General features: G+C 44.1%; 1 protein-coding gene across 3 annotated transcripts; it reads left to right on the forward strand.

The window, feature by feature from the left end:
• Positions 1-34,966: 34,966 nt before the first annotated feature.
• DHRS3 (dehydrogenase/reductase 3) lies at positions 34,967-114,636 on the forward strand. 3 transcript variants are annotated; one of them, XM_056795756.1, is made up of 6 exons: positions 34,967-35,107; positions 100,847-100,990; positions 103,622-103,741; positions 103,893-104,131; positions 108,074-108,199; positions 114,231-114,636. In XM_056795756.1, exons 2-6 carry the CDS (start codon positions 100,907-100,909, stop codon positions 114,313-114,315), a joined length of 654 nt encoding a protein of 217 aa, XP_056651734.1. In that variant the 5' UTR covers positions 34,967-35,107; positions 100,847-100,906; the 3' UTR covers positions 114,316-114,636. The 3 variants fall into 3 exon arrangements, with proteins under 3 accessions (XP_056651734.1, XP_056651733.1, XP_056651735.1); XM_056795755.1 differs by lacking the exon at positions 34,967-35,107 and adding an exon at positions 65,948-69,165; XM_056795757.1 differs by lacking the exon at positions 34,967-35,107 and adding an exon at positions 65,985-66,286.
• Positions 114,637-144,179: the final 29,543 nt, after the last annotated feature.

Below are 144,179 nucleotides of genomic sequence, written 5' to 3' on the forward strand. Positions count from 1 at the left end.
CAAATTGATCTAACAATTTTACTTTCTCATGGGTCAGGGACTATCTGAAGTATTTGTGATATAAAAGCCAAACCCCTCAATAAGACTTTTTTTTAATGAAATAAATGCTAAATTGGCTGTCTCACTGATTGACTGGGATTTTAACTGGGACTGTGAAGGAAGTCAGGAAAGCCAGGAGACAGAGATGAAAAGGGAGAGCATTCAAGCCATAAGGGACAGTCAGAGAAAATGATGGGAATCTGGAGATGAGGTATCTAGTGCAATGTACAACATTATGCTATATCACTGGATAACAGGATACATTGAAAAGAAGAATGTTTAAGACTAGAAAATTAGGCGGGGAACATGTTGTGAAGATCTTTAAATACCAAATCAGATTTTATAATTTTATTCTGGAAGTGATAGGGAGCTCCTGGAGTTTACAGAATAGGAAAGTGACATGATCAGATCATTACTCTGGTCAATAGGAGGTGGACTGGAGTGAGGAGAGATTTGAAGTTGGCAGAGCCACCAGTGATCTATTGTAATGGTCCATGTGTGGGGTGATGAAAGCTTACACAGGGACAATGACAGTGGTGATATCAGAGTAGGGAGAAGATGATGCAACAGGATTTGGCAACAAAATGAATATAGGTGAAACAAAGTGAATGAGGAGTCAAGGATGACAAAGGCTTGGTGATGGGCCAAGTCCAATGCCCTTCATTCTACAAATGAGGAAACCAAGATCAAGAAAATCAAAGCAATTTGTCCAAATCACATATTTCATAGATTTCTGGGGCAGGTTTCAAACTCCAATCTTATTGCCTCTGACTTGATTATTCTGTCCACTGTGCTATTTAATTGACTTTCCACTTTATCATATTGCCTCTCAAGAAAAAACAATCTGGCATTTCCATAGTAACTTTAAGATATGCAAAGTGTTTTACAAACATGATTTCATTTGATCATTCATATATGCGCCAAGCATTGTCATTTTGATGTCTATTTCAGTCTAATAATTCAATAGTGTAATAAATAGGCAAACATCTCTCCTAATATAGACTGAGTATACAATTGTTCTAATCATGCATATTATACATATGAGATTATCAAATTATATGTGCCTCAATCAGAGATATGTTATATGTACCTACATATTCTATATGTATATATCATATGTGTGTGTGTATGATTATCAGGAGTGTAGATGCTGTGGTAGTTAATAAAACACAAATTCACTTAAAAGAAAGACCAGGAGGCAGAGCCAAGATGGCAGATTAGAGGGAGAGAAGTTCTAACCTTTCCCAAATTCCCCTCCAAACAATGTTAAAATAATGCCTTAAAACAAGTTCTAGAGTGTTAGAACCAACAAAGGGAGCGAGTTCGGCAACCTTCTGGCTCTGGAAGGTTGGCAGAAAATGTTTGTTTCACTGGGATGAGAGGGAAGTACAGTATGACCCACAACTCCCCTGGCATGCCCACAATGAAGCCATGGTGAGGCCCCCACCCTTCAAGATTTTGGGTGCAGGCGCAAGCCCAAAGTGAAACCCCAAGCCCCAGCACAAAGCAGCCTATAGCACACCCAAACAGTACAAACCAACAGGTCTTGGGGAAGACTGAATCAGCGACAGGAGGCAGTTTCCAGAGCCCTCAGGTGGTACAGAGATCCAAAAACTGGTCAGAAGAAGATTATAGGAAACTCTTTTCTAGCCCTCAGTGCAGAATTCTGTAACATTGCCCAAACAAGGTTCTGGGTTGTAGTCCCAAGGAACTAGCAGGACTATCAGGAGCAAAGACTTGGGTAACAGTTACAGGGTAGAAAGGAATATTTGTGGTCTTTCACAGGCTAGAGCATAGGCCAAGAGAGCACTGAATATACCTCTCCTTTGATCATACTACCCTGGAAGAGCTGAAACTTTGCAGACACCCAGAACTAGCAGCTCACACAGAAAAAAAAAAAATCCAACCTGTAGTTCAGAAGAGTTCCCCTTTGCCCTGGGAACAGAGATCAACTTTAATATAAAAATAGAAAACAAGGAAAAGGCTGGGAAGATGAGCAAACATCAAAAAGAAACAAAGAAAGTTATTATGGTGATAGGGGGAAACCATCAGCAAACATTATCTGCAGTGGGGATAAGCTAGAAGTCTTTCCAGTATATTCAGAGAGGAAGCAAAGATGTCCATCATCACCACTACTATTCAATATTAGGATAGAAAATGCTAGCTATAGCAAAAAAAAAAAAACAGTAGTAATCATGATGTCAGACAAAGCTAAAGCAAAAATATATCTAAACAAAAGAGACAAGGAAGGAAATTATATCTTGCTAAAAGATACCATAGACAAGTAATGTCAAAACTAAACACACATGCAACAAATGGCATACTATTCCAATTTTAAAAGAAGTTAAATGATTTACAGAAGTAGATAGACAGTAAAATTATACTATGGAGGAATCTTAAGTTTGTCTTCTGAGAACTAGATAAATCTAATCAAAAAATAAATAAGAAAAAAGTTAAAGAAATGAATAGAATATTAGAAAAGTTAGATAAAATAGATATATCTGGAGAAAATTGAATTGTAATAGATAAGAATATACCTTCATCTCAGCAGTATATGACACCTACACAAAAATTGACCACCTACACAAAAATATCACAAGCAAATGCAGAAAAGCAGAAATACTAAGTGCTTCCTTTACAGATCATAATGCAGTAAAATTACATTCAATAAAGGATCTAATTCTAAAGAATAAGTGGGTCAAAGAACAAATTGTAGAAACAATAACTTCATTAAAGAGAATAAGAGCAATGAGAAGATATTGTAATGTTCTAGAACATGAAGCAATCAGCACAATGTCACTTGCAAACTAAATGTTCTCTCTTATGGGGCTTAAAAAAATAACAAAACCCTTATCTTCCACCTTAGAATCAATAAGGACATGATATAATCAGCACAATGTCACTTGGGAACTAAACATTCTTTCTTGAAGCTTAATTAAAAAACAAAACCCTTACCTTCCACCTTCCACATGGTTCCACCTTGGAACCATGTATTGGTTCCAAGGCAGAAGTGTGGTAAAGGATAGACGATGAGAGTTAAGTGACTTGCCCAGGGTCACACAGCTAGGAAGTGTCTGTGTCAGGGAAGTTCACTCCATCCCGCTCCCGGAGGGCTGACCTGTCCATCAGGATTCTTTGCAGGCTGGGATTGTGCCAGAGTTTTGCGCCCCCTATGGGCTATATGTCAATAAAAGGTAGAGAATACATCTTTTCTGGGCTTTTAAAGGAACACAAGGAGAGAGCAGGCAGGTAAGGAGGGGGAGGAAGAAATTAATGAAGGATAGGCTCATGTGGTCAGGTTACTTAGAGGAATGATGAGATTTTAAACTATGCTGATCTACCTTTTCTATTAATAAACTTTATAAAATACATATCTGGGTAGAAATATTAATTCAATTCTTACATGTCTAAGGCCAGATTTGAACCTAGGACCTCCCATCTCTAGGCCTGGTTCTCAATCCACTGAGCCACCCAGCTGCTCTCCTTATGGATCTTATCTTTACGATATTATGCAAGATATACTCCCCACAAAATGACAAACACATTTGATAAGCATAGATCTGCACTTTATGATGTTCTTGATGTTAAATTTTAGTTGGTCAATGAACTCTGAAGTTTGTGAAAGATTATAGGATTGGGGAACATTTGAAGGTGGAGCCAACACGGTGAAAAGAGAAAGCATCATTTGAGCCCTCCCAACTTTCCCATCCAAAATTTTTTAAATAAAATAACACATCAAATTGAATTTTGGAGTGGAGGAACCAACAAAAGGTTGGAGTAAGACATTCTTCCAGCCCAAAATAAATTAGGAGTACAGAAAGAGAGATCTGTGAGATGGAAGGTCAAGGCAAGACAACTTTGAAGATCAGCAAGAAAGGTTTGCAGAACTGTTTAAAAATTTTTTAAAAAATGAAAGAAGGAAGGGATGTGCACCCAAAAGGAGGTCTTGGACCCCAGCTTTTGGGACAAAAATGCACTATTTGATAAAAACTTCTGGGAAAATTGGAAGACAGTGTGGGAGAGATTAGGTTTGGATCAACGCCTCACACCCTACACCAAGATAAACTCAGAATAGGTGATTGACTTGAATATAAAGAAGGAAACTATAAATTAGGTGAACACAGAATAGTATACATGTCATATCTTTGGGAAGGGAAAGATTTTAAAACCAAGCAAGACTTAGAAAGAGTCACAAAATGCAAAATAAATAAGTTTGACTACATCAAATTAAAAAGTTTGTATACAAACAAAACCAATGTAACTAGAATCAAAAGGGAAGCAACAAATTGGGAAACAATCTTCATAACAAAAACCTCTGACAAAGGTCTAATTACTCAAATTTATAAAGAGCTAAGCCAATTGTACAAAAAATCAAGCCATTCTCCAATTGACAAATGGACAAGGGACATGAAAAGGCAGTTTTCAGTTAAAGAAATCAAAACTGTTAATAAGCACATGAAAAAGTGTTCTAAATCTCTGATAATCAGAGCTATGCAAATCAAAACAACTCTGAGGTATCACCTCACACCTAGCAGATTGGCTAACATGACAGCAAAAGAAAGTAATGAATGCTGGAGGGGATGTGGCAAAGTTGGGACATTAATTCATTGCTGGTGGAGTTGTGAACTGATCCAACCATTCTGGAGGGCAATTTGGAACTATGCCCAAAGAGCACTAAAAGACTGGCTGCCCTTTGATCCAGCCATAGCACTGCTGGGTTTGTACCCCAAAGAGATAATAAGGAAAAAAGACTTGTACAAGAATATTCATAGCTGCACTCTTTGTGGTGGCAAAAAAATTGGAAAATGAGGGGATGCCCTTCAATTGGGGAATGGCTGAACAAATTGTGTTATATGTTGGTGATGGAATACTATTGTGCTCAAAGGAATAATAAACTGGAGGGATTCCATGGAGACTGGAACAACCTCCAGGAAGTAATGCAGAGTGAAAGGAGCAGAACCAGGAGAACATTGTACACTGTGGTACAAGAGAACATAAGGGACTTCTCCATTAGTGACAATGCAATATCCCTGAACAATCTGCAGGGATCTATGAGAAAAAAACACTACCCACAAGCAGAGGACAAACTGCGAGAGTAAAAACACTGAGGAAAGGCAACTGCTTGACTACAGGGGTTGAGGGGATATGATTGAGGAGAGACTCTAAATGAACACCCTAATGCAAATACCAACAACATGGAAATGGGTTTGGATCCAGGACACATGTGATACCCAGAAGAATCATGTGTCGGCTATGGGGGTGAGGGGGAGGAAAAGAAAATGATCTTTGTTTCCAATGAATAATGTTTGAAAATGACCAAATAAAATAATGTTTAAAAGTAAAAAAAAAATTTTAAAGGAGGTCTGGGATTTTGGTATGGAGAGAGGGAAAGAAAGGAGAACCCCCTACTGCACAAAGTGGGGTACTGGGGAGACAGCAGATGTAACGGATTGGCTCAGAGAGAGGAGAGGGGATATTGAAGATTTTTCCCCTTCTGCCTTCCCTCCTTAGCCAACACTGCTCTCCTCAATTTGCTCTGATCCCTCTTGTCCCCCCTCCACTACTCGAGATCAAAAAGGTCTCCCATAGATCCATTCACTCACACTCAGCTTGGGGAAAAGATAACTTTAATGTTAACTCAACCAGATAATACAAAAGGAATAATGGGCAGGGAAGAATGGGAAAAGGAAAGTGGGAAAAGGGCATCCCTGGCTCTATCTAAATCCTTTTCCCTACCTCCTTGAGTTTGGGGGGAACTCAGGCCTTGGCATCCTGAGCCCCCTGAGAGAAAGTCAGGTTGACTCACCCCTGGGTAACAGGAGTTGAGGTAAAGTCTGTTCAGGCTTCTCTTCAGAAAGGCCCTTCAATTGGGAAGTGTTGGGGGGAAAGATTTCCAGTTACCAGCAGGAAAAATGGGTAATCCTCAGGAGAAAGTCTTTATCTACCTTCTCTCTTTGACATTTCAAGATGGAGAGACCCTTACTGCTCTCCTCACCAGAGTCTTCTCTCCTCAGGAATTCACTCCTGGGGCTCCTCCCCCATCGAGGTGATCAATTGCACATACTCTTCAGTCTGGCACTTTTTCTCTAGTGCCAGCCTCTATCAGAAGAACCCAGTATAATACAGGCTGCACCCTGGAAACCAGCAGCTTGACACATGCAGCAACAGTAGTGGTTTCCATTGCTTTCAGCAAACAGATGGTAAGGGGTTTGGAAAACTGATCAGAAGGATATTAATAATAAAATAATATGTAAATATCTCATTGGAAAAACAACTGACTTAGAAAATATATCAAGGAGAGATCATGTAAGAATTGTAGGACTACCACAAAGCCAGGATCAAAACAAAAAGAGCAAGAGAGAGAGAGAAAGAGAAAGAAAGGAAGGAAGAAATTTCCCTTATATCAAAGGACCAGAGGATAAAATAGAAATTGAAAGACTCTACCAATTGCTTCCTGAAAAAAATCTTCAAATGAAAATTCCCAGGAATATTATTGAATAAAATTTCAGAATTCCAAGGTCAAAGAGAAAATATTGCAGGTAAATCAAAACAACTCTGAGGTGTCACCTCACGCCTAGCAGATTGGCTAACATAACAGCAAAGGAAAGTAATAAGTCCTGGAGAGGATGTGACAAAGTTGGGACATTAATCCACTGCTGGTGAAATTATGAATTGATCCAGTCATTCTGGAGGGCAATTTGGAACTATGCCCAAAGGGCACTAAAAGACTGTCTGCTCTTTGATCCAGCCATAGCACTGCTGGATTTATACCCCAAAGAGATAATAAGGAAAAAGACATGTACAAGAATATTCATAGCTGCGCTCTTTGTGGTGGCAAAAAATTGGAAAATGAGAGGATGCCCTTCAATTGGGGAATGACTGAACAAATTGTGGCATATGTTGGTGATGGAATACTATTATGCTCAAAGGAATAATGAACTGGAGGGATTCCATGTGAACTGAAACGACCTCCAGGAATTGATGCAGAGTGAGAGGAGCAGAGACAGGAGAACATTATACTCAGAGACTAATACCCTGAGGTACAATCAAATGTAAAGGACTTCTCTACTAGCAGCAATGCAATGACCCAGGACAATTATGAGAGACTTATAAGAAAGATGCTATCCACATACAGAGGAAAAACTATGGGAGCAGAAACACCAAAAAAAACAACAACTGCTTGATTACATGGGTCAATAGAGATATGATTGGGAATTCTGATTTTAAATGATCATCCTAGCCCGAACATCAACAACATGGACATAGGCTCTGAACAAGGACACATGTAAAACCCAGTGTAATTGTGCATCAACTACAGGAAGGGGTGGGGGAGAGGAGGGAGGAAAAGAAACATAATTCTTGTAACCAAGGAATAATGTTCTAAATTGCAGCTACTCCTCTAAAACATGGTGGTGCTCCTGCTGCTACTGGGTCCAGTTGAGCAGAATAATAAGCAATTGGATGCTGAGAAGGTCCCTTCGTGGTCACCATAAACTGTAATATTTAAAAGAGTTGTTTGCCATAAACTGTGGCAGTTAAAAGAGTTGGAGTCATAAACTGTAATGAGTAAAATAATGGAAGATATAAATTGTGATAGATATAAGAGTTGGTGAGTAAATTGTGACCACAGAAAATATGTTTCACTACAGTGTCTTGGTTTTAAATCAAAATATAAGGTGGTCACCAGGGAAATATTCCCAATTATTCAAATACCCAAGTCAACTGGATTTTATAGAGAATTTAATTAATAATACAATGAGGAATTAAAGAAAAGAGAGAAAGAGAGAAAAAGGAAATAAGTATGAAGGGCCTTAAGCCAACATGGCCTAGACCTGAGTCTTAAGAGAGAGAGATCAGTCAGTCAGTCTTTTATCACTCACCACAAGGTCTGTCTAAGCAAGGATTCTAGTGACAGTCTCCTCAGAGAGAGTTCCAGCCAGAATCCTCCTCAAAGAGCCTTCCAGTCAGAGACTGTTTCAAAGGGCCTGTCTCAAGAGCCTCCAGAGGGACAGAGTCCCCTCAGAGGAGCTCCAGCAAGATCTCCTTAGAGATTGTCCTCCAAGAGCTTCCCTTCTCCAGAGCCTCTCTCAAGAGATTCTTCAAAAGGATCCTCATAAGAGATTCTGCTTTTTCTTATATAGGGGGTTTTCTCCTATGTCACCTCCCCTAAGTTCTTCCATCTACCAATCACAGTAGACGTTTTCCAAAGGACAGCCCATTCTGAATTCACTGCTGGGTCGACTAATCCCTTTAGTAAGTTTAAATCAGAAAAAACACTGCTGGGTCGACTAATCCCTTTAGTAAGTTTGAACCAGAAAAAAACTTATGAATAAGTTTTCACCTCTTTGCTCCTGGCAAGTTTACAAGTTGCCTGACCTTTAATAGGTACTTAGCACCCCTTTGTATTACTTCTAAAAATAAGCATGGCTTAAAGAACTTTTTGCTTCACTATAAGTATGGGCCCAAGTACCCTCATTGTTTAGCAAGGAGTTTTTCCCCCTAAAGCAGAACCAAGTACGGGTGGAGCAGAGGTCCTTCCATTTCTGATCCAAGTAGAGTTCTCACATCCAAATGTGGAATGTTCCCAATAGGGAATTGTTCCAATTGAGAATTCCCCAATGGGGAAATTTTAACATTCACAAGTCTGAGAATTTCAAGATTTACACTATATACTTCCAAGAGAAAGTATTGGCATTCAACAAAATAGAAGATTTCCAAATATGTGCAAAGAAAAGACCAGAACTCAGTGGAAAGTTTGACATCCAAACACAAAGAGCAAGAGAAACATGAAAAGGTAAATATGAAAGAAAGGGAAAAGGAGGAAAATGTTTTTTTCTTTTATTCAAACTCTCTTCTATAAGGGCTACAATTAGATCAAAGTATATATGTTAATATATGGGGGAAATGTTATGTGTAACTCAAAAATTGTATCCATTAATAAAATAAACAGAAGAATCACTCATAGGGAGAGATTGGGGGCATTAAGATGATTTGGAGGGGAAAAAAATTTTAAAAGGGAGGGGGGAATAGATGATGGTACCAAGATATACTTGAAGAAATAGAAATAAATTAAATAGAATAATCTTTGTCACACAAAGATACACATGGGAAGGGGAGGGGAAGAATTCTCTTATAAGAAGGAGAGGAAAAGAGTGCTAATTGGTAATTAAAACTTACTCTCCGTGAAATCAACTCTGAGAGGGAAGAGCATTTATATCCATTGGGATCTTGAATTCTATCTTATCCAACAGGGTAAGGGAGAAGGGAAAACCAAGGGGGTGGGGGGTTTATGGGGGAGGGAGTACAAAAAGGGAAAGAAGGAAAGAGGGGAGGGAAATTAACAGACCCCCACAAAAAAAAGGGAACAAAAAGGGAGGGGCCAGAAAGAGAAGCATAGCAAGGGAGGGGACTAGGGGGACAGATTTAAAGTAAACCACTGGTTTAAAAGGGTATAGCAAAAGAAGAAAAGTCAGAATTAGGGGAGGATATAAAAATTCTGGGGGATTCACAAATGGCAATCATAACTTTAAATGTGAATGGGATGGACTCACCCATAAAACGTAGACGAATAGCAGAATGGATTAGAATCCAAAACCCTACCATATGTTGTCTTCAAGAAACACACATGAGGTGAGTAGATACTCACAAGGTCAGAATTAAAGGGTGGAGTAAGACCTATTGGGCCTCAACTGAAAGAAAGAAGGCAGGAATTGCAATCATGATATCTGAAAAGGCCAAAGCAAAAATAGACCTAATTAAAAGGGATAGGGAAGGTAAATACAACCTGATAAAAGGGAGTATAGACAATGAGGAAATATCACTAATCAACATGTATGCACCAAATGGTATAGAACCCAAATTTCTAATGGATAAACTAGGAGAATTGAAGAAGGAAATAGATAATAAAACTATACTAGTGCGAGATCTGAACCAACCACTATCAAATTTAGATAAATCAAATCAAAAAATAAATAAAAAAGAGGTAAGAGATGTGAATGAAATCTTAGAAAACATAGAGTTAATAGATATATAGAAAAAAAGAAATAGGGACAAAAAGAAATACACTTGCTTTTCAGCAGCACATGACACATTCACCATACACTAGGTCATAAAAACATGGCATACAAATGTAGAAAAGCAGAAATAATAAATGCAACCTTTTCAGATCATAAGGCAATAAAAATAATAATCAGTAAGGGTACATGGAGAGCAAAATTAAAAATCAATTGGAAATTAAATAATATGATTCTCCAAAACCTACTAGTCAGAGAACAAATCATAGAAACAATAATTTCATTGAAGAAAAGTACAATGGTGAGACATCCTTTCAAACCTCATGGGATGCAGCCAAAATAGTACTCAGAGGAAAATTCATATCCCTGAGTGCATAGATTAACAAATTAGGGAGGGCAGAGATCAATGAATTTGACATGCAACTCAAAAAACATGAAAGTGAACAAATTAAAACCCCCAGAAGAAAACCAAATTAGAGATCCTAAAAATTAAGGGAGAAATTAATAAAATCGAAAGTGATAGAACTATTGAACTAATAAAAAGACTAAAAGCGGTACTTTGAAAAAAACAAACAAAATAGGCAAAGTACTGGTCAATCTAATTTTAAAAAGGAAAGAAGAAAAACAAATTAACAGTATCATAGATGAAAAGGGGGACCTTACCTCCAATGAAGAGAAAATTGAGGCAATCATTAAAAACTTCTTTACCCAATTATATGGCAATAAATATGCCAATTTAGGCGATATGGACGAATATTTACAAAAATACAAATTGCCTAGACTAACAGAAGAAGAAATAGAATTCTTAAATAATCCCGTATCAGAAAAAGAAATCCAACAGGCCATCAAAGAAAAGAAAAGAACTCCCCAGGGCCTGATGGATTCACAAGTGAATTCTAGCAAACATTCAAAGAACAGCTAATCCCAATACTATACAAACTATTTGACATAATAAGCAAAGAGGGAGCTCTACCAAATTCCTTTTATGACACAAATATGGTACTGATTCCAAAGCCAGGCAGGTCAAAAACAGAGAAAGAAAACTATAGGCCAATCTCCCTAATGAATATAGATGCAAAAATCTTAAATAGAATACTAGCAAAAAGACTTCAGCAAGTCATCACAAGGGTTATTCACTTTGAACAGGTAGGATTTATACCAGGAATGCAAGAATGGTTCAATATCAGGAAAACCATCCATATAATTGACCACATCAACAAGTAAACCAACAAAAATCACATGATTATCTCAATAAATGCAGAAAAAAACCTTTGATAAAATACAACACCCATTCCTATTAAAAACACTAGAAATCATAGGAATAGAAGGGTCTTTCCTAAAAATAATAAACAGTATATATCTAAAACCATCAGCAAACATCATCTGCAATGGGGATAAACTAGAAGCCTTCCCAATAAGATCAGGAGTGAAACAAGGATGTCCGTTATCACCTCTATTACTTAACATTGTACTAGAAACACTAGCAGTAGCAATTAGAGAAGAAAAAGAAATTGAAGGTATTAAAATTGGCAATGAGGAGACCAAGCTGTCACTCTTTGCGAATGCCATGATGGTGTACTTAAAGAATCCTAGAGAATCAACTAAAAAGCTATTGGAAATAATCAACAATTTTAGCAAAGTAGCAGGATACAAAATAAGCCCACATAAGTCATCAGCATTTCTATATATCTCCAACACATCTCAGCAGCAAGAATTAGAAAGAGAAATTCCATTCAAAATCACCTTAGACAATATAAAATACCTAGGAATCTATCTGCCAAGACAAACATGGGAACTATATGAACACAACTACAAAACACTCTCCACACAACTAAAACTAGACTTGAGCAATTGGAAAAACATTAACTGCTCATGGGTAGGACAAGCTAATATAATAAAAATGACCATCCTACCCGAACTTATCTATTTAGTGCCATACCCATTGAATTTCCAAAGAACTTTTTTACTGAATTAGAAAAAACATAACAAAGTTCATTTGGAAGATCAAAGGATCAAGGATATTCAGGGAAATAATGAAAAAAAAATACAAAGGAAGGTGGCCTTGCACTACCAGATCTCAAACTATACTATAAAGCACTGGTCATCAAAACAATTTGTTGCTGGCTAAGAGACAGAAAAGAGGATCAGTGGAATAGACTTGGATAAGGGGCCTGAGCAAGACAGTATATGACAAACCCAAAGACCCCAAATCCATTATTTGATAAAAACTGCTGGGAAATTTGGAAGACAGTGTGGGAGATATTAGGTTAGGATCAACACCTCACACCCTACACCAAGATAAACTCAGAATGGGTGAATGACTTGAACATAAAGAAGGAAACTATAAGTAAATTAAGTGAACACAAAATAGTATACATGTCAGACCTTTGGGAAGGGAAAGATTTTAAAACCAAGCAAGACTTAGAAAGAGTCACAAAATGTAAAATAAATAATTTTGACTACATCAAATTAAAAAGTTTGTGTACAAACAAAACCAATGTAACTAGAATCAAAAGGGAAGCAACAAATTGGGAAACAATTTTCATAACAAAAACCTCTGACAAAGGTCTAATTACTCAAATTTACAAAGAAATAAATCAATTGTACAAAAAAATCAAGCTATTCTCCAATTGATAAATGCCATTCTCCAATTGAAAAATGGACAAGGGACATGAAGAGGCAGTTTTCAGTTAAAGAAATCAAAAACTATTAATAAGTACATGAAAAAGTAAACTAAATTTCTTATAATCAGAGCTATGCAAATCAAAACAACTCTGAGGTATCACCTCACACCTAGCAGATTGGCTAACATGACAGCAAAAGAAAGTAATATATATATATATATATATATATATATATATATATATATATATATATATATATATATATTGCAGGCAGTCAAAAAGAAACATTTCAATTATTGTAGAGCCAAAGTCAAGATAACACAAGAATTAGCAGGGTCACACAGCCTGTAATATATTCCAGAGGGCAAAGGAGCTAGGACTTCAACCAAGAATCACCCAGCAAAACTGAGCATAATGATTCAGGGGAGAAAATGAGTATTCAGTGAAATAGAGGATTTTCAAACATTTCTGATAAAAAAAAAAAGTCGAATGGAAAATGTGGCCCTCAAATTCAAGATTCAAGAGAAGCATTAAAAGGTAAACAGGAAAGAGAAATCAAAAGACATTCAATAAGGTTAAGCTGCTTACATAACTATGTGGGAAGATGATTCTTATCAGTCCTAAAAAATTTATCATTATTAGGAAAGTTAGAAGGAGTATACATAGATAGAGGACAAGGGCATGAGTTAAATATATTGGGATGATATCTAAAGAAAAATAAAATTAAGGGGTGATAAAGAGGAGTGCATTGGGATAAAGAGGAAGGGAGAGATAGAATGAGGTAAATTGTCTCACATAAAAGAAGCATGAAAGAGTTTTTATAATAGAATGGAAGATGTGAAAAATGGGGAGGGAAACACTTGAACCTTACTCCCTTCGGAATTGTCTTAAACAGGGAAGAATATACACAATCAATTGGGCATAGATCTATTCTACCCTATGGGAAGAAAAGAAGATAAGAGAAGGGGGAGGACTGATAGAAAGGGGAGCAAACTGGAGGATATGTTGGTCAGAAGCTAAACACTTTTGAGAATGAAGGGAATGAAAGGAGAGAGAAAAGGATAAATGGGGGAAATAGGATGAAGAATTATACACAGTAATCAAAATGGTGAAAAAAAATTTTTTTACAATTCTTTCTAAGAAAGATCTCATTTCTCAAATGCATAGAGAAATAAGTTGAATGTATAAGGATACAAATCATTCCCCAATTGATAAATTGTCAAAGGATATGAATAAGCAGTTCTGAGACAAGGTAATTAAGGTTCCTATAATTAGGGGGGGGGGAATACTCTAAAGCACCTTTTTTTTTAAAAAAAAAAAACTCACCTTCTTAGAATGGGAGTTAAGTGACATGCCCAGGGTCATCCAGCTAGGAAGTATCTGAGCCCAATTTTGAACCTAGGATATCCCATCTCTAGGCCTGGCTTTCAATCTACTGTGCCACTGAGATACCTCAAATCATTAACTAAAGAAATATAAGTTAAAACAATTCTGTGATCCCACCACACACCTATCATATTGGCTATTATGGGAGAAAAGGAAAATGGCAAAACCTGAAGGGGATGTGGAAAAACTGAGACACTAATACACGGTTGGGGAGAGTTATGAACTGATTCACACATTCTGGAGAGCAATTTGAACCTATGCATAAAGGACTACAAAAGAATACATACCCTTTGACCCAGAAATATCATGACTAGGTTTGTATCCCAAAGAGATGAAAAAAGGGAGGAATGTACATGTACAAAAATATTTAAAGCAGCTCTTTTTTGTGGGGGCAAAAAATTGGAAAGTAAGGGGATACATATCAATTGGGGAATGGCGGAGCAAGTTATATGATTGTAATGAAATACTATTGTGCTATAAGAAATAACAAGCTCTTGGAGGCAGCTGGGTAGCTCAGTGGATTGAGAGCCAGGCCTAGAGATGGGAGGTCCTGGGTTCAAATCTGGACTCAGCCACTTCCTACCTGTGTGACCCTGGACAAGTCACTTGACCCCCATTGCCTAGCCCTTACCACTCTTCTGCCTTGGAGCCAATACACAGTATTGATTCCAAGGAAGAAGGTGGGGGTTTAAAGGGGGAAAAAAAGAAATAACAAGGTCAGAAAAACCTGAAAGGCATGCTCTGAAGCAGAGTGAAGTATAAAGAACCAGGAAAACACTGGACACAATGACAGCAATATTGTGCAATGAACAACAGTGAATAACAGCTATTTTCAGCAATATGATGATCTAAAACAATCTCAAAAGACTCATGATAAAAAATTACCATATGCTCCCAGAGAAAGGACTGATGGAGTCTGAAGCCAGACCAATGCAAAGTTTTTTCACTCTCTTAATATTTGTGTGTGTGTGTGTGTGTGTATGTGTGTGTGTATGTGTGTGTGTGACTTTCCTTCCTATGGGAAAATGTTTTGCAAACAGTACATGTAAAATCTGTATCAGATTTTATACCATCTCAGGTTTGGAGGGTGGTTTGGAAAGGAAGAAAAGAATTCACAACTCAAATTTCTTTTTTAAATGTTAGGAACTGCTTTTACATATATTATAAGAAAAAATAAATTTTATTTTTTTAAAAAAGGTAAGAGCAGCAATCACAATTTCAGACAAAGCAAAAGCCAAAATAGACCTAATTGAAAGGCATAAATGGGAAACTACATGCTACTAAAAGAAACCATAGAAAATAGGGTAATATCAATACTAAACATATAGGTACCAAATGGCATAGCATCCAGTTTCTTAAAGGAAGGTTAAATGAATTAAAGAAGGAACTAGATTGTAACTTACACTACTGAGAAATCTCAACCATCTTATGAAAGGGCTAAATAAATATAACCATAAAACGGAAAAATAAATAAATGTAACCATAAAAAATGGGAAACAAATCAAAGAGATTAATAGAATCTTAGAAAATTACAGCCCTCTGGAGAAAAATGAATGGAAATAGAAAGGAGTATATCTTTTTCTCAGTTTTACATGGCATCTTCACAAAAATTTGACCCTGCATTAGGGCATAAAATCCTCACAACCAAATGCAGAAAAGCAGAAATATTAAATGTATCCTTTCTAGACCATAATGCAATTAAAATATATTTAGTAAAGGACCATAGAAGTCTAGAATAAAGTTATTTGGAAATTAAATAATCTAGTCCTAAAAAATGAATGGTTCAAAGATGAAATTATAGAAAAAATCAGTTATTTCATTAAAGAATCATAAAAATGGGACAACATTCAAAAATGTGTGAGATGTAGTCAAAATAGAGAAATTTTATATCCCTAAATGTTTATATCAATAAAAGAAGAACAGATCAATTAATTGGGCATGCAACTAAAAAAAAACACTAGAAAAAAAATTTAATCCCCAATTAAATACCAAAATGGAAATCCTGAAAATCAAAGCTGAGGTTAATAGAATTGAAATAAGAAAACAGTTGAAACAAAATTGGGAGGAGGATTTGGGGGGGTGGGGATCAATCAGATAGATAAAGTATCTGTTAATTTTATTTAAAAAAAAAAAAAGAAAGAAAATCAGAGACAGCTGGGTAGCTCAGTGGATTGAGAGCCAGGCCTAGAGACGGGAGGTCCTGGGTTCAAATTTGAACTCAAACACTTCCCAGTTGTGTGACCCTGGGCAAGTCACTTGACCCCCATTGCCTGGCCCTTACTACTCTTCTGCCTTGGAACCAACACACAGTATTGATTCCAAGACAGAAGGTAAGGGTTTTTTAAAAAGAAAAAGAAAAGAGAAGAAAAAAAATTTTTTTAAGAAAATCAAATCAAATTACTAATATCAAAAAAGAAAAGAATAAATGTACCACCAAAGAAGATGAAATTGAAGCAATTATTAGTTATTTTGCCCAATTATATGCCAGGAAAACTAATCTATGTGAAATGGATAAATGTTGCAGTTTCCATTACTAAATGAGATATATTACTTATACTATTGATATCTACCAGAATTTATTTTTTCTTATTCAGATCCTCAGTGAATGATCTCTCAACAGATATACTGTAGATTGCATAGTTTTTAAGGGTTAAAAAGGTTTAACCTTTTTAAGCAGCTTTCTAGGCCACAGGTTCTTAAACTGAAGTCCATGACCTTGGGTTGTTTTTTTTTTTAAACCCTTACTTTCCATCTTAGAATCAGTACTATGTGTTCATTCTAAGACATAAGAGCGGTAAGGGCTAGGCAATGGGCGTGACATGACTTGCCCAGGATCACACAGCTAGGAAGTATCTGAGGCCAGAATTGAACCCAGGACCTCCCCTTTCTAGGCCTGGTTCTCAATCCACTGAGCCACCCAGCTGCCTCTGTTTTGTTTTTTAACATTTTGACAATTCATTATTTCAATATGTATATTTGGTTTCATTTGTAAACCTACTGGTCTTATTTAATGACCTCAAAAACATTTTTTTTTCTGAAAAGGGTTCTCTAGGCTTCACCAGACTGACTGCTCAAAGGATTTATTAAGCACAAAAGGATTAAGAGCCCTAATCAAAATGTATAATTGAAAATGTTACCCTAAAGAAAGAACTACATTTCCCAGGAGCCCACTGATTTCCTGTCATTACATACTTTCTGTAGATAGGGGATATTAGGCGGGGATGTGGAAGGTCCCACCTCTTTATTTCTGTCCTGAGCTTGGTGGTGGTAAGGCGTGTGAACTGGCTGATCAGCCATTGGGCATGTGGTCTTTATTTTGTATCTTCTTTATTCCTTGATTTCTAATGATATTTAATAAACCTCCTAAACTATAATATTTCTATTATTAGAGATTATAATTTAATTTTTACAAGACCCAACATGATATTATTCATCGGAGGATAAGTTGCTTCTTCCTTAAAGGGTTCCCTCTCTTCTCCTTTGGTAAGAAACTTGGTGAAGTCAGAATTTTTAGCCTAAATGGCATCACAGACAACCACTCAGTCAGAAAAGTATCTGCCAGAGACTGCTAGGACATTTCTACTGTGTTTCTACATGAATACTGCTGGTCTTTGGAGAGGATGATAACACCACCCATCCACCATTAACTGGACATTGGCCTAAAATTGGGATGAAGCTCTCCGAAGTAGGGCTGCCAATTGGCCAGATTAGCTGACATTTTCTCACAAAAGCTGGTTGCTTCTAATTGGTGCATCATCTTTCTGGAATCTTTTAGCTTTGCTTTGATCACCCCTTTCTACCTAGTCTATCCAACCACATTCTCACCTTCAGTTCCTACTTGTGACCTTTTGGTACTGTTGCTCTGTTCAGATTGAGAACATATTTCCAAGGGACAGGTAACCCAGCCAGTCAGCTATCAATTAATTAAGTACCTAATATATACGGGGAAGTGTTCTAAACCTTAGAAAGGCAAGAATAGTGTCTGCTCTCAAAGAGCAGACTATGGTCTCATGGGGGAGACGGCATGCATACAACTATGTTAAAAATATATAAATACAAGATCAGTTGATATCGGCACCAAAATTTAGGAGGCCTGGAAATAACCTCCTGCAAACAGACAGCTGAAACTTGAAGGCAGTCAGGAAAGTTAGGAGGAAGAGATGAAGGGGGAAGAATCCAAAGTATAGACCTTTGGAGTCCTGAAATGGAACAGCAAAGAGGTCAATGTCTGTGGCTTACAGGAGGGGAAAGTAAGAACACTGGAAAAGTAGAAAGGGGTCAAGTTATAAAAGACTTTAAAAACCAAACATGGAATTTTATATTTGATCCTGGAAGGAAGAGGGAGATGTGAGTTGGCTGAGTTAGAAGGGTGATGGGGTCAGATCTATGCTTTAGGAAGTGATGAGGACTTGGGCCACCATGGCAGCAATGTGAGCAGAAAAAGGGAGGTCCATACAAAAGAGAATGATCAAATATAGGTAATGAAGGAGAGTGAGAAGTCCAAGACAGCATCTAGGTTGTGGGTCTGGGTGACTAGGAAGATGTCAGTGTGTCCTTAACGGTAATAGGAAAGTTAGAAAGTAGTCAAGGTTTGGGAAGAAAGATAATGAGCTTGCTTGTGGTCGTGGTGAGTTTAAGATATCTATGGGACATCCAGTTTGAGGTGTCCAATAAATAGACAGTCAAAGATGAGAGACTGGACTTCAGAAGAGAGGTTAGGCCTGGACAAGTAGATCTGAGAGTCATCTGCATAAAGATGATCATCGAATCCATGAGAACTGATAAGTTCAGCAAATGAAATAGTATAGAGAAAAGAGAGAAAAGATCCCAAGGCAGAACCAAGGGCATATCCACACTTTGCAGCTAGGGCTGGGATAAAGATCCCATAAGAGAGACAGAAAAGAATCAATCAGAAGGGAGGGAGATACAGACATGAAAGGATTGTCCTCTTTGCCTCCCTCTATAACTGTACACCTCTTTCTCTTGCCCCATCCACCCCTGCACTTTTCCATTCCCCTTCTGGTAGCTTGCAGTAGCCCTGTCTCATCAGCTGGCACCTCCTTAGCACATCCAGGAGTTCTTTCAACCCACAGTAGTTCCCTCTTCATTGTGTACAGGACACCCACGCAGCTGGCAGCCATGGCCTCACCTGCCCTCCTTCACCCTTGTCCCAGTCTGCTTGGACACTTTCCCTCTTTTGGATCTCTCCTGCTTTTCTTCCTAACAACCCTGCCCCCCACCTTCCTCTTAGAAGAGCTGTCCACATCTGGTAGACTCTGGGTCTCCATGGGTCTGTGTACCTGGGAATCTGGGCATCTCCTCCTCTCAGACAGCCAGTAAGCACTTATTAAGTGCCTGCTGTATTCCAGGCAATGTACTAAGTTCTGACAATACAACGAGAGGCAAAAAGAACAGTCCCTGTTCTCAAGGAGCTCCCAGTCTAATGGGGGAGACAAGCAAATATGAATAGACAAGCTATGGACAGGATAAGTAGGGGGAAGGCCTAGCATGAAGAAGGAGTGCACAGTGGTTAGAGTGCCAGGTCTGGCACTTGGTTCAAATCTGGCCTCAGATACTTCCTAAATGTGTGACTCTGGGCAAGTCACTTAGCCCTGATTTTCTTGCCACTCTTCTACATTAAAATTGATACCAAGGCAAAAGGTAAGGGCTTAGGAAGTCACTTAGCCCTGATTTTCTTGCCACTCTTCTGTATTAAAATTTATACTAAGGCAAAAAGTTAGGACTTAGGAAGAAAGGGGGGGGGGGGGGAGAGATGAAATATCTTAAGAGGCAGCCGGGTGGTTCAGTGGATTGAGAGTCAAACCTGAAGATGGGAAGTGCTGGGTTCTCAGACATTTCCCAGCTGTATGACCCTAGACAAGTCACTTTAACCCCCATTGCCTAGCCCTGACCACTCTTCTGCCTTAGGGCCAATTAGCATTGATTCTAAGATGGAAGGTAAGGGCTTTTTTTTTTTTTAAGAAGAAGAAGAAATGGGAAAGGTTTCCTGCAGAAGGGGTTGGAGCTCAAAGAAAACCAGGGAAACCAAGAAACAGAAATGAGGAAGGATCTGCTCCATACACTGGGACAATCAGAGAAAATGTCCAGAGCCAAGAGATGTAAACAAACAGATTTTTTTAAAACAGCCCAGCACCAGGTGGGGGGCAAGCGAAGGCCCGGGGGTACCCGTGAGGTCAGACACTCCTGTTCATTCCATCCCGGCCAGCATCTACTGATGGTCCTGGTGGACCTCTGCACAGCCACTCAGCGGTGTGGAAGGTGTGCTGAGTCTCACTTTCACCTTACCACGAAGCCAAAGCCAAATCATCTCCCGGCAGCCCCCTTCTCTCCTCCTCCACACCTGCTGCCCAGGGAGAACTTCCCCTTCTCGGCCCAACACCTCCATGTCCATCCTTTCACCTCTGGCCCCATTGCTTCTCCCCTCTAGGGCCCTACCGCAGATGTCATACTATTGTTCGAAGTAAAGATTTATTTAAGCAATAACTGCATGACGAGTTCAAGCTTCGTCAATGCCTTCTGTTTCCCTTTTCCTCCTCTCTGCACGCCCTGCCAGGCAGAGCCCAGATAAAGAAAGGGTGCTCATAGTCTCCGCGGGTCAGTCCATCCTCTCTATCTCTAGTCCTGATCTCTCCCCTTCTTTCCAGCCCACTCCTTGGGGCGTCTGGGGCTGGATGTCCCTGAGATGCCCGGGGCTGTCCACGGGCCTGAGATAGAAAGGGAAAGAGAGCCAGAAAGAGAAAGAAAAAGAGAGCAAGGAAGGAAGGAAGGAAGGAAGGAAGGAAGGAAGGAAGGAAGGAAGGAAGGAAGGAAGGAAGGAAGGAAGGAAGGAAGGAAGGAAGGAAGGAAAGTTGGTTCAAGTGCCATACCACACCAAGGAGTCCTACCTACCTCAGCCAACAGACATATAGAAAGGCTCAGTGTGGAAAGCTGTTGTCCACAAGATGGTGCTAGACGCAAGCCACCGGCCTAATCTTACCAAGCCAAGAAGGCCTGCCAGGTCCTGAACAAGTCACTGAGCTTCTGATAACAGGGCATCAAAGGAAAATTAATCCAGTTCTGAATTCCATCATAGCAGTCGATATTGAATATAGCTCCAAAATATAAGATTTAGAGAACTCTCCTTGGCTCCACTCCCATCCCAATCCTGGGAGACTTCCTGGCTCAGTGTCAGCCTTTTATGCTTAAATTACATAGGCAAGAAACATTCTGTGGCAAAATGATGAATAACAACATCCTACATTCTCTCCTCTTTTCCTCTAGTCTTTGGTATGAGAACCTTCTCTTTGCCAAGCCAGCCCTTCAGTATATGTCTTCAATCTTATCCTCTCCCATTTTTTTTCCCACCAAATTGCTCCTTCACTCATTGTTTCTCTGCTTCCAATCTTCAATCCCTTCCTCTCCACTGATTCCTTCCTTACTGCCTTTAGGTATACTCAAAGTTTCTACAGTCCTACCAAAATTTTTTTTCTTTTTTTGTTGTTAGTTTTATTTATTTTTATTGTCATGTAAACATGTAAAATACACTTTCATATTGGTCATTGTTGTAAGAGCAACTCGTACATAACCAAAAATACACTGATGGGAAAGACGACTTCAACAGTTCTTTCTCTGGAGGGGGATAGCATTCCCCATCATATCTTTCAGGATTGTCCCAGATCATTGCATTGCTGAGGGAGTAGCCAAGTTTTCACAGATAATCATTGTCCAATATTGCTGACACTTTGTACACTATTCCCCCAGTTCTCCTTATTTTGCTCTGCATCAGTTCCTGCAGATCCTTCCCGCTTTTTCATCCTACTTGTCATTTCTTATAGTCCAATAGTATTCCATTACCAACACGTGCCACAATTTGTTCAGCCATTCCCCAACTGATGAACATATCCTGAATTTCCAATTCTTTGCCACTGCAAAAAGAGCAGCTATAAATATTTTTTTTAGTTTTTAAAACATTATTTTTTTTTAATTTTTATTTAGTCATTTCCAAACATTATTTATTGGAAACAAAGATAATTTTCTTTTTCCCTCCCCCCCCTCCCACCACCTCTCCCATAGCCCACGCGCAATTCCACTGGGTATCACATGTGTTCTTGATTCAAACCCATTTTCATGTTGTTGGTATTTGCATTAGAGTGTTCATTTAGAGTCTCTCCTCAGTCATTTCCCCTCAGCCCCTGTAGTCAAGCAGTTGCTTTTCATCGGTGTTTTTACTTCCACAGTTTATCTTCTGCTTGTGGATAGTGTTTTTTAGATCCCTGCAGATTGTTCAGGGACATTGCATTGCCACTAATGGAGAAGTCCATTACCTTCAATTGTGCCACAGTGTATCAGTCTCTGTGTATAATGTTCTCCTGGTTCTGCTCCTTTCACTCTGCATCACTTCCTGGAGGTTGTTCTAGTCTCCATGGAATTGCTCCACTTTATTATTCCTTTTAGCATAATAGTATTCCATCACCAACATATACCACAATTTGTTCAGCCATTCCCCAATTGATGGGCATCCCCTCATTTTCCAATTTTTGGCCACCACAAAGAGCGCAGCTATGAATATTCTTGTACAAGTCTTTTTCCTTATTATCTCTTTGGGGTATAAATCCAGCAGTGCTATGGCTGGATCAAAGGGCAGACAGTCTTTTATCACCCTTTGGGCATAGTTCCAAATTGCCCTCCAGAATGGTTGGATCAATTCACAACTCCACCAGCAATGAATTAATGCCCAACTTTGCCACATCCCCTCCAGTATTCATTACTTTCTTTTGCTGTCATGTTAGCCAATCTGCTAGGTGTGAGGTGATACCTCAGAGTTGTTTTAATTTGCATCTCTCTGATTATAAGAGATGTAGAACACTTTTTCATGTACTTATTAATAGTTTTGATTTCTTTAACTGAAAATTGCCTATTCATGTCCCTTGCCCATTTTTCAATTGGAGAATGGCTTGATTTTTTGTACAACGGGTTTCAGCTATAAATATTTTTGTACAAGGAGGTACTCTCCCCTTTTTTATTTTCTCTTTGGGATACAGACCCACTAGTGGTATTACCAGATCAGAGGTATGCACAGTTTTATAGCCCTTTGGGTATAGTTCCAAATTGTCCTCCACAATTGTTAGATCAGTTCCCAACTCCACCAACGATACATTAGTATCCCAATTTTGCCACATCCCCTCCAATATTTACCATTTTCCTTTATTGCTATATTGGCCAATCTGATAGGTGTGAGGTGGTACATCAAATGTTCATTTAATTTGCATTTCTCTAATCAAGAGTGATTTAGAACATTTTTTTCATATGATTATTGATGACTGATTTCATCTGAAAATTACTTGTTCATATCCTTTAACCATATGTCAATTGGAGAATGACTTGTACTCTTATAAATTTGATTTAGTTCTTTGTTAATTTGAGAAATTAGATCTTTATCAGAGACATTTGTTATAAAAATTTTTTGTTTGTTGTTTCCCTTCTAATCTGACTTAGATTAGTTTCATTTGTACAAAAGCTTGTTAATTTAATATATCAAAAATCATTTTATATCTTGTAATACTCTCTCTCTCTCTCTCTTGTTTGGTCATAAATTTTTCCCTTCTCCAAAGATCCATCAGGTAAACTCTTCTGTATACTTTTAATTTAGTTATGAAATTACTCTATATCTAAATCATATCCCTATTTTGACCTTATCTTGGTACAGGGTGTTGAGATTAGTCTATATCTAGCTTCTCCCATACTGTTTTCCAATTTTCCCAGCAATTTCTATCAAATAGTGAGTTCTTATCCCAAAAGTTGGGATCTTTGGGTTTATCAAACACTAGGTTGCTAAAGTTATTTACCCCTGTATATTGTGTATCTAATCTACTCCACTGATCTACCATTCTATTCTTTAGCCAGTACCAGACATTTCTGATGATTGCTGCTTTATAGTACAATTTAAGATCTGGTACTGCTAAATCTTCCTTCACATTTTTTTCATTAGTTCCCTTGATATTCTTGATCTTTTTTTCTTCCAGATGAATTTTGTTATTATTTTTTCTAGTTCTATAAAATAATTATCTGGTAGTTTGATAAGGCACTGAATAAATAAATTAATTTAGGTAGAATTGTCATCTTTCTTATATTAGCTTGGCCTACCTATGAGCAATTAATATTTTCCATTTGTTTAGATTGGCTTTATTTGTGTGAAAAGTATTTTGTAATTGTGTTTATATAATTCCTGTGTTTGCCTTGGCAAGTAGATTCCTAAGTATTTTATATTGTCTAGAGTGATTTTAAATGAAATTTCTCTTTCTAGCTCTTGCTGTTGAACTTTGTTGATAATATATAGAAATGCTGCTGATTTATATGGATGTATTTTGAATCCTGCACTTTTACAAAAGTTATTATTTCCATAGTTTCTTAGTTGATCCTCTAAGAGAATCTTAGTATCTAAGTATACCATTATATTATCTATAAAGAGTGATAGTTTAGTTTCCACATTGGCTATTTTAATTCCTTCAATTTCTTTTTCTTTCCTTAGGATCTTATTTAAAATTTTTGCATCTATATTCATTAATGAAATTGGCCTGTAATTTTCTTTCTGTTTTTTCTTCCTGACTTAGCTAATAGTACCATACTTGTTTTCATTGAAAGAATTTGATAGGATTCCTTCTCTGCATATTTTCCCAAATAATTATGGAGTATTGGGATTAATTGTTCTTTAAATGTTTTGCAGAATTCATTTGTGAATCCATCTGGCCATGGGGATTTTTTCTTAGGGAATTCATTGATGACTTATTCAATTTCTTTTTCTGACATGAGAAGAATATCTGGGCAGTTTTCTTAGATAAATTCTTGTATTATGGAGTCCAGGCTTTTTTTTTTTTAACATGACTTTCAGGTAGTCCAATAATTCTTAAATTGTCTCTCCTGAATTTATTTTCTAGGTCAATTGTTTTTTCAATGAGATATTTCACATTTTCTTCTGTTTTTAAGGTCTTTTTAATTTTTTATTGTTTATTGATGTCTCATGAAGTCATTAACTTCTCATTGCCCAATTCTAAGTTTTAAGAAATTATTTTCTTCCATCAGCTTTTGATCCTCCTTTTTCCTTTGATTCATTTCTTCTTACATTGTTTTCATTTCTCTTCCCCATTTTTCCTTTGCCTTTCTTAATTTATTTTAAAAATCATTTTGTACTCTTCCAAAATCTAAGTCCAATTCATAGTTTTCTTTGGGATTTTTTTGCTTTCATTTCCCCCTTCTGTGTCTATACCTTGCTCTTTGTCTCCATAAAACTTCTCTAGGGTTAGGTGTTGTTGTTTTTTTGGTTTGCTCATTTTCCCAGGCTTTTTCTTGACTTTCACTTTTATTTTAAAGGTAGGCTCTGTTCTTCAAGAGTATAGGGCACCCTCTTAAACGTCAGTTCTTCCTTGATGCTACCCTTAGCCTTATTTCTAGGTTTCTGCCAAAAATTGCAATTTTCTCTACCCCATTATCCTTCCAAGGTAATCTTTTCTTCTCCTTTTATCAGCCAAATTTCTAGAAAAGGTTAGCTAGCTACATTTGGCACCTTCACTTTATCTCCTCTCCCTTCTCAAGCCCTTGTAATGTATTTACTGACTTCATCATATCATTGAAATTAAATTTGAGAATACTCTCCAAAGTTTCTAGTGACCTCCTAACTACCAAATTGATGTTTTTTCTCAGTCCTCATCCTTGCCTCTCTGTTTTGCTTGATATTTCTGACCACCTCTTTCCTAGGTATATATTCTCCCTGGTTTTTCTTGACACCACCATTCTCTCTAGGGCAGGAGTCCCCAAACTATGGCCCATAGACCACATGCAGCCCCCTGAAGCCATTTATCCAGCCCCCACCACACTTCCAGAAGGGGCATCTCTTTCATTGGTGGTCAGTGAGAGGAGCACAGGATGCATCCTGTGATCCTGGAGTACTGTATGTGGTGGCACCACAAAGTGCGGTGTCTCTCATGTACAGTACTACTTCCGGTGACATAATCCTTTGTGCGGCACCTTGTTCTGAGAGTAACTGAATGAGAATGAGGCACTGCGCAAAGGATCATGTGGCTGCACAGTGGAAGATGTCAGCATGGTGAGTGGTGATCTGGGGGAGGGGATTCCACACTTGTATATACTGCTGCCCAGTATAGTGGTGGCAGCAATGGGCCTGTGCAAGGTGTGACAGGCCCATCACAGCCAGTACTACAGCCTCTGCTATCCCAGACAGCAGTATACAGTGTCACAGGCCCAGCACCACCTCCAGTACTGTATAGAGGCATCAGATAGTGGTGATCTGACCTGTGACATCAGCGGAGGGCCTCTACTATGAGAAGCCCACCACTGCCACTGGGTATTTTATAAGACACCCCCTGTTTGGGGGTATCAAATTAATATAAGACAGTGTCTTATTTTGGGGGAAACACGGTAGTACAATGGCTCCATATTCCCCCAGGTGCATCTGGGGGAGTATGGGGACTATTGTACTGTGTAGTAATGTGGGAAGAGACTTTTGAGCAAAGGGAGGTTATTGGTGCCATTATGTTGGGTGTCTGGGGGAGTATGGTTGCCATTGTACTATGTGGGGGAAGTGAGATGTGTTTTTCGTATTATGGTCTATAGTTACAGACCCATAAATATGGACCTCAAGAGGACACACACCAGTATTGTGCCTCCTTTTTTCCTGCTGTGGTATCTGATCGCATGGGTCTTACCCATGCGATCAGATTCCTATATGAGTTCACAGATCTCAGTGCAGTTCACACAGGGTAGTATGAAATGGAAAGGTGGTGGAGGAACTTACTCTGTAATCGTGCCAGTTCCCGCACTACACCAGTGTGTGCCTGAGGTAAAAGTGGAGTCCCACCAATATGGCCACTAGTGAGACTGAAATGATGTGGACTGGGAAGGCTGCTTTGTGGACACAGATCAGACTGCACTGATGGGTAGTGAAGTCTTTATGCCTCTGTGTGGGCAAAATTATTGTTGGTATATTGTTTTTGTAGGGCTATATATACATACATATATGTATGTATGTATTTTACTAATAACAATTTGGAATCACCAGGAAACAATAACGTCAAGAAAGAGAAAAATTGGCTTGGAGTGTAAGAACAGTGGATTTATGATTACTTTTTCATGAAGTACAAGGAAAGAACTGTGTGTTTGATATTCCAGAATATAGTATCTGTGTTCAAAGAATATAATTTGTGTCGACACTATCAAACTCAACACAAAGATAAATATGATTGTTTGGTCAGAGATGTGAGAAAAGATAAAATATTAAAACTGAAAAATACATTGACAACTCAGCAAAATACTTTTGTGAAGCAGAAGCAGCTAAATATTTCATGACAATGAGCAAGTTTTCAAGTTGCCAAGCTAATAGTGTGCACTGGCATACTATTTGTGGAGGGAGAATTTGTTAAAGAGTGCCTTCTTTCTGTTACCAAAGAGATGTGTCCAGAAAATACAGACTTATTTAGTACAGTTAGTCTTTCAGGATCTATAATTACACAAAGGATTGAAGAAATGGGAGACAATTTGCATCAGCATTTGCAAAATTCCACAAGAAAACTTTCCTATTTTTCCTTGACACTCAAGGAGAGCAACGTGATTCTGCACAACTTCTAATTTTTATTTGTGGGACAAATGACAATTTCGAAGTCACAAAAGAGCTTGCTGCACTGCAAAGCATCAAAGGAACAACTGCGGAAGAAAAGGTTTCCCAAACTGTGAAGAATTTGGAGCTGGACTGGGCTAAACTAGCCAGTGTGACAACTGATGGTGCTCCTAGCATGGTGGGGTCTATGAAAAGAGTAATTGCTTGCATTAACCAAGAGATGGACAAACGTAACCATTCTCATCCGATAGCCATACACTGCCTCATTCACCAACAAGCGCTGCTATGTAGTAAATCACTGAAGTGGGACTCTGTTATGAAAATTGTGGTATCTTGTGTTAACTTCATTAGAGCTAATGCTCTAAACCACAGACAATTTCAGGAATTTCTGTCTGAGCTAAATGTTGCCCATGAAGGTGTTCTGTACCACACCGAAGTCCGATGGCTGAGTTGAGGGAGAGTTTTGAGACATTTCTATGACTTGCTTCCACAGATTACAGCTTGTATGCTTTCAAAAAACAAAGAAGTACCAGAGCTCAATAATGCAGAATGGAAATGGCACCTCTCGCCTTTCTGACAGATATAACAGAGCTACTCAATAGTTTCAGTGTGCAACTTTGAGGAAAAGGGAAGCTCATCTATAATATGCAATCACATGTGAAAGCATTTGAAGTAGAATTAGGCCTCCTTATCAAACAAGTGAAGGAGGAAAATTTCTGCCATCTCCCCTTAACTCAAAATCTGTTAGCAGAAAACCCTTGATTGCATTCCCAAGAGAAACATGTGTGGATTCACTGGAAAAGTTGCAAAAGGAATTCCAATTCAGATTTTAAAAGCTTCATCTCCATGAACAGGACATACAGCTTTTCTGTAACCCATTTTCTATTGACATTAAAAATGTGTATACAATTTACCAAATGGAACTGGCTGAACTGCAGAATTGTGACTCTGAAAGAAGCATTCAAGTCAAGCAGCTTGCCTAATTTCTATGCATCTCTCCCCTCTGAGCCATATCCTAATCTCAGGAACCATGCACTCAAAATGGCAACCATCTTTGGCAGCACGTATGTCTGTGAACAGACTTTTTCCAAAATGAAACATCTGAAATCTCCAACCAGATCTAGACTAACTGATGCACACTTGCATCACTTGTTATGGCTAGCAGTGACAAATATGGAACTGCACGCTGACCATTTCATTTGCCAAAAGCGAGCCCATAGTTCCCATTGAAATACTGGTCAGTTTGTTGATTTAAATTTACTTGTTCTTTATTTTTAATATTGTATTTGTTCCCATTTTGTTGTTGTTTTTATTAACTTTAAAATAAGATATGTGTAGTGTGCATAGGGATTTGTTCATAGTTTTTGTTTCATTGTTTGTTTTTATAGTCTGGCCCTCCAATGGTCCAAGGGACAGTGAACTGTTCCCCCTGTGTAAAAAGTTTGGGGACCCCTGCTCTAGTGTCTCGTACCTACCTGATCTTTCCTTAATTTCCTCTGCAGGCCTATTATCCATATTACATTGATAATTATGGGTATATTCCAAGGTTTTGTGCTGGGTCTTCTCTCTATAGTCTCTTGGTGACATCATCAGTCCCCATGGATTTAATGATCATGTCTGTGTGATCTCAGGCTCTTGCCTGGGCATTGCTCAATCTCAAAGTGCTGAAAAGAATGATTAGTCTGTGTCTTTGTGAGGAGCAGGATTGGTGACAGTTTGAGAAAAACTGGCTTTTTCTAGCTTCCTAAGAGAACACACATGGTTCTGAATTATCTTCAAAAAGATGGCCCTAGTGGGAGAAAAAGACTTTGGGAGCCCTAATATGTAAAGGAACTGCTGCCTTAAACATATGCCTATTTCTAGATTGCTTCACTGAAGACTTCAGAAAATTTCATTATTAAAAATGTGGATAGACCTGTTTGTACAAAAATATTTATAGCTGCTCTTTTTCTGGTAGCAAAAAATTGGAAACCGAGGAAATGCCCCTCGATTGGGGAATGGCTAAACAAATTGTGGTATATGATAGTGATGGAATACTATTGTACTATAAGGAATGATGAACTGCTTGATTTCTTTAAGAACTGGAAAGACCTACATGAATGATGCAAAAATAAGCAGAACCAGGAGAACATTATACACAGTAACTGAACATTGTGGGACAATCAAATGTCCTTTACTTTACTGCTATGGAAGGGAATTTGTATTCCCTTTGCCTATTTTAAGTTAAATCAATCAAGAACTTAAAATATCCCTAATTAACACTTAGTAAGTCACTAACAAAGAAAGTTCACCCCCTAACAGACTATAAGCAGTCACACACACGCGCACACACACACACACACACACACACACACACACACACACACACACACCCTCCCCAGGCAGTGCTAGGCAAATTGAAAAACTGTGATTGGTTCCTGAGATGTAATGAGGAGAGGTGATGAGTGAAGAAAACTGTTTATAAGTGGGAACCTGAGAGAGATTTGGGCTCTGTGCTTGGAACATTCTTGGGCTCTTGATTCTAGGCAGCCCTTAGCCTAGGAAGCATGAGCTCTGGTGAGATTCTTGGCGGTCTTAGCCTTGCGTGCACTGAAGGTTCTTCATGGTTTTTCAGCATCTTTGGCTCTTTTGATTTTGGATTTCTGATTTGGACTTTTGATTCTGGTGAGATTCGCATTCATGGTCTGGAGGCTCTAGGAGTAGGACTTGGGGTATTTTTAGCTCGGTGATATTTCTACCTCCTTCCTATATTTCCACTTTAATATCTCTACCTTGCTGCAAATAAAGCTACTAACAGCCTACTGACTCATAGTTTAACTTTAACTTTTATAAACAGTGACCACAACAATTCTTTTTTTAACCATTATTTTTGTCAAACCAAATTTTTAACTATTACATTTGGCCACCCCATTTTAATTATTTCACTGCTATTAGCAATACAATGATCTAGGACAATTCTGAGGGACTTATGAAAAAAAATGCTATCCAACTCCAGGGAAAGAACTGTTGGAGTAGAAATGCAAAAAAAAATATGATTTATCATATATTTATTTGGATATATGATTTGAGGTTTGGATTTTAAAAGATTACTCTATTACAAAAATGAATAATATGGAAATGGGTTTTGAGTGATAATACATGTATAACCAATGGAATTGCTTGTCAACTCCAGGAGTGGGGAGGGAAGAAGAAAGGGAGACAGTATGAGTCAAGTAACCTTGGAAAACTTATGTGTAATTTTGTTACTGGAATAAAATAAAGAAAAAAATTTTAAAGAAAATTCCATTTTGTAAGGAGAGTTCATTCTGTATATTTCTGGTATATTTGATGGTAACCTCTAATTTCTATTTGCTTGAACAAATTTTCTTGGATAAATTCTTATTATGATAGATTATGCATACCTGGCCTTTGATAAGAAAGGTGTCAAGTCTTTGGATATAGTTTGAGGTATTCCTTCTACATTAAAGGATAGTGACCAGGAATAGTAGAGCTTGAACCTAAAAATTATTTCACTTAGCTAACAATATATTAGAGGGTCAGGTAAATATCATTCTAGTCCAGTGTCAGTTCTCTCTGAGAGAAACAAAGTGGACCAGCATCATAACTCTAAGTTCTTGCTCCCCTCCTGGCAGGAATGAGATGCCAATGATACCCATGCACACCTCCTTGCCAGCTACATTTAGATATACCTGTGTGGACACACATAACCCACATGATCAATACACACCTTGGAGCTACATAGTCAAACTGTCTCTCTCCTAATTCCAGTTCCACATGACAGCTGCCTACTGGATATTCCAAACTGGATTTTCTAAAAACATCTCAAACTCAACAACTCTAAAACATGCCCTTTTCCCTATACATCTTTCCTTTAGAGGGCAGCATCATTCTTCCAATTTCCCAAGACTGTAACCTGGGAGCCCTCAGCTCCTCGATCTCCCTCACCCCATATATCCCTTCAGTGGACAGTTCTTGTCATCTCTAACTTCACAAGATGTGTCACATTCACTCCCTTCCTTCCACTCACATAGTCACAACCACAGCTCAAATCTTTACCACCTCTCAGGTGCAATAACTTCCTGCTTTGTTTGCCTGCCTCATCTCTCCCCATTCCTGTCTATCCTCCATAAACCTGCCAATACAACTTTCCTTCAGTGTGGATCTACCCAACCATGTAACTCGGACTTCCGGGTAAGTGTGGTGGCAAGTGAGACACGACTCGCTTCCCCTCCTCAGACCCAACAATACAGATGATCCCAAAAGACCCAAAAAAAAAAACCATCCTCATAAGAATGGAGGGACTCTACAGTAGGGTGCAGCACTGAAGGTACATGGGATTCAGGCATTTCCACACTATAAGGGAATGAAAAAGCTCCCACCCAAACTTGAGCTGACCTACCCTCCCCCACCACACCTATGGATCCAACATTAAAGTCAACGTGTGCCAGAACCAACGAGTGAGGGAGGGACACACCAGGAGTGAGCAATAGGCAGCCCCAGGTCTTGGAAGCTGACTAAGATCACCAAGGACTTACCCCTGAGAGCAGTAACACCTGAAATGCCAGCAGGCAGGGGAGGGCAGACCTCAGGCTCCCCAGGGAAGATAGCCCAGCTGCAGAGAATCGAGAGCTTTCCCGAGGCAAAAATCCTTGAACATTAGATCAATACACAGAGAGCCAGCCCTCCTCACTCATATTTCTGACTGGAAAGGGAAGGAAAAACCATAGAGATGGAAAACAGTGCCCAGGAACAACTTCCCAACACCAAGAAAAGCAAGAAGAAGGGGATGACTTTTGATAGTTTTTACAGAGGAAAAATAGAGACTACAGAGGAAATAGCAGAAGAGGAAACCCAAATAAATGCTCCAAAAACCTTCCAAAAGAAATGGAAATTGTCCACAAGCTCTTGAAGAATTTAAATTGGAGGTTATCAGAAAGATGGAGGCCTTCTGGCAGGAAAAATGGGAAATAATGCAAGGAGAATACAACAATCTAAGGGACAAGAACTCCCAATTGGAGAAACAGCTGGAAGCCTCAAAAAGCAGGATAGACCAAACTGAAAAGGAAAACCAGTCTTTAAAGACCAGAATTAGGCAACTGGAAGACAATGATCTTGCAAAACAGCAAGAATTAATAAAGCAAAGTCAAAAGACTAAGAAATTAGAAGAAAACATAAAATACCTCACTGACGAGGTGACAGATCAGGAAAATAGAGGAAGGAGAGACAATCTGAGAATCATTGGTCTACCTGAAAAGCCAGAAATAAACAGGAATCTTGACATAATACAAGATAACATCCAAGAAAACTGCCCTGAGGTTCTAGAACAAGGGGGCAAAATAGAAATTGAAAGGGTTCATAGAATATCCTCTATACTAAATCCCCAAAAGACAACTCCCAGGAATGTAATTGCCAAATTCAAGAGCTTCCAAGCTAAGGAGAAAATCCTACAAGAAGCCAAAAAGAAACAATGCATATACAAAGGAGCACCACAAGACCTGGCAGCTTCCACACTGAATGACCACAAGCCCTGGAACATGATATTCAGAAAGGCAAGAGAACTGGGTCTTCAACCAAGAATCACTTATCCATCAAAACTGACTATATACTTCCAGGGAAAAGTATGGGCATTCAACAAAATAGAAGATTTCCAAGTATTTGTAATGAAAAGACCAGAACTCAGTGGAAAGTTTGATATCCAATCATGTAACTCCACTACTGCCATTGCCAATGATTATTACCTTGAGGATAAAGTAAAAATTTTTTTTGTAAAACTGTATTCCAATCTATCTTCCCAAGCTCTATGTCTCTCTCTGTCTCTGTCTCTCTCTGTCTCTCATTCTTTTTCTCTAATATATGTAAAACATGTATGTTTATGTATATAACTTCCATTCTCATAGTCTATAATTCTAACTCTGCTGCAGAAACATTTTCTATCTAATTATATACATACATGTTATTTCCCCTGGTTAAATGTGAGCTCCTTGAGGTCAAGGCTGTTTTTGGCCTTTGTATCTTTAGTAGCAATACAAAGCCTAAACAAAACAGGTGCCTAATAAATGTTTGTGGGAGGACTCATGATGCAGGGCGCCATTTGCTTCCAGAGAAAGAACTGATGGAGTCTGAGTACAGACTGAGACATGCTAGATTCCACTTTCTTTCTTCATTTTTTGTTTGTTCAAAGTTCTCTTCCACAAAAAGACCAATATGAAAAAACATTTTACATTATTGCACATGTAAAATCTCTATCAGAGTGGGTGCCATCTCAGGGATTGGGGAGGGAAGGGAACGAAGAAGGGGGAGAATTTGGCTCAAACTTCTAAAAGTGAAGGTTAAGAATTATTTTTTCATTCAATTAAGAGAAAAAAATGAAAATATTTTAAATAAATACTCATGAGTCACCTGCTTGCTTAATTAATTGGTTAACTTTGGGCAAGCCTGTTGACCTTTCTAAACCTCCATTTCATTGCCTATAAATTCCTCTTCACTTCCAGCTGCCTTCCAGGTCTGCTCCCTCTGCACATCAGTAGCCTTCCCCCTGCTTTCCAGACCCGCTTTATGTTATGTCTTCCTCTACTAGACTATAAGCTTCTTTGGAGTAGGGACAGTCTTGTTTTCTTGGTTTGGGATCCCTAGAGGTAGAACAGAATAATGCTTCTCCTATTTTGTTCCGTCTGTCTTTCTGTATGTCTGTCTTGGGCTACCTCAGGGGCTGCATGGTACCTTCCCGCTGCAAACCCTCCAGGGGTGGCCATTGCAGCCAGGACTTCAGTGTGGGCACCTGAGGGAAACAAAGACAGTGATGAGGAACTCATTTCCTGTCCCAAGCTTTGATTTATGCTGGAGTAGATGCCTGGCTAATGTTTGGTGTACATTCAGGGAGGAATTTGGAGTCACGTTCTTCTGTCCTGTCCCCCTCCGGCAGGCCCCAGTGAGTTTGTTGAAGGTCAAGGCAGAGGGAGGAACAGTGTACACGCTTGCTCCCCGGTGACTTTGGCTCCTTCTGCCCCGCAGCAAGATCTGGATGCTTTTCTGTAATTCCTCCGCCCTTCTCCTGCAGGGCCCAACAGCTCTCTCCCTGGCCTGTAAATCAGTCCATCAGGGCCTTCCCTGGGATCCAAGAAAAAGACCCACCCCCTGGTGAGGCTAACAGTCTTTCTCTCCAAGCAGGTATTCCAAGAATTCCACCCAAGGAGATCCGGGATGAGGTCGGCCTGCCTGAGTCCCTGGGGACCAACCCTTAAGAAAACAGACAGTGTTATTCGATATTGGTGCTGATGTAGCACATTCAGAACTGGCATTCCGAGCCCTGACAAACATTCCAAGAGAAACAATGCCTAGGTCGGCTCTACTGGCAGGGAAACTGAAGCCCCCAGAGGCGCCGTGCTGGCGAGAGGGTCTGCCTCGTCCCATAGCTTTGAGTAAGTATTTTAAGCCTCCCCGCCCTGAAGTGTTGTCTTCCCCTTTACAGGATGGGGGCTCCCTGCTTACAGGGGTCCTACAGTTAACTGACTCTTGAAAATGTGAGGCCCTGTATGCTGCGGCAGGACCCCTAGGAGGGACCCCTCTGCCTGGACGCCACCTCAGGTCATTATCGGCTTGTCCATAAACCACTGATTTCATCCAAGTCCCATCAGGGCTCTGCGAGGAAGGAGAGAGGGGACAGAAAATCATCCCCATGGCCTTCCTTTAAGAAAACTAAAGGAGAAACAGAGAAAGAGAAAGGAAGGAGGGAAGGAGATGAGAGAGAGAGAGAGAGAGAGAGAGAGAGAGAGAGAGAGAGAGAGAGAGAGAGACTGAAAGAGAGAGGGAGAGACAAAGAGGGAGAGGAGAGGGGGAGAGAGAGAAAATAGGGAGAGACAGAGACAGAAAGACAGACAGAGAGACAGACAGAGGCAGAGAGAGAGGCAGACAGACAGACAGAGAGAGACAGACAGAGAGAGACAGAGGCAGAGAGAGAGACAGAGACAGAGACAGACAGAGACAGACAGAAACAGACAGAGAGAGAGAGGCAGAGGCAGAGACAGAGAGACAGAGAGACAGAGACAGACAGAGAGAGACAGAGGCAGAGACAGAGAGACAGAGACAGACAGAGAGAGACAGACAGAGAGAGAGACAGAGAGAGAGAGATTAGAATGTAATTTGAAAGAACACTGGAAGTTAGGAGACCTGGGTTCTAACTTGTGTGAGGTCCTTCTCCTGTCTGGGTCTTGTTTTAGTCAGCTGTGAAATGAGGGGTTTGGGCTCTATCTAGTTGGTCTCTAGGGTCCCTTCAAGTAATGCCATTCTACCGTCTGTGGTCAGTTGACTGAAAGTAGTGACCTGAACAGTTCTATTTACAATTCCGTCGCCATAGGTAAATCAAAACATTTTCTGGCTGGTGGCCACATGGCTGTGGCAGTTAGGGGCTTCCCATGCCAAAGATCCCAGGCTATAGGATCATAGATCTAGAGTTAAAAAGAGCCTCTGAGGTCCTTAAGCCCATCCCCCTGGTTTTAGAAAGCTACTTTGGGAAGTTCTGAGCCCTTCATTTTACAGATGGAGTGAACTGCCTTAAGGCATAACTGGCGTTCAAGGAGAGCGAGGGTGACCATTTTCCGGGCATCTTGTAGAGGATATTTTGGCAAGCAGGCATAGTGGATAGGAATCAGGAAGACATGAGTTCAAATTCAGCCTAAATCACTTGTTAATTATGTTACTCTATGGGAACCCCAGTTTCTTCAACTTTAAAATGGGGGGTCTGAGTTGCACTCAGAAGTGTCTAAGGTCCCTGCTAGCTATAAATCTACACTATTAGGATCCTTTCCATTTTGAGATTCTGTGCCTGATTCGCCCATAGTCACACAGCCTTTGGTTAGCAGACCTGGGAACAGAATTCAGATTTCCTGAATCCCCGTCCTCTAAGTACCGCTTCATCTTCCCATCCCCGTGAGTAGTGGCCCACTTCCTGCTCTCATTCCTTTCACCTGGACTACTGGAGTAGCCTCCCAACTGGTGTCCCCACCTGTCTAGTCTATCCCTCGACATTCCATTCTTAGTTATCACTCACAAATGATCCTTCCTACTGCGCCGATCTGATCATCTCACGTGCCCGCTCAGAGACCTTGACAAGCTATCCGTGGCCCCCTGAAGAAACTGCAAACTCCTCAGTCTGTCAGTTAAGGGTCTTTGAAATCCCATCCCTCCGACGCTTCACCTTATCTCCTACAACCCCCTACTCTGCAGCCATAGATCCCGTGCTTTCCTGCCTCCTACTTTTTCTCCTGTCATTCTCTCTGCTTACTGAAATCCTACCCTTCTCTCTCATAGTCATTCCTTTAAGCCCTTACTTTCCATCTTCGAATCAATACTATGTATATTGGCTGCGAGGCAGGAGAGTGGTAAGGGCTAAGGAGTTGTGGTTAAGTGACTTGCTCAGGGTCACACAGCTGGGAAGTATCTGAGGCCAAATTTGAACCCAGGACCTCCCATCTCTAGGCCTGGCTCTCCATCCACCGAGCCACCTAGCTGCCCTTCTCTCATAGCAATTTAAATGTACCTCCCTCGTGCAGATAAGTCCTCAAGGGGTGCTGGTGAACATGGCAAACTGATCCCACAGTCATTCCCTAAGCCACGGGCCTGTGGGAGCACCCAAGAACACGAAGTCTGCCTTCCTTCTGCATAAGTAGCACCTCCCTAGCTGCTCACTTCTCCCTCGGTGCATGGCTTCCCCTTCCTAAACCAGGCACTCCCCTTCATTTCTTGGGGGTATGGCTTCCTTTCCAAACTCAGCATGCCAAATGGCTCCCTAGAGGGGGGAAAAGAAAATGCCCACGTTTGGCTCTCTTGAAGACTCGAATTATTACCAGCTCACTTCTTAAATATTTCCGTTTCTAGGGGTCTCTGGGCTTTTTAAATTCTTTCCCAAGCCCAGAACAGTCCGGTACCAGTCACCCCACTTTGTCCTCTTGGCTCCACTCCCAAGTAGAGTTGCCCATTCATATGGAACAAATACTCCTCTCTCTAAAGCAGAGCTGGCTCTCTCTTCCTTCATTAGAATACATGGACATTAAATAAAAATGACATACAGCTTAGAATTCTCTACTAGCCAACAGGATTTCATGGTAAATAAATAAAATCTAAACTGAAAGTAAGAGATAAGAGACTAACTTGGCTACAGAGCGACGGCTAAATAGATAGGAACATAGATACATAGCTAAATGCTTAAGTGATAGTCACCTAGAAAAGGACATAAATAATAATAGATATAAACATATAGATTCATAAAGCATTTATTAATCACTTTCTGAATACCATTGTGCAAATACTGGTCAGATTGTCAATAATCATTTATTAATCACCTACTATGTGCTGTGCCAAGCAAAATCCTAAGGCTTGGGGATAGAAATAAAGGCAAAAGAAAAGGAAAGAACAGTCTAAAATGGAAAGAAAGAAGGAAACATGCATTTATTAAAAACCTAAGAGTGTGCCAGACCTTGTGCTAAGTGCTTTATAAATATTATCCCATTACAATAATGCTGGAAGATAGATGTTATTATTTTCCCCACTTTACAGTGGAGGAAACTGGGGCAGACAGAGGTTAAATGACTTGCACAGGGTCACCCATGTAGAAAATAGCTGAGACTGGACTTGAACCCAGGACTTTTTCCACTGCACCACCTCACTGTCTCTAATAGAGGAGAGAACATGCGGACAAAACAAAATATCTACAGTATAAGTTAGAGATAATCCACAGAGGTGAGGCACTAGCATTAAGGGTGAATCAGGAAAAGGTTCCTAGAAAAATGTGGGATTTTAGCTGGGACCTGAAGGAAGCCAGACTGGAGATGAGGTGAGAGAGGCATGAAGACAACCACTGAAAAGGCATAGAGTCAAGAGTGTCTTGTCAGAGGAATAGCAATGAGGCCACTGTTAACTGGATTCAGAGTACGTGAAGCCAATAGCACATAAGGATGTAGCCAGGGGCCAGGTTATGAAGGACTTAGATTCTAGAACTCAAGAGGCTAATTTGAGGGCTGAATGAGGGACAGCCTGGAGTGGGGAGAACTAGAGGCAGACAGACCCCTCCAGCAGGTGTGAGATGATGAGGACCTACTCCAGGGTGGTGGCAGTGTTGGAAGAGAGAAGGAAGAGATTGGATATAGGAGGAGATGGGGAGAGAAGAGTTCAAGAGGACACCTAGGTTGTGAGTCAAATGACTGTGCAGGATAGTGGTGCCTTTTATCCAAAGGGACAAAAAGGGCTGCTATAATTATTTTTGTGCAAGTAAGCCCCATCCACCCTTTTTTAAAATCTCTTTGGGATACATACAAAGGGTATGCACTATTTTATAGCCCAAATTGCCCTCCAAAATGGTTGTATCAGTTCACAATTTCACCAACAAGACATTAGTGTCCCCACTTTACCACAACCCCTCCAACATTTTTCACTTTATGTCCTATTAGACAATGGAACCCTAGAATTGTTTTAATTTGTATTTCTTTAGTCAAGAGGGGTTTAGAACATTTTTAATGTGATTATTTATAGCTTTGATGTCATCTAAAAACTGCTTATTCATATTTGACCATTTGTTAATTGGAGAATGGGTTGTATTCTTATAAATTTGACTTAGTTTTCTAAATACTTGAGAAATGAGACTTTTATCAGAGAAATTTGCTCAAATTTTTTTCATCGTTTTCCCTTCTAATCTTGGTTACATTGATTTTGTTTCTACAAAACCTTTCTAATTTAATATAACCAAAATCATCCATTTTAGATGAAAGAATATTCTCTGTCTCTTGTTTGGTCATAAATTCTTCCCTTCAACATAAATCTGCCAAGTAAACGATTCTATACCCCCCGCCTAATTTACTTATATTATCACTCTTTGTGTCTAAATCATATACCTATTTTGACATTATCTTGGCATACAGTGTGAAATAATTGGTCTATACCTAGTTTCTGCCATATCGTTTTTCAGTTTTCCCAGCAGTTTTTGCCAAAGCTGGGATCTTTGCATTTATCAAATACTAGATTGCTAAGGTCATTTGCCCCTGTATGTCATGTATCTAATCTATTCCATTGATCCACCATTCTATTTCTTAGTCAGTACCAGACTATTAGTCTGAAATATGGTACTAATAGGCCATCTTCTTTCACATTTTTTTCATTAATTTCCTTAATGGTTTTGACCTTTTGTACTCCCAGATGAATTTTGTTACTATTTTTTCTAGTTCTAAAAAATGGGTTTTGGTAGTTTGATTGGTATGGCACTGAATAAGTAAATTAATTTAGATAGAATTGTTATTTTTATTATATAAGCTTGCCCTACATATGAGCAATTCATATTTTTCCATTTGTTTAGATCTGACTTTATTTGTGTGAAAAGTGTTTTGTAATTGTTTTCATTTAATTCCTGTGTTTTGTCTTGGCAAGTATATTCCCAGGTATTGTATATTATCTAGCATCATTTTAACTGGAATTTCTTTCTATTTCTTGTTAGTAATATATAGAAATGCTGATGACTTATGTGGGTTTATTTCATATACTGTAATTTTGCTAAAGTTATTAATTATTTCAACTAGTTTTTCATAAGATTTTCTAAGTATACCCTGATGTCATCTGCAAAGAGTGATAGTTTAGTTTCCTCATTGCCTACTTTAACTCCTTCAATTTCTTTTTTTCCTCTTATTGCTAATGCTAATATTTCTAGTATAATAACAAATAATGTTAGTGATAATAGGCATCTTTGCTTTGCCCCTGATCTTACTGGGAAAGCTTCATGATACTTACTGATGGTTTTAGATAGATATTACTAAGCATTTTAAGAAATGACCTGTTTATTCCTATTCTTTGTAGTGTTTTGAATAGGAATATGTGTTATATTTTGTTGAAGGCTTTTTCAGCATCAACTGAGATAATCATTTGTGATTTCTGTTCATTTTTTTATTGATATAGTCAATTAAGATAGTTTTCTTAGCATTAAATCCACCTTGTATTCCTGGTATAAATCCTACCTGGCCATAGTGAATAATTCTTATTACTGTTTTATATTGTAATATATATATATATAATATATATATATACATATATATATATATATTACTGTATTCTCCTTGCTTGTATCTTATTTGAAATTTTTGCTTCTATATTCATTAAGGAAATTGGCCTACAATTTTCTTTCTCTGTTTTCCTCTTCCTGATTTAGGCATCAGCACCATATTTTTGTCATAAATAGAATTTGGTAGTACTCCTTCTTTGCCTATTTTCTCAAATAGCTTATATAATATTGGGATTAGTTGTTCTTTAAAAGTTTGATAGAATTCATCTGTGAACCCATCTGACCCTGGGTTTTTTTTTTCTTATGGAGTTCTTTGATGACTTGTTCAATTTCTTTTTCTGAGATGGGATTATTCCATTTTTTTAAGTATTCTATTTACTTTATTATTAATCTAGATGATTTACATTTTTGTAAATATTCATCCATTTCACTTAGATTGTCAGATATGTTGGCATATAATTGGGCAAAATAACTACTAATGATTGCTTTAATTTTCCCTTCATTGGTGATGAATTCACCCTTTCCATTTTTGATATAGGTAATTTGATTTTCTTCTTTCTTTTTTTAAATCAAATTAACCAACGCTGTTTATTTTATTTGTTGGGGCTTTTTTGTAAAAAACAACTCCCAGTCTTATTTATTAGTTCAATGATTCTCTTTCAATTTTATTAATGTCTCCTTTGATTTTTAGAATTTCCAATTTAATCTTTAATTGGAGGGTTTTAATTTGTTCTTTTTCTATTTTTTCTTAGTTGCATGCTCAATTCATTAATCTACTTTTTCTTGATTTTATCAATGTAAATGTTTAGAAATAAAAATTTCCCCTAGGTACTGCTTTGGCTATATCCCATAAGTTTTGATATATTATTTCTTTGTTGTCATTATATTTAATAAAATTATTGTTTCTTTCATTTGTTTTTGACACATCCCTTTATATTTAGAATTAGATTATTTCGTTTCCAATTAATTTTTATTTGTCTTTCCATCAACCCTTATTAATCATTATTTTCATTGCATTATGATCTGAAATGAATACATTTATTACTTCTGCTTTTCTGAATTTGGTTGTGAGGTTTTTATGCCCTAATACATGGTCAGTTTTTGCATAGGGGCCATGTATTGTGAGAAGAAGGTATATTCCTTTCTATTCCCATTCATTTTTCTCCAAGGATCTAGCAAATCTGTTCTAAAATTTAATTCACTTCCTTCACTTCTTATTTATTTTGTGGTTTGATTTATCTAGATCCGAGAGGGGAAAGTTGAGGTTCCCCACTAGTCTAGTTTTACTGTCTATTTCCTCCTGAAGTTCATTTAATTTCTCATTTAAAAATTTAGAGGCTATACCATGTGCATATATGTTTAGTATCAATATTACTTCATTGTCTAAGGTACCTTTTATCAAGATGTGATCTCCTTCCTTCCCTATTTTAATTAAATCTATTTTTGCTTTAGTTTAGACAACTAGCCAGAAAGAAATTGCAAGAATCCCATTTCTAGCAGTGAATTTAGCTGGCCATAAGCAGTTCTTAGTGGGTTTTCCAAGGTAGAAAGGAACTTCTCATCAGTCACAAGGGATCAGGGACCCTTGTCACAGTTCCTAGGCGAAGAGGAAAGCTAATGAATCAACTACAAGAAAGCAGGGGACCTGGCCAAGGTTCCAGAGTGAATTAAATTAAAAAAAATTAATCAAATGGGAAATGAGATGCAAAAGCTCACTGGAGAAAATAACACCTTAAAAAAATTAGACAAGTGATCACTTCAAATATTGTGGAGCCACAGTCAGAATAACACAAGATTTAGTGTCTTCTACATTAAAGGTACAGAAGGCTTAGAATATGATATTCCAGAAGGCAACTAAGAATAATTTTACCAACAAAACAGAGTATATAATCCTTTAGTGTGGGGAACAAGTGGTGAATATTTAATGAAATAGAGAACTTCCAGGCATTCCTGATGAAAAAACCAAAGCTGAATAGAAAATCTTACATTCAAATTCAAGACTCAAGAGAGACTAAAAAGATAAACATGAGAGAGAAATAATAAGGAATTGCATGAGATTAAATTGCTTGTATTCCCATATGGGAAGATGATATGCATAACTTCTAAGAATTTTGTCATTATTAGGGCAGTTAGAGAGTCTGGATGAAGGGCATGAGTGTAAGTTAATTATGTTAGATGATGTCCAAAAAAGATGAAGGGATGAGAAAGAGGAATGCACTGGGAAAAGAAAGAAGGAAGATATAGAATGAAGAAGTTTTTTCACATGAAAGAGGTGCATGAGGAAAAAAGCTTTTACAGTGGATGGGAAAATGTAGGTAATGTAATGGGAGGCAACACTTGAAACTCACTCATCAAAATTGGTTCAAAGACACTAGAATCCAATAATATGTTATTTATAAGAGGCACACTTGAAACAAAAAGACATAACACAAAGTTAAATAAGGGACTGAAGTAGAATCTGTTAGGTTTCAGCTAAAGTAAAAAGAAAAAGATAGGAGTAGCAATCATGATCTCAGAAAAAGAAAAGGCAAAAATAAATCTAAAAAGAGATAATCAGGAAATTACATTTTGCTAAAAACATCACAAAGGCCATAAAGTAATATCAGAAATTTTCCAAGTGTCACTGATAAGTTTCATTTCTCAATATATCAGCACCTTTCATGCTGATAAAGAATTGGAAATAGAGGGGAAGCTTATTTGGAGAATGGCTGAACAAGTCACGGCATAAGGTTGTGATGGAGCTCTGTTATGCTCAAAGAAATTAAGTCAGTGAGGTGATTCAGAATAACATGGCAAAACCTATATGAACTGATGCAAAGTGAAGGGAGAACTGGGAGATCATTGTGCACAGTAATAGCAGTGTCATAATGTGATCAACTATGAAAGACTTAACTACTAATCAATCCAACAACTGAAGGCAATGCTGAAAGACTCATGAAACCTTCAGAGAGAGAACTGATGAACTCTTAAGTTGCGAATTGAAGTATATTTTTCTCACTTTATTTTGTTTTCTTTTTTTTAGCAATATGGCTAATATGAAAATGTGTTTTACATGATTTCACATAAATAATTGATATATTGTTTGCCTTCTCAGTAGGTGGGGGAAGGGGTGAGGAAGGAAATAATGTGGAACTCAAAATTTAAGAACAAAATATTAAAAATAAGTAACTTTTTAAAAACAAAATACTCCCAAAGAATCACAAGACCAGACACTTTCCTTCACTAAAATTGCTTTTGATAATGAAAATTTTTTGCTAAAAAAAAGTTTTTTGCTTGCTAATTCACTGGCTGTCGGCTTTAACTTTGAAGCATTCAGAGTGGTGTTTCCCTTCTTTATCAAGTACTATTGCTATATGTGCGAGGCATTATGTGTCTACATATGACCTACATATCTGGTCTACATGTAATTTTACATTTTTTTAGTTATTTTTACAAGCTTTTATTATTTCTCCCTCCTATGTACCCTCATTGAGTAACTTTTAAAAGAAAACCCTCATAATGAATATGTGTGGTCCACTAAAATGAATTCCCATATTGGCCATGTTGAAAAATATGTTTTGTTCTACATCTTGAGTTCATGGTTGTCCAGAGGCAGGTAGTGTGATTCTCAGAGTTCTAAAGTCTTTCAAGGTTGTTTTCCGTTATAATGTTGGCATCATATACATTGTTATCCTGGTTCTACTCACATCAGTAAGTCAGTCTATAATCAATTGTATTGTCAAGCTTTGTGCTAAGCACCAGGGATGCAAAGAAAGACAAAACACAGTCCCTGCCCTCCAGGAATTCCCAGTCTATTGGAGAAAACAACGTGCAGACATGTTATAAACAGGATAAATGGGAAATAATGCACTGAAGGAGGACATCGGAATTAAGAGGGATTGGGAAAGGCTTCCTATAGATGATGAGATTTTAGTGAGGACTTGAGGAGAATAGGAATGAGGAGAGAGTATTCTGGACATGGAGGAGAACTGCCTGGAGTCAGGAGATGGAGTGTCTGCATCAATTCATTTATGTGGTCCCAAGTTTCTCTGAAATCATCCCCTTCCTAATTTCTTAGAGTACAATAGTATCCATTACGCTCATGGACCACCACTTGTTCAGCCATTCTCCCCATGTGATGGGTGCCCTCTTGGTTTACAATTCTTTGTTCCCGTAAATAGCTGTTATTTATAAATATTTTTGTACTTATAGGTTATTTTTCTTTTTTTTATATATCTTTGGGACACAGACTTAGAAGTTGTGTACTGGCTCAAAGGGTATGTGTAGTGGTACTTTTGTTCAGTTGTTTTTCAGTCATGACTATGACCCCATTTGGGGTTTTCTTGGTAAAGATATTGTAGTGGTTTGCCATTTTTTTCTTCTTCGGTTTATTTTATAGATGAGACTGAGGCAAATAGGCCAAGTAGCTTGCCTAAGGTCACATAGAATATGAGTGTCTAAGGCCAGATTTGAACTCAGGAAGATGAGTCTTCTTGACTTCAGGGCCAGCGCTCTATGCATTATGGTCCTACCTAGCTGTACCCTTTGGTTATTTGGGGGGCATAGTTCTAAGATGCTTTACAGAATGACTGGATCAGTTCACAGCTCCACCAACAGATTATTAGTGTCTCTCCCCATTGACCCTCCAAGATCTGTCCTTTTCCTCTTTTGTCATTTTGCCAGTCTGATAAATGTGAGTTGGAAACTTGGAACTATTCTAATTTGCATTTCTCTAATTATTTGCAATGCATAGAGTTTTTTCACATGGTTATTGATAACTTGAATTTCTTCCTTTGAAAACTGACTTCACATCCTTTGAACCTTTATTGTGGAATGGCCCTTAGTCTTATAAATTTGAAATCATCACTTATCTATCTTAATATTGAGACCTTTATCAGAGAAACTTGTGGCAAAGATTTTTCCTCCCAGTTTCTTGTTTCTCTTCTACTTTTAACTTTATTCGTATGAGGGGGGGACAAAATCTCTACAATTAAAATTATATCCATTGTTTCTCCTTTTGTTCTCTATGCCATTTAAGTCATAAACTTTTCCCCTCTTTAGAAATCTAAAAGGTAGTTTCTTCCTTGTTCTTCTATTTGCTTATGATGTTACCCTTTAGGTCTTAAGTCATATCTCCATTTGGAGTTTCTTTATAAATGGCATGAGGGGGCAGCTGGGTGGCTCAGTGGATGGAGAGCCAGGCCTAGAGAGGGGAGGTCCTGGGTTCCAATCTGGCCTCAGACACTTCCCAGCTATGTGACCCTGGGCAAGTCACTTGACCCCCATTGCCTAGCCCTGACCATTCTTCGGCCTTGGAGCCAATACACAGGATTGATTCCAAGACGGAAGGTGAGGGCTTAAAAAAAATTTTTTAATGAAATAAATAGCATGAGATGTTGATATATATCTAATGTCTGCCAAATTGCTTTTGAGATTTCCCATCCATTTTGCCAGATAGTGAGGCTTTCGCCCAGGATCTTGGCTCTATTGCATGTCATTGCAATGTGAGTGTTCCATAGCTGATATGAGTAGCAAGACCATTGCCTGCACCGCTATGGCGTGCATTTGTGAAGTAGGTGCCAGCTGTGCCCTCGGCCATGGGGGAGGCAGCTGTAACGGGCTGGGAGCAGAGCCTCCCGGGCCAAAGCAGCCCGCCATGCAGCCGTGAAGCAGTCTCCGCACTTGGGCGGGAGGGGGAGCGTTCTTTTCACCTCCACCGCGGCCCGCCTCGTCAGGGCGCAGCGGGACGGCGGCGTGCAGCCGGGAGCCCAGGGGCAGACTCAAAGACAGCCCAGCTGCAGAGACGGAGTCGCCTAAGGCGAGGACCCGGCGTGGGAGACTTCTGCAGAGACGAGAAGAAGCCCGCCGCTGGAGCCAGACCCAGCAGCACGCTCACAAGAGCCAGCTTCCGCGGGACCAGAAATCAAGCATCGCTCCCAATGAGGTCTGGATTATGGCCTCGTGGATTATCGAGACCTAAAAGGAAGCGGAAGAAACACTGAGGATGCAGATGGATTAAAAATGCATCCCGAGTAGCTCTTTCGGAGGGCTGGTGCGCGCTCTGTGCAGCCTGGGTCTCTTTCCGCTTGTCGTGTGTGTTTGTGGAAGAGAAGGCTGGGGACGGGGTGAACGTTTTGTAGCAACTCTTCTTACCAGGCCACCTGCCTCCTAAAATCCCAAAAGGTGCCACTGAGCCTCGGAGGCCTCAAATGGAGATGCACGTCGGGAGAGTACCCTGGAGGGGTGTTACACTACACAAGATTTTTTGAGTACATTGGCTTATAGTTGGGTTGTTTTTAAACCCTCACCTTCCATCTTGGAATCAATATCGTGTATTGGTTCCAAGGTAGGCGGGGTCAGGGCTAGGCAATGAGATTAAGTGACTTGTCCAGGGTCACCCAGCTGGGACGTGGCTGAGGCCAGATTGGAACCCAAGCCCTCCCATCTTTAGGCCTAGTTCTCCATCCACTGAGATACCCAGACGCCCCCTTGGGATATAGTTTTATCTAGGGTTGGTGAGAAGAGCGAGGGACTCTCTTACAAACTTCTGAATTTCAGGAGGAAAGGCTTGAGAGTCGGAAACATTTTCTTCCCTCTCTGCTCTTTCCTTCTGCCATAGCCCCAGCTCGAGACATTCAGTCTAGCTGGGGTCAGGGCATGGGGAGCCTCCATAAACCCATGATGGTCTCTGTCTCTCCCAGGGCCAGAAAAGAACACCATCTATCTGGAATCACGTTTCCAGCATTCACAGTCAGGTTTCAGACCTTGTCACTGACCCAAAGGGTAAAGTCTAATTACACTGCCATACAGTAGGTGCTTAATAAATGCTTGCTGATAGATTGATTGGTTGATTGATTGTTCAGTCATTTTTCAGTCATGTCCAACTCCTCCATGACCCCATTTGAGGTTTTCTTGGAAAGATCCTAGCGTGGTTTGCCATTTCCTTCCCCAGCTCATTTTCCAGATGAGGAAACCAAGACAAACATGGCTAAGTGACTTGCCCGGGGTCACAAAACTACTGAGGATCTGAAGCCAGATTTGAACTAAGGAAAATGAGTCATCCTGACTCCAAACCCAGTAATCTATCCGCCACGCCATCTAACTGCTTGATGGATTGATGGCCCTGGACAAAACACCTAAATTTTCAATATTCCCAGATGAATCTGAAAACTACAAATTGTAACACAGGCCCTAACCTCCTCGATAAAGGAGGCTTAGCAGGGATTTCGTGCCCTATAGTATACATATAGGAAATTCATATGTGTGTATATCCATATAGAATGTATTTTACATGTATGTGTGTATATATATATATATAAAACAAGAGTCTTAGGGCCTCTCTATGTCCATATGCCTATGAGTATAGTAGTAGTCTCTCGGTAACCGAGGATGACGATTGTCTTTGTGCGCTTTCATCTGTGATGTAGATGAGTGTGCACAAAGACACTTGTGCGTGAAGGAGATTTAAGTGGAAAAGTGGATGCACAGAGACAGTCCCACTCTCTCGGCGTTGGAAGCCTGGGTCCAGTGGCACGAAAAGTCGTTACACCTGGAGACTTCCTCAGCTGCATTGGATGGCCGTGTTGTCTTTTGTGCTCCAACACACCCTGAGCACTCCACAGTGCTTTGCTGCGTCGCCCTCTCAGCCGTTGAACCTTCTTGTTGGTTTCTTCCGTCTGTTCCGCCGACACAGTCTTCATATGCTGGGTGAGCAAAGCCCTGGTTCACCATGGGTCGATGACCCGATGGTTACCCTCACAAGGTTTGGCCAGCCTGTTGGAGCCGTTTCCTGGGGTGTGGCTGCTGCCACATGCTAGCAGCTACTGGGAGCCACAAGTGAGAGCTGGGTGTCAGGTGAGGGTCAGAGGCTGGAGAGCTGCCCTAGGAGGGCACAACAAGCCCTCCATACCAGAGATACTACCCCTCCCTGAGCACCCCATACACCCTGCAGTAATATTAAACATATTACTGCAGAAAAAATAATATTAATTGTATGTACTTTTAGTACAAGAAATGAGAAAAAAAGAAAAAAAATCAATTATTCTAATCAAAATAAAAGAAAAGCAATAATAAAAATAAGGAAAAAATCAGGAATTCAATGTGTTCTTAAAAAACAGCATCCACTTGTCAATGGATAATTATTTCCAATGCATGTGATAGGATACAGTCAATCAGTCTCAACAGAAGATGCTCTCTTCACATGTGAGCAATGAATCCAAGAGTCCTTCTCTCCAACCTTTATAGATGTTGGAGTAGTTAACAATATTTGGAATGGTCCTTCCTAGGAAGGCTGAGTTGCTCCAGTACACTTGAAATTCTTAATATACACTTTGTTTCCTGGGTTCAGGTCATGAAGAGAAAAGTCTAAAACTGTAACCATGAAAATATGGTTTGCCAAGACTTTGAATTGCCAAAACTGAAAAGGTTTTGGTCAAACTGTAAAGATAATTTTTAGTGTCTTGGTTTATATTAAAAATATTTATATTAAATATTTAAATTAATTAATTAATTATTAATCATTACTTTTATTTATTTTTTATTTTGTGCTATTTATTTTTTATTTATTTATATTATATTATATATAATATATTATATTATTTAGTTAATTAATTAATTAATTAAAAATTAAATAAATAAAGATATTCATATTAAAAATAAGTGGTCACAATGGAAAAATTCCCAAATATGAAAATACCCAAGTCAGCTAGGTTTTATGGAGATTTTAATTAATACAAATAAAGGAATTAAGGGGGTGGGGGAGAAAGAGAGAGAGGGATAGAAAGAGAGACAAAGAGAAAATAGTGGAAAGGGTCTCAGCCAAATGGCATAGGCCTGAGCCTTAAGGAAGAGAGAGTCAGTCTTTATCACTCACCACAAGATCGTCCCAAGCAAGCTCCAGTTCTTCACTGAAATTCTCAACTCCTGAACTGAGTTCAGACCAGCCAGCCTGATGCAAAAACTTTTTATCTTAAAGAAGAAATTAGCTGCTAAATTCCACACAGCTGGGAAGTGTCTGAGGCCAGACTTGAACCTAGGACCTCCCATCTCTCTCAATCCACTGAGCTACCCAGCTGCCCCATTTTATACTCATTTTATGAAGCCTATGAGTATACATAGATGCATACATGCACTGGACAGAAAGAAATAAAGACTATTATAAAACCTTCTGCAAGTCTTGAAATCCAGGAAAATATCCTCCATTATTGTTGTAAGTCAACACTAGCCAATGTTTTCTTTAAAAATAATAGAAAGGGGGGCAGCTGGGTGGCTCAGTGGATGGAAAGCCAGGCCTAGAGATGGGAGGTCCTGGGTTCCAATCTGGCCTCAGACACTTCCCAGCTGTGTGACCCTGGGCAAGTCACTTCACCCCCATTGCCTAGCCCTTACCACTCTGCTGCCTTGGAACCAATACACAGTATTGACTCCAAAACAGAAGGTAAGAGTTTTAATAATAATAATAATAGAAAGGAAAAATTAGGGTGATTCTGTCTCCTCTGGACCAGGCGTTCTTCATTTTCTGCGGGGTCTGGACCCCTCGGGCAGTGTGTGGTGACGCCTATGGAGCCCTTCTCGGAAGAATGTTTTTAAATGCCTAAAATAAAATACAGAGGACTACAAAGAAAACCAACCACGCTGGAATACAGTTACCAAAAGTCAGCTTTTGTATAAAATCGTAGGCCCGGGTTGCGAACTCTTAGAGCACTGCACTTAATTGTTATTATTTTCTTAATACTTTTGGAATGCCGGCCTCTGCTCATTGGGATGAGAAGGGTACACGGTGAACTGGAATTATTGGAATAGATCCAAGCTGAAGGCAGAAAGACAGACTGACAGACAGATGATGTGTTTTGCCCCCTCCTCACAGTTTCCACCCCCCACTCCAGGCCTAGAGCTCCTTCCCTTGTGCTAGGTTCTTGGCACCCTGACCTGTCGATGCCTTTAACCACATGCCTCAGGCTTGGCTTCCTCTGCTTATTTGCCTGACACTGGATCTCCAGAATAAACAGGGCCCACACCTGTGTCCACTCACACCAAACTGGCCTCCTGTCTCACTCAGGTCTGAATCCTGAGCTCATTTTTACCGAAAAAGAATGTGGGGAGAGTGGGAGAGTGGGAAGGAATGGAAGAGAGAGGCAGAGACTGAGGAAGGCAGGAAGGGAAGGAAGGGCCAGAGAGGGGCTGAGCCCTCGGATGAATCCCATCACCAGAACCCCATAGCTGGGCTGGACAGCCAGGGGGAGGAGGCGTGAGGAGACAGAACAGTCCAAAGAATTCCAATGGGAAGTGCTCATTGCATGGAGGGAAGGAAGGAACAAGAGCCACTTTCATTGGGTTTTATTTATTTTACCCTAATAGGCCTGATTTACCTAAGAGTAAAAGAGCCCATTTGTCAAGAATTCACTGTTGGAAAGGAGAAGTAGAGTTTTATGAGGCTTCTTACATCTCGGCCTTCACAGATAGGCTGTCCTGGGGCACCCTGCTACTATTTTGTTCCCCTCTGGCTGAAAGAATTTCCATCCTATTAGGAACACATTCCCACTCCCAGCCGCCCCCCACCTCCAAACCTCGCTGTGTTGCCTTTGGCTGGGCTCGCCGTGTTATGCTTGCAAGTTCATATATTTCTGACTCTCCAGGGCACCTGCCCCCACATGGACCCACTGAAGCGGCTGGTCCTAAACTTTCCGGAGCCTTTTTTTTCCATTTACTCAGGGTTTTTCGACCAAGTTCAAGCACACTCCTTTCTCCTCCCAACACTGCCTGCCTGTTTCCAGCGGGGCTGGGGGGAGAAAAGTGGCCAGTTGTCAAATAAAGCTTTAGTGTGTGTCTGTTTGTGTGGGTCATAGTTGTTTGCAGTCTTGCTAGGCGCCCGAATGGTGGTGAGAGAGGGGAGGGGAGGGGAGGGACAAGGCTACAAGGTGATGAATTCAGGTTTTTATTCTAGCCCCATTTATGACACCCTGGGAGTCAGACTGCCTGGATTCAATTCCATTTTAGTTCAACTAAAAAAAATGAGTAAGCACCTACCAGATAAAAGGCTCATGGAATATAGAGACAAAAAGATAGAGGCCTTCATCAAGGTGAACCAAGGGAAATGGTTACCATAGGGATTCTTTGGTTATGTCGCCCTGACATCAAAACCAATTCAGTGTTTCAACAAATCTGTTTTCTCATCAGTGTGGATGGTCCCTCTAAAAAGGCAGATCACGCACAATCAATCCATTGATGTTGCCTTGTGTCATGCAAGGTGGTTGGGAAAAAGTTATTCAACTTTTATTCAACAGAAACCAAAGGGAGTTCCTAGACCTAGTTAGCAGAAAACACATTGCCTCTTCCCTTCTTTGGAGGCCCTATCTTCTTCCCCCTTCAGACTGAACTTCCAGGCTCCATGGGATTCACTATAAGGATGAATAAGCCTTTAAAATCAATCTGTCCCAGTAACATGTGCCAAACCTATTCATTAGTGAGGCAGGAAGGCAAGAGAAGTAAACTTGGAGTCATAAAATGTAGGGTTTGTTTAGCCCAGTTTCACCACTAACTAGCTGTGTGACCTTGACCAAGTCATAAGATCATAGATTTAGATCAGGAAGGGATATTAAAGATGATCCAATCCAATCTCTTCATTTTATAGATGGAGAGGTTTAGCAATTTGTCCAAGATCACAGAGGTAGTATACCTATCAGATCTATGGAGAAAAGAAAGAATTTAAGCCCAAGCAAGAGATAGAAAACATTACAAAATGTAAAATTAATCATTTTGGTTATGTTCAGTTTAAAAGTTTCTGTACAAGAAAAGTCAATGCAACCAAAATTAGAAGGGAAGCAACAAACTGGGGGGAAATTTTTATAACAAAAACCTCTGACAAAGGTCTAGTTTCTCAAATGCTAAGACAATTGTACAAAAAATCAAACCAAGATCACAGAGGTAATAAGTCATAGAGAAAGGATTCAAATCTAATCTTCTCTGAATACACCTGTAGGTAGAAACCACTGTACAAAGTCTATAAGATACATAAACAAGAAGGAAAGAGTTCCTGTCTTCAATGGGAAGAAGGAAAAATGTGTACATAGGGATCCTAATTAATTTAAACGGGAAGACCTAGACCTTTCCAATGACTTAATGAATCAGTTAAAGTAGAGTCAAATAAGTCCTTCATGAGTTAGGGAGAATGGAAGTGCTTGGATCATTGGATTAAAGTCAGGTGGTACCACGTGGAATTTCTTGGTATGGACTAAATGAATCAGACACACCTCTGGGCCAGTTTGGAATCATCTAATCAAATGATGAAGCAGTCAGGCTTCGAGAGCATCTCAAGGAAGCAGAACCTTAAACCTGTAGCAGAGGGTGGGAGGGAGAAGAGTAGAGTAAGTCTTATCTCCTCCCATCCAGTTGGATGCACCCCTCAGGGAGCTGAAGAACATACCAATGGGGACTCAGTAATGGCACTGATCCCTTGGACCCCAGCAGAGAGCTTTCATGAAAAGGGAAAACAAGGACTTCCAGTCCCTAGGTGCCATGGGTTTGCCCTGTGGCCATAGGTGCCACTCTTGAGATCAACCCTTTGTGGCTTCTTTTTTTTTTGAGGGTTCAGGCCAAGAGCTAGCAGGAAAAGGACTTCTGAGCACCTCACTTCACTGATTCTAATGTGCTCAGACAGGTCAGAGTTTGGTGTGCCTAAAATACCTCGAAGTATATCTGCTCAAATCCCACTATGGGGAGGTGATCTCATTCAACTGGGTATTCTCTGCCATGATGGACTCCCATCTCCCTCCTCCCATAAGTGTCAGGAAGAGTCCATTCACTTTGTCAGGCTCATTCCTTACTTTCTTCTGAAATTGTGAGGCTACCAGTGAAACACACAGTCCATCCACCTTCTGTCTTTCACTTTGCCCCACCTGACCAGCCCATTCTCTTTTTCAATCATGCATGTCTTCACAAGTGCCTTTCAGAGGGCCTTATTTGTCACTCTTTGTAGCTACCTTCCCTTGTGCCTTCCCACTGCCCTCTGGGCTGTGATCCTCTTAGTTTTTCCCTCTGTAAAACATACTGTTCTGTGACTGATAGCCAGACAGTGAGTCTAGATGGGTCTTCTCACAAAGCATCCAGAAATAGGGCCAGGGACTGAACTGCATCAGTGATTTCATGACCAATGCATGACCTTTTCTGCAACTTAATCTTCAGCACTGAGAAGACAGACAGACCTAGAGCTCGAGAGGTTAAATAGCTTTCCCACATTGCTAATAAGTATCCGAGGCAGGATTTGAACTCAGGTCTTGCTGGTATGGCTCTATTCATGATACCATACTGCCTCTCAATGCAAAGTATTAAATAATACTTAAAATTAGGAAATAGATTTTTGTTTGTATTTATCACATGAGCATCAATATATTATTTATTTTTATAAATGTTTATAATCTTATCATTCCATTTAAAGGGCCTTACGGGTAGGATTCATCTTCAATTTCTTATATTTCTTCCTCATAGTCATTGGGCGTACAGTGGGGCCTCAGATTCCTATAGCTAATTGGGAGATTACAGCCTATTGGATTTCATAGAGATGATAGAGGCCTCAAAGACCACTAAGTGCAGCCTTTACCTTAATAAGAGTAAGAATCTTCTTCCCAGCAACCCAGATAAGTGGGCATCCGGTCCCTGCCTGGCAGGTTACTCAAATGAGAGAATATGTGTAAAGCACTTTGTGAAACATAAATGTTGGTTATTCTTTTTACTATTATGTCCGGGGATCTGAGGAGTTGTCCCTGGTGAGGCACAGAGAAGCGCAGAAAGCCAGACCAGGATGCCCGGCTCCATCTGTGTGGCCTTGGGAGAGTCACCTCCCCTCACAGGCCTCAGGTTCCTCACTAGTAAAACGAGAAGGCTGGACGAGATGGCCTCCGAGGTCCTTTCTGCCTCTACGCCTCTGACTTAGTTCCTCTAATGGGCAGCCAGACGCTGAAGCTGTGGGAGTGCTGGATTTGTAGGCAGAAAGTCTTCAAATCCTGCCTCATTCCTCAGCAGCTGTGTGGTCTGGGCAATGGCTCTCAGTCTCAGTTTCTTCATCTGTAAATGGGGATGATCTCGGCACCTCCCTCCACGAATTGTTGGGAGAATCAAAGGAGACCATGTATGAAAAGTGCTTTGCGAATCCTAACGTCCCGTCCATTCTAATAGAGAGACTATCATCCTTGATTATACTACTGTCACCTTGAAGGCTAACTCATCATCTGGGTCTGCTGACTTTTCACCTGCCTCTGGGGTCACTCCCCACAACCGGCTCTGATTGGTATGCTTAGGACTCCCATCTCTGCCCCCTTGATCCAGGCCCTTCTCTCTCTAGACAATCCTCTCCTCTCTCGTGTTAGCGCAACAATCTCCAATCCTTCCCTTCAGAAGTTGGACTCTTCTAGACCAAGCTGGGCTTGGAGTCAAGAAGATATGGGTTCAAATTCTGCCTCAGACATGTACTTGCTGTGTGACTCTAGACAAGAAACCTCATCTGCAACAATAATGCAGGTGGGGGGCTCCCCTGGGGATCCCTCTAGCCTCAAGGCTCTGAGAGTCCATAATAACCCTGTCTTTCCCTGTACAGGAAGACAAGGTCTTATTTCCCCCTACCATCTTTGCCATATCAGGGAAATCTTCTGGTTCCTTATCTTTACAAATAACCGAGGACCGGGGGACTAGGTAGCAAGATGGCTAGAGAGCCAGAACTGGGTGTGGGGCCAGATGGGACTGCTGACACATGCCAGCCCTGCCATCCTGGGCAAGTCACTTAATCCCAATTTGCCGAGCCCTTGCCATTTGGGGGTCTTGAAATTGATGCTAAGACAGAGAAGTAAGGGTTGAATAAAATCAAAATAAGGAACAGGAGAGCTGGGAGGGGAATTCAGTGGCCTCTAAGATCCCTCTCAACGCTAAAACCGTGATCTTCCGATACACCTTTGTCGTCGGTGTGAAAAAGAAGGGGGGCTGAGAGGGCGAGTTGGAAGGTTGGGGTGGGCTAGAGCCCGATCGGCCAGACTCCCTCTCCTCTTGGAGTTGGTTTCCAGTGTATAATCTTTTGGGGGGGGGACGTATATTACAGGAACGCAGAAGCCTGCTTGGGGATGCTCTCAAACGCCAGCCTGCCCCCCCCCCTCCCCCACGCAGCTGCGGTTCCTTTTTCCCGGAGGGGCGCTAGACTGGCCGACCTGGAGCCAAGAGGGCCCCTCTGCCAGGGGTGGCTCGGCTCCCTTCTGTCACTTGACGTGGGCTTCACACCCAGAGCTGCCCCATCCCGACCCTACCCGGGGTCGTCAATGTTGGAGCATGACGTCAATGCAGGTGTTTGGGAGGCTCCCCGGATATCCGCTCCGGGCTCTGTTCCGCCGCCGCCACCACTGCGGGGTCTTCGGAGGAACGTTGGCGTTTGTTTCGGATTTGGCCAGCCAGGCTCTCTGAGGGCTTTAAAAATCCTTGAGGGAGAAGCCGTGTGGCGAAGGTGTTGGGCAGGGCTGGACAGCCCCCCTCCGGAAAGAATGTATTTCTCCGTTTCTGTGCCCAAGTCTGAGATAAGGGGTGCTTCCTAGCTCTCTAGCCTAGTGCCTCCGGAGGCGGGCCCTTATTCTCCCTGCCCTTGTGAGTGTCTTCCGCTCCGGAGAATCAGAGACCAGGGAAGGGAGGCCCTGAAGAGGCCGTTGCATCCCTGCTCTCGATTCCAAACTCTCCAAAACTGATCGTGAGAGCCTTGGACATGCCTCCAGAGCCCTGAGAAGATTCTTAGGAGAATCCGCGCGGCTCCCCGTTTCTCCAGGCCTGTTCCCATTCTTTTTCCTGAAGTGGCTCCAGCCTCCTCAGACGGCTGTCAAATGGCTGCCAGGGCCTCTCACACCTTTAAATCGAAGTTGCCGGGAAGCCTGCTGGTGAAACTTTAGTCATGGAAAAAGATCTCCAGGCTTCGGCTCACCTCTTCCATCAAACCCACAAAGGCTCCTTTCACTCTTCCAAAGGGGAAAAAAACACACACACACATACGCCTATGGGGCCCACTGCCAAGGCTGGGAATGTGAAACTCTAGTGTTCGTTCGCCCTGGAGTTCCATTGCTACCCCCCAAGGAAGGATCATAGCATCCCAGACTTGGAGCTAGGAGGGACCTCGGGGAGTTACCGCGAGAACGAAGGATATAGGATTTGGCTGAGGTGGGAAGGGGAAAATGCTGCCTTGTTTTGCTGAGCTCACAAAGCCAGAGTTATTATGGACTTTGAAAATCTAGACTTAGAAGGATTCCGGGAGGTCAACCCAAAGCTGAAGAGAGAATCGCCCCCAACGTGGTTGGCTAGCCTCTACTTACTGGCTTTCAGTGATAGAGAACTCATTACCTTGTGAGACTGCAGTGACTTGCTGCTACTTCTAGTAAGTGGGTTGGCCTTTTAAGTTGGGGGTTGTGGGGGGGGGGGGGTAAGTTTACTCTAGACTTTTATTATTCAGTTGTCCAAATCTGAAAAAACAAAAAAGTTCCTGATATAGAAATTCCCTCCATCGAAATAGATTCTGTGGCTTATCTGTCACTTAAAGGTCCTAGAAAGTTGCCCAGGGCACTGAGCAGTTAAGTGACTAATGTGTGCTCAAGGGAGGACTTTGAGTCCAGCTCCAAAGGTGTTTCTCTGCACCAGTGCTTCTCAGACTTTTGGGACTCAGGACTCATACTTAGAAATTGTTAAGGGCCTTCCCCTGAGAGGTTCTGTTTATGTGGGTTAGGTCGAAGGATAGTTACTCTATTAGAAATTGAAACATTTTAGGATTACTATGAAAATAGTTTTGACCTTGGGAACCCCTAGGAATCCTTATAGCCCCCCCATGAGTGCCCAAATTTAGACAGGCCATACTCTGAGAACCACTACCGTGTCTCATGCTATCTTTCATCATGGGGATAATATAATAATAAATACCAGGAATCCATCATTAAAGAGGTAAATATGGCCACTAATCAAGCACCATGATTCAAGTCTCAGAATCCCCTAAGCAGAAAGAAATGCCTAAGGAGTACAAAGAGGGTAGTAAAGTATAGTTTTGGTATTATGGAAATATTTTTGCTCAAAGCAGTTTGGTGTTATCTTAGTGTAAAGGAAACAACTCACTTCTAGAGAGGACATTAGGAACTTTGGGTACAAATAGGAAAGGGTACATTCTCAATGTTATGATCCAAGATTCAAGAAGACATTGCTAGAGTTGACATTAGGAACTAAAGGGGTAAGGGGATGGCTTAGTGGATGGAGAGTCTGGCCTGGAGATAGGAGGTCATGGGTTCAAAATTGACCTCAGACACTTCCTAGTTGTGTGACCTCAGGCAAGTCACTTAACCCCCATTGGCTAGCCCTTACTACTCTTCTACCTTGAAAGCAACACACACACAAAAGCAGTACACAATATTGATTCTAAGGTGGAAGGTAAGGGTTAAAAAAAGGAGCTTAGAGGATTCTTCTTGGCATCCACATACTTTTTTTAATATCTTTAAGCTTTTTGGCCATGTTCAAAATTTTATAATTGTGAGCCATATGCATCCTAGATACATTGCCAAGTGTGATGGCCATTGTTTTGATCTTTTTCAGTGGAGTTCAGATAAAATTAATCCTAGGACAAATTGCTATCCTACTAGTATTCTCTTGTATTTATGTCCTACTGAACAATGCACAATTGAATAAAATAAATAACATTGTTTTGTAATTGAGTAAAAATTGGTTCCATGAAAGTCCCTGTTTTACAAGTCCAATAGCAGGTGAGACAAGAGAAGAAAAACCTTACACCTCATCATGTTCCCACATGATCCTGATCGATCTCTATACCTTACAAGTTTTCTGTTCCATTTGGCTTAGAGATTATGAATATTTGTTATGGCAACATCTTTTGCTCCTAAGTTTCTGTGAATCAATATTAAGTCCAGGTGATTGTAGACAATAGTTTGGTCTGTCATAATACTCTATCTTCAGTATAGTTTATTGGTTGAGTTCTCTAAGATATTTGGAGGTCTGTATTTTGTAGTATGGGGATTTGTCACAGACAGTACATGAAAAATAATGGACCTCAGATGTGAAGTTCTAGCCACTAGGTCAAGTCTTGCTAAATATTCAGTAGCTGCTAAATTTTTACAGCCAGCACTGACGTGTTGCACAGTTTCTACCATTTCCACACATAATCTACATTGATTACTGTCTGGAGTACATAAGGATAAGCCTTCTGTAATTTATGTTGATGATGACCTGGTCCTGAATTGCCATCATAATCCCTTCCATTTCCACAAACAAATCCACATGATTCAGTCATTTGTTCCATGCTTCTTTGTCAATGTGTTGCTGAGTTCATGCAGATGTCACCCATGGAGGGCCTTTTGATTCCAGTCTTGGATCAAAGCCATTTCACAATCTCCATCTGGAGAAAAACCACTTTCAGTTACATTTGACAGATTCCATGGTTTTATCAGCCTTTACTGATACTTGGTAAAGTGATATCTGCTTGTTCCAAAAGTGTTTCTGTAGGTTTTATACCTGCTTATCATGTCCTCTGAGAATTCCCATCAATCTTTTCCTCTTTTTAGGTGAAGAAGTGTTCATCTTTCTATGACTGCCTTAAATGAAGAGTCCTGTACCTCATTAATATCACATGAATTTTTGTTAGAGTACTTTCTATGGGGACCATTTTATGATCCTGAAGGCATACATCAGGAGTGATATTTGTAATTATTAATTGCTTTAAACATATTCTTCCCATTCAGCTTTGTCTTCAGAATTCTATTATGTCTTGACATATCTAGTCATACTCTTCTCTCTAAAAAAAAATGCAGCAAATAAGTATAGTCAAACAAAATTAATCCACATCAAGACCATGTTGAAAAATTTACACATTGTATCCATCACTCTGTCAAGAAGTGGGTGACATGCTTCATCATAGAGGTCCCCTGGAGACGTGGTTGATCATGGCTTTGATTAGAATTCTAGAACTAGAAGTCCTTCGAGGTTATTTTTCTTTAAATGACCTATAACTTATTTTCCTGATTTTGCTCACTTATCACTCTATTAATTCATACTACACAGGTTCTTTTAAACCCTCTCTTTTATCATTTCTTATAACAATCCATTTACATTTATAAAGCACAATTTGTACAGCCCTTCCCTAAATGTCCAAGAGTTAATCTTAGCACTCCATTAGATTCTTGCTTTTTTCCTTTATTTTCCCATTTTGGTTTCCCTTTAAAGATCAAAAGGAGTTTTTTTCTTTTTACTGTTGATGTTTTTGTGCCTATTCCTTTCCCCGGACTATCCTTTCTCTTAACCTTCACCATTTATTTAGGTTAAGTTTAATGTATTTCTACACCAAACTGTCTGCTGTATTTATTCTGTGTATTTATTCAACTGTGTATTTATTCAACCATCCTTTGCCTATTTCAGATAAGTATGAGGCTTATATGATACCCAATGGGTATCTCCCACTCTTTCTTCTAAGTATTTATATTCTTCTCACCAACACCAAATATGAGAAAAAGCAAGTTCCATCCCTTTTTTTCTGCAATACAGTATTCCTCCTTTTACTCTCCCTTTTATTTCTGCTCTTTAGACCTCCAAAAAAGAACCAGTCTTCTCCCCCTTTATTTTCTTTATTTAACTTCCTTAATACCATTCGGAAACGTGCCTCAGAAAGGACACTTGTTTCCTCTCCCCCTATTAAAATGTTAGTACTACATCAGAATAGTGACTTTCAACTATTCAAATGAAATTACCTTTATAGGTTTTTCTGTATTCTGGTTTTAGTATTTAAAAGTTCCCACTTAGCATTAGTCTTTTCATCAGAAACACTTGAAAATCTTTTATCCCATTAAAGGCTGATTTTCTCCCTAAAGTATTCTATCTAGCTTTGCAGGATAAATTATTCTTGATTTTAAGTCTTTATTGTCTGCCTTTTGAAATATTATATTCCAAGGTCTCCTCTCCATTACAGCAGAAGCAGCCAGGTTTTATGTGATCTTGACTGTAGTTTCTTGGTACTTGAACTGCACCTTTATGCATGCTTGCAGTCATGTTTCTCTGATACGGGAGTTCTCAATTTTGGCTATACCACACCTGGGACTTTTCATTTTGTAGTTCCTTTCAGAAGCTAATCGGTTTATTCTTTCTTTACTTTGCCTCTGGTTCTAACAGATCTGGGTAGTTTTCATTTATAATTTCTTGAAATGTGTCCAAATGGTTGTTTTGTTTTGTTTTTTTAAATCATGGTTTGCAGGGAGCCCAGATGGTTCTTAAATTATTTCTCCCTGATGGGTTTTCCAAGTAAGGTATTTTTATATAAGTCACTTTCACTTCTTTCTATTTTTTTTTTCATTTTTTGATTTTGTTCTGATATGTCTTGATGTCTCTTGGCATCATTGGTTTTTATTTGACATATTCTAGTTTTTAGGGAGTCCATTTCTGTAGCAAAGTTTGACATTTTCTCTTCTAAACTACTTATTCTAATTTCTCCTTCAAGAGTGTCATCTCATCTTTTTCTCTTGAGTTCTTGCATTGATCTACATCTCCCAAAATTAGGTACCCCTGGGTCTGTGAGGTCCAGAGTTCTGCATTTTTAGTTCCCTCTATGGAGTCCCATTTCAGAGCACTGGGAAACTCTGGTTTCCCAGCTTTGGTCTAAGTCTACCTTTCAGTCCCATTGGATTTCTTAATCATTATTCAGGGTTTTGTTGGAGTAGATATGTGGGAGCTAGGCAGCCTGTCTTCAGGCAGACATCTTGACAGTGATTATTTAACAAGCTTATTCTTGATGTGTCTTGCCTGGAGAAGACCAAGTATTTGTAGGCATCACCTTCATCCATTGGTTCGATGTGACTCCTAGCTTCAAGACTAAAGCCATTAGTCTCCCTCTTTTCTTGACAGATGTCAGCCAACGTGGGAAAGATTCCATGAGATGAAGATGTTTAATGTGTTGCTCTATGTTATCCCTATACATGAAGTGATGCATAAAATGTTTTGATCTGACTCCTTTAATTTAGAATCTTTACTTAGTTCCATTTAGGAGAAATGATCATGAATTTTAGTTCAGGCAGAACCCTAATGAGCTTAAACTATTTCCCTGAAAGATGCCACATTTCATATAAATTTCTTGACAAGCAACATTGCATTGGTGGCATATTGCCTTTTAAAGTTTATTGTTTTATTGTTTTCTCCTAACAAACTCTGCAAGGCAGGTAATACAAGTATTATTAACCCCATTTTACAGAGAAGGAAGCCAAAGCTCAGAAGGAGGGGCTGGACTTACACAATTAGTGAATGGCAACACCATTCTTATTCAAACCCTCATCTCCAAATCCAGCATTGTTTCCAGGAAAGCTGACCCACTGCTCCTCTCATCACTCCTAAACAAGTCTGGGTTCTCTTCTACATGAAAGGCTCCTGTCCCAAGCCTTCTCTTCTCCAGGCTAGACATTCCCAGTTCCTTCATATGACATGGACTCAGGGGCCTTCACCATCCAGGCTGACCCTTCTCTACACATATCCTCAAATTTGGCAATGTCCTGCCTAAAACATTTTGCCCAGAAATGAGCAGAGTCCTATAAATCTGGCCCCCTTGGGAGCTGGAGGCTGGATTGCTCCCAACACTAACAGCTTTAGAGTGAGAGGGTCTGTCTTCCAGTGTGAGCTCTTCTGCTTCCCAGCTGTACAATATTGGACAAGTTGTCATGGCTTCTCTGGGCCTTGATTTCCTGTAAAATCTGTACATTGGACCTCTAAAAATGTATGATTCCAAATCTATCCTCAGTTTTCGTCTTTTTACCTACTCCCTACATACAAACAGGGGGTAACCAGTGTGGAGGAGACAGAAAAGCACCACAAGGCCGAAGCTCCAAAGTCAAGTCAATAAGCACTTATTAAGTGCCTTCACTAGCTGGAGGTACAAAGAAGCCACCACAACCCCCAATGAAATATGCCCCTCCTCCCAAGGTGTGAGCTCACAGTCTAATGGGAGTCCTTCTGTAAATAAGACGGGCACTGCTTCCTTTCAGCCTTCTTTAATTTACCATTAACTCATTCTCTATTGGGGCGCTTAAAACCAAAGGCAAAGAGCTTGTGTCTCCATGGTCCTCTGGGGAGAGGGAGGCTTTCTGCAGCAAAGGGAGCAAGGCAGGATTGCGTGTAGAAGCTCTCCCTGGGGCGTCAGGGATCATGGGACCTCAGGTCACCCAGGAGCAGTGAGGGAATGGAAGAACGTCTTCCCCTCCATGAGTTCAAATCATCCAGCCTAGATGAGCTACATCAAAGGGAGCCTAAAGTTACTTCTTCTCTTTCCCAGGGATGTTCTGGCAGTCTCAGGCATAAACAGGAGCTAAGAGAGGAAACAAAACAGGATGGGGTGTAGTGAAGTGGGAATTTTTGCTCAGGTATGGGTTAGACTAGATGGCTATGGAGACTCTTCCAACCCTGTGGTTCTGCCTAAGAGCTTAGCTCTGTCCCGGTGTGCTGTGTGGCTTTGGGCAAACTTCATACCTTGTCTGAACCACAAATTTGATTTCTGCAAAATGAGAGGAAAATGGACATATGGGATACCATGTGTTACAGTAGAGAGAGGTATTGTTGTGGAGTCGTTTTTTAGTCATATCACTCTTCCTGATCCCATTTCTTGGCAGAGATATCAGAATGGTTTGTCATTTCCTCCTCCAGCTCATTTTATAGATGAGAAAACTGAGGCAAACAGGGCAAAGTGACTTGTCCAGAGTCACACTGTAAGTTGCTGAGGCCAGAATTGAACAGAATTGAGATGATGCCTTCTAGACTCCAGGCCTGGTATTCTATCCTCTGTGCCATGTAGTGATAGAGAGAGCCTGGCTCTGAAGTCATGGGACCTGGGTTCTAATCCTCCCTGCTGATATTTACTACCTCTGTATCCTTGAGCAAGTCACTTAATTCCTTCATTTGTCTGTAGAATGAGGGACTTGGACTAGATAGCTTCTGAGGTTCCTTCTTACCCTTAGGACTAATTATCCTATGAGCTTTCTAGGCCTTGTTTTCCTCATGTGTAAAATGAAAGATGAACTAGATACTGGGGCCAAGATACCAGGACTGAGGTCTCTCTTAGTTCTATGATCCCGTGGCATTCTAGAGCATTAGTCTATAGGATTAAAAATAGCCAGTGCTTATCATTATATATAATATATGTATACGTCATTTCATCTGATCTTGGATAGGATAAACTATCCAAAATAATACAAGTAATCATGGGCAGAGTCAGGATTTGAACCCACATTATCCTACTCCAAATTCAATGCTCTTCCCTCTGCACCATTTTGTAGTATTACAATGGAGAAAGAGGGAGCCTTGTTTGTACATAGTCGTTTATATGTGCTCTCTCTCATTGGACTGTGAGCTCCTTTTTGGTGGTATTAGTGTTGCTTTCCTTCCTTCCTTCCTCCCCCTTTCCCTCTCTGTCTCTGTCTGTCTGTGTCTGTCTGTCTCTAATCCCTCTGTCTCTCTCTCCCTCTCTCTGTCTCTGTCTTTCCCTTCTCCCCCTCTCTCTCTCCTTCCCTCCCACCCTCTCCCCCCTCTCTTCCTACTTCTCTCTCTCCCTCCCCTCTCTCCCTCCCTCTCTTCTCTTTCTCTGACTCTGTCTCTCTCTCCCCTCTGTCTCTGTCTCATCCTTCTCTCCCTCTTTCTCTCTCTCCCTCCCTCTCCTCTCCTTCTCCCCCCTCTCTTCTTCCCTGTCTCTGTCTCTCTCCCCCTCTGTGTCTCTCCCTCCCTCTCTTCCCACTTTCTCTCTCCCCCTTTCTCTGCCTCTGCCTATCTGTCTCTCTTTCTCTCTCCTTACTTTCTGTCTTAGTAATAGCTCTAAGACATAAGGGTAAGGAACAGGCAATTGAGGTTGAGTGACTTGTCCAAGGTCTCCCCGCTAGGAAATGTCTGAGGCCAGGTTTGAACAAGATCCTTCTGACTCCAGGACTGACACTCTATCCACTGTCACCTAGCTGCCCCTTGTTGCATTTCTTTGATTCCCCAGCTCTTAGCACAGTGCATGGCACATAATGAGCTTGTTGACTCGACTTTGGAGCTGCAGCCTTGTGGTACGCCACCCTCCCCACAGCCCCTCCTGGTCTGGCCAGAACTTTTTCCTCTTGGAATAATGCTGAAGGTGAAGAAGACAAGAAATATCCTTTCAGCAAGCCGGGATCCTCGAAGGACGGAAGCAGCATGGGCAGGAAGGCAGGATGCGAAGCCCTCAAGCATAGTCAAGGGACGGGGAGGGATCTTGGAGTCCTGCCCCTGCCCCTTCTTCCTTCCCGTGAGAGCCGGAGAGTCACTTCCTCCTCTGGCTCTCGTTCTGGATTGTCAAATGAGGACCCGCCTCAAAGATCCCCTCTCTGATTCTCCCAGGCCCTAGGCTGGCTGTAGGGAGGCCAGGAGGGCCCCACCTTGGCACCTGAAGGCTGCCGCTCCAAAGAGCAGTTTCCTGTCCTCGCCACTAGGCGGCTTCCTAATATAAGAACTGGAGAAGGCGCTGGCTTGGAATCTGGTCTGAACGTTTCTAACTCCAGTGTGCCAGCCGGCCAGCCCCAGGGGCTCTAGGAGGAGGGGAAGGCTTTGCATCTGGTGCTCCTGCCCTGGGGGGGGGGGGGGTGACCCAGGCAATGGAGCCCTACATGCCGCATCTTCCATTAGGTTTGCCAAGCCCAGGGCCCGTCTTCCTCAGGGAGGTAGAGGTGCAGCCTCACTCTGAGGCTCCTTTAGGCACATGCCCTGCCCTTCCTCGCTTTTCCCTGTATCCCAGCAGATACCTTATTGTCGATGTTGTTTCAGCCATTTTGGTCACCCCGTTTGGGGTTTTCTTTTTTCCTTGTTTTTAAACCCTTACCTTCTGTCTTGGAGTCAATACTGTGTATTGGCTCCAAGGCAGAAGAGTGGTGAGGGCTAGGCAATGGGGGTCAAGTGACTTGCCCAGGGTCACACAGCTGGGAAGTGTCTGAGACCAGATTTGAACCCAGGACCTCCTGTCTCTAGGCCTGGTTATCAATACACTGAGCTACCCAGCTACCCCCTGTTTGGGGTTTTCTTGGCAAAATACCAGTGGTTTGCCCCATTCCTACTCTGGTTCATTTTACATATGAGGAAACTGAGGCAAACAGGGTGAAGTGACTTGCCCAGGTTTTCACAGCTAGGAAGAGAGCGAGGCCAAATTTCGACTACAGAAGCCGAGTGTTCCTGTCTTCAGACCCAGCACTCTGTCCACTGTGCTGCCCTGTTGCCCAACACCCTGGAAAAACAGGAAAGAGCCAACTTTCCAAATGTGGTCTTCCTTTTGGAGTAGAAAGAGCCATGGAGAAGTTTATTCCTCAGAAGAGACCTGGGTGTCCAAACCTGAAACAGAGTGGGCCACCTCGTAGAGTCGTGTTCAAGTGGAAGGACAGGGAATCCAGAACCCAGGCCCTCCGGAGGCAGCTCATTGCCCTGGGGCCAGCTCTCATTGTTAGAAGCCTGTCCTGGGCTTTCAAGCCTCCAGTCCAGCCAACCACCCAACTTGTAGAGGGCAAATCTGAGAGCCAGAGGACTGCAGGACTGGCCGAAGTCACCCACGGGGGTAAGTAGCGATGCTGGAATTGCACTGAAGAGGGCAGGGAAGTAGAAAGAGCCCTAGGTGGGGGCTACCCACGGGACCAAGGCCTAGTGAACTCCCTCTCCGGGGCTTGGCTTCTTCCTCTTTAAAATGAGGGGGGCTGGAAGACTTCTAAGGTTCCTTTAGCCTTAAGCCTGCTGTCCTCTCGGGGCTTCTTTCTGTTCTATCGGGCTGCCTCTACAAAAATTACTGGCATTTATATTTATTCAAAGACATTTGGGGATAATTATTTCAGCATAACTGGTTTCCTTTGTCATTGTATGTGTTCTGTTTAATGCACTTAAGGGTCCGCCGACTTCATCAGCCCGTCAAAGGCTCAAAGGTTCAGAACCTGTTTAGGAGCTTGGCTGGTAGGGTTGTAGGATCGCCAATGGTGGGGCGATCTGAATTCAAATCCTTTGAACTTCTGGAGCCCGGGCCTTCCCCATCCCATGGCTCTTCCTGCCCGCGGGCTTTGGGGAAGCATAGGATGATGACACTCGGAACAGCAAGGCTTTGGTCCCGCTCTCTCCCCAACCCCGATCTCCCTTTGCAGGGTAGACCCTTCCAAGAGGAGTCCAGTGAAGCGGTCCCACGGCAGCTTTTATAAACCAAGGCTGTCTGTCTCCAAGGGAGTCACCTCCCTCGACTTCCTCCTAAAGCCCTCCTCCAGGCCAGAAGAGCCGTTATTGGGGGTGGTGAGAGGGCACAGGAGATCTGGGCAGAGGAAGCCAGACTCGTGGAGAACCCGGTTTTCAATGCACTAGCATGTGTTATTAAGGGTCTGGTGCCGTGATGAAATGAGCCCATGGGGGCACAGAGAAGGACTAGGAGCCCAGTTCATCGGAATGGGGGTGGGGGCGGGGAGAGGCGGGAACTCTGGGGCAGCGACCCAGGATCCCAGAATTTAGAGCCGAAACAGATCTTAGAGGCTGTCCAACTCCGTCATTTTACCAAAAGGGGATCCTGAGGCCCAGAGAGTAACTTGCCAGGGAGCTGAGCTGAGCTTCGGTTCGGACTTCCCTTGAAACTGCCCAAGAGACCAGTGGAGGGGCAAAGTCGGCAGCATGAGGGAGTTGAGTCAGACCTAGGGAAGAGCATGGCCAGGGCCAATGCAGACGTGGCGAAATTCTAGTCTTTTCTGGAGGGCTCCGAGGTGGTGCTAGCTCGTCCTAAGTGTCGGGAGGCGGCTCCCGGACCTCCAATTTTCCCTCCCAGCTCGAAATCTCTAATGCTCCGCCTGGACGACCTGGGATAAACCTGGCGGGCCGACGGGGAGGCCGAAGCGCCTCCGAGGAAGCCCGGGCTCCTGCTCCACACTTGGGGTGGTGTCTTTGTGGGTGCGTAACCTTTCGCCCCGGCTTCGGTAACCGACTCCCCAGGATTGGAGGAAGGTCTTAGGAGCGAGAGGGGCTGGCCCCAGCTCTCAGTTACAGCGTGCTCGAGTTACAGCGGCGAGTCCAAAGGGGCATGCACAGACAGCAAGTCCGGGCTTGCAGACGCTACGCCCGGAGAGTGAGAGTGAGAGTGAGTGTGTGCGTGTGTGCGTGTACGTGTGAGTGTAGGTGCGCGCGCGCGCGGGTGCACAAGAGCGCGCGCCCCGAGATAGCGCGGGCCAAGCTGATGGGGGAGGGGGAGGGGAGACCACAGTCAGCCACTCACAGAAACAGTAGTGAAATCTCCCGAACACTTTAACTGTCAATCAGACTTAATGGGGTATAAAAAAAAAAAACCTCCATCTGTGCAGCCGGGGAAAGAGGGAATGGAGAGACTGCCTGCGAGGCAGGGCTGACAGGGGGTGCATCTTGTTCGCTTTCGGAACTCGGGGACTCCAAGTTGGGGGCGGAAAAAAAAAAGACAGCAATAAATGCTCCAGGAAGAGAGAGCGAGCGTGGGGCAAGGGAGGGAGGCTGAATCCAGCGGCAGCAGCCCCTCTGCTAGGCTAGCCCCCGGGAGCCAGAGAGAGAGCGAGGGGGAGTGAGCGACGCACGTAGAGAAACTGACACCAGGACCCCCCACTTCTCCTGCAAAGTGCTGGCAGTCAGATCTCATTTAAGCAATTTCCTGCGCGTAAGAATAGCAATGAGTCGGGAGGTGTTCGCTGGCTGAAATTGGGTGAAACCTCAGCCACTTTTTCACCCCCCCCCCACTTCCCTTTGAGGGGGTTGGATTCTGCTTTTTGTTTGTTTTGGTTTGGGGTTGTTTTTTTGTTTTTGTTTTCTTTTTAAGTCTTGCACTTTGAGACTTGCGAGGCTGTGGCTGCGTGCGCGCGTGTGGTTGGTGCTTCCCCCCCCCCCCCTTAAACTCTCCATATCTGTCAGCCAGTAAACATTACCTGAGAAATCCCCAACGGAAACGACAGCTGAGGCAAGAAGCTTCTTGCCTTCAACGTTTCCACCTCCCGCTCCCCGCCTCCCACCCACCCCCCTCCTGCTGTCCCAACTTTCTGAAGCGCCCTTTCCCTACCTAAGCAGGAGTATCTTTTTGCCCCCCACGCCCGCTACTTTGCATTTTTGAGGGGACCAGGTGGGATTCTTCCCCCCCTCCACCGCCCCCCACCCGCCTTATTTCTTACTTGCTTCTCTTTTTGCTTTTGGATTGCGGGTGTGTGGTTTTGCACTGGGGGTATTCCCCCCACCCCCGCCAACGCCCCCTCACCCCCTCGGAGGATGGTTTGGAAATGGCTGGGCGCGCTGCTGGTGTTCCCGCTGCAGCTGATCTATTTGGTGGTGAAAGCGGCAGTGTGTCTGGTGCTGCCCGCCAAGCTGCGGGACCTGTCCCGGGAGAGCGTCCTCATCACCGGCGGGGGAAGAGGCATCGGGCGCCACCTCGCTCGGGAGTTCGCCGAACGCGGAGCGAGAAAGGTGAGCGCGGGCCGCCCGGGTGGCGGAGAAGGTTCAGGGGCTGGACTGGGGACGCTGACGGAGGGTTCGGGAGAATTTTAGGGTAGAGGCTGGGGAACAGAAAGGGGAGAGAGAGGATTTCGCACCTGCTACTGCAGCTAAAGTCTCCCTCTTTCTCCTGTTTTGGGGGAGTCATCAGCTCTCCACGCTCCCCCGAAAATATTAACGCTGACCTAGTCAATTTCACCTTGTAAATTTCCCCTGGGATTGGAACCGTCTGGCAGGTCCGGAGCTGTCTGCTCGCTTCTGTGGCCTTGAGTGGGCTGCTCCCCCACCCTGAAACTTCCTAGATCCAACCCCCTCCCACATCCTCTCCCCCCCCCCAGGTATTCTTTCTCTCGTCCCTCTCCCCCACCCCACCCCCTTCCTTTTCCCCCTTTGCTGCAGCTGGGGTGATTATTGTAGGGCGTGTGCGTGGTTGAGCGTCTAAGAAGCTTCTCACAAGTTGGCACTTTTCAATTTTCCTTGGCGGCTCCATTCCAAGCCCCAACCTGAGCGCCAGGAGATGTGAACTCTCCGATGAAGGCGGGGGAGGCTGTGTGGCAACTGTGGGCGCCTTCTGCTCTGTTCTCCTGGATGGTCCGGGCACCCAGCCATGTCCAGGGAGGTCAGAGCAACTGGGAATCCGGCAATAGGGGTGTGTGTGTGTGGTGTGGTGTGTGTGTCTGTGTATCTGTGTGTGTCTGTGTGTGTGTGTGTGTGTGTGTGTGAGAGAGAGAGAGAGAGAGAGAGAGAGAGAGAGAGAGAGAGATTTCTCAGCCCTTCTGTCTCTTAAAAAAAATATTCACAATCAGAATTCCCTTCTCCTGCCCAATTAAGTGGGAAGGTAGCTCTGTGGAAGGGCCAAGAAGTAGGAATCTCCATTCTTTGGTGTGATCTCCCGCATTGGTGGGCTTGCCCTCTTCTTGGTTTTTTTTTTGGGGGGGGGGGCTGGGGGTGACTCACCCAGTGAGAAGAGCAGTCTGAAAAATTCTACTTAAACCATGTGAACTGAAGGAACAAAAAACATGGATTTAGTTTGGAACTTAAACTGTTGTGAGTAAAGGGGGGGTAGAGGGGGAAGGCCAACAAAGTCAACTGACATGACATGGAGCCGCATACCTTGGGGATTAAGTAAATATGTACTGTATAAAACCAAACCTGCATGTAATTTCAGGTTGCTTTTGTTTTGTTAAACACTGCAGTGAGATTTACAATTCCTTAGAGGTTGCTTGGGACCAGGAACTGAACTTTGGAGCCTGAATGATCAGGGAGAGAGCAGATCATTTGTTCATTAACTCTTCACTGGCCTGCCCCATTGGTCACAGTGTCTGGCCCCTAGTGGGCTTTCTGTGGCTCCTGCTCCCCTTGCTTCCCGCCTCTCCTTGGGTGGTTTGGGCAGCTGCTTTGCCTTGCCCTTGGATGTGGGATGGTGGGGAGGGGGGGAAGGTGATAGCCTGGAGTGTTTTTAACCCCTGGTTGAACAACATTGAACATTCAAAAGTGTGAACTGTTCTCAGCAGCTTGACTTCCTTGGAAAGGTGCGTTCATTTTAAAGATCCCCAAACACTTGGCAGACAGGAGCCTGGGTAGAGCTAGGCAGAGGAGAGGCAGACTTTGGGGCAGCCTGCTTATACTTTGTAGGTCCAGAGGGTTGCACAGTAGCTGTCATTTTTTTTTTACTTGTCAGCATCCCCCTTGAGAGACTTTTTTCTGAATCATGCAGCTGGCACAGGGGCTGGATCTTTTTAACAATCTCCTGCCTGATTGGTTGCAATGGGCACACAGAGCCCTTTGGGTCAGCCTGCAGAAATTTGACTGATAATAAACAAACCCTATATAGAATTGAACTGAGACGACCAGAAAGATAAGATGGGGAAACTTACTTAGGCTCTCTGTGATTCATTCAGCAACCTCCCAACCTCCAGCTTCTGCCAAGGCTAGGTTGGATCCTGTGGTCCTCCGTCCAGTAGACTTGAGGTCATTCTTGCCATCTTTAGCTCACAGAGTTCAGAGGAACTGTGAGAGTTGATAACAACAATAATAACAATACTATAACAACACCCCATATTTATAAAGCTCTTTGCACAAATTACTTCAATGGACTGCCTCTGGCTTACATCGCCTCATTGGCTACTGTCGTTAGATCCAATAAAAGCAGAAACAAGGATCCTCTCCTATTACATCTTACTTGCTAGAGAGAGTTGGGTCCAGATTAAGGCTAAATTGGTGCCTTTTCTGCTACTCCCATGACACAGAAAATTTGGAAGGGCTACTGACTTTCCCAAGTTGATCTCCAAGCCATTCCACTTTGGCCAGTGTCATAAGTTGCCTCCTGGCCACGTCTCGCATAAGTATTTTAGGGCCTCGTGAGTTCATGAGAATGAAGAGGTATGCTTGTAGAAGGCATGGAGAAAGGTCACAAAAAGAGTTAACTGTGCACTATTGGGGATACCTGTTTGAAAGAGTCATCTGTTTGTTCCTTTAGGGCTGAAGAGTGCATGTGGTTTGGGGTGATCTTACAAGAGAACTCTCCTTGCAGCCCCCTTGCAGCCCTGCAGTTTACTTTAGGTAGGAGGCGATGTTTAACCACAGATTGCAAATGAGAAGCCTTCTTCCTTGGGCACGTTGAGATTTGGGGGGAATGGATCAGCATAAGAGAGCCTATCCAGCCTGCACTCTGGGTCCAAATCCAGAAAATAATAGGAATGATGCCAGTTGTGTGCATGATGCAAAGTTGGGAGTGATCAACAGTAGCCGACATCTCCAAGAGATGTTATGAAGGTATATAGGATCTTAAGGCTTGCAAAGCTCTTATATCTATTATCTCTCTTTTTTAAAAACCCAGTTGGCCATTGAGGCCAAGTGGGATTGATTCCAAATGGTGTGGACAGGTGTCCCAGAATGTGCATCTGAATTTTAAGAAAGGGAAGAACCAAATTTAAATGTTTTAATCTGGAAGAAACTGCTATAATGGAAAGTAATCTCTCTGGCCTGAAAAGGCTCAAGAGTTTTACCTGGATCTCTCCTCTGTACTTCTTACACTCTCCCTTGTATTAGCTGGCTATATGCTTGCCTCTCTCCTCCTTTGATTATAAACTCTTTGAGGGCAGAGTTTGTGCTTGTCCCTCTTCTGACTTTTTCTCCTCAGTGCCTTTCCCAGAGTACAAGTTAGCTGTTAGGTCAAACTGATTAACTAAGGCAGGGGTGAACAATGGTTAGGTAATCCAAGTGAAATCTAGCTGGCATTCCCTCCTGGCAACGAACACTCCAGAAGCACTCCCGTTCTTGGCCAAGGAATTGAGATTTCCAACTGACCTTTCCATCCATCAACCTTTTGGGGTTGACATGACCTTAGCACGAGTCACTCAGAGAAGAGGAAGAAGTATGGTTTGTTTGGAAAATCCAGGAGACCAGATGGAAGTGTTTGCTGTAGCCAATCAAACCTTTGGCCCGGCATTGGGTAAGCAGCTTGAGCAATCCAAGATGAGAACATCCAACACTTGATCATCATTTCAAACCCTGAGAGAAGGTAGGGGACACATTGCATTCTGGTCCCAGTGCTTTGGGTCCCTGGAGCTAGCATTTCATCAAGGAAAGAAAGGGCAGCCAGACTCAGAAATGCGTTCCATGTGGCTGACAGGAGAATTGGGGTCAGGAGTTACATTTGTGCAACTGATAACATTTTATTTATAGAGTGAGATGTTACAGTACTGCCTCATAGCATTCTTTCCCAAACTGGCCCTTCAAAGAGATTTGGGAATTCCATTCCTCTTCATCCCACAAGGGTGTGAAGCACGATGTTAAGGAAGCGTGTCATTACTCTTTAAATTATTTTAAATTACTTTGTACATACTTTGTATTTACTTACGTAAGTACAGTTCCGCAGCTGAATGAATGCTTGAATGTGAGTTCTTTGATGGCAAGGATTGTATCTTTTTTCTTAGTGTTGCCAGTGCTGGGCACGGGCTTGGTACATAGATATTTCTTGAATTGAATCAGGATGGGGAGGAAGAGAAGGATACAAAGTTTAGATTAAGATAGAATCCCTGATGAAACACACACACACACACACACACACACACACACACACACACATTTGTAAGATACCATGTCCCATGAGAAATGAATTTGAGAGTTACAAAGTTAAGGGTTCAAGTTCACCATCTCCATTACAATATCACATTCCCATCCATAGCAGTGAGTTTTCCCTGACCCACTGAATTGCCTGTGGGTAGACCAAACACACAGTCTTAAAGTCTCAGATGAGAGCCTTGGGATGAGAAGATCTTCAGGTTCACTGTCCACTCAAGTGACTTGCCTAAGGCCTTAGTTACTGTCAGAGATGAGATTCGAATCTAGGTCTTGTGGGATCAGAATCAGAGTATCCTTTCCACTGGTACCACACTGCTGCTTGTGTCCTCCATTCCTTTGTCCTCTGTAGGTGGATCACCAAGCCTGTCCTCTCCTCCATCCCCAGTCCAATTGGAGGGAGGTTGTTTGGACGGTGTCTTTGGTCAATATTTCAGGGAAGTTTTTCATTTGTTGTGTTGTCCTGGCAGGACTTATAGGTTTTGGAAACACAACACTGGAATTCAAGGGTCACTTTGTGCCTGGGGAGATAGATTTGTGCATTGTCTGTTCTAGAACTGATGAGGGAAACCACAGGGGACAGATAAGCTCACCAAGGGAAATACCATCCAGAAAGAAGACTAGAGGACAGAATGGGGAAGGAATGCATATTGGGGTACATGCATGTTATAGGATCAGGAAGTCAGAGAAGTAACCACAGGAGAAGAGAGTAGTGAGGAGGATGAGGTGAGCCATGTGGTCTCGTCTGATCAGGTATCCCAGAAAGGTCAAGAAGAATGAAGACAGAAAAAGGAGAAAAAGAAAATATATATATATATATATATATATATATATATATATATATGTACACACACATAGCTAAATACTAAATTTAGAGCATTTTGATGACTTTGGGGTCCTTGTTTGCCTTGCTAAATATTGAATTTACTTTGTAAATATTGCTAAATGTTGGATTTAGCAACAAAGAGGCCATTTGAGACTAGGGAAAGAGAGCTTTTTGAATAGTGTTGTGGAGATGGAAGTCAGATTATAAGGAATGGAAGCGTCAGAGGGTAGTGAAGAAGAAGAGCAAGTGTAGAGTTGCTTTCTGTGAGTCTGGTAGTAAAGTGGGAGACTGGAAACCCAGTGGTGTTCAAAACAAAAGAAATTGTTTCAAAAGAAGCAGTTTCTTTTTGCCCCTCTGTTAAGGGAGGGACAGGATCTAGTACTTTGATCCACAGTGTAGAACCTTTAAAAAAAAAAAGCCACATTATCGAAAGGCTAATAGAAGATGGAAATTAGCTAAGTGTTTTATGGGGTTTTTTTTAAAACACTTACCTTCCATCTTAGAGTCAACTGTGTATGGTTCCAAGGCAGAAGAGTGGTAAGGGCTAGGCAATGGGGGTTAAGTGACTTGCTCAGGGTCACACAGCTGGGAAGTGTCTGAGGCCAGATTTGAGCACCTCCCATCTCTAGGCCTGACTCTCAATACACTGAGCCACCCAGCTGCCCCCCAGTATTTTTGTTTTTGACAGAAGCACCAAGAGAGATTTTCTATGAAAGCATGGGTAGTCCTATGATATTCCAAGCCAAACCTAGGCCCATATGCCCTCTACTTCTACCTTTTAGAACCCGTAGCTTCCTCCAAAGCATAGCTCAGTGAATATCTCCTACTTGGAACCTTTCCAGATCCACCAAGTTGTTAGTATTCCTACCTACACACACACAACTTTATACTCACTTGGTATCTCTTTTACATATTCTTATCTATGGATGTGTTGCTTACTGCAACAACAGAATGTAATCTCCATAGGGGCAGAGATGAGTTCATTTTTGCCTTTGTCTTCCCTAGCCTAACATTTTGCCTTGCAAATAGCAGTTGCTTAATTGATGTTTGTTGAATGAGTGAATAGATGTAACACCAAAATATTGACTGGCCCCAGCTGATTCTAAAAATCCCTTAATTACATATCTGCATACCCCAAATTCACTGAAGATTAGTTTTGATTCTATTCCTATTTCCCATCTAGTCTTCAGTGAAGACTTTCCATAAATACTATGTAAAGAATTATTTTCTATTATTTCTCTTGAAACTGCCCAGCTTCCTTTTCTGAGCTATTTGATGGCTAAATTCACTCCACACAAGCCTTTTATAGTTACTTAGACACAGATCCTGTCTTTGCCTTTATCTGTCTTCAGAGGTGGTCTACATTCAGAAGCCCTTCTATCTTATTTTACCAATTTAATCACCCTTCCCTAAGCACCCTCCCTTTTTAGCTCATTATGTATCTTTTTTAAAACCTTTACCTTCTGTCTTAGAATTAACACTAAGTATTGATTCCAAAGCAAAAGAGCAGAAAGGACTATGAAATTTAGGTTGTGACTTCCCCAAGGTCACAGATCTAGGAAGTATCTGAGGTCCGATTTGAACCCAGGACCTCCCATCTCCAGACCTGTCTTCTGAGCCACTTTGCTGTCCCAAGTTCATTATATCTTTTTTTTTAACCCTTAACTTCCATCTTGAAATCAATACTGTGTATTGATTCCAAGGCAGGAGAATGGTAAGGGCTAGGCAATGGGGGTCAAGTGACTTGCCCAGGGTCACACAGCTGGGAAGTGTCTGAGGCCAGATTTGAACCTAAGACCTCCCATCTCTAGGCCTGACTCTCAATCCACTGAGCTACCCAGCTGCTCCCTAGTTCATTATAGCTTGAAGTAATTAACTTAGAGAATAATCTGAAATATATGACAATTATTAGTCCGTGTGGGAACTCCTCCTACTAGTAGAATTTGCAGTCTATAATTTAGTATTTAAATCTTAAAATATTACCTGAGGCTTGGAAGGTTGAGCGCCTTGGTTGCCCAAAGTACCAAGTGTCAGAGATTAGATTTGACCCCAGATCTTTCTGAGACCAAGTCCAAGACTTAAACCACTATGTTACACTCTAAATTGGTTGCTATCCAAGAATGGAATATTAGCGCCACAATGGATCAGAAAATTTTTCAGCTATAATGGGTAAGGGACCTTAGATGCCATCTCATGTTACTCATTAAGGTTTGGGAAGCCCAACCAAAGATATAGTCTTTGTTCACTTTTGAATGGTAGACTCAGAGACCTCTTTAGATAGAGTCTACCAAAATGCCAACCGACATGGACTAGAATGTAGAGAAAAACTCACCCTGTCACTGGGGTCTTCAAGGGGAGGCTGGACAGTGGCGATGTTTGGACGGGGGTGCTACAACGTACTGTTGTTCAGTCATTTCAGTCATGTCTGACTCTTCTTGATCTCATTTGAGGTTTTCTTGGCAAAAATACCATAATAGTTTACCATTTCCTTTTCCAGTTCATTTTACAGATGAGGAAACTGAGGCCAACAGGGTCAATGACTCACCCACTAGTTGTCCCACAACTAATAAGTGTCTGAAGCCAAATTTAAACTCAGGAAGACAAGTCTTCCTGACTCCAAGCCTTGCACTCTATCCACTGCCACCTTTAGGTATTGCTATCCACTAGCTACTCCATTAGCTATTATTATCCCCAAGTTATAAATGAGGAAATTGAGGCTTGGACAGATTGTGTAATATTTCCGTGGTCACGAGGCTAGTTAAGTGTCAGTGGAATTTGAACACTATTTTACTAACTTCAGATCCAGGACTATATCAGTTACCCCATATTGCTTCAGGAGGATTCAGACATTTGTTAGGGATTTCATACAAGGGATTCCTTTCTGTTCAAAAACAGACTGGACCAAAAAGAGTCTAATTTCCCTCGCAACTCAGAGGTCCTATCTTTCCTAACGCTATACAGTTGATGTAGCCAAACAGGCACAAAAATACCAAGTGCGAGGGGATAGAACGATTGATCTGAAGTTGGGAGATCTAGGGTTAAGTCCTAGCTCTAAGAGTTCACTTGGGCACACCCTTCCTAAGCTTCAATTTCCTTTTCTGTAAAGTGGGGTTAGCAGTATTAACTATAATGTTAATTGAATTAACTTGGATTGTCAAGTTGTTGATGACTGTTGCTGTTTCCCAACACTCAGGACCAGGTAGGAACAGGAGAGGAGTCTGGGAAGCTCAGCATCTCTCCATGCTTGAAAAAAAGAAGAAGAAAAAAGAAAACTCTTTTCCTTCCCCAGCCTGACATCACTGGCTTTGTACTTGTATCTAGACAATTACATCACCCCTTTTTTGTCTGTGTTCCTCAAAGAGATGGAGAGTGTGTGTGTGTGTGTGTGTGTGTGTGTGTGTGTGTGTACACACCATGTCTCTACTCCTTGGCCTCAGTCCTAACTCAGTGAATCCAAGGCTAGAATAGGAAAAGGGGGGGCCAGAAAACATGGATGCAAGAGTATGACAAGTACTAAGAGGGAGAAAGTCACAAGGATGATCAGTCTTATGAAAATCTATCCCAGTAAGAAGTAACTGGGAACATTACTGGGCTGCTTTGGCTTCTGACCTGGCAGAAATACAAAGCAGGCTCCCTCCCACCCCAAGACCCTTGGGTCCTGGGCCTTGGCTCTGGCCCACAGAATCATAGTTCTGAAAGGGACAACAGGGAGACCTCTTGCCCTGATGATGTAGGTGAAGAGAAGCCCTTCTCCAACATCCCCAGCAAGTGTTGGTCTTGCCATTGATTGTAAAGCTCCTGATGAGGACCTGGCAGTGACAGCCAGTCACTGCCTCCAGAAATATGTAGTTCCATGATCTCAAAGATAGAGCTGGTCATTTGGGACTTTTGTCCATGTTCAGGAGGTCTCCACAAGGGTCTTCTTGAACGGGACACAGACTATCAAGTATTCCTTACAATCACTCCGTGACTAGGCTGTCCTTTTTTTCTGGTCAGACAGCTTTCTGAGGGCACTCAGTAGCAGACCCTCCTAATACATCAGCTAGGGAGATAATTTGCCAAAATCACTGCATGTTAAAGACAGCATGGTAGAGTAGACAGGGCCTAGGAACCCTGTGTTCAAAGCCCACCTCAGACATTTTCTAGCTGTGCCACATTGGGCAATTCACTTCACCTCTCTGGGCTTCAGTTCCATTTGTGAAATGAGGAAATGGGACTCTGTATCCACCAAAGTCTATGATCCTCTGGCTTTGAAGACCTACGACTCTAACTGACCCATTTTATAAAAGGAAAAGCTGAGACCCAGCAAACATAAGCAACTTCCCTGTGATAACACGGCTAGAAAAAAGCAGACCCTAAACTTTTAGTAAAAATCGTCTACCCTTTTTCCAGAATGCAGTGTCTCAGAAGCAGACAGACCCAAAATGGATTCCATAGGCCAAAAGAGCACAAAACTCTTAAAATGAACTGGCAGGGGCTGACAATTATTCATGTAATTCCCAGGAGTCCTCTCCTTGCCCAGCATCCCCAGAAAAGCTGTTTGCAAGTTCAGAAGCCCAGAAACCAGAATAACTACTAACCTAGAGTATTTTGGTCAGTGTGCTTTGGGATTCCCCGAACAAGGAAAAATTCCATCCATTTCCCAGAGCCCCATGGGGGAATTTTAGCTCTTGACCCTTTTCTAGAAATCAGTAAGAAGGGATTATTTTCAGAACAGCAAGCTTTAAGAAGCTTGCCATTTCTTTCTCCCACTCTAGCCCCAGAACACAATGGAAATGAACTGACACAATGGACTCCTTTCTTCTGTAGGGGCTAGTACTGGAGAGGAACTTCTTGGGGGGAAAGAACTTGAGAAGCTATGGGAGAGTTATGTCCTGGGAAGAAACCAGGCTCTACATTCCCAATTTCTGTTCCTTTCCTACTGCCTCCACTACCCATGAGTGCTCCCAGCAAGAGCTGGAACTCCTATAGGACTCCTATTTACACCAATAACTAGGCAGACCATTGACTCACTTGGTAAGAGAAGAGGGTTCATGGACCCTCTTATTGTTTCATAACAGCCAAAAAAGGTCTTTGGAAATCATTAGGGCCAAATTGAGATACTAAAATAGGAAAAGACTCATCTGAGGTCACAAAAGTGTAGTCAGGATTCAAACCCAGAACCTCTGACTCCAAATCCATTCTCTCTCATTTTACTACAGACAGATTCAATTCCCATAAAAACCAGTCTCTCCTTGTACCACAAAATCATAGAATCTGAGAGTCAAAAGGGACCTCAAGAAGTCCCTTCTAATTCAATTTATCTGAAAAATGAATATACCCTAAAGATTATCTGGAGTTTATGTGAAGACCTCCAGGTATGGAGAATTCACCTCCCTGGGAATCTGTTTCATTTTTTGACAATTCTGATTGCTCAAAAGTTTTTCCTGGGGGCAGTTAGGTGTCTCAATGGATTGAGAGCCAGGACTAGAGATGGGAGGTCCTGGGTTCAAATGTGACTCCAGATATCTTCTAGCTGTATGATCCTGGGCAAGTCACTTCACTCCCATTGTCTAACCCTTACCACTCTTCTGCCTTGGAACCAATATGCTTCTAAAGGGTTTTTTTAAAAGTCTTTCTTGACATCGAACCTTAAACAGCTACCAACTTCCCAACCATCATTCCTCATTCTGCCGTCAGATGTATGATCTCATCCCTCTTCCATGAAATATCCCTTCACACACAAGTTAAAATAGCTTTCGTATACCCTTTGAAGTCTTCTTCCACCAAAATATCCCCATTTTTTTCCAGTCAAAATCATATAGCCTGAACTCACCATCCTGATTGCCTTTCCTGGACTCTTTCCAAGTCAGGTCAAATAGCAAGCATTGATTAAGCACCTACTATGTGCTAGGCACTGTGCTAAATGCTGGGGATACAGCCCTGCCCCAAGAGCTTCCCAAGAGGAAGAGGAGGGCACTGGACAAGATGACCTTAGAAGGACCTGCCCCGCTCTTAATAATAATATAGTAATAGCTGGTGTTGGTGTAACACTTTAAGGCTTAGAAAGCCTTTCATAAGCATCTATTTAGATACAACAACCTGGGAGGGGGAGGGGAGGCAGTTATCGCCAGTTTACCTGGGTCAGGCTGGGGTCACATGGCTAGTAAACATCTAATGCCAGATTGGACCGGAATCCCCTGGACTTGGTGAGGCAGGCAGTGCCGAAGAGGGTTCAGATGGATCTTCGGTCCTTCCATCAGACCAGCCTCCCAAGTCAGTCTCCTGCCCCCTTCTACAGCCCTCCCTCTAGATCCTGCCGTAGAAAGGATGAGCACGGAGTGTGGGCCTAGAGAAGGGATTCCCGCCTCTGCTCACCGAACCCTGTGATGTAGGTGGTAGTCATTGGGCCCAGGTGGGGCAGGGGGTGAGAGTATAAAGTAAGATGGACTTTAGAGTGGGAACCTGGGTTCCGAGGTCGCTCCATAATTAGGCAGTTCGTTTCTTCCAGCGCAAAGGCCACTCTCGTTTGGTTTTGTGCCCATGCCTTTTGGCACATTGCAGAAGCCCCGGGCCCCTTCTCAGCCTCGTGTTCTTATATGCACAGTATCACGAAGGAAGCCAGAGGTCAGTCCATCGCCTGAAACCTGTCCGTGGCTCTTCTGAAGACATCTGTGGACTCCAGGTTGAGAACTTCCAAGTCTAAGTCATGGTCTACCGAAGAAAGCCCTGGACTTGGAGTCAGAGCTCAGTCACACCAGCTGTGTGACCCTGGACAAATCACCTAACCCTTCTGAGCCCCGGAATCCTTAACTACAAAATGATCTTTCCAGCTCCAAGTCCGTGATCCTATTCCATAGAATCCAGAGGTTTAAATCATGTTGAGGGATAAAACTCCTTTTCACAATTGGAAGCGACCTCAGCAGATACTTAGTGCAACTCCTCGCTGAAAAAGAATCCACTCTGAATCCTTCTCTAGGGAAGCCTGCTCCATTTTATCCTAGTGGCCACTAGGATTGGTTGGGAATTCAGTTGTAGAGGAACTTTGGTTTAGTTGGATTTTAGAAATGGGCTCCACTTGTCTTCCATTTACTTTTTTCAACCTTTTTTCTTAGACTCGATACTGTGGATTGGCTCCAAGGTAGAAGAGCAGTGAGGGAGAGGCAATGAGGTTAAGTGACTGGCCCAAGTTCACCCAGCTAGGAAGTGTCTGAGGCCAGATTTGAACCCAGGGCCTCCCATCACCCAGCTGTTCCTGTCCTTAGTGTTTGATGTGTGTGACTCCTTAACTTTCTGTTATAGAGGTAGCCAGCAGTATAACATCCTTCCATTCTTTGGGTTAAGAATGTGAAATGAATATGGGAGTGTTTGTAGCTGGCCTGGAAAGATTTTATGTTCCTCTGGAATTTTATGCTTCATCTGAGATATTAAGTGCCCCAGGTTTATATTGAGGAAAATAGCCTCAGCCCAGTGGTTCTTGGAGTCTTTGACTGGCTTTCTGTACTCTTGCCACAGTCTATGGCTTGTCCCCTAGCAGGGTCACCCAAAGCAGGCGGCTCTCCGGGAGTTTTCAGCCGGGGTCCTCTTGGAAATGAAGATGCTTTGTTTCAGTAGCCAAAGAGAGAGCGGAGGGCATCCGGGAACTGCCAACTCAGCCAGAGACTTGGAAATGGGCTTTTGAAGAAAGGTGGCGTTGCCACTTCCCCCGCCCTTTACCAGGCTCTATCAGAGTTCACAAGACCCTGAATTTAGATCTGGAAAGGACCTCAGAAAGTCCTCTGATCCAACCCCAGGCTTTGGTAACGGTGGAAACGGAGGTCTGACTTACAAGACGAAGACATGGCAGGTTTGAATGATGGCAGGATGGGACCCAGAGAATCACTAGATTTAAGTACCTCGGGGCCCCCCGAGTCCAACTCCCTCATTTTACTGGTGAGGAAACTGAGACCCAGGAAAAATAAGCAATTACAGGAGTAGTAAGTAGCCAAATGGGATTCAAACCCATGTGCTCTAACTATAAAGCCAGCGGTTCTTTCCATTGTACCACATGTTAATAAGGACCCTTAGATAGTATAGCGTCCAACCCATGCCTTTGGGGAATCCCCTCTACATCTGTCTAGTTGTTATTCAGTCATTTTAGTCATGTCCCACTCTTGACAAAGAGACTGGAGTGGTTTGTCATTTCCTTCTCCAGCTCATTTGACAGCTGAGGAAACTGAGGCAAACAAGAGCCTTCCATAGGGTCACACAACTCGTGTTTGAATCTGGATTTGAACTCGGGTCTTCTTGACTCCCTCTACTGTGCCACCTAACTTCTCTGTCTAGTGGTTGATCTTAAAGGCTTTTTTTTTTTCCAGACCTCTAATCATTGCCACCCCAGCAGCCCACTCCACTTTGGGACACTTAACTGTTAGAAACTGTTGCCTTACATTAGCAGAAATGTGCTTCTCCTGTGCCACACTGCTCCTAGTTCCACTCAAGGACAAAGAAGAATAAGCAAATCCACTCTAACATGACAGCTCTTCAAATATTGAAAGACAACCCTCATGTTCCCCCTTGGAGGATGGAAAGAAAGGCTGACCCAATGGGGAACCAAAGCCGGGGTGCCTCAAAGACTTGCCACAGTGGCTGATCAACTTTGGGGCTTACGCTCTGGTCTCCAACTCTTGGTGGCTGGTACCTGGCTTCTTGCTCTTTGCTATTTTCAGTTGGTCTCTCTGTAAGGTATCACAAAATGAGGCAAAAAGAGGGAAACATTAAAGATGCTGAGAGCATTCCAGTGGGGTGTCCTAGGATGAAAGAACAGAACTATCAGTCAGCCAAGACATTTATTGAGCGCTTACTCTATGCAAAGTAGAATGTTAGCTCCTTGAAGGTGAGACTTTTGACTTTTTTATCTCTGTAATCTCCAGGCCCTTCCATATTAAGAACTTAATAATGCTTGACAAATGAATTTATGAATGAAAGATTTATGAATGAGTGAATGGATTTATGAATGAATGAATGAAAAAATTTGTTCTTAATCATCTAGGAAGATTGAGAAAAAAATAAACATTCCAAGCCCTAGGAGCTTATGGTCTAGTTGAGGAGATAATATGTATGCAAAGGAGCAAATACAAAGAAATAAGGCTATTTAGACACAGCTGCATAAATAGATGATTAGGGAAACAGTGACAGAATAGCAAGTGTCATGATGAGAGGAGGCTTCCTAGAGAAAGTGCACTTGAAAGGAGGGGAGGTCACTGATGGAAGGGGTAATGGTGAGGTCAGTCCAAGACAGGGAACACGTTCCACGTTCTCCTGCCCACCCCCAGTACAATGCTGGCTCTTTGAGGGCAGGGATGCTTTTTAAATTTTGTCTTGGTGTCCTCAGCACCTAGTACAGTGTTTGGCACATAGTAACAGGTACTTAAATTACTTGTTGAATTAATAAATAAGTGAATGTATGAAAGATTTACAGAGAGGGAAGCACAGTGGATTCTATGGATGCTAGAATGAGAATGGACTCTAGATCCCAGTTAGTCCTTCTTTTAAAAGTCCTATGTTCTCATTTTGTGGATTAGGAAACAGAAGCCCAGAGAGGTTCAGTGATTTGGCCAAAGTCACACAGTTAGTAACATAACCAAAATTTCCAACCCAAAGATGGAAGCACGAATGGAAGAATAGAAAGAACTCGCCTGAAAATCAGAGCTGATATTAGAGGGAAACCTTAGAACCCCGACACTACTGCAAAAGGAAGTCCATTTCCAGTCATAGCCATGCACCTATGGATACAACAGCTGAGCTGACCCTCCAGTGATGTGTGGAACTCTGGTATTTCTCCACTCAAAGCATCTTGTTGACATTCTGAGGTCCCTGGCTCTGCTAGGCCAGATCCATCGCCTGATAACACTGACGCCAGCAGGAAGGGCCAGGCCCAAGCCATGGTGTTTGACCTCTGTCCCAGAGGAGATTAAAACGATTCCTAATTAATAGCCTGTGGAATAGATAGTTACCTTGGCTGGCAAGTAATTGAGAGCCCACATCCACTGGAGGCCAACCCATAAATTGTGCCTAATTAGCCCAGGGTCAGGCCACCGGCCACTGGGTCCTTCTAACCTAATTAGGCCTTCCTGGAAACATTGCATCACTGGTATCCCACTTCTCTTCACAATGGCTGGCTTTTATGTTGACCTGGCTGAGTGACCTCCAGATGATACTTCTAGTAGGAGGAAAGCTGGTAAAGATAGCCCCAAGAATTCCGTTTGTCTTTTATCTTTCAAAATGTATGTCTTGTCTCACCTTCTCTATGAGCCCATTTCCTGCAGGGCCAAACACCATTGACCTTAGGTACCTGGCCAATGATGAGATACGGGTTATAGACCTTGGGGAAAAAGATTTTTAAAATTTTTAAATCTTATTTTCATGGAAAGCTTTTGGTTTTATATGACATTCATTCCCAAATATATCCCTTTACCCTCCCCTATCCAGTTTATCTCACTTTTAACTAAGGTGGTTTTTTTAAGAGATGAAAAAGTTGTTCAGCTAAACAATCCCTCTTCAGCCTTGTTGAAGAGTACATTCAGTATTCACACTCACAGTCCCCCAGTTCTAAAAAGGAGACAGAGCTATGTATTTTCCCCATCTTTACTCTGGAGCCAATTCTAGTCATTATAATTACACAGCATTTAATTCCCATTGATGTAGTGACTGTGTTCCCTCTTACTTCACTCTGCATCAGTTCATGTAAATCATCCCACGCTTCTCCAGTTTCTTTAGTCATCTTTAGTGAAAGGCAACCATGGCATAGTGGGCAGAGAACCCATTCTAAAGCCAAGAAGACCTGGGTCAGCTCCTGTCTCTTAGACCCTAGTAAGTGCCCTGGTCAGCTCTCTGAGTGTATAAGTCACAAAGATGATGCAGCCCACATTGGCAGAATAAAATTCTTTAGCAATACTTTCCTTCCACAGTGAAATTGCAGCTCCAGCGCCCTTTTCCAAGCTTTTTTTGCTTTTATGGCTCATATTCTATTCTGTCGTGTTCCCTGGGCACAATTTGTTTAGCCATTGTTATAGGGCCCAGAAGCTACCCTGGGGTAGTTGTTCTTTCCTCAGGAATGTCTTTTGCTGCCTCTTTCCCTCAACATTCAGACTGCTCCCACTCCTAATAAATTGGAAAGGACAGCTGTTTGATCTTCAGCCCTAGTGACCCATAGCAGGCTGGCTTTAGAGCTGATGCCCCAGTTTCTATAGCTCCTGAGTCAGGTTGCTTTTTGGAAGGGGTGGTGAGTAGCAGAACAGGCTTCCACACCCCTGGGCCCACTCATTCCACTTGGCCCCAGATGGGCAGAACTGAGAAGAATGGGTGGGACCAGCAAGGGAGGCAGGTTTAGGTTCAAGATGGGGGATGGGGGAAGAGAAACTTCCTAACACTGAGAATTATAAAAATAAATAAGGTGAAATAGACTGACTTATGAACTTGACAGGGAATGAGTTCCTCATTACTGGGTATTCATATGAAGACTAGATAAAGCCTGGCACTTGGTTGATATTTGGTTGATGGAGGGTGGATGGCCACTTATTGCATATAGTGCTAAAGAGATCACAGGTCAAGTACAGATTGGGTTAGATGGCCACCGAGTTTCCAGATCTGAAATTCTGTAATTCGCACAGAACCACTATAAGAGCTGGAAGGGACCTCAGAAACCATGTGGTCACACCCTTACCTAAACAGTAATTGTCTACAATGTCATGGACAAGTGGTCATAAGCCACCTCTCCAGGCCAACTCATATTCCACTTGAACAAGTTTTGCCTTATCTGTCGTTTTGCAACTTCCACTCCTTGCTCCTAATTATGTCATCTGGAAGTGAGTTTAATCCCTCTTCCATCAGGCAGCTCTTGAGTTGCTCAAATGACTCAATCCTCGGGCATTTATTAAGTGTCTACTATTTACCGGGCACTTGAACTCAGCTGTCACAACTCCTCCCCAAACCTCCTCTTCTCCAGACCAAATATCCTCAGTTCCTCCAACTGATTCTCCCAGGGCATGAACTTGAGGTCCTTCACCATCCAGCCCTTAGCTTTTCTCCCAACCTCTAGGCCTGAATCAACAACTGCCTATTGGGCAGAACTGATGGCCTGTAGGCATCTCAAATTCAGTTGTCCAAAACAGGTCATTATCTTCTCCTGAACCCACATTCTTCCAAACTAACCCATTACTGTGGAAGGCACCAGCATCCTTCTAGGGACCATGATGTCATTCTCCCCTCTTCTCTCACATACGCTCCACCTATCTGGTCAGTTGCCAGTTTTGCCATTTATACTTTCATATTATCTCTTACATCTGGCCCCTTCTCTCAACTCACTTGACTTCTACCCTAGTTTAAACCCTCAGCACCCCTTACTGAGCCTCCTGGATTTTCCTGACTCAAATCACACCCCACTCCAATCCATCCTCCATGCAGTGGCCAGTTATTCTCTTTAGGTTTATGACTAAATCACCTATCCCCTACTCCTCTCAGTAAACTCTAGTGGCTCCCTATTGCCTTTAGAATAAAATATAAACTACTGTTTGGCTTTTAAAGGACTTCATAACCTCTCTAGTCTTCTTACTCTGCACCCTCTATGGGCTGGTAGATGGCACAGCGGATAGAGTGTCCTGCCTAGAGGCAGAAAGAATCATCTTTCTGAGTTCAAGTCCAGCCTCAGACCCTTACTAGCTAGCTATGTGATCCTGGACAACTTACCTAACCCTGTTTGCCTCAGTTTCCTTATCTGTACAATGAGCTAAAGAAGAAATTTCTTGCCAAAAAAACCCCAAATGGACTCAAAAAAAGTGAGACCCAAGTGAATAATATCAACACACCCAAGTACACTGGCCTCTACTTCCATCTCCAGACTTGATGCCTTTTCCCTGACTGTCCTCCATACCTGGGATGGTCTTCCTCTTCATTTCTGCCTCCTAGCTTCCATGGCCTCCTTTAGGGCTCAGTTCAAATCCTACCCTTCCTTAGGTCTTTCTCAGGCTCTTCCCTGCCCTCCTCCCCTCTTAGGTTACCTTTGGTTGACTCCATTTATCTCATGACTATCTATAGAGGGGCAGCTCCTTGAGATCAGGGACAGTTTTTGCCTGGCATACATACTAAGACCTTCTCGTTGTTTATTGATTGATCCTGGTTGCCCTCTTCTGGATGTGTTCCTCCTCCCTAGCAGCTAGGAGGTGGAGGAGGTTTCCTTTGGTCACTCTAGTCCCTTTAAATTGTGTTCTTCAATCCCCCCACCTTGGGTTTAGGGGCTTAGGATAAGAGCACCCCTCCTGTCACTTCCTAGGCATCTCTACCCAGGAATCCTAAACCTGGGGGGGACCGGGCCCCACAGCACCCCTCCCTCACAGCTGTCTGGGCTGAAGGGCAGATCCTCTAGCCGCTAGAGGGGATTAGCCTTGATGCTTTTCTTGGAGCAGCCACTGTTTAAAATCCCTTCTTAATAGTAAACAGAGCCTGCTGTCCCTTCGGACTGGCCTGGAGGGAGATTTGGCAGCTCTCAGCAGGAGGGAAAGCGGGAAGGGGAAGGCGGGGGAAGTGTCCAGCTCTGGTTTTAGCAATGTGGGACCCTGGCCAGTGTGGGCTCTGCACCAAGGCTGGCTTTGCTGAAGAAGCCTCATTATTGGCAGGCCCAGACCCAGCATCCCAAGTTATTGCTTGCAAGGGGAACTGCCCTGCTTCCCACAGAACCTGGTGCCAGTGGGGGGAGGCGATATTGGAAGGGATTCCCGAGCTCCAAGTTCTAGCTCCTCTTGGGAGTGAGGTGGATTGCTTCAGGCTGGCATGTTCCCAGGTCCCCATGGGTGACCCAGGAGAGAATTAGGTTGGCTGCCCCTTTCCTATGGAAGATCTTGAGTCTAGAGATAGAAAGGCCCTCAGAAACCGTCAGGCCACCCTCTTGGTTTTATAGCTAAGGAAACTGAGGCCCGGGGAGATAAAAGAATTCCCCAAGTTCCCATCCTCAACCTCATTCTCAAGAAGCATGTATGAATGCCTATTATATGCTACGTACGTAGAGCTGCCAAAGGGCTGGGGATGCAAAGGCAAAGATGGTGTATCCGTCCTCAAGGAGCTCACAGTCTCATGGGGCAAGGGGTAACACACAAACAACCATGTATAGACAAGATGGAGACAGTAAATGGGAGGCACAAAAGAGGTATCAGAGGAAGAGAGAGATAGAGAGGGGGAGCAGCTGGGGCTGATGCTGCCCTGCCTTGGTGCTGCAAGCAGGGGCTAGGGTGTCAGAGGGAAGGAGGGAGAACAACTTGCTGCCACGCCGGGGGCTGCTGCGCAGTTCAGACAGCGGCCAGCAGACTGTGTATGCGTGTGTTGCAACGTCTGGTGGAGCTTAGAGCATCCTGTCCATATGTGCAGCTGGGGTAACCTCCAGGCCGGAGCTGAGCTGAGTTGAGTGTGTGCGTGGGGTTTAGGATGGATGGGAAGAGGGCTGCTGGCACCTTGCATCTCATTTACAGCCCTGGGTTCACCGGCAGGTCAGCGCCTCTTCGTGACATCATCACATTTGTTTACCATCTTCTTGGGAGGAAGTGCTGCCCCTGCTTAGAGTGGGCTTTCCTGCCCCCAGCCCCCAACCCCCTCCCCTTGCCCTCTCTACAGCACTTGTCCCCTCCCCCCCTCCTCCCCACACCCCACTCTGCTGACAGTTGCTAGAAAACTCTGAAACACTCTAGGGAGTCTCAACATTAGATGGATTGGGAATGAACTGGCTTCAGTTCTTTCTTTTCCACCCTCCAAACTCCCTCCCTTCCAATTCCAGGCCCCCATCCCATCTAAGAAGATTTTGTTTGGCTCCAGGCAGGGAAAGATGGCTGCTGCTTAGTTGGAAGGAAAAAATTGGGGAATGATTTGTTATTAGAGACTGTTTTGTCCAACAACCTGTAGGAAGAGCTGACCTGTGGCCTTTGTCAGTACATTAAGTCAATCAATAGACATTGATGAAGTGATGGATTAAGTGCCTACTATGTGCCAGGCACTCTCCTGGGTGCTAGGGATACAAAAAGGAAACAGTGCCTGCCCTCAAGGAGCTCATATTCTCTGGCTGAGAAAATTAAGTCTATAAGTATGTGGAGAATGAGTAAATGACTGTTTATTAATTACTAACTATATCCCGGACACTGTTCTAAGTTTTAGGGATAGGAGGTGCCCAAGTGAAGACATTCTCTGCTTTCAAGGAGTTTACACTCTAAGGGGAAAAGACAACAACAACTGATAAAAGCTAGCTTTCCTATCCTGAGATCCATGAACTTTATGTAGCTCTCCATCCATCCACCTTCCTATAGCTGTCTATATCTACATGTATATACATAGGGAGAAGTAGATAGACTTAACTGTTTCAATATAATTGGTTTCCTTTGTAATCCTCAGGGTTTTGTGCATTTAAAAACATAATTCTGAGGTACCCATAGCCTTTACTTGACTGACAAAAGAGTCCATGACCTAAAGAAAGTGAAGAACCACTGACATAAAGCAGATGATGACCACAGAAAAGTGACATAAAATATAAATTGCCAGGCCATTCTTTTAGACTGTCAGTTAAAGGGCACACGTGCCCATTTGCATTCTAAGAGGGGGTCCCACACTCAGATGATATCATAGGTTTATGAGGTAGTTAGCCTGCTCAGTGGATAGAGTGCCAGACCTAGAGAGAAGTCCTGGATTCAAATCTGGCTATCAGATACTTCCTAGTTTTATGAGCCTAGCCAAATCACTTTAGTATTGATTCTAAAATGGAAAGTAAAAATTGAGCAAAAAAAAGGAAATCACAAGTCTAGTCAAAGAAAAATATAGAATAAATACAAGAGAAATACAAGATTGTTGGAGAGAAGAGGAACCAGCCATTGGGAAAATCAGGAAGGGCTTCCTGTGGAAGATAATTGAGCTGAAGTAGGTGAGAAGGGAGGGCATTCCTTAGCATTTCAGTCCTGGGAAACAGCCAAGACAAAGGTGTGGAGATGAGAGTGGGAGGGCTGTGTGAAAAGCAACATGAAGGCCTGTTTTTACCTCAGAGTGCCAGAAGGAGAATAATGGATAATGAGGATGGAAAGGTAGGTGGGAGCAGGTTGTAAACAACTTTAAATGGCCTTCAACCTGCATTTGTTGAACACAAGGCACTACGCTAAGATAGGAAGACTAAGAGATAGAGATAGGCACAGGAACTATGATTTCATCAAATTGGGAAACTCCTTCCATCAATAGGTCAATACCTTCTCCGCACTTAGAGATTGCACTCCATGTGTCTTAGGGCCCTATCTTGGCTCTCTTGCCTCCTCTCTCTTTATGCCAGGGCATCTGGATTGCAGAGGGTCTATGATTTTAGACAGAGGAAAAATGATTCACTAACTTTTAACTAAAATTTAGCATTGCTTTCAATCATGGAAGGGAAAAGTCATAGTTCCGAGAAAGAGTCCATTGACCGACAAACTGGCAAAGAAGTCAAGATCCCCTGTTCTATAAACCTTGAGCACAGGAGGTGGTCCTTTCTCCTTCCTCCTCCTCCATCCCTTTGTAAATACAGCCCCTGGCACCTACAGCGGTAACTTCTCAATAGATGAATTCAGAACTGAATTGAACTCTCATCCGCGCCTTTTACCTCTGGTTGGACTTTCTTTTCAGCTTTTCAGCCACTCTTTTTTTTCACTCTTACTTTCTGTCTTAGTAACAACTCTAAGGGCAAGGGATAGGCAAAGGGGCCAAGTGAGTTGGTCAGAGTGATTGAGCTAGGAAGTATCTGTCTAAGGCTAGATTTGAATCCAGGACTTCTCTCTAGGTCTGGCACTCTATCCATTGAGCAACCTTACTGCCTCTCATCCCCTCTTAAAGTATGGCTCCAGAGCAATTCTCTAAATGGTCCATGGACAGTTTCTTCTCGCACTAATGCTGATTCCATACTTTGTCTGGGGAGACTTCTTTTGGCAGCAGGTGGGAAAAGGGATCCATAGTTCCTTCCAAGACGATTAAAGATTGGAAAAAATTGAGAATCCCTAGGGTAGACAGCCTCATTGGCTAGAGTGGAGGCCCCTATCCTGATCTTTATGTATTGTTTCCCTACAGAATACTCCAACATCACCTCCTTAGTCCTACAGCTACTATACTGGCTCCTCTCAACCCTCTCCCAATAAAGAGATAATTTGCTTACGTGGGTTAGAAATCACCAAAGTTTTTCCCCCAATCCCTCTCAGTGTTCATAAGTCTGCAATTGGGAGGGATTTCCAAAGCTCTCTAGGGCAACTCTTCATCTTACAGTCCAGCTGGGGAATAAGACATCCATCCACAGATGATATCGAAAAAGGGGATGGGGGAGGGAATAAAGGAAGACTTCCTGGAAAAGGAGGAAAATAACCTCTGCGGAATGAAAAACAATAGAGACGGAGTGACTGACTAATGATTTCCAACACACAAGATATTCTAAAAATATAATCCAACAGTAGAATTTGTTGATGTAACTAACACATGGTGCCTCTGTGGAGAGAAGAGTGGGCCAACTGGTACTCCATCTTTTTTGCCTCCTACACTCTCTGGCAATGTCTGGAAATGAATACTTCCCAGGCCTGACCTATCTCCTTCCTGGAGGAGGGCGAGTGATTTAGGTCTTTGGTCACTGTTCTATTCTCCTGGAACCCCGCCCCCTCCAACCTCCTAATTCCTAGAGATTTCATCAGTCCTATATTTTTTATGACAACTTGCTTTTAGCCTAAGGACAATATAATGACCCCCTTTCCTGCTACTTTGTAAAACTGAGATCATAGATGAAAAGTTAGTACAATCACAATAGCTCATGGCTCCCCAGTTAGGAAAATTCTTAGCATTTCCACAAGGGTTTCACCTTTTGCCTTAATTTAAATTTTATGTCTCTCCAGTTAGCCTCTGGCTTCCTCTAGTCTAAGTATACTATAACATGTTTCCTGGCTGACCCTGTGTCTTTAGATGTAAAGCAAAGGGGGTACAGGAAGTGCTTGGATAAAGAAGTAGAAAAGAGTGGATGATTGTGTCTATTCCTAGACAGGCACCAGGATGAGAAGTTGGGAACTACCCACAGGTAGTAGCAAAGTGATCATTTGAACTTAGATCCTCTGATTCCAAATCAGGGCTTTTTCCACCAGAGAGAGAGACTTCTGATCATCTATCATGTGACCAGGAAAATCTGAGCTAAATAGCAGATTGGGCTGTCTTATGTGTATGCCCTTGCATCACCATCCTTTTTCGTTTCTCTTTTTAACCCTTACATTCTGTCTTAGAATCAATACTAAATATGGGATCCAAGGCAGAAGAACAATAAAGGCTAGGCAATTAGGATTAAGTGAATTGCCCAGTCACACAGCTAAAAAGTGTCTGAAGCCAAATTTGAACCCAGAACCACATGTCTTGAGGCCTGACTCTCTTGTCTACTGAGCTCTCTAGCTGCCCTCCATCACCATCCTTCTTTGAACTTTTGAGCAGTACCCATATCATTTCTGGCCCTCTGACATCATCTCTTAACAAGTAGCACCATGTTTAACACTTTGTAGGTGCTTAATAAGTGATTGATTAGAGTAGGGAAACTAAGGCCCACTCAGGTTCTGTACTTAGATGGTCTCTAACTTCTCCAGTGTGAATGTCACTTAAATCACAGCCCAACCACGTTCTCTCATTTTGTAAGACGTTTCTCACTTCTCCTTTCCCATAAATCCCCCTCAGGGGGTCCACCTTCCTGCTATTCTTCTCTTGACATCAATACTTATTAAGCTCTTACTGTGGGACAGATACATATTAGACACTTTGAATATAAATACATAAATGAATAAGTTCCTCCTTCAAGGAGCTTACAATCCAATGAGAGACCAAATATCCAAATATAGGCAGACACAAAATAATTATAGGATACTTGGGGGGGGGGGGGCGGTCAGGCACCAGCCAGTGGGAGATCAGAAAAAGCTTCCCAGAGGCAGCCGAAGAGGAGGAAGAGGAGGAGGAGGAGGAGGAGCAGAAGGAAATGTTTTCCAGGCAGGAGGGTGGGCCAGGGCAGAGGCCCCTGTGGAAATGGAATGTCCTGGGTAAGGGACTCTCCATGCCTTGTTCTTCTCACAGGCCAGTCCACCTTCTCTTCCAGGCATCAGATGACACTCTTTAGGCTGCTTTTTTATGCAGTTCTTAATCGGTTACATATAATTGTCTCCTATCAACCTTTCCATCTGCCTTAGGTATGGTCACTTGCCCTTAATCATAGAACAAATCAGGAAGAAGACAGGGGTTTGAGGCCACGCCCCCTGATTCCTCTTTTCCTTGGAGTTGGATTATATGATCTTTTTCTGTGTGTCCAGCTTGAAAAATTAAGACTGATTAGTTATTGGACTTGAGGCACCGATCAGTTTCCCCATTTGTAAAACGGGTGGAGGGAGGTGGAGGTGGCCGCTAAGGGCCCTCGTCATAGTTCTCCAGGATCCTGGGCTTCCCTGGGACCGGAACTCTTCTCCTTTGTTCCCTGTGTTCCCTTTAGGTTTCCGTTTGCTTAGGGAGATGTCCATGGTTTGGAAGTCCTCCCTCTCTAGCTGCCAGCTCTCAGGACGGGACCGCTTTCTCCCACAAGAGTTTCAGTGTCTTCATCATTTCCTGAGTCCTGCCATGGCCGTTTTCGTTTGAAGCCAAGTTGTGTGTGGGGAGACAAGCCAAGGGGCAGGAGTAGGAAGAGCGAGGGGTGCAGAGGGAGCCAGGCAGGCCAGCTGCACCTTGAAGGAGATGGGGCTTTTCTGGGAACATCAAACATCAAAGCAAACAGAAGGGGGACTTTTGAAAAGCTCGGCCAGATGGACTTATAATGCTTTTCTGCTTTTCTTCCTCCCTCCCTTCCTTCCTTCCTTGCCCCCTCTCTCTGTAGGGCCCTCCCCCAGTCCCCTCCCCACCCCCCCATCCTTGGAAGAGCCCTTCTGGTCTGGTCTTTGGGGACAAAGCCAGTTCCTGGCATTGTTTGTCCCCAGGGCCTCTTCTTTGTTTCCTCCCCATTCAAGCCTCAAAGACTGGACAGTTCTGTGGCCCACTTGGGGACTGGTTAATAGCAAGCAACACCCCCTCCACTTCCCTGGCCCGCCCCAGGCTTCTCCTGTACTAAGCGGAGGCCCCAGGGGGCCCGCAGACATTCATCCTGAGCTGGAGAGGAGAGGGGCTCCCTGACCTGGGCTGGAGAGAAGCTGCCCTCCCCCAACCTATCCAGGAAGTAACCCGAGTCCTTGCGCCAGAACTCGGGGCCCCTTTGGCGTTCCATCATGCCTTTCTCACACCTCAGTCCTGCTTCAGACACTTATTACCTGTGTGACCTTGAACAAGTCCATTGAATTATCTGCTCCATAGAGTATTGGACCGAAATCTAGATCTCGAGGGGACCAGCTAACCCTGCCCGCTCCCATTTTACCAATGAGGAAACTGAGTCCCAAAAAGATCAAGTGATTTGATGGGATCGTAGATTCAAGGTGGGATTCGGATTGGGCTGTCCAGGTCTGTCGGTATCTGCAAAGTCAAGGAGTTACACATTTATGCACACTTGGGTGTGAATCCTTGAACACGTCGGCATGATTGACTTAGAAAATTCAAAGGGCAAAGAAAAGTCAGTGTAGGATCGTCTACACGGTAGAAAACTCAATTTGACTACATGTATTAAGGAACATTTTTGTATAATATCATAATATAATATTGGAGGCACTTTGCTAAACATGGAGGACACACACAAAGTTGTTTGTCCTGCCCAGCAAGAGCTTGTATTCTCCTCAAGAGAAACAGTACAACATGGAGAAGTAAATTCAAGGAAATTGGGGGCAGGAGAAAAAAGACCTGATGAGGGAGGAAGATGGTGAAATAATGAAGCATTTCGGACCATCTAAAGCCCTGTTCAAGTTATCACTTTAATCCGTGACCCAGATCCCCAGCTGGAGTTGACATGGGCCAGGGACAAGCTTGGGGCCCTCCCACTACACGGTCCCCTGCAGACATCCAAATGAAGCAACAGCCCCATTCGCCTCTTGACATCAGTTTCCTCTCGGGCCCCCCATCAGCTGGGGCTTCTGCTTGGCTCCAGGCCAGAGTGGTCCAGGAATTCCTCTGTTTCTTTCCAGAGGAAGCTCAGTCCAGGACTGGCCCATCCAGGCCTCACTGACAGCTATTCCAAATTGTCTGCCCTCCGGCAAACCCAGCCTGGCTCCCTTTAAAGCCCTCCCAAAGGCTCCCCCACCTCATGAGCTGTCCTCGCACCCTGGCCTAGACGGCAGCGAGCCGTGCTCGCCTCTGGTGTCTCAGCCCTGTCTATAAAGCTGGCCTTCTTTCCCCTGCCTCCGGCCTGGGGCCGAGTCCCCTCGAAGCCCCAGACCTAAGGGGCAACTCAGTGGGTAGGGAGCCAGGCATGGAAAGGGAAGGTCCTGGATTCAGATGTGGCCTCAGACACCTCCTAGGTATGTGGGCAAGACACTCAGCCCTAACGGCCTAATGCGCCTTGCGGCCTATGAGAAGGTCCGGGCTTCATAAAACAAAATCAGGCAGCCCCTAAAGCTGTGGCCCCTCATGCGTGGGGAAGCCTGGAGTAGACCTTCTCCTGTTCTCCTCAAAGGGCCTCGAGCATCCTTCTGTCAGGCAGACGCCCCACCAAATCCAGCTGGAGTCCCTCGAACCCGCGTCCTCTCTGGAAAAGAAAGGCTCTGTGGCTGGGGAGAAGGCAGCAGGAGGGACGGACTGGGAGCATGACGGCGTCCTTATCCATAAGCATCCATTGTGTGGCCGCCCCGGCTGAGACGCCAAAGAATACAGAGAAGCTCTGGCTGTCGCCCTGCGGCACGCCCAGGCGAGGGGGGCAGGAGAGATGGGGTACAGACAGACGGAATAATTGGGAGGGGCGCTGAGGAAGAGACGCTGGGCAGAGGGCCTCCGCTTCCTCCTCTGTAAAGTGGGCGAGGGTAGCCAGCCGCTGTGGCCTCTTCTACCTGCGGAGCTCTTACGGACCTCCAGCGAGGTCAGCCACCATGTTGCTCCTGTGTCCTTGCTGTGTATCACAAGCGAGCCAGGGACTGTGCAAGGAGTGCCTTGCAGCGTGAGAGACCTTGAAGCTGGGGTTCGAGGACTTGGAGCCAGACCTTGGCTTCCACCCGCCATCTAGGACCCGAGAAGGACCTGAGCTTCTTTCGGCCTCAGTTTCCACATCCAATGTCTCTCGTGTTGCAAACCTTCCTAGGCGGGCCGCTAGCTCTCCCCAGCATGCCCTGAAAGCTGGTTGGAGAGCAGGCAGGGTTGTTCTCTGTCCTTTCTCCCCCACCCATCGGGGAAGATCCCTGATTTTTGCAGGGGCAGAAGAGAGTTTCCTCTTATCCCCTTTCCCGGGCGCTGGTCAGCCTTGGAGGAGGTCACTCTGAGGTCACTTGGAGCAGAGAGGCCCCCCCACCCCAGAGCTGCCCCCCCCAGGGGATTACCCACCCTGCTGGGCTGCTGCCCTCCCCAATTTTCTGGTCAGTAACTTTCTGAAAGAAGAGCCGGGCTCCCATGGGAGGGGATCTGGGACGGGGGGAGGGGCAGTGTCCCTGAATGCGGGAAGGGGTGGGGGCCTGGGGAGGGAGAAGGCCATCGTCCCCCTCTGCCCCCTCCCCCCTGCCCCGATGGTGGCTGGAGGGACCTGGGGGGAGGCCGAGAGACAGTGGCTGGATCTGATCCAGGCCTGGCAGCTACCTGTCCAAGAAGAGAGATGACATTTTCTCTCCTCCCCCAGCCCCTCTCTAAATAACCTGAATGAATGGGAATTCAAAGAAACAAGGTCCCTGTGTCTGGGTCTATTATGAAGATTCTTGCTGGGATCCCTCTGGCTGCCAGCAACGCCCCAACTTGCAGCCCAGTTGCCAGTGAGACCCTGTCTTGAAGCCAGAGAGGAGCAGAGTTGGACAGCTCTTTTCTTCTTCCCATCCTGCTCCCAGGGTCCCTTTCAGATCCAGGAGCCCCTCCCCCGGCCCCAGCCCCAGGGCCCCACCAGGCTGGGCTCAGTGGCCCCCAGAGTGAGGAGCTTTAGACCAGCGCCGCCGTGCTGCAGATGGCGCGCAGCAAGATGGAGAAACTTGCCCAGGCTTCCGCAGTCGCCTGAGATGGGATGGGATTCTCCCTGTTTTGTTCTGGTGTTTTGTTGTTGTTTTTTCTTTTAAAAGCGCTCACCTTCTGTCTTAGAATCAGCTGCAAGGCAGAGCATCGAGAAGGGCCGGGCCATGGGGGTCAAGTGACTTGGCCAGGGTCACCCAGCTAGAAAGTATCTGAAGCCAGATTGGAACCCAGGATGTCCCATCTCCAGACCCGGCGCTCTATCCACTGAGCCACCTCGCTGGGTCGAGATGTTCATCCTGGACTCCAAGTCCGGCACCCCATCTACCACTCGGACGACCTAACTTCCTGGTCCGTCGTGGGTGGTGGGTGGCTGCGCTTTCCACTGAACAGGGTAGGTCGGAGGTGGGCAGGGGAAGAGGGGACATCCTTGTCCCCAATTTTAAAAGGTTTGAAGCCGATTCTGAAAAGCCGACCCCCAAGGCTGGCCCATGAGGGTATTCCTTCATTGGGGTCACTTCCTCCTCGCAGCGGGGCTTCAGGTCAGCCCCACAAGCATTTGTGACGCTTCTAGTACGAGCCAAAGAGCAGCAGAGTAGAGAAAAGCCCAGCCCAGAGTCCGTGAGCCTGGGCTCAGACACACGCTGGCTGTGTGACCCTGAGCCAGATGCTCACCTTCTCTGGACCTGAGGCAAGCGGCTAACAGCCCCGCTTACAAAGAAGGCGCCGACCTAGCTGGGCAGGAAAGATGGCCTCCTCTGAGGGCTCCCTCTCACAGAAATGACTCCGCGACCTTTCCCAGCCCTCCGGCCGCCCTCCGAGCTCGCAGGCCGCTGCGGGCTCGCCCACGGCCGCACGCTGAGGTCAGCCAGGATCCAAGCCCGCCCCTCAGATGGGGACCCATCACGAGTCTGGGGTTTAGGGAGACCCATCAGACGCCTCTTCATTCAAAGGAAATCATTCTTCTGGTTCCCAGATGGATAAGGCAAGGCTGGCTTCAGCCTCCAGCCCCGCTCAGCCTCCCTGGCTTCCTGCTACTGGCCAAACGTCTCCCCTCGCCGGCCGGGGAGGGGAGCTGGAGAAGGCTCGCACTCGCTGCCTCGGCCCTGGGCCGCCTTTCGTTGCCTCCCCAGCTTTCTCAGCCCAGACGATCCCTGGGCCCGACTTCTCCAAAATGTCCAAGTCACCGTCTGGCACAGAAGAGCCTCCGGGCGCTGGCTTTTCCAGGCCCAGCCAAGAAGGGGCTTCTGACCCAGAGAGCCACTGGGGAAACCGAGGCGGCCAGGGACAAGAACGTGCACAGCCGTCCGCTCTCCTCCCCTCGTGCCAGGGATCCCTGCCCGGCTGAGGTGTTCCTCTGCCCCCCCCCAACATCCACGCCGCACAGATCCCCGGCCTGCATGCACAAAAGCCCCTCCGTCTCCCCGTCCTTCTCGCCTGAAAGACAGGACGGCAATACTTACGCCTGAGGCGCAATAGAAAAGCGCGTCATTGTTGTGTGAACAACTCCAGACAGCTCTTAGCTCTGCCCGGACCTGGGGCTGCCTCCTCCTTTCCGGGATCCCGGGAGAAGGGGGTGGCCTGTCCAGCAGGGCCCTCGGGGTCTTGGAGGGATGGAGAGTCGGGGTTCTGCGCAGATCCGGGGGCTTCCTTTCAGGGGGGAGCAGGCATGGCGGCTCAGAACCCTCCGGTGCCAGGGTCCCCTCCACTCCCAGCCTGGGCTTTCTTTCAGTGACCTCATCTGTCTCTGGGTTCAGCTGTAATCCGGCTTGCTGTCACACGTTCTGTCCCTCTCCTCTCTGCCCACGGTGTGTAAGTACTGATGAAACTGAATGTTAATGGAGAGTTCTGTGCGGCCTGTCCCCACAGGGGCTATTTAGATACACAAAAGAGGGGCAGCAGGCAGTGCACTGGGCTTAGTCAGGAAGGCTTCTCTTCCCCAGCTGCGTGACCCTGGGCCAGTCCCTTGACCCCCATGGCCTAGCCCTGACCGCTCTTCTGCCTTGGAGCCAATACACAGTATAGATTCCAAGAGGAAAGGCGAGGGTTCAAAAAAAGAAAAACCCAACCCCAACGCCTCAGCAAGAGCCCCTGCCCTCCCAGGCACCATTTATGCAGCACCTGCTGTGAGCCAGGATCTTGGCTAAGTGGTGAGTTAGGGAAGGAAGGAGGAGACAGGTTCAGCCCTCGGATCAGGCGTTCTGAAAGGGTGCGGAGCGCCTGCCGGGTGCCTTCCTATTTCTCTGCATCCAAGGACTGAAGCCGAGGTTAGAAGGGACGTTGGCCACCTGTGACCGCCGGGAAGAGACCTAACCGCCCCCCCTCCCGCCGGGCTCAGGTCTCGGTCCATTAACAGAGGCCCTGAGGGACTCTCCAGCCGAGGAAGGCCTGGTGGTCAAGATCACCCAGAGCCCGGCTCGTCCGAGGAGCCCCCTAATGTTCTGTCATTCATGAATGTGTCCAAAGCCTTTTTAGATCAGTTTGTATTTTCTACCCGTAATGAGGTCATGAGTGACCACAGTTTATGACTTGCTGTGTGAAACAGGACATCACTCAGAGCAGCGACGTGACCGTCTTCTCTGGGGCCTTCCAGGCGCGTCCACATCCTTGGGAATGGCCAGCGACCACAACTGGGCTGCCAGCTTCGGAGCGGTCTGGATCCGTTCGACAGCTGCCATTCTCTCTTCCCCCTGCTCGCTACTTGGAATAGAGAAACTCGTTTATTTAAAGCTCCTTGATTCAGATGAGTTAGTGGAAATAAATCTGATTTAGGGATGGGGGGATTCTAGATTTAATATGGTTTGTTGTGTTTTGTTTTGTTTTCATCCAAGAGAGGGGCAGCAAGGTGACTGTGTGGAGAGAAAGTCAGATCTGGAGAAGGGCAGTCCCGGGTTCAAATGTGGGTTTAGACAATTCCTAGCTGGGTGACCCTGGACAAGTCACTCAAGGTCCCCTGCCTAGCCATGACTACTCTTCTGCCTTGGAACCAATACAAGTACTGATTCTAAGATGGAAAATAAAGGTTGGGTTTTTTAAATCAAATAAAAAATCAATGTTAGACACTATTTTCAGATAAAGGCCTTTGTGCCAACTAGTCTATAAGGATTGCCTAGGAAAAGCATGAATGAATATGGAGAATTGATCATTTCAGACATCAGATGCTTCACTTACAAATGAGTGCTTAGAATTCTTAATCTATCCCAACCCATGTGAATATCCCCCAAAATTACGGTACTGGTTTACCCAGCAGACAGAAAGGGAAACTGTCCCCAAGGAATCATAAATGCTGGATTAGTTGAGGCAGGAGAGAGAATATGGCATTGGAAAGACCAGGGTCCCCTTTCTCCACCTCAAGCGTCTGCAGAAGAGGCTCCATCGGGTGAGGGAGACAATTAACTATCATGGACAAAAGGGCAGAAACGCTAAGAAAAGGCTATTAAAAAAAAAGAGCTTCATTAAACAATTTATTCATACTCTGAGCCCCAGGAAAAATAGGGGAACCAATAAGTGACCCCCCCCCAGCATCGTTGTGTGATCAAGGAAGAATCCACGTGTGGACCTCACAAGGTGCTATGTAAATGTCACCATGATTATTGGAAAGGCTGAATGGTCTTGCTGAATTCTGTTAGCATTTTTCATAAAATACTTGGTTTTGATTTTCTCTTTGATATTTATGTTTCTTCCCATTTTCAGATCATCCTTTGGGGGCGAACTGAGAAATGCCTGAAGGAGACCACAGAAGAGATCCGGCTGATGGGCACCGAATGCCACTATTTTATCTGTGACGTGGGCAACCGAGAAGAAGTTTATCAGACGGCCAAAGCTGTTCGAGAGAAGGTAGGAGGTTTGGGAAGGAGAAGTAGGCCGGGGCCTCTCTTGAAATCAGACGAAGAGGTGGAGAAGCCCTGCGGGAGATGCTTGCATGGACAAAGTTCAGGGGTGTTTAAAGAAATGCCTTTGGAGTTATTAAATAAGGTGGCACAGTGGAGAGAGCACCACACCTGGAGTGGAGAGGATCTAGCCTCAGACTCTTCCTAGGCAAGTCACTTAATCCTAATTGCCTAGCCCTTGCCCTTCTGACTTAGAGTTGTTACTAAGACAGAAAGGGTTTTTAGGAAGAAAGGAAGGGAGGGAAGGAGGAAGGAAGGGAGGGAGGGAGGGAGGAAGGAAAGAAGGAAGGAGGGAAGGAAAGAAGAAAGGGAAGGAAGGATGGAGAAAAGGAAGGAAGGGAGGGAGGAGGGAAGAAGGAAGGGAGGAAGGAAGGAAGGGAGGGGAGGGAGGGAGGAAGGAAGTGTGACAAGGAAATCACTTTAAAAGACTGATATATATTAATTTAAGGTCGCCAAGGAATTCAGCTCTGTAATTCCTTAATGAAAACTCAAGTCAGCAGTCAACTTTTTATGGAGTTTAATTACAAACAGGAGGAAGAAAAGTATGAGAGAGAGAGAGAGAGAGAGAGAGAGAGAGAGAGAGAGAGAGAGAGAGAGGAATAGGGCTTAAATACCCCCTCTGTTTAGGCTGGGCCAAAAGGCCCAAGCCCTTAGATAGCTGAGGCAAAGAAAGGAGATCAGTCCCTATCACTCACGTGACCAAAATGGAGAAACAGTCTCAGGGGCCTCCACCTTCCAGCTTCCTTCAGAGCAAGCTTCTCAGAGCACAACCTCTCAGAGCAAAAACTCTCCAACCACCCCCTAGTCCTCAGACCCCGCTATCTTTAAGGAAACCATCCAAGTTCCCTCCCCTCAGTTCTCACATCTACCAATCACTGTCCATGTCTTCCCTGTGCCAATGGTGGCTCTAGCTTAACCCAGGACCGCCCAGAGGTCTGTGGCTTTGCACATGTCTGTTGAAGGTCATATTCTCAAATAATTAAATCTTGATCCTTTGCTGCAGCCCTTCCTAAATCCTGTTACCCTGAGTAGGGTGGAGATTGGAATAATTAAATTTTGATCTATGCTTAAGCATAGGTCAAAGCCCTTTCCATTGTTCAGCAAAAGGTTTCTGTCCTAAAGTAATCTTAAGAAGGGAGGAGGAGGAACCTCCCATGCCAATGGGGTTCACATTCCAATAGACTATCAGTAAGAAGTTTTCCAAGTATGAAATTTCCCAATGGTGAAATTTCCAACATTTATAAGTCTAAGAAATTTTAAGGTTTACAGAAGGGAGGGAGGAGAGGGGGATGGATGGATAGATGCCTTCACTTTAATCTGGCCATAGAGAAGTGCTTTACTCAAAGTGGATGTCCTTCAGAGTGTCCAGGTCCAATCTCATGATGCCAGACAATGGACTTAAGGGGCCGAGGGCTTGGGCCACCTCTGCTCTTCCCTGCCCCCAGGAGGGGGTGGGCAGGGGATAATGGGAAGAGTTTCTCCCTAGGGTAGATCATGGTACAGAGGTAGCCCAGCCCATGTTCATGAATGGAAAGAACCCGAAGAAGTTTGGATCACTCTTACCTGCCCAACCTTGCACTTTTATTCTTTCCTTCTCCACCCTTCATTCAGTGGCTGATTTCTCATATTCATTCAAAGACCATTTATTAAGCATTTAGTATTTTATTGGCTAGAGGGCTCTGTACGCATGGACAAGTCCCCAAGTCACAGTTAAAGTTGAGGCATCTTTCAGAGACTCTTCCCTTATGCTCGCTAGACTTAGAATAACAGAATCCGGCGTCTGCCTGCCCCCCGCCCAAAAACCACCCCCACATGGTCAGGATTCCATTCAGTTCTACCAGCGGTATATTAGCCACTCTAAAAACTAAAGGGTGCGTGTGTCATGGCGTGTGCGTGTGCACACACATGTACAGGTGGGGGGCATCTAAATGCGCCTAGATATGTAGTGGGGGATGTAGCGGGGATTTGTGGGTCTGTAGAATTATCAATGCACGTCCGTGGGTGGACCAGAGGTGTAGGAAGGCTATCTGGGCGGGTGTGTGGGGTCTATAGAGGCTGTGTCCATACCTGTGCGCAGAGGATATACGTATCAACACAAAAAATAAATAGAGGAATGAAGGCACAAAACCAAAGTCATTTCCAGTCTCGTAACCATTCGTCCTTGACATCTCCGTCTACTCCCCCTCCAGGAACGGAAGCGCCTTGAGGTCCTTGAGGTCCCTCTTCCAACAGTGCCCAGCTCGGTCCTTGCTAAGTGGAGCTGAAGCCTATATTTCCTGCCCCCGGGGAGCCTGCAGTCATTAAAAGCACCAGGAACACAAATAAGCATAGTATTCGTGCAATAGAGTGAGCAAAGGGAACCAGATGAGATATTCTAGGAAACTTTGAGAAGGGAGATACCACTTTTGACTAGAGCAATCAGGGTAGGCATCCAGGAGGAGGCGAGCTGAGTCTTGCAGGAAGAGGAGTTTTAATGACGGGAAACAAAGAAGGAATCTCCGAGCCATCCAGTGAGGGTGAGGGGTGAGTCGCCCGTCCCCTGGTCTAAGGAGGCTCTGCTCTCCTCCTCTTGTTCCAGGTCGGGGATATCACTATCCTGGTCAACAATGCTGCTGTGGTCCACGGGAAGAGCCTGATGGACAGTGACGACGACGCCCTCCTGAAGTCACAGCACATTAACACGCTGGGACAGTTCTGGGTAGGAGCGGCTGGGGGGGGGGCACGGCTGGGCCTGCCGCAGGCTTTGGGTCTTTGTTTGGCCCCGTAAGCAGCAGTCCGGATGCCCCCGGGCACGCCCTTGGGGGGGAGCCCTGCCCTAGCGGCCCCGCTGACTCCCTGTTTCTGCGCAGACCACCAAGGCCTTCCTGCCGCGGATGCTGGAGCTCCAGAACGGCCACATCGTGTGCCTCAACTCGGTCCTGGCCTTGTCGGCCATCCCCGGAGCCATCGACTACTGCACCTCCAAGGCGTCCGCCTTCGCCTTCATGGAGAGTCTGACGCTGGGCCTGCTGGACTGCCCGGGGGTCAACGCCACCACCGTCCTGCCCTTCCACACCAGCACCGAGATGTTCCAGGGAATGCGGGTCAGGTGAGTATCAGCCGCTCCCCCCCAGCAGCCTCAGGAGATGGAATGACAGCGAAAGTGCCGGGTGCCCCAAAGCACCCTCTGCCAACCTGGGGGGGGGGGCGAAGAGGAAGAAGTCCCTGCCTTTAAGGAACTTTCATCCTAACAGGCAGCAGGGCTGCACCTGGAGGCAGGAAGGCCCAAGTTCGAATCCAACCTCAGCCACTTAGCTGTGTGACCCAGGACCAGTCACTTTACTTTGATCCGCCTCAGTTCCTCTTCTCTAAAATGGGAATAATCCTGGGGTGGTTGTGAGGATCAAATGACGTATTCTCTGTCAAGCACTCGGCTCAGGGCCCGGCACCTAGTAGGTGCTTACTAAATCTTTGTTCCCTCCCCCCCCTTCTTCACCTTTGGGTGATGTGGAAAGAAGAAAAGAAACAAGCATTTATGAATCACTTTCTGTGCAGTTTGGCGAAGCCTATGAGCTCCTCAAAATGATGCTTTTGAATGCACAAATAAGATACACAGAATCCAAATGAATCCAAATATAGTGAATTGCAGTTATCAGAATATTTATTTAAAAAAGATTCATGGACCCTCAGTGGTTAAGAATCCCGTGATATAGGAAGACAGTGCACGGGGGAGAGTGCTGGTCCCCATCTGTGAAGATAGAAGGTGGCAGCTAGACAGGACAGTGGATGAACGTGCCAGGCCCAGAGGCAGGAGGTCCTGGGTTCCAATGTGACCTCAGACACTTCCTAGCGGGGTGACCCTGGATAAGTCACTTAACCCCCATTGCCTCATCCTTTCTCTTCTGTCTTAAGAGTTGTTACTAAGACAGAAAGTAAGGATTTTTCTTAATAACGATGACAGATCTTCTTACCGGGCATTGCCATTAGAGTTTTCTTAAAATGCATGTCCGTTCCCTGGAGAGCTGCGTTCACTTGTAAGCCGGTGGTGAGAGTGAGCCACCAGCCCGCCGTCTGTCTCCCTCCCGGGGCTGGTAGAGTTGGCTTATCGCTGTTCTCAGGGTGGGCGGTGAACGGGGGCCGAAGGAGGCCCGTCCAGAGAGGTCTGATGAGCAGAGAAGAGAAATTGGGCTGCTGGCCCTCTCCGAGGACGGCAGGCGGGCCTTGGGACCAAGAGAAATCACGGAAGGCTGCCCGCCGGAGCCTGGGGGGCGCTTTGAGGGGACACGGACGGCTCTGGTCTGCGCCGGGAAAACCGAAGGGGCGGGATCGTGGATCCATGTGACGCTGGCCCAGTGGAGCAGCCGCTTTAAAGAAGGAAGGCTGGAAAGTTCATTCATTGAGTGCTAGAAAGCCCCTCCGGGCCTCCTGAGGACCCGCCGGTGAGGGACCGGCCCGCCAGCCCTTCCTGCGGCCCCAAGTCCTCCACAAGCATTCCTCGGCGCTCGGCCCTCTGCAGACCCCAGTACGAGGCGAGGCCCCAGGCTGGGGGGCAGCTGAGTCCCGGGATGCGCACGTGGAGACGGAGCGCAGAGCCGAGGGAGCCGCTGCTCACGGCCCTGGCACGGCCCTGGTGAGGGACAGACTGCAAGGAGCGTCCCCGGCCGGTCCCCCCTCGGGGCCCTTCTCCAGCCTCTCCCTCCCCATGGCCTGCCGGCGTTCCCCCCCTTCTCCAGCCTGCCTGCGCCTGGGCTCCCCGAGGCAGCCTGGGGAGGGACTGGCAGGGCCACCTAACGGTGGAGTCCTGAAGCTAGATGGGAACTCGGATCTCCAGTACGCCGCCCACCGTGGCATCCAGCTGCCTTCTGACCCAGCATTCCATGCTTTTCCCACGAGGTCACATCGAATCTAAAATCAGAGACTGCTCCAGCTAGAAGGGACACGTGTGGTGGGTCAGTCATTGTCTAACTTGTCTGACTCTTCCTGACTCCTTTGGGTAAACGCTGCCTTTTGGGCAAAGATCCTGGAACAGCCGTTTCCTTGCCCAACTCGACAGGGGAGGAAACTGAGGCAAACAGAATTAAGACTGGCCCAGAGCCACCCGCTGGGGAGTGTCTGAGGGCAAATTCAGGCTCAGGCTGAGGAGTCTTCCAGTTCTCTCTCCAGTGTGCCAACCAGCAGCCAAGGCAGCAGACTCGGGATTTCATCCCCGGCATAAGAACTCCACAGAAGCACGCCTTCCCCTCTGCCACGGGAACAGGCTGTCCAAGGTCACCCAGGGAGCCAGACTGAGAGACAGGATTTGAACCCAAGTCCTCTGGGCTAGCATCCGTGTGATCTTTCCGCTGCATCGTGGAACCTCCCCAGGGGAGGCTTCACTGCCGCCTTCCCAAGGCCTCCATTCCTTCTCGATTTCCCGTGTTAAAGTCTCCCCTTGTTCCACTCCCTTCTGCTCCTCCCTCCCTGCCCATGGGCAGCCCACACGTGCCCGGGTCTCCCTCCATAATGATCCTTCTTTCGATCTGGCCATTCCTGCCCGCTGTTGCTCCGCATCACCCTTCCTTGTGGTACCTGAATGCCTTGAGATGACGGGGACGGGTGGCAGCGCCAGCCCCAGGATGGGAGATCTCCGTTTCTTCTTAGATGTTTCCTCGTTGGATGACCCCCGGCGAGTCCCGGAACCCCAACTGCGGGGCCTTCCCTGCCCCTCTGCCCCGGAACCGTAGAGAGGGGCAAAAAAGCGCTTCCCTGCGCTTTGCTCTCTTCCCTCTAAACCGTCTGCCCGCCACCGTTAGCTTCCCACCATGCTCGCGATCTCTTCATTTCCGCATCGGACACCTCGTGCTTCTTGATTTCCTCCCGGAGACGCTTTCCTGTGCCGGTTCTCGGGACACGGATCCCTCGTGGGTCGCCCAAGGACCACGGGGTCCCCCAGGCTCTGTCCCGCCACCCTCTCTCCTGGGGATGAAGCCAGTGGCCAGACCCGTGAGGGTGGCCCTCCGGCCTGCTCCCCTGCGCTGCCTCGCATCGCCATCTGCCTGGGGGGCTCCCAGAGAGAGCTTGAGCGGGGCGTGACAACATGGAATTCCTTGGCTTTGCTCTCCAGCCCTTCCCTCTTCTCTGTGGCCTTCCCCAGCCTTCAGTTGGGCTCCTCCACGGAGCCCATCTGTTATCAGTCCTTCTTGTTTCCACCTTCGCAACCGGTTTTTCTCTATTCTTGCCAGATTATAAGGAATTTTTAATGCTCTTTTGATTTTCCCCCTGACACGTACAAACCGTTTTTGACATTCTGAGTTCTAAGTTCTCTCCGGCCCTCCTCACCCTCCCCGAGCCGGCAAACAGCCTGACAGGTTCTGCAGGCTTCAATCCCAACATTTCAGCCTCCATCTGGACCATCTCCAGTCGTCTGTGGAAGTCTCGGCCATGCCGGCCTCGGCCTCTTCCCTTTGCTTTTCTTCCCTTTTTGGCTTGTCTAAGCGCTTTCCGGCTCTCTTATTTTTACGCCCCTCCGCAGGTGTGTTTTTATCCAGCCACCGGGCCTCCACGCGCCTCCCTGCCGCTCCAGGCATTTCCTCCGGCGGTCGCCCCTCCCCGGATAGGGCTCCCTTCCTCACCTCGGCCTCCTGGCTTCCTTCAAGTCTGCTCCGAGACTCCCCGCAGGTCCTCTCATCGGGGTTTGCGTGTTGTCTCCTCCATTAGGTTGTGAGCGTGTGGAAGGCAGCAGCTCTGTGTCCCCTGCACCGAGCCCACAGCAGGGCTTCACAAATGCTCGTTCGTGACCAGGAGGCGCTTGTATTCCAGCCTCCCAGAGCCTCTCTGCCCCTCCTCCAGGTCACTTCCCTTTGAGTCGGCCCGTGGCTGGGCCCTGCCTGCCTGGCCCATCCCGGCCTCCTTCCCCCACGGCTGCGGCTGCTTCGCCGTGATGACGCTCCTCGCGGGGGGCACCGCGAGCCCGTCCCTTCCCCCTCCTGCGGCCCGCTCATCCGGGCCCTGAGGGCCGAGGTACCCGGGACAGACCCGCGGCATCACGTGGCCTCTCTCTTCATCCTTCCAGGTTTCCCAACCTCTTCCCCCCGCTGAAGCCTGAGACAGTGGCCCGGAGGACGGTGGAAGCCGTGCAGCTCAACCAGGCGCTCCTCCTTCTCCCCTGGACGATGCACGTCCTGGTCATCTTGAAAAGGTACGGGGCGTGTCTGCGGTCTGGGGAGGGGCTGGTGCTCCAGCCGAGCCAGGCAGGCCGGCACTCGGTGTAGACAGAGCCCTGCAGGCCGGCACTCTCCCCGGCACTCGGTGTAGACAGAGCCCTGCAGGCCGGCACTCGGTGTAGACAGAGCCCTGCAGGCCGGCACTCTCCCCGGCACTCGGTGTAGACAGAGCCCTGCAGGCCGGCACTCGGTGTAGACAGAGCCCTGCAGGCCGGCACTCGGTGTAGACAGAGCCCTGCAGGCCGGCACTCTCCCCGGCACTCGGTGTAGACAGAGCCCTGCAGGCCGGCACTCTCCCCGGCACTCGGTGTAGACAGAGCCCTGCAGGCCGGCACTCTCCCCAGCACTCGGTGTAGACAGAGCCCTGCAGGCCGGCACTCTCCCCGGCACTCGGTGTAGACAGAGCCCTGCAGGCCAGGCCGGCCGGCACTCTCCCCGGCACTCGGTGTAGACAGAGCCCTGCAGGCCGGCACTCTCCCCGGCACTCGGTGTAGACAGAGCCCTGCAGGCCGGCACTCTCCCCGGCACTCGGTGTAGACAGAGCCCTGCAGGCCGGCACTCTCCCCGGCACTCGGTGTAGACAGAGCCCTGCAGGCCGGCACTCTCCCCGGCACTCGGTGTAGACAGAGCCCTGCAGGCCGGCACTCTCCCCGGCACTCGGTGTAGACAGAGCCCTGCAGGCCAGGCCGGCCGGCACTCTCCCCGGCACTCGGTGTAGACAGAGCCCTGCAGGCCAGGCCGGCCGGCACTCTTCCAGGCACTCAGTGTAGACAGAGCCCTGCAGGCCAGGCCGGCCGGCACTCTCCCCGGCACTCGGTGTAGACAGAGCCCTGCAGGCCGGCACTCTCCCCGGCACTCCTGTCCTCGGTCGTCCCAGCATCCTAGCACAGGGCAGAGGACTTCGTTGGCAGGAGGCACTTAATGAGCATTTGTTGAAATGAGTTGAATTTAGTGGAGAAAGATGGGCATGCTTGTGATAAAAAACAATAGTAATACTATTGAGCATTTATGAAGTACTTTAAGGTTTGCAAAGTGCTTTACAAAGATCTCATTCAATCCTCACAACACCCTGGAAGGGAGGCGCTCTCAGTAGCCCCATTTTGCGGATGAGGAAACTGAGGCAGGCAAAGGCAGGGCTGATTTGTCTTCAGGTCTTCCTGACTCCCAGCCTGGCGCTCCCTCCGCTCCACCACTTAACACAAGCAAAAACAACTCTTCGTGCTTTATTTTGTACCTGGCCCCGCACGGCCTCTGGGCTCCGATCCAAAGGGCCGGCCCCAGAAGGGCGGCCTCCTCCCTTTCCCATCATCACGGCCTCCCCTGGAGGTGGATGCAGGCACCGCGACGGCCCGGCCCGCTCAGAGGCTCCGCTTGGGTGGCCAGCCCCGGGCCTGCTGCCTGCTGGCCCCGCACCACTGGCCTGACTAAGGACAATAGACACTGAGAGGAATCCCAGAGCGCGGAGGCCGCTGGGGAGCCATCCTGGCTGCGTAACGGTGGGCGCATCGGCGCTCGGGGCTCCAGGTGTCTCTTGGCCGCCCGCATGGGACTCTGCTCATCGGGTCCTTCCCTTTATGGGTGGAATTGCCGCTCCCGGCCCTGCTCCTAGAGGCAGAGGCTGGCCCGCTGGGAGGCCTGGCAGAGGCCAGACTAGGCCCTTCGCTGCTCCGAAGGCCACAGGCTGGCTCCACTGGGGAAAGCTCTTCTTGCCTAGAAGGCAGCCTCTGGCAGGACTCTCCTGACTTGGAATCTCATTCTGGGCACCAGAACTCCCTTCTCCGGCCTGACACACACTCCCTGAGGCCTGCTTCTCCAGGGCCCTTCTGAGGCTCTCGGGCCCCCCTTTGGGGCTGGGAAGGCTCCCCATGGGCTCTCCTGGGCGCCAGTACTTGGGCAGGCTGCTTCCTGGGGGAAAAGGCGCTCCTCCCGCCCCCCAAGAAAAGAAGTCCGCACTGCACTCCCTGTGCCAACGGCAGAAAAGGAGCCCCAGATGATGAGCATCATCTGCCGCTGTCCTCTGGGCTCCAGGGGCGCACCAGGGCAGGACTCTGTATTCCAGGCTCCCAGGCAGTGCCCCCAGGCTGGTGGCTGGGAAGAAGAAAGAGGGGGGGCGTGCTGGGGTACATGCTGCCCCGCGAGCTGCCGCCCCACGTGCTGCCCCGCATGCTGCCCTGCGAGCTGCCGCCCCACAAGCTGCTGCCCCACGTGCTGCCCTGTGAGCTGCCGCCCCACGTGCTGCCCTGCGAGCTGCCGCCCCACGTGCCGCCCCACGTGCTGCCCTGCGAGCTGCCGCCCCACGTGCCGCCCCACGTGCTGCCCTGCGAGCTGCTGCCCCACGTGCTGCCCTGCGAGCTGCCGCCCCACGTGCCGCCCCGTGAGCTGCTGCCCCACGTGCTGCCCTGCGAGCTGCCGCCCCACGTGCTGCCCCACGTGCTGCCCTGCGAGCTGCTGCCCCACGTGCCGCCCCACGTGCTGCCCTGCAAGCTGCCGCCCCACGTGCCGCCCCACGTGCCGCCCCACGTGCTGCCCTGCGAGCTGCCGCCCCACGTGCCGCCCCGTGAGCTGCTGCCCCACGTGCTGCCCTGCGAGCTGCTGCCCCACGTGCTGCCCTGCGAGCTGCCGCCCCATGTGCTGCCCCACGTGCTGCCCTGCAAGCTGCCGCCCCACGTGCCGCCCCACGTGCCGCCCCACGTGCTGCCCTGCGAGCTGCTGCCCCACGTGCTGCCCTGCAAGCTGCCGCCCCACGTGCCGCCCCACGTGCCGCCCCACGTGCTGCCCTGCGAGCTGCTGCCCCACGTGCTGCCCTGCAAGCTGCCGCCCCACGTGCCGCCCCACGTGCCGCCCCACAAGCTGCCGCCCCACGTGCCGCCCCACGTGCTGCCCTGCGAGCTGCTGCCCCATGTGCTGCCCTGCGAGCTGCCGCCCCACGTGCCGCCCCGTGAGCTGCTGCCCCACGTGCTGCCCTGCGAGCTGCTGCCCCACGTGCTGCCCTGCTTGCCTGCTGGTGATGGAGACCACCCTGGCCGAGTCACGCCCAGCTCCAGGACGTCCTCAGCATGTCCCACACGTGGCCCTCCCAGCCCCAGCTCACTCCTGGAAGGCTCTTCCTGGTTTCTGCCTCAAACCAGCTTTCTTGTGCCTGGGGGCTGGCCAAGGACTCCGGGGACTCGGCGCAGCCCAGACAGGGATCAGCCTCCTGCAACCCCTGAAACTTGGCTTCAGCCCTTCCTGCTTGGACCTGCCCGGCCCTTTCAAGGAAGGGCAGGATGTGGTTCAGGGCCCTCGGGAGGTCAGCTTTAGCCGGTGCTGTTCCTTCTCAGGAGATGTAGACTGTTGCTGGGGACACAGGGAGAGCCGAGGGAGCCCCGAGATCAGAGGGTGGGGGCACCCCATAGGGATCCCCTCTACTCAGGGAGGTCGGAGACCGTTCTAGGAACCATGGACCCAGAGAACAGCAGAGCGGCGGCCCGAGAGGTTCAGGAACTTCTCTAGAGTCGCTGAGCCGGGAGGTGCCGGGAGGATCTGAACTTGGGGTGCCTCATTGCCTCTCAAGAACAGCTGCTCAGCCCTGATGTTCTGAGCACATCCCGGCTGTGCCGGCCTTCGCTGGGCCTCGGGTCCTTTCCAGCCCTAGATGGAGGAGCCTTCAGGATCCACGCAGAGGGTCCCCGCCACAGGGCCTGGCGTAGTGCAGCCGGGGAGAGAGGCAGAGGGACCACCTTGTGGCCCCTCTGGAGTAGGCCTCCCCAGGGACAGCAGGGGCTTCTCAAGATACAGTCTCAAACAAGTCACCTAAAGTGTGGAGAGGGGCAACAGTCAGGCGGGACTTGAATTCAGCTCCTCCTGGCTTCTGGGCCAACTTTCTCTCAGTTCTCCAGGCTTCCTCTCCGCACGGCCCCTAACCGAGGTCCATGATTGAATACGCATGGCTTGTTGCAATGGCTTCCTTCCGATTATGGCACGTCCACAGAATGGGATGGGACCTCCAGGGTGCCTCCTCCACTCCAGAGAACCAAAGCCTGTCATGGACCTGGGAAGGGGCCATCTATCCAGTCACGCTCAGAAAAACCTATTCCAGCAGTGAAAAGATGCTCCTCCAGCCTCTGCCCAGAGACTTCCCCAGGAGGGGCAGCTTCCCCCTCTCTAGTCAGCCCCTCCCCCCAGCCAAAATGCACTCTCTATGACTCCCCCCGGGGCTGCCTTTTGGAGTTGACCATGAATGTAAGCCTTCCTATACACGGCAGCATTCCAGAGATCTGAGGACATTTCTCCCGTTGACCTCCCAAGCCTTCCCTTCTTCAAGCTGAACAGGCCCCAACTCCTTTAGCCAGTCATCATTTGATACGGACTCGGTACCCATCGTGGATGGCCCCACAAGTGGCCGGCGCCCTCCAGAAGGGATCGGAGCTGGGCACGCCAAGAGGGACTCGCCTTGAGCCCACACCATCGGACCTGAAGGAGGGCAGAGCCAGGAGTGGCCGGCAAGATTCCCCTTGACTCTCTGTGAAATGTGGGACCCCGCACAGCCTCCCAAAGGGCTTTTGCACTCCTTTCCAAAAGTCACAAGTGCCTCTCCGCTCTGAGCTGAGGGTGAGGTTTCCTTTGCATACCATGGACAGTGCCCAGCACAAGGCCTTCACAATGGGCTGAGTAACGGTCGGCTTTCTTACCAGGACAGGGAAAGCTCCTGCTCAGGTGGGCCAGATGGATGGAGCAGCGCACTGAGTGCCCAGCTTGAAGTCAGCCAGACCCGAGTTCCTATTCTGCCTCAGACACATCAGTTGTTTGTCATCGTCTCCATATAAAATGGGGCTGTAATAGGATGACCCACCTGGTGGTGGATAAGGATGAATATGATCATAAGTGCTAGCTACGTTCATCGTATCAGGATGAATCCTACTTTAAAGGGCTCCCCATTTGTTTTTCTATAGATTAGTTTAGAATTCATGACTAAACACTTCCCCAATTCTTCCAGACCATCAATTTCACAATAATTATTGAATTGAACAAAATCATGAATAAGCCAATCTTTATAAGGCTAAGGAAATCCTCAGGTCCATGCTTTCATTCATTTCTCAAATATCTCCGTGGACGGGTGATCTCATTGGTTTGGAAGAGCCATCCCACAATGCACTTCTAAGCTGCTCCAGTAGTCCTCTGGCGGTAGAAACTGAATGTCCTTAGATGGGGTATATGGATTTCCATTCACTATAGTCAGAAAATTACAAAGATGATCACGGGCTAGGACTGAGTGGGGAACTTATACAAATGTGTATAGAATGTACATTATGCTTCTGCTAATAGGTCACTTCAAAATGCAGGCTTCTTCCTCAAAATGAGCACTTTGTGAAAGAAAATATTTATTGCCATATACTAAAAAACAACACTGATTCGAACTCACACTTAGCTTTTATACAAACAAAATCAGAGGGTAAGGAAGGTGGTGCATGGATTGTGGCCAGTATTTAGATCAAGATTGGAAGGAAAAAGGGAAGGGAGCAAGCATTTAATAAGGACCTACTATGTGTAGCATTGTGGTAACCACTTTACAAACACGGTCAAAATATTGATGATAGTTCAGTTAGATGCATTCAGGGACTGCATGAAGGGCCAGACCCAAAGAATAGTCACTGAAGGTTGGATGTCAGCTTGGGAGCAGAACTTCAAAGAGAAGGCCCCAGAGATATGTGACTTGACTCTTGATGTTTGACATTTTTTTATCAATGATCTGGATAAAGGTCTATGTGGTTGTATGCTTTATCATGTTTGGAGATGCCACCAAGCTAGGAGAGAAAAAGGGTAGAGTTGAATAAGACTGAGCAGTGGTAAATGTAAAGTTTTACAATTAGGTTCAAGAAATCAATGTCATAGTTACAAGGAGGGGTCATGGCCAATCTGTAGCTCATCTGGAAAAATGGGTTGGGGAAAGGGAGTGTGACTAACCTAAAGTTAAGAGAAGACATCCTGTTTGTCTCTGACCCTCATGTTCTCCTTTCTCTGTTGCAGCATACTCCCACAAGCAGCACTTGAGGAAATCCACAAGTTTTCTGGCAGCTACACCTGCATGAACACTTTCAAAGGTCGGACATAAAGACAGAAACACAGAGACATCCTCCAGGCCAAGTGAAGCCTGGATAGAACCTCAGGGAGCCATAGCAGGGCTTCCAGCGGCCTGTCCTTCAGCACCATTCCCCTGCTACAGGGTGCCCATGGGCACTGCTCCTGTCCCAGAGAGGAAACATGACTGCTGAGCCAGCGCCATGATCTTTTGCACAAGACTGAGGGACAGGACCCTTATCCCACCACAAGGCAAAAAGCAAAAAAGCAAACAAAAAAACAGCAGCCTTGACATTTTTGTATATTTCTAATTCTTTAGAGTTTTATCATTAAATCTGCTTATATAGTCAAACCATTCCTCAAGAGTGTCTAGAGATTTTGTTCTTGAGGTTTCTGTTCCCTGTTGGCCCCTGACAACATAACAAGAACAGAAAATAAAAAGAAATGGCTTTTGAAAGGTTTTTTTCTTAGAATCTCTTCCACTGGACTCTGGACACACAAGCAGCAAATTCATTGCAAACTCTACAACTGATTTCCCTACTCCGGGTCCCCATAGGATTGGGGGTAAGGATGGGGAAGAATTTAAAATGGAAATTACCAAACTGGAAGCTTGAAGAGCTGATCTCCTAGCTTTCTATTCATGTTTAAGGAGTTATCAAATGTGGCCTCCTTAATCTGCAGAAGGGACACCTTCCAGAGGCCCCATTGGCAGGGCATATTTTTTGAGTTGTTTTCCCACTAGTAAAAATGATGAACAGAATCTACATTTTTTTCATCTTGTCCTTCTGTCCATTGCTATCAGGCACCTATTAGGCCTCTGGACAGGGTTGGAGGAGTGGTCCAAACCCATGAGTAAAGCTCATAGGCCCATAAAGGATTAAGCCCACAAGGCCATACACCCTGCTTTTTTTAAAATGTGCACTAAGGAGGCAGCTGGGTAGCTCAGTGGATTGAGGGCCAGGCCTAGAGATGGGAGGACCTAATTTCAAATCTAGCCTCAGACACTTCCCAGCTGTGTGACCCTGGGCAAGTCACTTGACCCCCATTGCCTAGCTCTTACCACTCTTCTGCCTTGGAACCAATACACAGTATTGATTCCAAGACAGAAGGTAAGGGTTAAAAAAAAAAAAGAAAAAGATAATCCTTTCCATTAAGGAGCTCATTGTCTATTGGAGGAAGCAACATGTGACCAATGATGTACAAAAAAGATGCAGACAGGATAAAATGGAAATTGTTAACTGGGGGAAGACACTAGCATTAAGGAAGACAGAAAGATTTCTTATAGAAACTAAGATTGTAGCTTAGAAGGAAGTAGGGGAACCAGGAAGCAGAGCTGGGGAGTAAGAAAATTCTAGGAATGGGTGCCAGTCAGTGAAAATTCTTAGAAATCAAGAGATGGAGTGGCAAGTATTGCAAGGCAGGACAGGAAGAAACAACAAGGAGGCCAGTGTCACTGGATCAAAGAGTATCTGGAGAGCAGTCATTTGCAAGGAGACTGGAAATTACTTGTCTCAATGAAACAGGATTTGAACTCAGGAAAACAACAGTTCAGAGTACAGAGAAAGGGAAGAAGAATAATGACATGAGGAAGTGGAACTTGAAGAATTTGGGTAAGTAGAAAATAAACAAGCATCCCAGCTAGATTGTGTCAGTAAATTCACAAATATGGAATGGTTATGACCTAGGGAGAAAACCAGTCTGACTGCAGTGTAGGCTGTAGTTTGGAGGGCATCAGAAATTTATAGTACAGAAACTTTTAAGTACCTATTTGGCATTTTATTCTTCCATCCCTGTGATATATGTACATACAATTAGTGTATATACATATACACTAATTGTATTATTATCCCCATTTTACAGATAAGGAAACTGAAAGGTGAAGTGATTTGCTCACAATTAGATGGTTAATAGATAGAACTTGGGTCTTCCTGAACTCAAAATTAAGCACTCTCTTCACTATGCCATACTGCCTCTCAGTAGTGGAAAAGAAGGGTGGGACTTCCTGCCACTCATTTGAGGTGGGAGATTCTCTGTAGGGAATACTGCCTACACTATCAGATATGATTTCTGTAGAGATCAGTCTTGCTCAGCTATTTCAGTTTGGGTTTTTGAAGTCACAGGGAAGGATTGAGGGACGCCATACTGAAACGACTACAAACAAAAAAAGAGCAATACCACTTTTTAAACAATGGTTAAAGTAAGTATGGTGATATATTCCTTTTTTCTACCTCTCCCAAACAAATCTGGGGAAATGGAGTATAAGTGTAACTCCAGCCCCAGAACCCATTGGGATGGAACTCTCCTCATTGGTAAAGATCAGTGTCCCACACCTGCATGAGAGCAGGCCAGAGTCAACTAGAGTGAGAAGATGAAAGAGATCTGTTTCTTCTGACTTTCAACTTCAAGAGAAAAGATGTGAGCTGCTCATCTCTCTTCATCTGACTAAAGGGAGAAAAAGACCCCAGGAGAAAAGCCAACATGAGAAGATGTAGCAGCCTCTATCATGTCCCTGTCCTCAGCTTGTTATATGAAAGTCTTCAGGGAATTTTCCCCTTGGATGAAATTTAGGATTCTCTTGGTTGAGCTAGGATACCTTGCTCCCAATGAGAAAGCTCCTTCAATCCATATTGTCCAACATGTATATTCATACGTGTGCTTTGACTTGGGTGGATGGGTTTCCTTGCTATTTGGCATTTCTGTTCATTTTGCATCTAGTATTTAGTGGGAAGGGAATAACAGTTCAGATTCAATGCCCCTCCTTTTTACCTATTAAGAAATAGAGATTTGACATTTAGCTTGAATCTAAAAGTTATTTTTCCTAAAAAAAAATTTCTTTCACATCTTGTTCCCTACCTGTAGGCCATAATTTTTGGCTGAAAAGTGCTTTTCTGCCAGGCTTCTGTGATAATGATGAGTCATTGCATAGATTAGAGATCAGAAGTCTTTCAATGATTTCTGTTACCAAGATTATACCATCATACCCTCACCTTGGGTACCTTACCCCCCTCTTCACACACTGACTAGTTTTGAGTTTGATTCTATGTCCTATACTCCCTCTTTTTGAGGAAAGCAAAGCAGCCAATCTCTTGGCCCAAACCTCCTCCTTCCCCTCTTGGCAGGAATCAAAGCCCCCCTTGAGAAGGATGAGGGGGAAGGAGATCCAGAAACATCTATTTTTGCCTCCCTGTGAGCCATATCAAGATTACCACAATTGTTTTTTTTTTTTAAGTAATTAATTTCAAATATTTTTCCATGGTTACAAGATTTGTGTTCTTTCCCTCCCCTCTCCTCCCATAGCCAATGAGCAATTCCTCTCAGTTTCACATGTGTCCTTGCTCAAGACCTATTTCCATATTATTAATATTTGCACCAGGGTGATCGTTTAGAGTCTACATACCCCAATCATATCCCCATCAACCCATGTGATCAAGCAGTTGTTTTTCTTATGTGTTTCCGCTCCCTCAGTTCTTCCTCTGGATGTGGATAGCATCTTCCTCATAAGTCCTTCAGAATTGTCCTGGATCATTGCATTGCATTGCATTGCTGCTAGTAGAGAAGCCCATTACATTCGATTGTACCTCAGTGTATCAGTCTCTGTGTACGATGTTCTCCTGATTCTGCTCCTTTTGCTCTGCATCAATTCCTGGAGGTCGTTCCAGTTCACATGGAATCCTTCCAGTTCATTATTCCTTTGAGCACAATAGTATTCCATCACCAACATATACCACAATTTGTTCAGCCATTCCCCAATTGAAGGGCATCCTCGTTTTCCAATTTTTTGCTACCACAATGAACGCAGCTATAAATATTTTGGCACATGTCTTTTTTCCTTATGATCTCTTTGGGATACAAACCCAGCAGTGCTATGGCTGTATCAAAGAGCAGACAGTCTTTTAGCACCCTTTGGGCATAGTTCCAAATTGCCCTCCAGAATGGTTAGCTCAATTGATAACTCCACCAGCAATGTATTCATGACCCAATTTTGCCACATCCCCTCCAACATTTATTTCTTTCCTTTGCTGTCATCTTAGCCAATCTAAGATAGCCACATTTTGAAAGGAAATTAACTGAAGGGTTATAGAGTCCATCAGGTCAAAGCTCTTCATTTTACAGATAAAGAAACTAGGGTCCAGAGAGATTGTCTTTACCAAGGTCAATCAAATAGTAATGATGGTAAAAGATAGGATTTGAACCCAGTTCCTCACCCAAAAGCCAAGGCTCTTTCCTTTGTCTCTATGCCAGATATTTGAAGATACAATTTTCAAATGACATCCAGGGCTCACACTTGCCTTAACTTATCTCTGACCTTGATCTTTGCCTTAAATCCACATGCCAGTGGGGAAAAAAATCCCTTTGAACATAAGCTTATTACTCCATGGCTTAGCATTGTCCAAGATAACAGCCACGATCTTGCCTGGCCCATGATCCGTTTCCCTTGTATTGAGAATGACTACCATAAATTAAATTTCATGCTAACCTGTTAGAGCCAAGACTTTCCTGCTGGTTAGGGGAAGATCAGATGATCACTATTAAAATTCTCATATGTTAATTGCACAGTAATAGGAAGAAAGAAAGTCGTTTGGGGCTCAACTAGAACCCAGGAAGCAGGGTTTGGGAAGGCAGTTATGAGAACCTCCTCCTCAACCACTTCCTCACCAATGCTTCCTCCATTTTGTCATCATAGTGAGTTATCAACTAGACCCATGTGAAAGGCCATTACATATGGAATATGTCCATTAGAGATATATCAGATTCAGCTTGTAGAATCAAGAGTCCTTGGTTTAGTCTGGGTCTTGGACCACTGGATTTAAACCTGTGGAGAGCAGGAGAGACATTCCTTCCCCTTGGTGGATCATTGAGGGACAGCTTGCAAGGAGACAATCCTGAGATCCAGAGCCGTGGTGAAATGAGGGCAGGCTCACAAGATCTGATGACCCCATCTACTCACTGATGCAGTGAGCCTTGTCTACTGGAATTGTTTGAGGGGTAGAGCCAAGATCTGTTACTCCAAGTGGGCACAGCGCCCAGATCCCCCAATCAGATCCTCTCCCGCCTGGTTCTCTTCCAGGTTGGCTCTGCAGACAGAGGTAGCTCCATGGTGTTTTCCCAGGGAAACTGTGTATAGTCCTGGCATTCCATGCCATTGTTCAAGATGGCTTTGATTTGCAGCTCTTGGCCCACTCTGCTTCATAGGCAGAGGCATGGGCTTTAACTCTTTTCATAGATTCCAAAAGGCAAACAAAGCCGGTGCTCCTGAAGGCAGGCATTCAGGGACCATACCTCCTGAAACGCCACCCAGAATTTATTCTACAACTTCCTTTGGAAGAGGAGCCCAAATCCAGTCTCAAGGAGAGATGCAACAACAACAAAGACAAAATGATGGTTTAGGCTTAAGGAGCACCTTGATTCCCAGAAACAAATTCAACATTCCCAAACATGTCAAGTATGATGATCTCTTCTTGACATTTGAACCCAGGTCTTCCTGCTTCCAAGATTGGCTCTCTACCCACTATCCTACGCTGACTTTCTTAATTATATAGGTTCAGAAGGCAGCATCCCTTGTGGCCAGAGAGGACCCTTCTTCCTGGAAGGAGCGTCACAAGCAGACCTGGATCCAGTCCTTAAAGACCCTGATCCTTTAAAATGGAGGCAGACTTCTTCTTGAACCCTTTGGCTCATGGTGCCCCTCCCTAGAGCTCCAGGGGAAAGTCTTCCAAACAAAGCTCAGGTATGGTTTATGTATAAGGTTTCCTTGACAAAAAGAAATAAGGAGATATCACTGGAAGGGGGAGGAGAAAGAGATAACTTCTTGCTCAAAGTCCATCAAAAGAGAGAGGTGGCACTTTCCTACCCTTCTGATGGAAATGACTCCTCCCTGGATCCATCAGCAATAATTTTTGGCAAACTGCCCATTCATAGGGACACACAGAGCTGATGTGACATGTTGTTTCCTTCATCCATATCATAGACCCATCACTACCTACTCTCTAGAGATCTAAGTGAAACAGTGGATAGAGACCTGGACTTGGATTCAGGTCTGCCCTCAGATGCTTTTGAGCTGTGAGACCCTGTGCAAGTCATTTAACTTCTATCTGCTTCAGGGTCTTCATCTTTAAAATGGGAATAATAATAGCCCCTACGTCCCAGGGATGTTGTGAGGAGCAAGTGAGATAAGAAAGAAGGACTATAATAATATATAAGAAGAAGAAGGAAGGAAGGAAGCTGGAAGACTTGACTTTGAGGGTCACTGTCTCAACCAGCACCCTCATTTCTTCTTTTTCCCTCTATTTTTCAAAATTCAATTTTATTTTCATTTCTGAATTCTTTCCTTGCCCCCTTTCTCCCTTCTCCATCTGTTGAGAAGACACATATATATATATAGTCTTGCAAAACAAATTCCCACATTAGCCATGTGGAAGGGAGGAAAGGAGGAAATAAATGAGGGAAGGAGAGAGAGAGGAAGAAAAGGAAGAAGAGATAGGGAAAGATTAAAGAGGGGAGAAAGGAAGGGAATGAAGGAAGGAAGGAAGGCAGGGAGGGAGAGAGGGAGGGAGCAAGGAAGGAAGGAGTGAAGGAGAGAAGGGAGGGAGGGAAGAAGGGAGAGAGGGAGGGAAGGAAGAAAGGAGGGAAGAAAAGAAGGAAAGAGGGAGGAAGGGAGGAATGTTTTATGCCTCAGTTTATGAAGCACTTCATAATGTCCCCCTTCCTCCAGAGTTTCTGCTGCTGCCTGTGGTCACCATCTAAAGCAGGCAGCTCTGGCAGCATCCCAGGGTGATAGGAAGGGCTCTATGCTGAAGCACTTCTAAAGAGCAGAATAAGCATCTATGCATTCCTCAGAGGAACTAGATATTTCCTTTCCCCTTTTCCCAAGGTGTCATGTTATTCCATATTAGAAGCAGCAAGGTGGTACAATGGCTAGAGCACTGGGTCTGATGTCAGGAAGACCAAGTTCAAATTTGACCTCAGATATTTATTAGCTGTATGACCCTGCAAAAGTCACCTCAGTTTCCTCATCCATCAAATGAGCTGGCAAAAGAAATGGCAAACTATTCCAGTATCTTTGCCAAGAAAACTCCAAATGGGGTCACCAAGAGTCAGATGTGACTGAAAAACAAGAACAAGAACAGTAACATCTCTCTCTAAAGCCTTTTCCCTCTTTGCCTCTTCTTTGCTGCCAAATGTTTCTGATTTGGGTGGGGGAGAGGGGGTCCCTAAGGTCATTCTAGTCCCATCCCCTCATTTCACCTACTGAGGAAACCAAGGCCCATGATAAGCAAGAGTGCCTGCTGGTTCCTGGACTTGGACATCCCATACTGGCCCTGGTGGGCATGGATATTGTGAGTCCTGGTGCATTTTCTTGGTATTCCAGAAAAAAGAAGGAAATCTAGACTGGGAAACCCCAGTGGCTCTGAGCTACCAAACCACCAAGGTGCCACAGAATGCTTCCCCCTCACTAGCATTGATGATCTGGCAGTGGCTTCCATCTGAACCTTGGTAGCCTTAGTAGATGACTGTAAAATTTCAAAGGCTTTGCATTTACCTGAACTCATTTGATCTTCCCCCTGGGGGGTAGGTAGGGTGGCTATTAGCCTCATTTTACAGACAAGGGCCTGAATGAAGTGACTGGTCAGTCCAAGCTCTGTAGCCTGAGAGAGAGCTGAACCCCACATGAAAACCTCTTAAAACCTCGAATAACCGGGTGACCTTTGAGAAGCCTTTCAGGTTTGCAAAGCTCTCTACATCCCTCTTCTCATTTGAGCCTCCCACGAACCCTGTGAAGTAGGTAAAACAGGCATTATTCTCATTCTTTTACATTGAGAGGGTGGATCAGGGGAGGTTCCCTGAGCTACTTAATAAGGTTATAGGGAGGTGAAGCTTTGTTTGGGACTTGGATTGGGATTTTCATCCGGGTCACTGATAAAGGTGGGTGTCCCACAGAGCCAGGCGCTCTGATCTTCTCTCTTTGTAGCATTTCATTGGATTCCACTGGATTCCTTTAGCTCTCTACTGATGATTCTCCCATAGAGTTCTCCAGCCCTGACCTCCAGACTCAATCTCCAAAGGCCTGATGCACCATCTCCCAATTGGATGACCAGTAGACATCTTTAACTCAATGTGTCGAAAACTGAACCCATTAGCTTTCCTCCAAAACCTCCCCTGTTACTGTCAAGGACGCCACCATTCTCCCAGTCCCCCATGCTCACAACCTAGGCATCACCCTTGACTCCTCACTTTCTCACACAACCCCATCCCAATTTCTAGTCCACTCCATTTTCAGACTCTGGACATGTTCTTTGATTATTCCATGCCTAGCATGTTCTCTCTTTTCGTCTCCACTTTCTGGCTTCCCTGGTTTCCTTCAAATGCCAGCTTAAAAATCCATTTTCTATTAATAAGTCTTTTGGGGGGGGCAGCTGGATGACTCAGTGGATAGAGAGTCAGGCCCAGAGATGGGAGGTCCTGGGTTCAAATTTGACCTCAGACACTTCCTGGCTGTGTGACCCTGGGCAAGTCACTTGACCCCCATTGCCTAGCCCATACTATTCTTCTGCCTTAGGACCAAAACCCAGTATTGATTCTAAGACAGAAGGTGAAGGTTTAAAAAAGAAGTTTTTCCAGATCTCCTTAATGCCATCCCTTCCTTCTACTGATTATTTTCAATCTCTTCTGTCTACATTGCTGCTGGTATAATATTGTCTCTCCCATTAAGGCTCTGAACTGTTTTCTGCCTTTTCTCTGTACCCCCAGAACTTAACCCAGTGCCCGGCACAGAGTAGATGCTTAATAAATGTTTTTTTGACTGACCCCGACTCTTCAATTGGAGGGAACTGAAGGTAGAGGTCACCCCAAATGGGCAGAGAATGATACCCGCTGTTTATGGGCTAAAGCAACTCATTGGCATTTTCCCCTTCTCTGGGTTGAAATAAAGGATGTCCTGTGCCCAGTACGCATCATTACCTTGAATGATTTACCCACGTCAGTGAAGACCTCGACATGAACTCTGTTCTGAGGTTTCCAGAGGAAACTCTGTGTGGGGGCAAAACCAGCTAAAGAGTCATGACTTGGCAACTGTGCCCAAGCCTGAAGCTGGTCCCTCAAAGCCCAGAGCTGGTGGGACTAGATCACAAGTTACATGCAGATGCAGACACTGAGGATACCTGACTTTCTCCTGGACACGAAACTACCAAGTAAGCATCAGTCCAAGTTCAAACATTTGTCTCTACTAAGCTCTTGTCCAATACTCTGTCTGTCTGTCTGTCTCTGTCTGTCTGTCTCTCCTTCTCTCTCCCCCTTCCTCCCTCTCTCTCTCTCTCTGTCTCTCTCTCTCTCTCTCCCTCTCTCTCCCTCTCTCTCTCTCTCTCTCCCTCTCTCTCCCTCTCTCTCTCTCTCTCTCTCTCTCTCCCTCTCTCTCCCTCTCTCTCTCTCTGTCTCTCTCTGTCTCTCTGTCTCTCTCTCTGTCTCTCTCTGTCTCTCCCCCTCCCTCCTCTCCCTCTCTCCCTCTCTTTCTCCCTCTCTCTCTCTGTCTCTCTCTCTGCCTCTGTCTGTCTGGCTCTCTCTCTTTCTCTTTTCTTAAACTCTTATTTTCTGTCAGAATGAATGCTGTGTTTTGGTTCCAAGGCAGAAAAATGATAAAGGTTAGGCAACAGGGGCTAAGTGACTTGCTCAGGATGATACAGTAGGAAGTATCTGAAGCCAGATTTGAACCCAGGCCAGTCCTGTATTCTTACCACTACCCAACATTGCTGTGTTCTTCAGAATATACCACGTGACCTAGATCTAGAAGGCCAGGACAAAATTTGTAAAGGGTTTAACTATGTAGCCTTCTCATATGTGACCCCCTATGTAGGGCTCTAAAACTCAGCTCTGAACCCTACAACTAAAGTCGCTCTGGGAGGGATGCCTCCCCCCAGTTTGGGGGAAACAGCCAAAGAAGCCCTCTTTCAGATAAGTCACGGAAGAGCTGTGACAAAAGCCCCCGTTCTCCTGAATTAGCACTAAGACCAAGTGCTTACTTGTATTTTTGCTTATCTTAAGGAAGATGAAATGAATGAATAAATGAATTTTAAAGCATTTATTGAACACTTCCTGCATGCCAAGCCCTGTGCTAAGTGCCAAGTGTATAAACAGAAAATGGAAACGGTCTCTGGGCTCAAGCAGAAGAGATGAACCATCAGAGACATTTCAGTTAGGAGTCAGATGGAAAACCCTGCAGTCCTTCAGGTATGATCGCAGCACAACCTTTGGAATGTCTTTTCTGTTATTAAAATTCTGTTCCAGATGCTGAGCCATTGGACAGTGAAAACCAAGGGCTTTGGGGGTGAGAATGTCTCGACCCCCCATTTGCAGGGAGGATCTCAGTACCCTGCCCTCAGGGTTCTCCTCTTTGAGCAGCCTTTTCCATGAGCCAGGCACAATCTAGAAGGATCTGAATGGGGAACAGGAGAGAACATTGGTCTGAAGAAGCAGGATCGCTGTTAAGGCCAGAAGCTTGGGAGATCTTAGCATCATTCAGCTGCCTCAAGAAGCACTTATTAAGCACCCACTCTGAGGCAGGCACTGTGTTAAGCACTGATAATGTCAAGAAAGACCTCCCCCATCTTCTGAGCCCTTTGCACCCAACTTTCTCAAGGAACATGGGGGGGAGGGGGATACAAATCTGGCCCTTCAAGACTGTTGGAAGGTGCAGCATCAGTATTTGCCTAGCTGGAGTGGGAGCTTCCTGTCCTCCAGTCTTCTTTGACTGATAGGAGGCCCCTTCTGGCAGCCACAATGGACAGTGAGTAGATTTGACTGGCATTAATGCCCAATGGAAAGCCAGCTTGGCTGGAGTCAAAAGTCAGGCATTTCGAACTATGGCTCCATAACTGGATGACCTTATGTAGAGTTCTCTTCCATCTCTTCCCAGGGTATTGTGAGGATAAAGATGGCCTAAGACGTGAAAGGGCTTGGGAAAGAAGCTGACTATCTATAAATGTGAGCTAGTCTATTTTATGAATTCACTGTCCATTCATCTTTATGGAATGCCTACGGGGTATGACAGCATGCAAGGCCCTATAAAAAACAACTGGTCTATACAGAAAGTAAACCTTTGTTGGGGGAGATTAGCTCCATAATGAAACCAACTGGACTGGCTGGGCCACCCAAGCTAGTTAAGTGTTCCTCTTTAATCCCTAGATCATACCAGGTTCTTCCTGGAGCCTTCATCTCTATGTTAATTCAGTTATCCATCCATATATCCAACAAAGACTTTCAAGTACCTACTGTGTGTAAACCTCATGTGCTCTAGTTATCCTTATATAAATATCCATTCATTAATTATGACTATTAAGTACCTATTCTATAGATAGCCTGTTGGTACTATCTTCATGCATCAGTTCAACAATTTTAATAGCCTTCTATTGGAATAATCCATGTGGTCCATTGTTATCTTTGTACCTCCATCCATCCAACCATCCATCCATCCATCCATCCATCCATCCATCCAACCATCCATCCATCCAACCATCCATTCAACAACAATTATTAAATGCCTATTTGAGACCAACCCATGTGATCCAATGTATTTTTAATCCCCAGTGATTGCTGTCCTCATGCATCTACCCATTTATTCACCATTACTATTAAGTGCCTACTATGTGTAAAACTCATGTGTTTCGTTGTTATCCCTAGGTACACATCTATCCATTCAACCATGACTATTGAGTACCTACTCTGTATATAACCCAAGTATTCAAATATTATTCTCATGCATGCATGCATCCATCCATCCATCTATCTAGTTAACCATGACCATTAAGTACCTACTATGAGTATGCCCCATGTGATCCATTGCACCCCAATCCCTCAGGGTTACTATTCTCATTCATTTACCCATCTATTGACCCTAATGAAGTACTTAGTATATGTACAGACCATGTGGGTCATGGTTATCCTCATGAATTCATCCATCCATTCAACCATGACCATTCATCATTTACCAAGTATTCACCCTGGGTACCCCACTACTAGTCTCTAGTGGAATGCTAGATCTAGACTTTTAAGAGATCTGTGAGGTCATCTAGACCAACCTCCTCATTTTACAGATGAGGAAACTGAAACCCAAAGAGATAATGTCAACAGGTAGTAAATGGCAGAGCCCAGATCCAAACTCAGCTCCCATGATTCCAGGGTCAGCATTCCAAGGCCACTGCTTTTTCCACACAACCTCCTTGATAGCAAGAGAACTTGAGGGAAGGACAAGAGCATGTTGGGCGGATCTCCTATGGCAAGTTCATGAGAGGATGTGGACAAGAGTCACATGCAAGGATGGACCAGTCTGGAGGAGCTATAATCTGCCCCCTTGGGGAGCGGGATGGGTAGACCAACTGATGAATTGGTGTATTGGAGATTGGAGTATTGCCCCAGGTGTGAGGGGAGAGACAAAGATAATGAAAGCATCTTCTCTGCCCTGGTGGAGCCAACTGTCTAGACCTGGGATCATGGAACTGTGAGAAGACTCACAAAGCAAATCTGGCAGAATGGTTTTGACATGCTAAGCATACAAAAGCAGGCAACAAGCTGGATTTGGCCTGTGAGCCAAGCTATAGTTCATTGGTCTGTGGTCTAGAAGGTGGGGAAAGCTACAACATGGGAACAAGTTGGAAGGATTCCTGGAACTGGTGTCAAAGGATCTGGGTTCAAATCTGAGATCTGCTGCTTATTGCCTTGTGACTTTGGGCAAGTCACTCACTATATTTAGGTCTCAATATCCTTATCTACAAAATGTGTGGATTGGACTAGAGGTAACTAAGGTCCTGTCTATCCCTTGCCCCTATCTGTATACATCCACTAGGGAATTCTCAGAATGGGAATGCATCAATGACAGTATAAATGAATGAACAAGTAAAATATTTATTAAGCATTTACTAAGTCCCAAAAATGTGCTAAGAGCTAGAGTCACAGGTGGAAAAGTAGGACGCTCCCTATTCTCAAAGAGTTCAAATTCTAATGCGGCGGTTCTCGATATCAGGTATTTACATTCCGAATCATAACTGTAGCAAAATGACAGTTTTGAAGTAGCCACCAAAATAATTTTTTGGTTTGGGGTCACTGCAACATGAGGAACTGTATTGCGGGGTCACGGCATTAGGAAGGTTGAGAACCACTGCTCTAATGGAAGAGACAATACATATGGAAGGTGGAAAAGTTTAGGGGATTGCCTAAGGCACATGGCAATCACACAGTTTGTAAGTATGTGGGGAGAGATGAACCAAGCGTAGTATCCATTCAATCAGTGAGTCTGTCAATAAATATTAAGCACCTACTATGTGCCCCAAGCCCTATGGTGAGCACTGGCAAAAGGGAATGTCATAAAAACTTGGAAATATTTCTCTCTTCTTTCTAACACTCTTTGCAACAACTATCTATGCCCCTTTTCCCTTTGAAAAAATCAAGATCTGCTCTGATTTGTCCAAATGTTCCCAGATGTGTCCTGAAATCAAGGGAACAGTGATACCACATGGCTGGTTAATTCTGGCCAACTTCTTCTCCTCCTTGGCTTTTGTTTAGAAACTCACTGGTGCCACTTATGTTAGTGCTTCAGAATTTTTCTTCCCTTGTTCCCCTCTGACTTGCCCTCAAGCCTCCTGAAATCCTTAACTTTCCTTTCATTACTCACTAGTTTATAGCACAAAAGAAATACTTGAAAGAAGACACAAACTGTGTGTGAGCTATTCCGTCTCCTCACCCCTCCTTCCCCCAGGGTACCTCCTATAACTAAATCCTGGCTTTTGATGGTCAAGGGCAAGTGGTAGCCAAAGCCCCCATTCTGTCACCTCTCCAAGTAGTAACTGCAGGCTGGGCCATGTTGAGCTACCAGTGGGGTGACTTGGGAAGTCTCTGGAGGCTTCAGAGAATAGTCACATTGTGGGCTCATTAACTTTTATAACCGTAGTATTTCAAGTGTGACAATGAAACCCAGTTTGTTCCAAATAGAATAGATTCCACATGGTTTCCAGTTTGCCTCTGTTAATATGGTGGGAACGACACAGTTCACAGTGGGTAGCCATAGTCATACCCCTTTGATTCGTTGGGTTGGCAGACATGAATGATTTCCAGGGGCAGAACTGAGAACCTCTGGGGACTGTGGAAGAAAAACTATATTCCAGAGCTGAGTTGGATTCTGAGTCAGAAAAATCCAATCTCAGAATCCCAGAATCTCAGGGTTGCAAGGGAGCTCAAAAGTCAGCTAGGTCAACTTGTCACTGGGCAGGACCCCCTTCTACAACTGACCTCACTAGTAGTCATCCAGGATCTACTGGGAGACCTCCAATAAGGAAGACTCTACCTGCCTAGTGAGGCCACTCACTCTACTTTGGGATAGCTTGACTATTAGAAAGACCTTACCGGACTGTTTCTCTGCAACTTCCACCCATGATCTATGTCTGCCCACTGGAGCCAACCAAAACAGGTCTATTTCTTTTTTTTTAAGTTTATTTGTTTAATTAATTAATTTAGAATATTTTTGCAACGTTACATGATTCATGTTCTTTCCCTTACCTCCTCCCCCCCTCCCGGAGCCAACAAGCAATTTCATTGGGTTTTTACATGTGTCACTGATCAAGACCTATTTCCATATTATTGATATTTGCACCAGGGTGATTGTGTAGAGTCTACATCCCCAGTCATATCCCCATTGAACCATGTGATCAAGCAGTTGTTTTTCTTCTACATTTCTGCTCCCACAGTTCTTCCTTTGGATGTGGATAGTTCTTTCTCATAAGTCCCTCAGAATTGTCCTGGATCATTGCATTGCTACTAGTAAAGAAATCCATTACATTTAATTGTGCCATAGTGTATCAGTCTCTGTGTACAATGTTCTCCTGGTTCTGCTCTTTTCACTCTGCATCAATTCCTGGAGGTCATTCCAGTTCACATGGAATTCCTCCAGTTCATTATTCCTTTGAGCACAATAGCATTCCTTCACCAACAGATACCACAATTTGTTCAGCCATTCCCCAATCGATGGACACCCCCACATTTTCCAGTGTTTTGTCACCACAAAGAGTGCAGCTATGAATTTTGTATAAGTCCTTTTCCTTATTTTTCTCTTTGGGGTACAAACCCAGCAGTGCTATGGCTGGATCAAAGGGCAGACAATCATTTAACACCCTGGTTCCTGTTGTCAGAAATTTCAACTAATCTACCTAAGAGCTGAGCATTGGTTTTTCTGATTCATCGTTAGACTCAGCAACCAACAAACCATCATCTTTGTTCTATGGAATTTGGTGTCTTTCTCCTTGAAATCCATTCTGCAGAAAACTGAGAGATGACTCCAATATTCTGGTGGGTCTGTGGTCTCCTCGATGTCATTTCCTCACCAAACACGAAGATCAAGGTCATCCATATCTGCCCATCCTGTGTGATTCTCATCTGTATCCTCCCATTAATTCCACTCATATGACCCATCCAATATCCTGGAAACCTTCTTCAAATTCTCTTGACATTCCCCTGTTCTACATATACAGATGTTCTCTGTTTATATCTATGTATATTGTACCATGAAGTCATGTTGGTGTGATTTTTCTTAGAATCGGGGTTTGCATTTTCATTTTACATCTTGATTTGGATTTCATCTCAGAAAATGTAGCAATAAAGGTAATAATCTGGTACATTTCCTTACAAATATTAACTCCATAATAAAACTAAGTTAGATGTTTATTCCAAAGTTATAAGATTTTTAAAGTAACTCAAATTATATTTCTTGCATAAAATTAGATATTATAAAGTACCTTGGAAATCCTAAAACTCTATAAAAATTCAAGCTTTTATTATTATTACAAAAGTAAAAATTCATAAAGCTTTGGAATCATGATGAGGATTATGAGGTGAATGTAAAACTGATCAAGGATGTGCCAGTGTTAGAAAACATATAATAGGACTTTCAGGGGGGACATTACTTGTGCTGCCAGGTAGAGGAGTACACACCTGAAATCCCTGTTATACTGGCAGAGGGGGAGGCTCACCCTGGAGACTTCTGAGTGGCAGGATAACTAAACCACAAGTCTGACACCAATATGGCAGAGCCCCAAAGGGTATATGTGTGTATATTTTTGGTGGGGTGAAGGGATGGGGAGATGCCATAGGCTGCCTAATGAGAAGCAAAGAAGTCCAGGTCTGAAATGAAGAAGGTCAAAACTTCCATGTAAATCAGCTATAGGATCCAGCCTAGGTGAGATAAGGAGAGAGATGGAAGGAAGGGAGAAAGAAAGAAAGAAAGAAAGAAAGAAAGAAAGAAAGAAAGAAAGAAAGAAAGAAAGAAAGAAGAAAGAAAGAAAGAAAGAAAGAAAGAAAGAAAGAAAGAAAAGAAAGAAAGAAAGAAAGAAAGAAAGAAAGAAAGAAAGAAAGAAAGGAGGGAGGGAGGGAGGGAGGGAGGGAGGGAGGGAGGGAAGGGAGGGAGGGAGGAAGGAAGGAAGGAAGGAAGGAAGAAGAAAGAAGAAAGAAAGAAAGAAAGAAAGAAAGAAAGAAAGAAAGAAAGAAAGAAAGAAAGAAAGAAGAAAGAAAGAAAGAAAGAAAGAAAGAAAGAAAGAAAGAAGAAGAAAGAAAGAAGAAGAAGGAAAGGAAGAAGGAAGGAAGGAAGGAAGGAAGGAAGGAAGGAAGGAAGGAAGGAAGGAAGGAAGGAAGGAAGGAAGGAAGGAAGGAAGGGGAGGAAGGGAAGGAAAGATAGAAAGAAAGAAAGAAAGAAAGAAAGAAAGAAGAAAGAAAGAAAGAAAGAAAGAAAGAAAGAAAGAAAGAAAGAAAGAAAGAAAGAAAGAAAGAAGGAAAGAAGGAAAGAAAAGAGAAGGGAGGGAGGAAGGAAGGAAGGAAGGGAGGGAGGAAGGAAGGAAGGAAGGAAGGAAGGAAGGAAGGAAGGAAGGAAGGAAGGAAGGAAGGAAGGAAGAAGGAAGGAAGGAAGGAAGGAAGGAAGGAAGGAAGGAAACTAACAATGTTACCCTGACATTTTTCACTACATCCTAGTGTAGTACATGGTCTGTCCACCATTTTGTTCCTTGTTCTCACTAAAAGACCACACCACTCTTTTTTCTGATTGTACAATTCCCTGGTGACCGCCTTTATGGCCCTTGCTTTATTATGAGTGGCCACCTGATTGGACCTAACATTAGCCACTCCTGATGCCCTTTAGGGGGGCTCCTCCAGTTATCTAAAGTCATAATGAATAAATGAAAAATACCTGTTAAGTACCTACTATGTTCTAGGAGCTGTGCTTTCATCATATCATACCCATGGCCAAGAGTCTATAGTGGACAGCAAGCTCAAAGTCAAGCACAGTGAGGGTCCTCCAACAATTAGCTCCTGCTCTAGTCTATCCTCTTTAAGAATCTCTCCACAGAAGAACCTCCTCTGCCCAGCCTGGTAGATCCAAGAATTTCAGCATTCAGTACAGCTCCTTCCTGGGTTTGTTAGCCTTGTCAACCCCCAACCCCCAGCCCACACACACATAGCCCAGGGCTGGGTCCAGAGTCCAGACCTTCTGTAGGGATGTGCTTGTTAATTGCTCCATCTCAGCAGAAAGGGGTGCCCCCCCCAGCCATGTGACCATCAGAAAACAAGGTCCACTGTCCTGTGGCAAGAGGGACAATACAACTTTGGGGGGGGCGGGTCAGAGAGGAGGAGACACAAAGAAGGGATATTTGCTCTGGCTTTCTGAAAGCCTATTAAGAAAAGACCCAATGGGGAACTATTTAGGCAAAGCAAATAAGCTGCCTGAGCTTGGCAAAAGACTAGACTACTCATTGGGGAGTGTCCAGGGAGTCAAGCCACTCTGGGCTGCTTCCTTTCACCCTTGAGAAAGGAATTCTAGGATCAAAGATCTAGAGGTAGGTAAGAAGGGACTTCAGAGACTATTTAACCCAACCCCATCATTTTACGTGTGGAGAAACTGAGATCTGGGGAGACTACTTGCCCAAGTAGCAAAAATCTAGATCTGAATCCAAATCTAGTCACCTTTCCCTGTGCCATACATGCTCTCACATAGGATGTGGAAGCAAGCTCTCCCCAGATTATTCCAAGAGGATCTGTTGCCTTTGTGGGAGAAGAGAAGGGGAAAAGGTCAGATCTGCCTGTAAGTCACTGATACTAGCCACTTTCACACAGAAGACTTTTATGAACTGATTCAGTGGGAATTGGGCTGAATCAGGAGAACAATTTATACAATCACTACAACATTATGATATAAAAGGAAACAACTATGAAAAATTTCAGAACTCTGATCAATGACGCACTTCAACTTCATTTGAAGGATTTCGAAGCCTGATATCCATCTTCAGGAGAAATGATGAGCTCGGGGTGTAGAATGAGACATACTTTGGAGATAAGGTCAATGTGGGCATTTGTTCTACTTCAACTATAAATATTTGTTCGTAAAAGTTAAAATAAAATCTCAATAATAATATTATATTTTAAGAGATTTATTAATGATCATTAGAAATCAAGGAATAAAGAAGATACAAAATAAAGACCATGTGCCCATGGCTGGTTAGCCATTTTTTAGTCATCCCCACTCACCACCATCAACACTGATTCTATATCAGAGAGAGGGAGCCTCCAAAGCCCACGCCCTTTATCCTCAGTCTACAGGAAGTATGTAATGACAGGAAGTCAGTGGGCTCTTGAGATATGTAGTTCTTTTTTAAGGGTAACAAATTTTCAATCATATAGTTACAAGTCTTGTTTTTCTTTTCTAATGGGAGTGAGTGGGAAAGAGATCATAAATTCTTACTAGTTGAAAAAAAAAGATGACATTTAATAAACTTTTCCCTAGGCTTCAGGAAAAAATTTGCTTACTAGCCTTCAGGAGGAAAGGAATTTGGGGAAAAAATAAGGTGATAGGATTAGATCAATTGTTCCCAACCTAGGTTTGGGCTGTAGATAATGTGCAGGGAGAAAGGAGAGTCCTTGTCCATTTGCTTACCAAACCTAGAGCATAGGAGCATAGATTTAGAGCTGGAAGAGACCATTAAATCCTACTTCTTCATTTTACAGATGAGGAAATTGAAAGGGAGGCAATTTAAGTGACTTGTCCAAGGTCACATAGATAGTAACAGAGGGAGAATTTGGACCCAGGTTCTGATTTCAAAGTTACTGCCATTTTTTACCATCTTGCCTACTAAAAGAGGGTTTACTAGGAATTTGAACCTGGGACTTCTCTTGCCCTAAGCAAAACACCTACCCTTGAATCAATTAACCTTCGGGGGAGCTTATTTTTTTAAACTCCAACAATAATAAATATCATGTCTGACCATAATAAAAAAGCAAATTTCTGTAATAATAGATGAGATTTATCTAGTACTTTAAAGTTCCTACCATGCTTTGTGAATATTATTCCATTTGTTCCCCACTGAAACTCCATGAAAATATTATTCCCATTTTACAGGTCAGGAAACCAAGGTTCAAGGAAGGTTCAAATGACTTATCCAAGATCCAAGTCTAGAGCCCTCTGGGGTTCAGTGAATAAAGTATTACACTTGAAGTGAAAATCTGCATTCAAATTTTACCTCCCAACTCCATCAAGAGTTGGGGGAAGGAGGGGCTGGGGGTGTTGTGTCCTATTTGAGTCCCATTTGATCTTTATGATTTTGTTACAGTTACTTTTGATTTTTTTTTGTTCTTTCCTTTTACATTGTTGCAGTTGTTTGTATAGTTACTTAGCTTTGCTTACTTTAGTCTACATCCGTTTATATAGATGTTTCTTTCTGTGCTTCTCGGTAATCATCACACACATTCTTTCTCACAGCAGAGTCATATCCCATTACATTCATAGACCACAATTTGTTTAGTCATTCCCCAGTCAATGGGCATCTACTTTGTCTCTAATTCTTAGCTATCACAAAAAAACAAAAAAAAAAGTTGCTATAAATATTTTGGAGCCTATAGGAGCTTTTTTCATTCTAATGGCTTCCTTGGGGCATAAGTTCAGTTATGAAGTCTCAGGTTCAAAGGGTATGGAGATCTTAGTCATTTTATTTCCATAATTCCAATTTGCTTTCCAAAATAATTGTACTGATTCACAGTTTTACTATACTTCCCTTACTTCTACAGTCAAACAGAACTAATCTTTACCTCTCCTACACACCATCCACAGTTTCTTGCTTCCTTGCCTTTGTTCAGATTGCTTCCTGTGGAATAATGGCCTTTTTTTCCCTTTTCCTTAAAATTATTTTCCTCTTTTTCTTTCCTTCCTCCTCTTTTCTTCCTTCCCCCTCTCTTTCCTCTTTTATTTTTTCTTCTTTTCCTTCTTTCCTCTCTTCCCTTCCCTCTCTTTTCTGCTTTCCTACTTAACTTTTTTTTTTTTAATAAATCCTGAACTTCCATCTTGGAATCAATACTATGTATTGGTTCCAAGGCAGAAGAGCAGTAAGGGCTGAGCAATGGGGGTCAAGTGACTTGCCCAGAGTCACAGCTGAGAAGTGTCTGAGGCCAAATTAGAACCCAGGACCTCCCATCTCTAGGCCTGGCTCTCAATCCACTGAGCTACCCAGTTACCCCTTCCTATTTAACTTTTAATGTCCCACCCAAATAGATTCTTTATTCCCTAGTAGAAGTGAACTCCTCTGAGGGCAGGGACTCTGTCTGGTTTTGTCTGGGCATCTCCAGTACCTAACCCAGCTGCCCTGTACATAGTCGACATTTTATAAATGTTTGTTGTACTTGGGGCTGGATGTTACCCCTCCCCCTAAGAGCCTTCCCTCCAGCCCTTAACTCAACACCTTGTTTTGTTATCTCACTTTATTTTAATTAACACTGAGATTATCTGTTATTATTCGATCTGTTCAACAGGTCCAATTGGCAGGATCAGGAAAGGATCAGGGTCAGAGTACGCAATGACTGTTGATATCAGACACATCTTGAGCCAATACTGCCCTAAGATTGAACCTGAAAGGGGCTGCCATGCAGCTATGCCCTGCAACTAAGGAAGAGGCCCAGATGCTGACCAATTGCCCTTTTGTTACCTCTCTCTGGACTTTCTTATCTGTCCAGCTCTGTTCCAGCCCCTACCTTAACTTCCTCTGTCCTCCCTTTCCCCAGAGCTGGGGAGTAGCCCTGCTCTATTGTTCTCAAACTTCCTGTCATCCTTGACCTTTTCTCCTCACATTCCATCCTTTGGCTAACAGCAATATGGCTGTCTTCACATAACATGTGGTCACCTTCTCCGGGGCAGATTGCCCCTTTTCCTTTCTCCTTCTCTTTTCTTTTTACTCCTTTTCTCTTTTTCTCCTTCTCCTTTCTGTCTTCTTCCCCTTCCCTCTTTTCTCTTCTTCTTCCTTGCTCTTCCCATTTAAAATTTTATACAGTCTGACTCCCAACTACCTGACTAGTTACTCTTCTTCACACACTCTCCATTCCAGTCCAACTAGTCTACTAGCTATTTTTTGTATTTGACATTCCATCTTCTGTTCCTAAACCTTTGCACAGGTGCTTCCCTAGAATGTATTTCCTTCTCACTCTCGCCATTTAGGACACACATCTGGCCCTAAATAAGCTGAAAGATCCATATCTCAACTCTTACACAAACACGTCTCAGCCCCACCCCCAGGATTGTACAGGTACCCCCAAGAAATTGGGGATGATCTTCTAATAATAATATAAGCTTAGGCCCCCACTGGTGTGCTCCCCCTAAAGATTATCAGTTAAGAGTCAGTTTAGTCAAGCAGCCTTAATTGGTTTTTAGAAAGAGAATACAACTAAGGTGATATAATAATAGTCAATAAATGTTTATTAAGCACCTACTATGTGCTAGTCTCTGTGCTAAGTATTGGGGATGCAAATTTGTTTATCTAAAAAGCCTCTGCTCTTAAGGAGCTTATGACCTAATGGGGGAAGACACAATAAGAAAAGAAACTGAAAAGCTGGTGGGAAAGAAGATGCCCAATGGGAAAGCCTGGCAAGGAAATCAGAGAAGTCTCAAAGTAAGTAAGAGAATCAGGTAAGAAATGAGATGTCTGAGGTGAACTCTTTAAATGGAGATTTTGGAGTTCATGATTGCATCTTCCAATCAAAGAAGCAGAGAGTAGTGATGAGGGGTGAGAACCAAGACTAAGATCTTACCCAGTGATGAGGTGATCCCAACAATGAACTTGCACCAAAGCAGAAGAGTCAGAGGGTTCCAAAGTAGTACAGCCATTTAAGAAATGAGGTGGATACTGTTGGCAACTGATCTGGGAATGTAGCCAGGACACCAATGGAAAGATGGGTGACTCAAATCTTTTAGATCCTCAAAGTTCACAAGGTCAGGGGCAACTAGATGGCTCAGTGGATAAAGAGCCAGGTCTGGAAATGGAAAGTTCTGGGTTCAAATCTGGCCTAGATGTGACCCTGGGCAAGTCACTTAAACCCAAATGCTTAGTACTTGTAGCTCTTCTGCCTTAAATCCAATATTTGGTATACATTCTAAGGCAGAAAGTAAGGACTTAAAAAAACAAAAATGTTCACAAGGTCCCCTTCTGATCAAAGGGGAAGTAGAGGAAGGAGACCTAGTCAAGGCTAGATATAATAAACCAAGACTTCTTTCCTTCCCACTGATCTCAGGGATTCAGCGGAATCTATGATTACTTTTGATAAATTATGTATGACCCCTAAGTCATAGTTAAGTTTCCTTGGTCTATCTACACTATATGAACTTGATTCTTATGTAATATCACTAGATTTCACAAGACTTTTCACACTTATTCTTGGGCCTATGTTTGAATCGATTGATTAGACATCTTATCACTTAAGTGGGCTCTTTATTGTATACTTTAAATTTTTTTTAATTTTTTATTTAACTTTATTTTTATAACCCTTAACCTTTGTCTTAGAATCAATACCAAATATTGGTTCCAAGGCAGAAAAACAGTAAAGGCTAGGCAGTTGGGGTTTTGTGACTTGCCCAAGGTCACACAATGAGGAAGTTGTAGGAAGGAGGACTGATTTGAATGCAGGACCTCACGTCTCGAGACCTGATTATCTAACCACTGAGCCATCCACATTCCCCTTCATCACAAACTTTAACCTAGATTCCTTTAGAGAGAACGTGCCTCTACCCCCATCTCCCCAACTAACATCAGTCTTTAATGTGAGAGGATTATAAGGTTTTGGTCATTGGACCAAAAGATAGATGATGCCACACAGGAAACATCTTATGATAGGCTGAAAGAATCAGACAGAGTTTGGGGCTTGTTTATGAAAATGAAAGTCAGTCAAGGGAGTGGAACAAACTAATGGTGGAATAATTCCAATTTGGAAGATTATAATTCTAGAGTTGGAGCCAAATTCCTGAAAGGGAATTACTTTTGGGTCAAGGAGAACAAAAGAAGATGAGAGCCTCTCTCTCCCTCCCCCCACCATTGACTATGTCAGCAGAGAGGATGGACCTATAACAGACAGTAGATTCAGCTGGGATCTGAGAGACGGAGCCTCTAGTAGATAATAGAATCAACCAGGAGTGATAGGAAAAGCAGGATTCACGGAGTCTGACTCTTACATGAGAAAATAATGTTGGCTATGGACTCAAGAAAATACTTTCAGGCCATAAGGCACCACCCTTTGCCACCAATGTACTTTAAGCTTTATTCTACTCTCCCCATGGATCTGTGGATATTTGTGGGAGAATGAGCTTTGGAGTGAAAACAACTTTCCAAGATTAGAAGGAAAGCAGAAAATTGAGAAAACATTTGCCTAAACAATCTCTCAGATAGAGGTCTCATAGCTAAAATATAGAGAGACCTTTGCTGAATTTATAAGAATAAGAGCCATCCCATAATTGATAAATGGGTAAAAGATATGAACAGACAATTTTTGGATAAAGAAATCAATATGTATATCAGGCATATGAATAAAAGCTCCAAATCACTACTGATTAGAGAAATACAAACCAAAACAACTCTAGGTCAGTGATGGCAAACCTATGACACAGGTGCCAAAGATGGCACACAGAACACTCTATGGGCACTCAGCCACCTTCCCTCTCCACCCACTCCCACCTCCTTCCGAGTTCATTTCTAGAAAGGTAGGCAAACTCAGGCTCAACTATGCCTGATGACATTTTTCCATGTCACCCATCCCATTCAGCCCAGCAGCTCAATGGGAGTGCTTCTTTCCTCCTTATGTGGGATGGTAGGGGGAGTGGCAGGGAGTACCCAGCATGTGATGAGGGGAGGGGCACAGCACTCAGTCGGGGGGGGGGGGCAGGGCCCAGCACTCCATCTCTAAAAGGTTTGCCATCACTCCTCTCAAGTATCATTTCATACCTATCAGACTGGCTAAAACGAGAAAAAGGCAAAATGACAAATGTTGGAGGAGATATAGGAAAATGGGGACACTAATACACTGTTGGTGGAACTGTGAACAGATCCAACCATTTAGGAGAACACTCTGGAATTATGCTTAGAGAGTTAATAAAGTGTGTATAGCCTAAGACTCAGCAGGATCCATTCCCTAAAGAGATTGGGGGAAAGAGGAAGAACATATAGATTCCAAAATATTCATAGTAGCTCTCTTTGCAGTCACGAAGAACTAGAAATTGAGGGAGATCCATTAATTGGGGAATAGCTAAGCAAATTATGACATATATTTGGGATGGAATATTGCTATGCCATGAGAAAAGATAAGCAGGCTAATTTTTTAAAAATGGGAAAGAACTCCATGAGATAATGAAAAGCAAAATGAGAAGAATCAAGAGAACATGACATATAGCGATAGATATAAAATTGGAAGAATAATTTGTGAGTGTTCACCTCCAGAGAATGAACTGAAAAATGGCAACATCTGCTCGTCAGATGATGCCTTCTCTGGTGCTGGGAGTTTAAGAAGGAGGAGCTGAAATACCTGGAAATTTATTCTAATGATAATTAAATTAAACATTAAAAAGAATGTGCTTTGGAGGGAGGCATAGCAGGAATATTCCTACTGTACCATCTGAATGAATATCTTTGCTAAAAAGCTAATTAAGGCCTCCTGACTAGTTGTTAATGGAAACACACCTATAGGGGCTAGTGAGCAATAGCATCAGAAAGTGAGCCTTAAATAGGAGTTTGTGAATGACAGGACTAGAAACCCAGCCCTTCAGGTTCATTTGTGGAAAGCCCTTCTATTACTGAGGACTGGAAGAACCCTTAAAGATCACTGAGGCCAAACCTCTCTTTTTTGCAGAGAAGAAAACTAAGCCCAGAAACAGGAAGGAGTTTGCTGAAAATCCCAGAGCTCCTATGTGGCAGAGACAGCATTCTTGGTCCCCTGCCTCCAGATTCAGTGCTATTTTCAATTATACCACAAAACATGATCCCCACAAATATCAAGGTAGAGGAAGGATTGTCATCCCCATTTTACAGATTATCAAACTAAAGTCCACAGGGAGAAAGTGATTTACCCATGGGCAGATGTATAAGAAGCATTATAATGGGAATGGCAGATGAGAAAGGAGGAAGGATATGCTTCAAAGTACAGCTTTTGGTGTCAGTAGGTGTGCCTACTTAAAGCCTTTCCTGGTTACCCCATTCCCCAAATGTCAATGATCTTTCTCTCTCTTTTAATGACTTTGTATTTACTTCTCTGTCTAGATATTGTATCCCTACATGTATCAGAAGGTCTCCTAGGGTGGCTCTCCATCCACTAAGCCAGAATACCTCTCTTAGTGCCCCTAGGCAACTCTCTAAGAATATGTTTTTCAGAAAAGTTGCTGCACTACTTTAGTAGGGGGGTTTTCTCATCAGGATCCAAGAAGGTGCTAGTAAATGTTTAACAATCAGCTTTCTGGAGAGACTTAAATACAAATGACACATTTTAAATTTAATATGAATTATCAACATTTTTTCTATCATTTTCTTAAGTCCAGGCAATCAACAAAACAATAAATCAAGTCTTAAGTAGTACCATTTGCCATTTTCTGAGGTGTAAATGCTCACATTGAAAATTTAATCACTGGTTCTTGAGAGCCAGTTTGAGCTGGCTCCAGCATACTCCTGCCAGGATCCCTTCACTGCTGAAATCATAAGACAACTGAAATCCTGACATCTGTTGGACATTATCCAGGTGTTTGTAGTTATCAAAGTTGCCAATATCTGTTTGTTTGAACTTCCATTTTTCCCCACCTTAGCTATTCATTTTTCAACCCCTTACAAGTAGGATTCTAGTCTACTCCACTATCAAATCTATGATCTCCAACATTATCAGATATTTCTTGATGGCTAAATCCACTGTCCCCTTTTCAGTCTTCTCTATAGCTTTTGACACTGTTAATAATTCTTTTTTACTATATACTTTCCCTTTTCTTCTAGTCCCATTTCTAATTATTATGATAATAATGGGACCAGCTATAAGTTTTAATGCTTTATTAATAAAAAGGAGAAGGTGAGAGAGGAGGTAGAGGTAGATTGCTCTAAAGGAAGGATTAATATAGAGACTCCATTTACCTGGCTTAGGCCTATACATTGTAAGGATGATATTAGAAAATAAGTATTGTTTTATTAGTTTAGGGATAAAAAGTAGAATGCTGGCTTGAGATAGAACTGGAGTTTGAAACAGAGCTGAGAGAGCTTTCAGATGTTGATGGTTATAACCATTTTTCTGTGTCAATTACTTGCTCTGGCAGTTGGCAGAGCACGATCTCAGAGACTCTCTCTCAGGGCTGGAGGAGGTAACATCTTTGCCTCTCTCTGTGTCTGAGGGAAAGATCTGAAGGAGCTCAGTGTTTTCCTTTCCCAACTTGGGAAACACTATTGACTATATATTGTGTTTTTTATAGATTGATTTAACTCTGAGAAGACCAAATAAAGGCCTGGTCTTTGGTTTGGACTCTGAGTCTGTTAAGGCTCAAGAGTCCTAACTTGATTCTTGTTGAGACTCAATCAGCTAGCCTTTGCTATTTTATAATTTGAAGGCGATATTAAGAATTATAAGGATAATAGTGGTAGTTTTTATTTAGATAGTATAAATTTAGGTTAGTCATATCAGGGAGGATTAGTGTGGCCTGTGAAACACAGGAGAAGCAGTTCCATGCGGAACCAGGGAGTTTATTTGGGTGGATTTAGAATCCCTTAGAATTAGAAATCCTTTGTTATCCTTATGTATATTTCATAAATATTTTATTTTTATAATAAGAGTCTCTTTAGTGTCCTTGTGCCTGGCCCTGAAGGGAAATTCACATTTGAGCTTCACTTCATCACTGAAGATACTTTTGATTATATCTATCAAAAGTATCTTAACAGTTTTAAACCTATATTAATAAATATTTTATTTTTGCAACTCACCATTTATTGTTTTTATAATATCTAGATATTTTTACAGTAATTCAGGCAGTCCATTTCAATAAGCATAGTAATTGAGAGAGTCCAATTAGCTCCCACTTGGGTTTATCTAACTTTTTCTCCGCTCATTCTCTGACATGTCAGGTTTGTGAGCCTCTGTCTTTGCTTGTACTGCCCAGGAGACATTCCCCCTGCCTCTTTGACCCCTACCTTAATTCCTGACTTTCCCACTGACCCCAGGGGGGCACCAGAGTTTAGATTCTATCTTTGTGAACAAGGTCCCCTTAATAATTTCCTTCATACAATCTCCCCATCTGATTTTTTGAGAGACTGGCATGTTGAGTCTCCTCACTCAGGTTTCCAGGAGAATAGTATGCCAGGTCACTCCGATGAATCATTCCACATATGGAGTCTCTATAGTAATCCTTCTTTTATAGCTATCTACCTCCATCTCCTCTCTCTCTCCTCTCTCTTCTCTCCCCATCTCCTTTTTATTAATAAACCATTAAAATGTATGACTGATGTGAAGATTGGATTTAGCTATCTCCTAATTGTAACAATGAAGATACTTATTCTAACAAAATCAGGAATGTCTACACCCACACTTAAAGATTAAGTATTTAGGAGGATGGCCTTTGATAGACATGTGCTAGGAAAGACAAATCAGAAACAGCTGAAAGACCCATGGGCTGTCCTAAGTCAAGCTTAAACTGCCATTGGTACAGATGAGATGCAGGAAAGTGATGTAAAACCGTCTATATATTTCACATCACTTCCTCTCTTTGCACTCTTTCCCTGGAGAGGTGGCTCTGGCTGGCAGCGTGCTAAGCATTCTGACATCTTGGCGTGGTGGCAGCTATTGTCCGGTTTGACAGTGAGCTTTCCCTTGATACTATACTGGGAGAAGCTGAGTAGTGTAAACCTCAAATTTCCTTAGACTTATAAATGTTGGAAATTTCACCATTGGGATATTTCATACTTGGAAAATTTCTTACTGATAGTCTATTGGAATGGGAACCCCATTGGCATGGGAGGTTCCTTCTCTTCCCTTCTTAAGATTACTTTAGGACAGAAACCTTTTGCTGAACAATGGAAAGGACTTTGACCTATGCTTAAGCATAGAACAGGAATTTCTTTGAGTCTTGATTGATTTTAGAATTGATACAATGGAGATACTCCACCCTATTCAGTCCTAATAGGATTGAGTAAGGGCTGCAGCCTAGATCAAAATTTAATTATTCCAATCTCTACCATACTCAAATTAACAGGATTTAGAAAGGGCTGTAGCAAAGGAGTAAAGATTTAATCATTTGAAAAATATGACCTTCAACAGACATGTGCAAAAGCCAGAAACCTCTGGGTGGTCCTGGGTTAAGCGAGAGCCTCCATTGACAGGGAAATTGATGAAGAGTGATTGGTAGATGTGAGGACTGAGGGGAGGCAACTTGGATGGTTTCCTTAAAGATAGGAGGGTCTGGAGACTGGAGGTTGTTGAGGTTTTGGTTGGTGTGGTTCCTGGGCTCTGAGAAGGCTTGCTCTGAAGGAAGCTGAAGGTGGGGGCCTCTGAGACTGTTTCTCCATTTTGGACACGTGAGTAATAGGGACTGATCTCTTTTCTTTGCCCCAGCTATCTAAGGGCTTGGGCCTTTTGGCCCAGCCTAAACAGAAGGGGTATTTAAGCCCTATTCCCTTCTCTCCCTTTTTCTCTCTCTCTATCTCTAATTCCTTTCTTACTCCTATTGTAATTAAACTCCAAAAAAGGCTGATGGCTGACTTGAGTTTTTCATTTAGGAATTACATAGCTGATTCCTTGGCGACCTTAAATTAATATATATCAGTCTTTTAAAGTGATTCTCTTGTTACAGTAGCTAGTTCAGGTTGAGGTATCTTAGCTGAGCCCTCTTGGAGTTTTAGGCTGATTCCTTTCTCCTTTACCTTCCAACACTATCCTCTTAAAAGCCTCTAATCTTCCCCCTGGTGCAGGCCAGGCAGGAGAAATCCTACACCCTTTCCCTCTCTCTTCTCCTTAATTTCTTTCCTCTATATTAATTAAAATCACCATAAATTTCCAGCTGACTTGGGTATTTTATTTGGGATATCTCCTGGTGACCTAAAATTAATTTAGTTTAGGTCACAACCCTAAAATTATCTTTACACTGGTCCACCATTTTATCATAACACTAATCCACATCCTATAGTTTTCAAAACAATATATATATGTATATATATATATGTATAAATATATGTGTGAATAGACCTTGAAATCTAAGAAAACCTATAGAGATGATCTAGTCCAAACCTTTCATTTTAAAGAAGAAGAAACTGGAGCCAGAGAGGTGTTTTGTAGTGGTAATTCATTTAGGGTCATCTGGTGGACTAGATGGCTTTTAAAGTCTTGCTGAGAAATCCCATGATTATCTTAGTGACTCTTCCCTCTCCCATATAATACTTTTGTATTTCATAAAGTATCAGAGTTAAAAAGGATATATTAGAGTCTGCTAAGCCACCAGATCTTCTTCAGATGAGTTGCTGTTGTCTTGCCATGCCTCTTCTATCTTGGATTTGGGAAACTGATTTTTTGAACCTAGGTAAGATTTGACATTTATCCTCATTGAATTTCATCTTATGAAATTCACTCTGG

The sequence above is a fragment of the Monodelphis domestica genome, chromosome 4 (genome assembly GCF_027887165.1).
Source record: "Monodelphis domestica isolate mMonDom1 chromosome 4, mMonDom1.pri, whole genome shotgun sequence".
In the NCBI taxonomy this organism is placed as follows: domain Eukaryota; kingdom Metazoa; phylum Chordata; class Mammalia; order Didelphimorphia; family Didelphidae; genus Monodelphis; species Monodelphis domestica.

What these genes read in the sequence shown, in the direction of transcription:
- DHRS3 (XM_056795755.1), top strand. Translation starts at nt 68,971, where the DNA reads ATGGTTTGGAAATGGCTGGGCGCGCTGCTGGTGTTCCCGCTGCAGCTG. An exon ending in CCGAACGCGGAGCGAGAAAG is followed by an intron (nt 69,166 to 100,846) that starts GTGAGCGCGGGC and finishes TCCCATTTTCAG; the next exon opens with ATCATCCTTTGGGGGCGAAC. An exon ending in CCAAAGCTGTTCGAGAGAAG is followed by an intron (nt 100,991 to 103,621) that starts GTAGGAGGTTTG and finishes CTCTTGTTCCAG; the next exon opens with GTCGGGGATATCACTATCCT.